This window comes from Eulemur rufifrons, chromosome 8 (assembly GCF_041146395.1).
Source record: "Eulemur rufifrons isolate Redbay chromosome 8, OSU_ERuf_1, whole genome shotgun sequence".
Taxonomy (NCBI): Eukaryota; Metazoa; Chordata; class Mammalia; order Primates; family Lemuridae; genus Eulemur; species Eulemur rufifrons.
In genome coordinates, this window is record NC_090990.1 from 85098197 (window position 1) to 85242375 (window position 144179).

At 37.2% G+C, this 144179-nt stretch overlaps 4 protein-coding genes and 2 pseudogenes across 6 annotated transcripts; 3 read left to right on the plus strand and 3 right to left on the minus strand.

Moving 5' to 3' along the window:
* Nucleotides 1-5386: 5386 nt before the first annotated feature.
* Nucleotides 5387-35265, minus strand: ANKRD45 (ankyrin repeat domain 45). The gene is made up of 5 exons (XM_069478364.1): nucleotides 34926-35265; nucleotides 21846-22013; nucleotides 11570-11664; nucleotides 9364-9502; nucleotides 5387-5418 (listed from the first exon to the last, which is right to left on the minus strand). The coding sequence occupies exons 1-5, from the start codon at nucleotides 35263-35265 to the stop codon at nucleotides 5387-5389; spliced, it is 774 nt and encodes a 257-aa protein (XP_069334465.1).
* On the plus strand, nucleotides 17013-18543 carry TEX50 (testis expressed 50). Its single transcript, XM_069479122.1, has 2 exons — nucleotides 17013-17336; nucleotides 18331-18543. The coding sequence occupies exons 1-2, from the start codon at nucleotides 17013-17015 to the stop codon at nucleotides 18541-18543; spliced, it is 537 nt and encodes a 178-aa protein (XP_069335223.1).
* Nucleotides 35266-60464: 25199 nt separating the features above from the next.
* On the plus strand, nucleotides 60465-120070 carry KLHL20 (kelch like family member 20). The gene is made up of 12 exons (XM_069478365.1): nucleotides 60465-60559; nucleotides 61466-61529; nucleotides 75533-76106; nucleotides 91409-91567; nucleotides 92323-92417; nucleotides 94758-94873; nucleotides 101843-102026; nucleotides 103569-103712; nucleotides 111361-111494; nucleotides 112383-112591; nucleotides 114393-114499; nucleotides 118510-120070. The coding sequence occupies exons 2-12, from the start codon at nucleotides 61507-61509 to the stop codon at nucleotides 118592-118594; spliced, it is 1830 nt and encodes a 609-aa protein (XP_069334466.1). The 5' UTR covers nucleotides 60465-60559; nucleotides 61466-61506; the 3' UTR covers nucleotides 118595-120070.
* Nucleotides 72886-73004, minus strand: LOC138390966 (5S ribosomal RNA; annotated as a pseudogene).
* On the plus strand, nucleotides 104608-108295 carry LOC138389090 (adenosine 5'-monophosphoramidase HINT1 pseudogene; annotated as a pseudogene).
* A 12978-nt stretch (nucleotides 120071-133048) lies between the features above and the next one.
* CENPL (centromere protein L) lies at nucleotides 133049-141526 on the minus strand. 3 transcript variants are annotated; one of them, XM_069478367.1, is made up of 4 exons: nucleotides 141353-141526; nucleotides 138065-138250; nucleotides 134305-134847; nucleotides 133049-133120 (listed from the first exon to the last, which is right to left on the minus strand). In XM_069478367.1, the coding sequence occupies exons 1-4, from the start codon at nucleotides 141524-141526 to the stop codon at nucleotides 133049-133051; spliced, it is 975 nt and encodes a 324-aa protein (XP_069334468.1). The 3 variants fall into 3 exon arrangements, with proteins under 3 accessions (XP_069334468.1, XP_069334467.1, XP_069334469.1); XM_069478366.1 differs by having other exon boundaries at nucleotides 137999-138250; XM_069478368.1 differs by lacking the exon at nucleotides 134305-134847 and having other exon boundaries at nucleotides 137999-138250.
* Nucleotides 141527-144179: the final 2653 nt, after the last annotated feature.

The following is a 144179-nucleotide window of genomic DNA, read 5'->3' on the forward strand; positions in this document are numbered from 1 at the left end:
TCTATCTCTCCTTCCTTTTCAATGTTTCTCATTCCCATTTTCCTCCCTAACTCCTATTAGTCATTGGGTTTTGGTCCTTAATTGGAAGAAATAATGTTGCCTATTCTTCATGAAAGGACAAATACATCCCAAATTCTGTGATGCCTAATTTATATTTTTTGCCTCAAATCTAAACACTAAAAACAAATACAGTATAAATATTAAACAAATGAATAAGCATGAATTGGTAGATTACTTTCAAGGAAGAGAGATTTTGTGACACATTCATCAAGGTATATCCTCTTCCCCAGGGCACCAAGAAGCACATCACAGCAGTAAGATTACTAAATCTATCATCAATCTTCTTCCTCACTATGTACAAGGAACCTTTGACAAATGAAAGTCTCAATTCCTACCTGAGACTAAGCTGTTTCCGTCAATTGCTCTATGTCTGCCCCAACTGTAGTAACCACCATTGGCACCCACACACCACCCCCTAAAATATTCTTTAAATCTTTTTGATTTTGTACAGACTGGTATGGCTCTTCTAAGCCACTAGGCTCAATCCTACCACAAATGCCAGGGACTATGTAAAAAAACAAAAGTTATCTTATTCACAGGCTCTCTCCTGAGACACAGACTCATACTCTTTCCCATCCTGCCTTCACTTAACTCATCTAATTACCAAGTTCACTATCCTTTCTCCCATTTTCATCTTTACCTTATCTACATTGGTGGTCACCTTTATTTCTCTTAACATTAACTTTGACCCTCTCCTCAGCTAGTGCCTCAGGTCATTTTGAGTAACACCCTTCCAGGTTCTCTCTAGCCCCTATCCTACTTCTGTCTCCTCAGGCTCACTTGGTTCACCTACGCCCTATAGATAAGACTCCTGTGGTTTGAATTTAAGTTTCAAAATTCAGATTCTCCATGGCTTTTAGAAAAATCCTTATACTTCAGGAAAATGTGGACAAAATTCATAGAGTCAGCTCTAGCTTACATATGGTTCAGAAAGCTAGAGATAGCACGTAACTAAAATACATAGGTGATCAAATTTGTCTATATTACACCCTTTCCCATAGGGCTTTTACAAAAAGCAACAATAACTTTATATTTCACCATTTTTTGTAAATCAAGCTGAAGTACAATTTGGGAGATTTGGGGAGTTGAGGGCTGAGGGGCTGCCCAGTGTGTTCCCCAACTATCCCATCTTCTGACAGTGGACGATACTACTTGACTGAGATAGACACATAACATAGATGGCATCCCCCTAACATTACAATTGGTTCAGGGGTGAGCATGGGACTCAGACAAGTCTAATCAGGTGGTTCTTTAGGTTAGTATATACCATTATTGGGAGACAGTTGCTCTCTTTCCATTTGGGCTTAGCTGTGATGATGACTTCCCGAAGCAACTAGAGGCCATCTTCCCAGCTCCATGGAGAAAGCCAACCTAAAGTCTGAAAGGTTTTATGAAGCACCACCTTAGATATTTCCGAGGTCTTAACAATTGGCCTTCCAATCCCACCCTGGATTTTATCTTTTCCCAGAAGCTATTTCTTAGAGAACTTTTTGCCACCTAGAGAGGATAGGTATGAGATGGAGTTTTATTTTCAAAGCCAGTAAGTAGTAGCTTTTTTATTCTTATTTTAAATTTTATTTGAAAGCTGAAATACCCTTTTCAGCTTATCTCTTTCCTCTAACATTTTAGTAGAAGCCAGATGGCACTTGCACACTCTGCCTGGAAATATCCTTAGCAGTTTCACTGAGTTCATTACTTAGACAACAGTGTGGCCAAACTTACCACCATCTTATAGCAAAGGCCCCTTTCTCCAGCTTCCAACAACATTTTCCTCTCTTTCCTATAAACTCCCACCTTTTAGAGTCTTTTAGAGTCCCTTAAGGTTTCTGCTAATACTCTACTTGAGTGCCTGTGGGTTTTCACTCACACTCTCCTCTAGGCCTCTCTGGCCTCTGACTATCATTCAGTCCCAAAAACAATGCCAAATATTTTAGGTTTTGTTATGTCAATTTCTCACTTCCAGGTTCCAAAATTTGTATGTTATATACTGCTAGGTAACAAACAAACACAAAACTGAGTAGCTTAAAACAACAACAATCATTTATTTGGCTCACAAATCTGCAATTTTGGCAGGGCTCAGCAGAGAAGGCTTGTCTCCACTCCATACAGCATCAGCCGGGGTGACTTGAATGGAGGATCCACTTCCAGGATGGCTCACTCATAGGGCTGGCAAGGTGGGGATAACTGCTGGCTGGAGCTCAGCAGGGCTGAGGACTGGGGCCTCAGTGCCCTTCCATGTGGCTTTCTCCACATGCTGGTTTTCAAGAAGCAAGCATATCAAAAGAGAGCACCTTTCCTAATTAGGCAGAGGCCACATCACCTTTAGGATCTAGCCTTGGCAATCACAGGGAATCACTTCCACTATAGTGACAGGCCTGCCCAGATTCAAGAGGAGTAGAGACCCACCTCTCTATGTGAGGAATGTCATGACCACATTGTAAGAAGAGCATGTGGGATGGGAGATATGGCCTTCTTGGAAAATACAATCTACCACATGTAAGATAGAACTGTACGGTGACTGTCAACCCTTTACGTCAACCCAAATAGCAGTCTACCTGCTTTAGCTTAAGAAGTTCTCAAAGGCTGGACCATAGGCCAATTCTGATTCATGACAAAAGTTCCATTATACATGGCAAAATGAGAAAAATAAATACAACATAAAGATCTATAATAAAGGTTAATTTACTCAACTTAAAGGATAGAGCCTTATACTGACATCCTATCATCCCTTCTTTTCTGGTGTTAAAATATCTTCTATTAAACGATAGTGATAGCAGACAGTAGCTGTTTTCTTAATGATGTCATATTAATCTCCTCCCTTTATTTTTCTATATTTTTCTGATCAATGAAATACAAAAATCTATAGAACTACTGTCTTAAAGTTATCATAAGATTGAATTTAGCCTTTGATTGACTATTACTGATTCCCAAATAATGTGGAGGCCTTCTTGATTTACTAGCATGCACTTTGACATGGTAATTACTCTGTGGATGTTCAGAAAAAGCCACACAGCTACCTGTGTAACAGCGTAAACTCAAAGCATAAGGGCATTTTAACTCTCCTATGAATATATATATAATTCAATCCAAAATAGGTAACAATGCACTCTGTCTCTCAAAACAGACTAAAGTTATAGATCTATAGATATAAATAAATGTTCAGATCCTCATATCAAAGGAATCTTTGAAGTGAGCTCCAGGAATCCATTGGTAATCACTAGATTCACATGCCTGAAAAGTAACACGACATTCAAGATGAAGCCTTAGAAAATAGGTCAGAGGAGAAACTAGACACAGAGTCATAATGCTGGATGTGTATCTGGCTTGTCTGCTGGCGGAGTAGGAGTCAAAATGTGGTAAGACATGGAGATGAGGTTTGGGAGTCACTTTTATAAAGGTGAACAAGCTCTATAAATGAATGAAGAGGTAATGAGTTCTATGTATAAGATAGTATTAAAACAGAATTCATTCAACTATTATTTACTAAAGTACTATTAATATCTATGGACTCTTTAGGTATGAGCATGAACAAGACAAAGTCCCTACCCTCTAAAAGCTCACAATTCACATGGAGAGACAAACATGTGGACAATTAAATAGAATACAGTATGAGTGTACTAGTACTATGGGAGCCCTAAAAAGGGAAGGATTAGTTCTTCATAATATTGGGGATAGGTAAGATCATGGGGTGCTTCACCAAGGGTTAGGATTGCATTTTGAGAAGTTCCCACAGCTGGGGGCATGATGAAGAAAAAGAGTTGGTAAAGAAAAGCAGTTTAAGAAAGTATAGGAATTATGATTGGCATAAAGGTACCAATACAAGGAGTTTAAAAAAACATAACATCAGCAAATGTATCAAAAGCTACAAAAAGTTTGAGGGTAAGTATAGACAGAGGAATAGAGAGGAAAAGAGAGGTTTATGGTATACTAGAAGTCTCCAGAGAAGCCTTAATCTTATTTAGGAATCTTTGAAGTGAGTTCCAGGAATCCCTCCTTACTCAGGAACACCTGCCTGGAAAGTAATGTATTCAAGATCAAGGGTCAGATGCAGAGTTAGAGTAGAAACAACAAAAATGGCACCTAGCCTTTTTCTAAATTATTGCAGTGCTTTGAGGACACTGGACTTCTCACAGTACACTGTATTAAGAGAATGGAGCAAACACAGATCTCCTTCTTTGTATATAAAGACCCTCCATGAACACCCACTTGGTATAACAGACAGGGTGAGAGTTATTGCACTCTTCTTTGCTTAAGGAAACTGAAACTGAATTCTCATACATTAAAAAGATCTCTAAACTTAAAAATTTGAGAGACATTTAAAACAGGGTTATCTCGAAACCTTGGCTGAGAACATGTTGACTGACAATATGGCTGAATCGCTCATTTCTCTTCCTTCCCCTCATAAGGAAAAACTAGTTTTCCAGGCAGGAAAAAGAAGAGAAAGTCATAAGAACAAAGAATAAATGCTTTTTAAAAAACATTTTCTTTTCCATAAAACTTTTCCATAAAGTCACGAAGTAATTGAAGCCTCAGGGGTTTGATTAATGAACTAGAAAAAAGGACTTTCCAAACCACCACCATGAAAACAACTATGACATTTAAAACCTAGGAAATATAAAAAAGAATAGGAGGAAAAATGGCATGGAATCTAGTCACAATATCTATATTTTCAAACCTATGGAACAAAAAAATCATCTAAATATGAGTATAAAATGATACAGATCTATGTTTATTAATTTAAAGATAGAAAGAGGTTAAAAATAAATAGGTGGTTTGCTCAGAGAATATATCCCACCTTACAGGTGAATTTTAATCTGGACATAAAAAGTAACAGCTATAACCAGAAGCCCCTGATCCAAACAATTCTTATTTCCTTGCTCCAGAATGTCATTTCCTAAGACTTCCTTTTCAGAGAAGGAGAATAAACTTTTCCTCTGGAAAAAGCCACATATGCCTTCTTTAATGGAAAGTCTCAATTACACAGAAAATTACTAGATTCTCTAGGTAGTTTTTAAATACTCCACGTAGTCTCTGTGAGTGATTTATACCCAAGTGCTTTCCTGAAGGAATGCATGCAACTCACACGGGGCTGTGCTTGGAGGAGGGGGCAAGGCCAGACAGTCTGGACATAGGCATGCTGAACAGGGCAAACAAACCAAGGGTGATATGCTGCTGTACTTAAACATTTTTATAAAACCCCACATCTATTTTCTTGACTTTAATTGGCATGATAGGTTTGTCTTTTCAGATACTAGAAGAAAATGTGCTTTTTACAAAATATATGTTCAATAGAAGGTATAATCTTGACTTCTCTTCTGACCATGGCTTAGACTACAGATTTGGCACTTTTCACTTGACCTGAAAGGAAGCAGATTTTAAAATTACATTTAATTAGCTTGTGATAGTAAACAAAGCCAGTTTTTAAAAACAATGGTCATGGAATAAATCAGTATATCCCCACCTGAACCAGCCATTAATTAAACCCTATGTTGTTGGTATATCAATTCAAATATTCTCCCCTCCTTTATTTTTAATATTTAAAGCCGTAAAGTCACATTTCCCATATAGTCAGCTTATTGTTACTAGTTCTGCCACTGACTAAAGGAACTTTAAATAAACTGCTGAAACTCTTGTCTTCGCTTTCTTCATGGTAAAAGGAGGGGTCATTTCAGAGGTTCCATCAAAACTAATATTAATATTCTATTATATGAAGGTGTTTAGAAGGGATGTGATATAGAAGACTTGAGGAGAGAGGCAATTCTTCTTCAGAGGTGAGAAGGGAGGGAGAGCTGTTGGGTGAGGCTAATGGTAGTGGTGAAGCAAGTAGGAATCAAGCTGGATAACCAATAATTCAGATCTTAATCATTTACCTCCTGGATCACTGCTCTTGCTTTCTCTAGTCTCTTCTTCCAATCTATTTTACAAAGAAAGCCTGACTATTCTCCCCTACTTAATCCCTTTTCTCTCCTACCCTAAAGACTGTTGATGGCAACCCACTGCCCATAAAATAAAGCCCAAACTCCTAAGCTTACTATTCAGTAGTTTTTATAAAATGATCACACCTTAACTTTGTAACCTTATTTTCTACTGTTTCTTAACACAGACTCAACTACAATCAGTCAGATGGGTATCGGCCACGTCCTTACTCCCATATTTAAACCTTTCATCATCATATTATACTTTCATTCTGGAATTTTCTTCATATTCCACCCTGGCTACCCATCCTTTCATGCCAATCCTTCTTTCTTCATGATGCTTTTTCTTTATACTTAGGCTTCTAGGAATATATACAGCACTTAGGTTATCTTTTCAGGTATGTATGTCTTACTCATAAACTAAGTGGTAGGCTCCTTAAAAACAGGGACAGTCTAAAGCCTCTGTCTCCCTTTAGGGTATCCAGGAGAGTGTTATGTATATGCTCGATAAATATTAGTTATAGATGGCAAGGGATATTCTGTCACACTACCTAGACTAGATTATTTAACCTTTTAAAATCCACAACCCCTTTTGATAAACATAAAAATCTTAGGTACAGGATATCCACATGCAAAAGAATGAACTTGGACCCCTATCTCACACCATACACAAAAAATAACTCAAAATGGATCACAGAACTAAATGTTAGAGCTAAAATTACAAAACTCTTAGAAGAAAACAGAATTAAATCTTGATGATCTCAGACTAGGCAATGGTTTCTTAGATATGACACAGAAAGCACAAGCAACAAAGGAAAATTAGGTAAACCGGACTTCATCAAAATTAAATTATTTTGTATTTCAAAAGACATAATTAAGAAAATGAAAAGGCAATCCACAGAATGGGAGGAAATATATTAGAAACATATTTCTGGCCAGGCGTGGTGGCTCACGCCTGTAATCCTAGCACTCTAGGAGGCCGAGGTGGGCGGATCGTTTGAGCTCAGGAGTTCGAGACCAGCCTGAGCAAGAGCGAGACCCCATCTCTACTAAAAATAGAAAGAAATTATATAGACAGCTAAATATATATATAGAAAAAATTAGCCGGGCATGGTGGCGCATGCCTGTAGTCCCAGCTACTCGAGAGGCTGAGGCAGGAGGATCGCTTGAGCCCAGGAGTTTGAGGTTGCTATGAGCTAGGCTGACGCCACGGCACTCACGCTAGCCTGGGCAATAGAGTGAGACTCTGTCTCAAAAAAAAAAAAAAAAAGAAACATATTTCTGATAAGGGACTTATATCCAGAATACATAAAGAACTCATATAACTAAACAATAAAAAGGCAACCCAATTTAAAAATGGACAAAGAATTCAAATAGACATTTCTCCAGAGAAAACATACAGATGGCCAATAAACACATGAAAATATGCTTAAAAGTATTAGTAATTAGGAAAACAAAACTCAGAACTACATTAAGATACCACTTCACACCCACTAAGATGGTTAAAATTTTTTTAAAAGACAGTGACAGGCCGGGCGCGGTGGCTCACGCCTGTAATCCTAGCACTCTGGGAGGCCGAGGTGGGTGGATCGCTCAAGGTCAGGAGTTCGAGACCAGCCTGAGCAAGAGCGAGACCCCGTCTCTACTAAAAAATAGAAAGACATTATATGGACAACTAAAAATCTATATAGAAAAAATTAGCCGGGCATAGTGGCGCATGCCTGTAGTCCCAGCTACTCGGGAGGCTGAGGCAGTAGGATCGCTTAAGCCGAGGAGTCTGAGGTTGCTGTGAGCTAAGCTGACGCCACGGCACTCACTCTAGCCTGGGCAACAAAGTGAGACTCTGTCTCAACAACAACAACAACAACAACAAAAAAAGACAGTGACAAATATTGACAAAGATATAGAGAAACTGGAATCCTCATATACTGCTGGTAGGAATGGAAAATATCGCATAAATATGTACAATTATTATGTGCCAATTAGAAACAAAATTAAAAAAACATAAAAAAATGGAAAACAGTTTGGCAGTTCCTCAAAAGGTTCGCCAGTTACCATATAACCCAGTGATATACCAAAGAAAAATGAAAATATGGCACACAAAAATTTGTACACAACAGTTCACTGCAGCATTATTTATAACAACCAAAAGAGTGGCATTCCAAATGTCCATCAACTGATGAATGAATTAAATTTGTATCCATACAATGGAATATTATTCAGCCATAAAACGGAATGAAGTGCTGACATGGATAAACCTTGAAAACATTATGCTAAATGAGAGAAGCCAACCACAAAAGACAACACATATTGTATGATTTTATTTGTGAAATGTTCAGAACAGGTAAATCCATAGCGACAGAAAATAGATTAGTGGTTGCCAGGGATTAGAGGAGGGATGAATGGGAAATGATTGCTAGTAGGTAGAGTTTCTTTTGGGGGTGGTAAAATGTCCTAAAATTAGATAATGGTGATAATTACACAACTTTGTGAATACACTGCAAAATACTGAATTGTGCCCTTTAAAATGGTGAATTTTATGGTATGAGAATTATTTCTCAATAAATGTGTTATTTCAAAAAGCTTAGGTATGACTGCCACAAAGATTCTGACACATGCACCTTCTCCCTTCTCCGGATGGTATTCCTATAGTGGGTCTTTTCCCCAAATATACAATTATAATACTGAAAGTGCTTTTTCAAATTCTGCCACCCTATTTCCCAGGAGGAGATGCCTTCCTAGATAACAATCCTTGGTCAAAATCAAAGGGAAAGGCCGGGCAAGGTGGCTCACGCCTGTAATCCTAGCACTCTGGGAGGCCGATTGGGAGGCGGCGGATTGTTTGAGCTCAGGAGTTCGAGACCAGTCTGAGCAAGAGCAAGACCCTGTCTCTACTAAAAATAGAAAGAAATTATATGGACTGCTAAAAATGTATATAGAAAAATTAACCGGGCATGGTGGCGCATGCCTGTAGTCCCAGCTACTTGGGAGGCTGAGGCAGGAAAATCACTCCTGAGCCCAGGAGTTTGAGGTTGCTGTGAGCTAGGCTGACACCACAGCACTCTAGCCCGGGCAACAGAGCAAGACTTTGTCTCAAAAAAAAAAATCAAAGGCAAAGGCACAGTAATTACATAAAATTTAATGACTGATGGTGGTAATATTAAGATCAATATTAGGCATCCCCTATAAAAAGAATTCAGTTATTATTAATAGTTAATACTAATATTGAAACTAATAATGAGAATAGGGAACTATATCATGGATTAGTGCTTATAACAAGGCTAATGACTACTTAGTAAAGATTGTTAAAATCAGAATACTGCAGAAAAAACACTGGACCTAATTTTCATCTTTCCTGATTTCAAACCACCTTTTATCCAAAACTTACGTGGTGTAGTCATTTTTGTGAGAATAGGAGTCACAATATCTTCCAATTGTTGTTTCTGCTCAAAAATCTCATTAATGGAAGCTTCTGAATGAGATTCCAACCAGTCATTTTTTGCACGGCATGCATTGAGAACAGTGTTCTAGGGACAGAAATAGAAAATTTACTTTCCACTTATTTATTGAAAAACAAAACTTACCAGCATTGCACGACAGAACTTTCCATGATGATTAAAATGTTCTAAATCTGCATTGTCCAATACAGTAGTCATTACATATAGAAAGCTATTGAGCACTAGAAAAGTAGCTGAATTTTAAATTTTATTTAATTTTAAATAATTCAAATTTAAATACCCATATGTGGCTAGTGGCTACTATATTGGACAGTGCCACTCTAACATTGGTGGAATGTGAGCATAATAAAACTCACCATCAGGAGTCATGAAGCCTTGTGCCAGTCTACACTTTCTCCCTAATTCTTTATTTTCATTGAATTCTGTGACAAAAATAAGTGCTTGCAAAGGCTAGAAAAGAATAGGTGTATGCAACTCAAAAGACAATGCTGATAGCTGATTCCCTCTCAAATGGTTCACAGGAGGAGGAAGTTCAAGAAATGCAAGAAAATTTCCACCTTAATGAAAATTTCTCAGTTTGCATTGTAAAACCATCTCAGTGCATATGTGCAGGAAACTTCTGATGTCTGATTTAAGATATTTACTGATTAACACTATGGTTTGTAATAACAAAGAGAAATAAATAAATTTGTGATATGTCCTGTCCATACTATTAAATAATAAGCAGTAGTATATGGAGAAGAATGTAGAAAGAAGTGGGTTTGGAAAGGTGTTCATAACATATTACTATGAGGGGCAAAAACTAAATTAAAGAATAATATGTACAGTATGACCGCATCTTTATAAAAACAAAATCTCTCATAAAGTTCCAAATATATGTATGTATACGTATGCCCATATAAGTGAAGGAAAAAACATGGTACAGTTAACACAAAATTATTAACAGAACCACAGGGTAATAAGACTGGAGATGGAAAAGGGAAAACTATTAAGTTAGTTTTAGAAATTTCAAATTATTCCTAGTTATTACTATGTGTACACAATATTTTCTAGTTCTAATAACCAAAATTTTAAAAATTGAAATTAAAAGACTTTTCTAGCAACTAGTTTGACAGAGCACATTTCTTTGTGCCAGAAAAATTTTGTTTTATAGAACTAATAGCTCCAGTAGCTATTCTAATAGAATTTTGCCTCTATTTTGTTTGTTTCACAAGAGATTTTGTAGAGTATTTTACAAGACACAAGTGCAATGTATAACCTATCAAGTTCTCAGACTTGGTGATGTCTTACAATTTTAGCAATACCCAATTCCTTTTCATTTAAATTATATGTTACAGGACATTCACAGAGCATCCTACACAGAAATGTATGAAGCAATTTAAAATCAAAACACATTTCTAATACTTTAAGTATTTTTTAACGTACATTCAAAACAATAAACTTGTCCACAGGCAGTACTTAGATACAGTGCTTGGATACGTGGCGAGCTGGCTTTACAATTAGCTATCTTTACATCTGTGTATCTTTTTTCCCATTCTGGAAAATTTGATACATCAAAAAAATATGTAATATATATGTACTAAAATATTTGATGTATATCTAAGTTTTGAAGCAAAATAATGAAATGGATATCAGTGGACCCCAGTATTCAACAGAAGAACCAGAACACTACCGCCACTACTAACACAACTTCTATGTCCCTCCCCTATCCCATCCCCCTGCTTGGCTCCAAGAGATAACTATGATGTGCTTATTTCTTTTCTTTGCTTTTTTAATAGTTTTACCCGCTATGTAGGCATCCCTAAATAATATAGTTTGATTTTGCTTGTTTTTGAGCTTTATAAAAATCTATGTAGTCTTTGATGATTTTTTCACTCAATACTTCATTTGTAAAGATTCATCCATGTTGTTGGATATGATATTTAGTACATCTCTGTGATACTCTTAAATATTATGTCATTTAATTTTGATCAGTCTATCCTTTTTCAATAATTTATAAAGAAAGGAAGGAAGGGAGGGAGGAAGAAGAGGAGAAGTAAGGACCACACCTACCTGTAGAGCAACAGTATAGAAACTAAAATGTAAGATAAAATTCTCAGAAGACTTCAAAACAAGCAATAATCACAAATACACTACCTTGTCTTCCTTAAGGAGCTTTCCTGGTCCCTTTTCTGTGTCAGTAATGGCTAAAGAGACCTTTGTGATATATTTTTTCAGAGCCAGCCTTGCATCTGAAAGAATGGACAGTATATCACACAATGATAAGACAAAAACCAAAAAATATGCTCTCAACTGTTTGTAATGTACTATTATATATTCAGAGCTTTGTAAAGACTGTGTGTAGGAGATTTGCTGTGGTTTCATTCACTGAATTTCAGAAAGATAACACTGAATTAGCACATCATGTTGGGGCATTCAGTATGCTCCTAAAATTGTGCTAAAATTTTTGAAGAACAAATAAAATATTAAACATGACACCTGATCGCAAAGAGACTTTATTTTATTGAAATGTCTACTCTGGAGAAAGGAACAACAAAAAACATTTTCAACAGACAAACTATCACTTGCTTTACTCTTCTTCATCCTTCAAAAACATTCAAAAATAGCTTTCCCTCTTTAAAAAAAAAACAGTGTTTAAAATAATTCCATTCATTATAGGATACATAGTAATATTATCATAAAATTCGCAAAACCTGTTTAAATAAAATTCTAACACTTTTCTGAGAGAAATATAATAAAAGAGTCAAATAAGCAGAAGGGCTTACTGTATTCCTAGATGGGACAATTGAACATTGCAAATTATAGATTAGTCCTAAAATAATTTAAAGGTCTATGTATTGACTGCTGTGTCACATTACCACAAATTTCATGGCTTAAAACAAATTATCACAAATTTATCCTCTTATAGTTCTAGAGGCCAGATGTCTGAAGCTGGTTTCACTGAGCTAAAGTCAAGGTATTGGCAGGACTGATTCCTTTTGGAGACTCTGAGGGTAGACTCTGTTCCTTGCCTTTTTCAATTTGTAGGGGCTTCAATTTCTAGTATTCTTTGGCATGTGGTCCCTTCCTCTATCTTCAAATACGTCACTCCAATCTCTGCTTCCATCATCAAATCACCTTCTCCTCTTCTGTGTCAAATCTCCCTCTGCCTTCCACTTACAAGGACATTTGTGGTACATTTAGGTTCCACCTGGATAATCCAGGATAATCTCCCCAACACAAGATCCTTAATTTAAGAATCTACAAAGTCCCTTTTGTCATATGAGGTAACATTCACAGGTTCCAAGGATTAGGACCTAGATATCTTTAATAGCCATTATTTGTCCTACTAAAGTCTGCCCTCTGCATCCCTCAAAAAATTTCACATCTATCCCACAAGCAAAATATATTCACCCCATCACCAAATTCCCAAAAGTCTGGAACCATTACAATATCAACTTATGTCTAAATTTTCATCTAAATATCATAACTCAAAAGTCTCAAATCTCATAATCTAAATCATCTAAACAAGGTATGGGTGAGACTCTGGGTATGTCAATCCTGGGACAAAATTCCTCTCCATCTGCAGACCTGTGAAACTAGAAAACAAGTTCTCTCCTTCCAAAATACAATGATGGGGCAGGCATAGAATAACTGTTACAGACACTGTCATTCAAATAGGAAGAAGAAGAAAAGGAAGGAGTGAGGAAGGGAGGGAGAGAGGGAGGAGAGGGGGAGGAAAGGAAGGAATCACTAGTTCCAAGAAATTCTGAAATCCAGCAGAGCAAATTCCACTAGGTTTGAAGGCCTGAGAATAATCCTCTATGGCTTGAGACTCTGTCCTCTAGTCCTGAGGCTTTTTCCTCTGGATCTGAGCTTCCACCCTCTAATTCATCCTTCCTTTCTCATAAAAGATATCATGTGTTATCAGTCTGTTTCCTGCCTGTAGAATTTTGGCAGTCCAGCATCCTTTTTCATTTTGTCCTCTCTCTGTCCCTTTGTCCAAGGTGGCATTTCTGCTGGTACACCATTCTCAAATCCTGTGAGTCTCCCTGCACGTCACAGAGATTGACGCCATTAGACAAGAGGCTTCTGCACAGGTCTTCTGCAGATAATCTCATTTCTATTCCTGATGTCTGCTGGGATGGCTGGGAGGGATCAATGAGTCTCACACACATAATCTCTTCAGCACTGGCAAAAAGCTATCCAGCCACATCCTTGGCTTTCTCTCCAGAACACACTTTTTTGCAAGTAAATCTCTTCATTGGAGCACCTTTTACAATCTGGATAGGCTGAGAAGGTCCCAAATCATAAAGTCCTGTTTCCCTTTTGCTTAACAGTTCTTCCCTCAACTCCTCTCTCTCTCTCTCTCTCTCTCTCTCTCTCGAATTTTACTATAGGCAGCAAAAGAAACCAGGTCATGCCTGCAACACTTTGCTTGGAAATCTCTTCAGCTAAATATCCAAGTTCATCTTTACAAGTTCTGGCTTTCCACATAATGGTAGGACACAATTCAGCTAAGCTTTCTGCCATTACGTAACAAGAATGCCTTACCTCAGTTTCCAGTAATATGTTCCTCATTTCCTTCCGAGCCTTCACCAGCAGCACCTTTGTCATTCATATTTCCACCAACATTTGTATGACAACTTACATATTCTTTAACATATTATAGGTTTTCTCTACTGTGCTCTTCCTTTCCTTCTGAGTCCTTAACAGCAGCACGTTAATGGCCCTATTTCCCCCAACGGAATGTTCAAAGAAATCTAAACTTTTTCTACCATGCACCTCAAAATTCTTCCAGCCATCTACCCTTCACCCAAGTCCAAAACCACTTCCACATTTTTAGGTATTTGTTATAGCTGCAACCCATTTCCAGCTACAAAAATCTGTATTAGTTTCCTATGTCTGTTGTAACAAATTACTGCAAACTTGGTAGCTTAAAATAACTTATTCTTTTATAGTTCTGGAGGCCAGAAGTCCTAAATCAGTTTCACTGGACTAAAGTCAAGGTGTTGTCAAGGATGATTTCTTCTGGAGGTTCTGAGGGGAAAATCTGTTCCTTGCCTTTTTCAGCTTCTAGCCAGTGCCTATATTCCTTGGCTTGTGGCCCCCTTCCTATATCTTCAAAGCACATCACCCCAATCTCTGCTTCCATTATCATCACATCACCTTCTCCTTGTCTGTGTCAAATATCCCACTACTTTTCTCTTATAAAAACAGGTGTGCTTATAAAAGAAAATTTACATTTAATGTAATGATTACCAATGATTACATTTAGGGCACACCTGGATAACCAAGGCTAATCTCCCCATCTCAAGACCCTAAACTTAATATCTGCAAAGTCCCTTTTGCCATATAACATTCAAATGCTCCAGCGATTTTGACCTGGATATCTTTGGGGATACTGTGCAGTCTGCCACAATTGGTGCACATACTCTCATGAAACTCCCAACAGGAAGAGTTGAGAGACTCGATGAAATCACTAAAACTCAACTGTGTTATCTCCAGCACCTAACAATCTCTTTAAGCCTCATCTGCCTTTCTGTAAAGTAGACATAATAAAAGTAACTTACATAGTTGAATTCAGACCCGTATCTGGAACAGTATTAATGATTATGAACCAGCTAACTGGTCTTCTTGCTTCCAACTCTTCCACAGCTTTAAACCTATCATTCACATTGCAAGCAGAATTAATTTCCTAAACTGGAATCCAAGGTTTAAGTTTTGGCTCCAATAGTTGGGTGACCTGGAATCATAAGTGGTTCCAGAATTTCAATACACGATGGAGTTTAGGGGAGAAATTAGTTGGAAAAGGGGACTAAGGGACTTGTCATGAAACTGCATTTACATAACAAGCACACTGTTTTTACTGAGAGCACATATTTATTTTGGGTGACTTAGTGGAGAAAGGAGCTTATTGAAAGCATTTCCTTAATGCCACCATATCTTAACCACTCTAACCACTTAATTTCTCATCTATAAAATTAAAGCATTATAGTACAATCTTCATAGGAGTGTTGTGAGGATTATGGTATATAGTATACAGTTTAATGTATAATGTGATATAATGTAGTATATAGTATATAATATATAGAATAATACACATGGTATAATGCAAAGTATAGTATATGACATGCAAATATCTTGGCACAGTGTCTGGAACACAGTAAAGCACTGAATGAATTTATTTTATGTCACTCCTCAAAACTCTATAAATGACTTCCTATTCCCTACTGAATAAAATACAGGGCCCTCTGAGATCTATCTAGCTACAAACTATGTTTCCAACTTCACTCCCTCCAACATTCATTCGAGAGTCTATCTATTCTTCACCTCCTCTTTCCTCTGCCCCCCGTTATCAACGTGGCTCCCTCCTTCAGTGCCTCCAGGGCTCTGCTCAAGCATCACCTTACCAGAGAGCCCTCCCCTAATTTCCCTCTTTAAAGTAACACACACACTCATTCACTTGCTGGCAACATCCTAAACCCCTTACCACTCTATTTTTCTCCATATCACTCCACAGATATAGATATATATATTTAGACAGATACAATTATTTTCCGTGTCTCCCTACTAGAAAGTAAGCTCCATGAAGGTATTCTGTATTGTGCTGAGTTGTAAATGTTTTTTCAGCTCCTGCAACAGTATTTAGAACATAGCAGGCACTCAATATGTATCTGTCGAATGAATGCTTACACATAATTTCTTTGCTTATCATGTTTCCTCAATTTTAGATGCCCTCTCCACATTGCCACCTACCCAAATTCTACTTATTCTTCAAGGCCCAATCAAATATACTTCTTCTGTGAAACGTCCTAATTCCCCCAGGTAGAACTCATTGCTCTCTCAACTGTTTACTCTACCTTGTAATTTTTATTATGTTGGTTTTTGCTTTTACCTCTAGATTGTAAGCTCCTTAAAGGCAGGGCCTATGTTCTGTCTTTTTATCATGCTGCATTACACCTCACCATCTTATCTTTTTCATATACCATGCCACCTTCCTCACCCCTCACCCACTATCTGATAGTACATATGTTAAAAGGGATAAGCACTCAAAATTTGCTGAAATATTTGAGGGGAAGGACATTCCAAAACAAGAAAAGAGCAGTCGATGCTAGGTTCTGTGAAATGGTATAGCTGTCTATTAAGTAGATGTAAAACTGCCATACTTCAGAAGAAGTGTTGGTGAGGTTGTAAGTAAATTGATTCCATGCAATTCTATTAATATGATTACTGTTTGAATTTATTAGCTAGCAAAATATTAGTAAAGTCTTCGTTTTTAAGAAAATTGAACAAGCTCATGCCACTCTGGCAAAAAGCAATAAAAAGTATCTCTAAGAAACCCAAGGTGATTGGTCAAGTGGCACCTTTTAGTTCCCGTGTGGTTCTTTATGATGTCACTGAACTTATTCCTGAATCACTATGACTGATGATGTTACAATAGTCATTAGTGTATATTTTGCTGGGTATATTTTGCTGACTGGCAAGATTATCTGAAATGCCTTGACTGAAGCACCATATTAACTAACAACTCAGGGCACTTTCTTCTCTGTCTCTGACCAATTTTTTAGCTAGAGATATTTTTTCCCAATTGAGAGAGATGTCTAATCAAGGACTATTCCTGATTTTTTCTCTGTTGTTTATCTGCTTCTTCAGGGAGAGCTTCTGCATTTGTGATGGAACTACCTGGACAAAGGTTGGATGGGAGATTTTTCCAGAAGAAGTACACTATCTGAAAGTTAAGCTTTCTCCATCTCACTGTCTACCTTACCCTCTGGACAAACTATGCTGCAACTTTGCTAACATGGATATATTTCAGGGGTTTTTACATCTCATTTATATTTTAGCACAAGCTCTCTCTTTAATCCTATCTGTTTTATCTGTGCATTACCTGTGGATGAAATGGAAGAAACACCAAAAAAAGGTGAATTAGTGATGCAAATAACAGTCAATAAATCTCAAAGAGTTTAGAACATAAGATAATCAGTCTCTTTAAGGGAAAGTATCATGTTCTATTCCTCTTTGTAACCTTCCCCTGCCCCCTATTCATCCCCAGCATCTAGCACAGTGTCTTGTACATACTAGGTGCTCAACAAATGTGTATTGATTTAGAAGGTCTTTATAATTATCTGGTCCAACCTGTAAGATCTTATGGTATTTTTTAAAAAATCATCTAGTCCAACGCCTCTATTTCAAGTTACAAAACACTTTTAAAAAGTAGTGTGCTATCATCAGTAAAATGTATAGGAAATGAGGTTATCTGTGCCCTTAGTTAAGCCATTTGATCTTTCTCAGCTGCCACATCGCTAAAATGAAGAATCTGGAACAAGAGATCTCTTAGAACCCTTCCAGAGCTATCTAAGAAAGCTAAGTACAAAAGTTGGCATGTATTTTTTAAGTGGACTGTAAACTAATTTCTAATGTTAGGATAACTTTCTGGGAAATGGAACTTTTAAACTAATTTCCCACTTTGCCAATAGAGACACTATAGTTTGAGGCAGTCTTAAAAAGCTCATTGACCAAACAAAGAAAAAACCTCAATGACCTTCAGAACAACTAGGTATTTATAAATGTTTTCTTATTTTTAAAATGACTGTGGTTTTATGGTATTATACCTTGAGGTTGTTTAGTAAAGGAAAACATTTTGCTAATATTCATATTTCTCCCAGCAGGGTGCTTTAACCATAGAATGCACTAATTATTTGCTGATTGTGATAATGATCACTCTAATCTTATATGGGGCATATATAGAAGAACATTTCTTTTGCACTTAAGCCTTTCTTCTATAGTAATCCTTCTTTTGTGTAAATAACTGATGTGTGCTGTTTTAATAGAGTTTAAGTTTATATATTTGGAATATAAATTTAATTTGAACTATAGTAAGATAAAATCTATATCATTTGTTTTTCTCCTTTTAGCTGAAAAAACAAGTCTCCGTAGATAAGTTTAGTAATGATCTAGAAAGCCCATCCATCTATGACATTGACCAAATACTCTGCAGACTGGTGGCCACAACATCAATGATGACCAAGTACCTGAAACAGGTGTCCCACCATCCTTCTTCTAAGAAAATTAAGCACCGCAAATTAAAGAGGAAGAAGAGTGAAGGAGAAGGAGCCAGAGGATACTAAACATATGCATATGCAAATGTAGCTCAGTCAAATATAGAGATTACAAAAGAAATCTATTGAGAGGACTCACCTAAGGATAAAAATGGTTCATTGGAAGCCTTTGTAATATTTTTTTTTTTTTTGCCACAATCTTTATTGAAATTTTCCAAAGAAGTCTGGGTTGAAATGTTATTTCCATTCAACTAAAAAAGAATTCATACTTACCAAAGTACTGAGGAAAAGGCTATACACTATCACTGCTATGTGTTTCAGTATTTTGTTCTTTTTAATGTGTTAGATTACTAATCATTAACCAATCTGTAGAATAGAAGGTTAGTTTAGTGTTTCAATAAATCTCTGCTTTAAATAGTATCTGTGATTTTTATTTTGCTGAGCAAATTTTATAACCACAAGAAGACTTTTAATTTCTCATCCCAGATTGATAGAATAGCATGGAAATATTAACGAATGATTAGTTTTTAAAAGCATAATTTTTCCCATTTTTCAGTGTAATAAATGATAAATTACCAATTTTTTTTAAATTTCAGATTTTTTTAATAAGATGCTTCAATTTTTTAAAGTTCAGTTACCACATTTTCCAAAGAAAAACTAGGAGATAGGCCTGAGACTAGGACAGAAGATTTGATTAAAAATATCTTGAAAAATCCCAGAAAAACATGCCATTATCTATGATAAACCTGTCATCATTATAAGGGAGGAAAAAAACTTTTACAAAACAATCCTTGAAACAGTAATAAATAACTACCATTCCCACATTACCATAAATGTTTGTTCCACACCTTCAGAGTTCTGAACTGTCAACTAATTCTAAGAGAACATTAATATATGTTTCTTTTAATGGTGGACTATTGAAGACGTAAGTTCCCAAACCTCTAAAACCCAAAGAAATTAATCTCTAATAACGGAATTTTCAGTAGTATGAAGGAGACTATTGTGGTAAGGAGTCCTCAATCTCATAAATCTCTCTACATGACTCCTACTCTAATCACTAAAATGAGAAATGGAAGTGATGTTCAATCTTGGTAATTCTGAATTAAACAAATGTTGAAGTTAAATTTTATGTTGACTAATGTGTTTCCAACATTCCACAGCTATACTACCATGAAGCTCCAATACTAATAACATCATTGATTTGGAAACACAATTACTAGTTTACTTTTTATAGTCTTATTTTTAATATCATTAAGATGTGTTAGGTATAATTTCTCCAAGAACCTAAGGAGAAACACATGAATATTTGAGGAAAAGAAACCACTGAAACCTCATACCTACAAGCCCCAAGTCATTTCTTTTCAGAAATGTTACAGCAAAATTTGTCCCTGGATTATGATTTTTAAGTACCATGATTCATTCATTCTTCAAAATAGATTTTAAATTATGGAATGTGAATTTCACCTACAATTACTATTCATAGGGGATCAATTGAATTCTTTGCTATTTTTGTTTTCTTTTTATTTACAGATGTAATCATAAAATCAAAGAAATTGACATAAGAAAGATTGTTCCTAGAAAATATTTAGTACAAGTGGACAATTACCTATAAAAATAATCTACAAAGTATAACTCATCTCTTTCTTCCCAAATATGACTCCTTCCTTTAATTTCCTTATTTCTATCAGTTCTCCTAGTCCCCTTCTCATTTTACTGATAAGCAAGCATCTTGTTGCTACCAGCTGAATCTTCCTAAAAATCACTTTCATCCTCTTCCTCTTCTGCATAAAAACTTTCAGTGGTTCCCAGAATAAAAGGAAAACACCTTAGCCTGGCATTTAAGAGTATAATATGGCTATAATAAAAGCAGCAGCATTTTTCAAATGCTGACTACATGTGCTAAGTGCTTTACAACATCACATTTAATTCTCACAACAGCCCTTGAAAGGTAGAAACTATTTTTTTTGGCCCCCTTTTTCAGGGGGGTATAGAGGTATAGAGAAGTACCTTGCCAAGGCCACATAGGTTTCAAGCGCAGATACTAGTATTTAAATTCAATCTCAAGAGGCCATGTACTTAACCCTTTTACTATTCCACCTATATGAAGCCTATCTGCAGAAACTATGACTTGTGGCTCAGTAAGTCAATCTTGTCACTGTCCCACAATATGCTACTTTCATTCTCAGCTCTAAGATTTTGCTCAGGTCCTTTCCCCTTCTATTGTGTATCCAAATTTCATCCATATTCAAGGCCCAGGTCAAGCCCAACTGACTTCATGTTCTGACTTCATGTTTTCTGACTACCCTGTAGCATGGACTGCCTATTCTGCCAATTTTAGCCCTTAAATCATAGTCCTTCTAATACTGCTATATAACTGTTGAATGTGTCTATAGCTTATCATCCTCCACTTAACAAATGTCCAGAGGACAGGAATAACCCATTGTACCTACAGCAGTAGCCATGCTCATATGGGATTTCAATAAATGCTCATATGGGTATTCAGTAAATGCTTGCTAAAAACATGAATGCAGACAACCATGCAAAATGAATGCTGTGACTTTCGTAAGTACTAATTTTTTAACCAATGTTTGTATACATACATAGTTACACAGGTATGTTGTCCTGAAATCTCTTTAAGCTGTATTCTACAGGACTGTGGGAATGATGTAAGCAAAGTATTAGCAAAAGTCAAAACAGCACAGTTTTTTGAATTTTGTATTGAAGTATAACATACACACAGAAAAGCACAAAAATTATATGTACAGCTCTGAATTTTCATAAATGAACACACCCATGTAATCAGCAACCAGATCAAGAAAAAGAACATTACATCCCAGAAGGGCCCCCCCATGCCATGAGAGTAACTACTATTCTGACTACTAACACCATAGATTAACTTTGCCTAAACAAACCATTTTTCAATTATTATTATAACCTTTTATAACTGAGGAATCATATTTTAATTAATATTAATATTAAAATATATAACATAATATTGATATTTTAATAATATTCATAAACTTAATATTCAAATATGCTGTTTTTAAACATTCAAGGAATGGTCCACTTTGCCTAGGTCTCTCAAAAAATGGCTTTGAACATATATTGTACATATATTCTTATAGAAAATTATTGGTGAAATTGTTAGAAGTTGGTAAATCAACAATCTTCCAATTTGTACAGTTCCTATTAAGTACAATGTTTAAGGCCAGTAACAAAATAGAAAAAAATTGGTAGATCATATATTATTGCCAATTGAGACTGTGGTTGTATCTACAAATAAATCATCTCAATGGAAGGTAACATAGCCTACAACCCACAGGAGAAAAATCCATCATATCAGTCAGTTTGCTAACACTTAGTGTACTTACCTGCCCAGTCCAGGAACTCAACACACTCCGTCTGGGAATACCGAGCAGCAACATCTCGAGCTCTTTCTTCCCGGAAGTTCAAAGCTTCTGTGTCAACATCCAGTTCCACTAGTGCTTTCAAAGTTTCCAAACGACCCCAGGCTGCAGCACAGTGTAAGAGCGTATACCCTAATAAACAGAATGAAGATGATCAGATCAAATATATTACGTTGTTTTAGGCTATTTTATGTATGAGAAGATCATAATGGAGGCCGGGCGTGGTGGCTCACGCCTGTAATCCTAGCACTCTGGGAGGCCGAGGCGGGTGGATCGCTCGAGGTCAGGAGTTCGAGACCAGCCTGAGCAAAAGCGAGACCCCGTCTCTACTAAAAATAGAAATTATATGGACAACTAAAATATATATACACAAAAAATTAGCCGGGCATGGTGGCACATGCCTGTAGTCCCAGCTACTCGGGAGGCTGAGGCAGTAGGATCGCTTAAGCCCAGGAGTTTGAGGTTGCTGTGAGCTAGGCTGAAGCCACGGCACTCACTCTAGCCCGGGCAACAGAGTGAGACTCTGTCTCAAAAAAAAAAAAAAAAAAAAAAGAAGATCATAATGGTAATCAAGTATTGAACAGTAACTATGAACCAGGCACTATTCTAAGTGCTTTACATATAGTATACTCATTTAGTTTCATAAAACCACTATGATATCAGAACTACTATAATCCTCATTTTACAAATTAGGAAACCAAAGTCCAGAGAGGTCAAGAAACTTGACCAAGGAACACAGCCAGTAAATGATGGAAGCAAGATACCAACACAGACTGTCTGAAACCTGAGCTCTTCGACATCTTCTAAGGAAGACAGCAATCCCCCCAGCAGTCACCTACTTTGGAACACAACTGGACCTATAACTTTAAGGAATTTTCATCAAACTCTAATTACGCTAGCATTATTGTTAACAATCATACAAATTAGTACAACTGTTATATACATATATATTCATGTGTGTGTGTTTATATATATACATACACATATATACTTGTGTGTATATATATATATATTCTTTGGAAAAAAATTGTGACCTATCAAATTAGAAAGTTATTTCTTAGACTTTCTGAGGTGATTACCATGAGGTATAATTGTAAAGGTGAAAAATATGGAAGGCATCTTTAAAATTTATCCAGACTGATTTTTAAAATGTCAAGTCAAAGATCATTGTTTGAACTCACCCACAAGGATCACAAGGATATACAGGCATACCTTATTTTATTGCGCTTTGCTTTATTGTGCTTCATGGATACCGTGTTTTTTACAAATGGAAGGTTTGTGGCAACCCTGCATCGAGTACATCTATTAGCACTATGTTTGTAACATCATGAGCTCACTTTGTGTCTCTGTGTCAGCATTTTTTTGCAATAAAGTGTTTTTAAATTAAGGTACGTACTTTTTTTAGACAAAATGCTATTGTCCACATAACAGACTACAGTGGAGTATAAATGTAACTTTTATATGCACTGGGAAACCAAAAAATTTGTGTGACTTGCTTTAATGTCATGTGAACATGCAATATCTCCTGGTATCCTGTATTTAAGACTGTTTTAACTGGCCATAGAGGTATGTACTATATTACCACAAAAAGAGTTGAGCAAGAGAATGAACCAACATGTGTTGAATCTATTCAGTAGTAGGCATTTTACGTGTACTTTAATCCTTCCAATACCCTATAAGGTAAATTTTATCATCCCCATTAAAGTATACGATGGGAAGTGAAAATCAGAGAAGCTATACCTTTCCCAATGCCACACTGGTAGTAAGTAACCAAATCAAGATTCAAACCCAGGTCTGTTGCCAGATGGAGGATTTACAAGGAGCAGGAAACACCACCCAAATGTTTGCCTCTAGCTAGACTAGGGAAACAGAAGAGAAAATAATGATTCCACTTACCTGCCAGAAATCTTTCCTCAGCTCCCTATTTGCCACATCCTACAATCCTGGGCCTATCTTAGACCAAGTTATGAACTATCATAACCAGAAGGGATAATAAAAGGCTAATAAAGAATCAAAAGCTCTAGTCTTGGCAACTGCAAGACATGGTCTTTACAAAAAAATAATAATACAAAAATTAGCCAGGTATGATGGTGTACACCACAGTCCCAGCTCAGGCAGGGGTGGGAAACCTGAGGCCTTGGGGCCACATGTGGCCTTCTGGATGCTTGAGTGTGGCCTTTTGACTGAATCCAAATCCAAGTTTGGATTCGGTCGAGGTGCTGTATTTGGGGATCTGGAAGGCCACATGTGGACTGAGGCCACAGGTTCCCCACCTCTACAGGAGTCTGAGGCTGCAGTGAGCTATGATGATGCCACTGCACTCCAGCCCAGGCAACAGAGCAAGACCCTGTCTCAGAAAAAGAAAAAAAAAAAAGAATTAAAGGGAACATAAAGTGAACTACTTTAGGATCAGCCAAAATTGGAATTGCCTCCCCTCTTTGGCCAAACTTTTTTTTTAATATCACAATAAGCAAGAAATTGTAAAACACTAAAAAACAGAGACTGGCCCAGGAATTTTATTATTCTTTTATTCCCTACTGTCTTATTCATTTGTGCTGCTATAACAGAATACCACACACTTGGTAATTTATAAAGAACTAAAATTTATTTCTCACAGTTCTAGGGTCTGGGAAGTCCAAGACCAATCAAGATGCTAGCATCTTGTGTGGGCCTTCTTGCTGCATCCTCACATGGCAGAAGGCAGAAGGGCAAGAGAGAGCAAACTCACTCCCAGAAGCCCTTTTTATAGTGCCATTAATCCATTTATGAAAGCAGAGCCCTCATGACCTGAACACCTCCCAAAGGGCCCCACCTACCAGCTGTTGCATTGGGGACTATGTTTTAAGCACGTGAGTTTGGGGAAACACATTCAGACTTGGCACCTATAAAATGGGAGGCCAAGAAATACCCAAATACTACCCTCTTGTTCCTGCCTTCTGCTTGAAGATGGAATTCTTCAATCAGCTGAACAGTCCAGGGCCCCTGATTTTCTGGGGAGGAAGACATTATCTACAGACAAACCACTGCTGGCATGACCAGCAGGGAGATGTTCTGGATCCTCATATTGCTTTCCTCAAAGTTGAAGTTATAGGCCACTGGTAACCTCTAAACAAAATGTTCTTAAATTCATTTAAGACACTGAAAGGGAGAGATGGAGGGGTCTATTTTTTAATATAATCAGTTAAAAATTAAAAAAAAAAAAAGATTTCTAAACAGTATTTTACCAAGGAATTTGTAACATTCACATGCTTTTTCCCTTGCTGGAGACAGTCCATTTTCTAGTAAGAAATGCACAGCTCCTTGTAGTACATTAACCCCACCACCTTTCCAAGAGAAGGAAAACATCTAAATGAGATGATTTCAGAAAGCAATCAGACAAGAAGGGGATTTTCCTAAAGTTCTCCCTTAATACATGCAATGAGCATTGGGTCCCAGGCGAGGGATTCAGAAGGCCGCATGTTGGAAACCCCCACAGAAAGAAACAGATCACAAATGGAACTGGGAACGATTAAGGTTGCTTCTAAAAGAGGGGAAAAAAAATCTCTTCATGGAAGATTACTGGTTACTAAATACAGAGAGAGTCTATTGAGCAGGTAGTTCATAGCAAGCCCAAAGATCAGACAAGAAGCAAAGAAATCTTTTTCCCTGCACAGGCACTGTTCTGTGTACTTCACAAGTATCAATTCATTTAAACCTCATAGTGATCCTATGGCATAGGTGCTATTAAATAGGATTGTTCTCAATTATGTATAAGGAAATTGAAGCACAGAGAGGATAAGTACTTTTCTCAAGGTTGCTATTAATAAAAACTAATGAATGTGCCAATGATAAGGTCAAATGCAAGAACTGAAATGGTGATGGTCAGAAACAAGTAATAGGCCATGAAGCAAAACACTCACCTTTCTACATTTCTCAACCTGCCTACCAACAGCGGTACTAGACACTTCAAATTCCCCAAATCATGTTGTTTCATGCCTCCATAACTTTGCATATGCTGTTTTTTTCCTGCCTGGAATAGTAACTACAGTAGTGGAATAAAATAATACCAGTTCACATTTTATATTTACTTAGTCTTTATAGTGGTATTTTATAAACCTGGATTTGGAATTCTTTTTTTTAATTAGTGAAATTATTTAATACATTTCAAATAAAAATTAAGGATTAAAAAAGCAAACACTTTAAAATAAAGAGAACATAATTAATCATAAAAATTGCAAATGAAACATTATCTGATCTCTTTTTTTAATATGTTAATAGTATCACCAGGATATTTTTATACAAATTTTTTCAGTTACTGAAGTTTTCCTGATTCAAAGTTAATTGGAATTATAATGAAAAGAAAATATTTTCCTTCAAATTATCCCATCTCTAATTTGAAAATAGAGATATCTCTTTGAACAGCTTTTTGCTTTTTAACTAGCACAGCAGACTTTTTTTTTTGAGAGTAATCTATACTTTTTCTTCCCAAACAAAACATTGTTCATTCACATTTATCTTTTTTAGTTTCCTCATGTACAGAAGGAGATTCTATGACAGTTTCCTGACCAATTTCAAAACCATAGGGTTCACATTCTACTTGTTTTGGAGGTCTTTTAACTTCAGTATTTTTGTCACAACAGAAATTCTGCAATATCACAATACCCCAATAGATCAATAGTATTCTAGTTGCTGGTAGAAAGTATTCCATTCTTATGCCTGAGTAACAGCAGTCTTTCCTTAATTCATAGAAAGTGTTATGATACAAAATTTTCTCAATTTTAAGTTTTTTTCTTGTAATATTTTTCTTAAAATCTTTAGGACCTGCTAGTAAATGACCTAAAACTTAAACAAATTATAAACATAAAAGTTCAGAAATAGTTAATCATGCTTAAATTGTCAACTTAATTTTTTTGTGATGCTTATTGTTGTACTTTTTACTCAAAATAAACTCATTTGATAGCATCAAAAATGTCAAATACCAAATTTTCTATTACATATTTGGGTTTTTGATTTTTTTATTGATATATCATAGCTATTCATATTTTGCAGGTACAAATGATATTTTGACACATGTATACAATGTATAATACTCAAATCAGGGTAATTAGAACATGCATCACCTCAAACATTTATCTTTCCTTTGTGTTGGGAACATCACAATTCTCTCTAGCTATTTTGAAATAGACAATAAACCTTCATTAACTATAATTTCCTTACTGTACTATCAAATACTAGAACTTATTCCTTCTAACTAACTGTTTGTATGATAGAAGAAAATATTATACATTGCTCCACAAAGCATAAAATCTTCTTTTAAAAAATTATGTTTTCACCTACCTAAAAATGATACAAGCCATATATGACAAACCCACAGCCAACATCATTCTGAATGGGGAAAAACTGAAAGCACTCCCACTTAGAACTGGAACCAGACAGGGCTGCCCACTGTCCCCATTACTTTTCAACATAGTATTGGAAGTCCTTGCGAGAGCTATCAGGCAAGAGAGCAGAATCAAGGGAATCCAAATAGGGAAAGAAGAGATCAAACTCTCACTTTTTGCTGATGATATGATGTTATATCTGGAAAACCCCCAGGATTCAACCATGAGACTACTGGAATTGATCAACGAATATAGCAAAGTCTCAGGCTACAAAATTAATATACACAAATCAGAGGCATTTATATATGCCAATAACAGTCAATTGGAAAACCAAGTTAAAGACTCAATACCCTTCAAAATAGCAACAAAGAAAATAAAATATCTAGGTATATATCTAACTAAAGAGGTAAAGGACCTCTATAAGGAAAACTATGAAACACTGAGAAAAGAAATAGCAGAACTTGCAAATAGATGGAAAACTATATCATGCTCGTGGATTGGAAGAATCAACATTGTTAAAATGTCTATACTACCCAAAGTGATTTACAGATTTAATGCAATCCCTATTAAGCTACCAACATCATTCTTCACAGAAGTAGAGAAAATAATTATACACTTTGTATGAAATCAGAGAAGACCCCGTATAGCAAAAGCAATTTTAAGCAACAAAAACAAAATGGGAGGTATTACTTTGCCAGACTTCAAACTATACTACAAGGCCGTGGTTCTTAAAACAGCCTGGTAGTGGCACAAGTACAGGGACACAGACCAATGGAACACAACAGAAAATCCAAATATAAAATCATCCTTATATAGACACCTTAATTTTTGACAAAGCAGGAAAGAACATACTCTGGGGACAAGAATCCCTATTCAATAAATGGTGCTGGGAGAATTGGTTAGCCACATGTAGAAGACCAAAACAGGACCCACAGTTTTCACCTCTCACAAAAATCAAATCACGGTGGATAACAGACTTAAACCTTAGGTGTGAAACGATTAGAATTCTAGAAGAACATGTAGGAAAGACTCTTACAGACATTGGCCTAGGCAAAGAATTTATGAAGAAGACCCCCAAGGCAATCACAGCAGCAACAAAAATAAATGAATGGGACATGATTAAATTAAAAAGCTTCTGCACAGCCAAAGAAACAGTCCAGAGAATAAATAGACCACCTACAGAATGGGAAAAAATTTTTGCATACTACACATCAGATAAAGGACTGATAACAAGAATCTATTTAGAACTCAGGAAAATTAGCAAGAAAAATCAAACAACCCTATCAAAAAGTGGGCAAATGACATGAATAGAAATTTCTCAAAAGAAGATATAAGAATGGCTAACAAACATATGAAAAAATGCTCAACATCCCTAATCATCAGGGAAATGCAAATCAAAACCACAATGAGATATCACTTAACCCCAGTGAGAATGGCCTTTATCAAAAAATCCCAAAACAACACATGTTGGCGTGGATGTGGAGAGACAGGAACACTCATACACTGCTGGTGGGACTGCAAACTAGTGCAACCCCTGTGGAAAGCATTATGGAGATATCTTAAACAGATTCAAGTAGACCTGCCATTTGATCCAGCAATCCCATTATTGGGCATATACCCAAAGGAACAAATGTCATTCTATAACAAAGACACATGTACCCGAATGTTTATAGCAGCACAATTCACAATTGCAAAGATGTGGAAACAACCCAAATGCCCATCAATACATGATTGGATTAGTAAGCTGTGGTATATGTATACCATGGAATATTACTCAGCTATAAGAAATAATGAAGATACGACATCTCTATGGTTCTCCTGGAGAGAGTTGGAGCCCATTATATTAAGTGAAGTATCCCAAGAATGGAAAAACAAGTATCACATGTACTCACCAGAATATTGGTTTCCCTGATCATCACCTAAATACACATCTAGGAACGACACCAATCGGATATCAGACTGAGGTGGGGGGTGGGGGGAGGGGATGGGTGTATGCCCACATAATGAGTGCATTGTGCACCGTTTGGGGAATGGTCACGCTTGAAGGTGCTGACTCGGGAAGGGGGTTGGGGAAGGGAGGGATATATACCTACATGATGGTGCAACGCACACTGTCTGGGGAACGGACACGCCTAGAGCTTTGACTTGGGGAGACAGGCGGTACATGGGCAACGTATGTAACCTCAAATTCTGTATCCACCATAATAAGATGAAATAAATTAAAAAAAAATTATGTTTTCCAGATTTTTCAACACCTAGACAAGATTAAAAATCTCTGTTCTTGGCCGGGCATGGTGGCTCACGCCTGTAATCCTAGCACTCTGGGAGGCCGAGGCGGGAGGATTGCTAGAGGTCAGGAGCTTGAGACCAGCCTGAGCAAGAGCAAGACCCCGTCTCTACTAAAAATAAAAAGAAATTAGCCATACAACTAAAAATATATAGAAAAAATTAGCCAGGCATCGTGGCACATGCCTGTAGTCCTGGCTACTGGGGAGGCTAGGCAGAAGGATTGCTTGAGCCCAGGAATTTGAGGTTGCTATGAGCTAGGCTGACGCCATGGCACTCTAGCCCAGGCAACAGAGCAAGACTCTGTCTCAAAAAAAAAAAAAAAGAATCTCTGTTTTAGTTCAAGAGTTATATGTATTCAGAACTCAGAGAGTCACATGATCCTCTCACAGTTGTTTTTTAAGTACCAGGAGGTAATTATACAAGTAAGTGTGGTGCTATTTATAAGGTCTGGAGATGTCAAAGCTCTTTATCTTGTATCTCTCAGAGTACCCAATCTACATTTTAATAAAAACCTTAAGAGAGGATCTGGTTCTCAACTTTGCATGTTTAAGAACTTGATTTGATTCATTCTCCCAGGGGAACAAGCTCATGAGAACAGAATCATCCCAATCAAACAAGAAATTGACAGGTAGACCTTAATGTAATTCATTATTTTACAATGATTAAAAAAATCATTGCCAAGTTGACTGGTAGAATTCAGTTGACCAGTTCATACATACTTTCCACTGTAAAATCATCTTCATGGAATGTCAAATCTTTATTTTATATAACGCCAGAATAATGCTTAATTCATTTCCTTCCTTGTAAGAAAGTCTACATGGGAAACAAACAGCATCAGAAGATTTAACAGAGGAGATTTCTGTATTGGTTTTCTTTCCTGCTGAAATAAATTACCACAAATTTAACAACTAAAAACAATACCCATGTACTATTTCATTCAGGGGTAGGGAACCTGCAGCCTTAGGGCCACATGCAGGCTTCTAGGTCCTTAAGCGCAGCCTTTTGACTGAATCCATATTTTACACAACAAATCCGTTTATTAAGAGGAGTGCAGCAGAGAAAGATGAAGCTTTTCTTGCCTCTTTTGGTGCTTAAAAAAAGAACAATCCTGGGCCGGGCGTGGTGGCTCACGCCTGTAATCCTAGCACTCTGGGAGGCTGAGGCGGGTGGATCGCTCGAGGTCAGGAGTTCGAGACCAGCCTGAGCAAGAGTGAGACCCCGTCTCTACTAAAAATAGAAAGAAATTATATGGACAACTAAAATATATATATACAAAAAATTAGCCGGGCATCGTGGCGCATGCCTGTAGTCCCAGCTACTCGGGAGGCTGAGGCAGTAGGATCGCTTAAGCCCAGGAGTTTGAGGTTGCCGTGAGCTAGACTGACGCCACGGCACTCACTCTAGCCCAGGCAACAGAGTGAGACTCTGTCTCAAAAAAAAAAAAAAAAGAACAATCTTAAAATCAGAAGGCCACAGGTTCCCCACCCCTGGGAGACTCTGGGGAGAAATCTGCTTCTAAGACCATTCAGGTCGGAGGCAGAATTCAGTTTCTTCAGGTTGGAAGGCTGAGGTCGCTGATTCTTTGCTGGATGTCAGCCACGAAGCTTCCTTCAGCTCTTTAAGCCTACCTGCATTCCTAATCACATTGTTCCCTCTGGCTTCAAACCAGCAACTACATGTCAAGTACTTCTCACACTTCAAACTTCTTTAACAACTTCTGCCAAATCTCTTCTAACCCCAGCTGGACAAAGTCCTCTGCTTTTAAGGACTTACGGGATCAGTTTGGGACCCCCTAAAATAATCCAGGCTAATCTGTTTTAAAGTTCTTAATCTTAATTACATCTGCAAAGTCCCTTTGCCATGTAATGTAACACATTTACAGGTACTAGGGATTAGGACATGGACATCTTTAGAGGGCTAGTCTTCCCACCAGAGTCCACCCATTAGCCTCGTAAAAATGCAAAATACATTCACCCCAACCCAAGGTCCCAAAGGTCTCATCCCATACAGTGTCAACTCAAAGACCAAAAAATCTCATGTAAATGTCATCAACTCAAAAGTCCCAAATCTCATCATCAAAATCATCTAAATCGTGTGATGAGACTCCAGGTATAATCCATTAAGTATAGTTACTACAGCATAATTCCATCTTTGGATATATGAAATTAAAGAAACAAGTTATCTACTCCCAACATACAATGGGATAGGCATAAGATATAGGTTTGGACACTCTGGCTCAAACAGGGGGAAAATGAAAGGTAAAATGGACTCACTGGTCCAAAGCAGTTCTGAAATTGAGCCAGGTAAACTCCTTTAGGTTTCAAAGCCTGAGAATAAGGCTTTGAGACCTAAAGGTTTCACCTCTGCCCTCTAGGTTCTTGGCTTCACCCTCTGGGCTCTCAGGCCTCTGAGCTGTCCTTCCTTCTTCATGAAAGGTAGTACGTGTTTGCAGCTGAATGGCTCATCAGTCTGCTTCCTGACAATAGAATTTTGGGGGTCCAACAGTCTTCCTTCATTTTTTACACTCTCTTTCCCCTTCAGTTCAAGCTGGCAGTGTGTCTGCTGTTATAAAATTCTCAATGACTTTGTAGGTCTACTGTGGGTGTGTCAGGGATTTGATTCACTCACTTAGACAAAAGCAAGGTCCACAAATCCTTTTGAGATAATCCCTGCTTCATTTTTAACTTCTGTTGAGATGGCTAAGGGATAATGCTTTTAAGCTTTCCAGAGGCTCCCCAGTTTGATTAAAGGGATACCCTCAGCCATATCCTTAATCTCTTGTATCTAAATACTCTGAACTTTTGATCTTTCCATAATGTCAACAAAAGGTTGTAGAGTCACACACTCAGGTTTTCTCTAGAGTACGCTTTTCTTTCAGTGAATATCTTAATTTTAATGTCTTTGCCATTAGGATGGGCTTAGAATTTCCCAAATTATCAAGTTCTTTTTTCAAATTATCCCTTTCCTCTGGCATTTTACTATAAGCAGCAAGAAGAAACCGGGATGTACCTTCAACATTTAGTCTGGGAATTTCTCTAAATGAGAAGATTTCATGGTGAGCATGAAATCAGAATGAAGAAATAGATTATCTCAGAGTATATCATCAAGTTCTGAAAAACTGTAAACCTATCCCCACACATTGGGAAATACCTACCAAAAGGATGGTAATATTCATGTCAACTAGTCAGAATACCACCTCCTCCCTTGAATAGTGCTAGGAGCATGCTGTCAAATATTGATTTGGGGCTTTTCTTTTCCTTTATATAGTATGGTTTTTAGATATTACTATTATCCCCATTTTTATATATGAACAAACCATAACACGGAAAGGTTATATAATTTGCCCAAGTCACACAGCCAAGTTAGTAGAAGAGCTGGGATTTGAAGCAAGCAGTCTGGCTCTAAAATCTATGCTCTTAGCCAATCTATTATAGAATCCTTTCGTAATTTGCTTTTTATCTCAATGTTATGTTTTTGAGTAGTATCCATTTTAATAACAAAAGAGCTAATTCATTCCTTTTAATTATTATGTAATATTCCATCGTATGACAGCTCATGATGCATTTGTTTACCACCTGTTGATTTATATTATTTCCAATTATTCACTATTATAAGCAATACATAAATAATCATCAGCATGTGTGAGAGTTTACTAAAGATATATATCTAGAAATGGAATTCTGGATCATTGTGCATGTCCATTTGCAACTTTATATAAATGTTCTTAAACATCATTGCACCAATTTACACTCCCTCTGGTAGAATAAAGGAATTTCTGTTTCCCATATCTTCACCAATACTTAATGCTGCCTAGCATTTAAATTTTTGCCAATCTGATGAGTAGTGGTAGCCAATTGTTTAAATTTGCATTTTAATCGTGAAGTTGAGCATATTTTCATACATTTATTGGCCATGAGAGTTCCTCTTCATGAATTGCTTGTTTCTATCCTTTGCCTATTTTTCTATTGAGTTGAACTTTTCTCATTGATGAGTACACTGTCTTTACACAGATATATCCTTTGTCAGTTGAGAAGATATTGCAAATGTCTTCTACTCTGTGGCTTATTTTGTCACTAGTTTATAGTATATTTTGTGTGTAATTTTTAATCTTTATATATAATATATCAATCTTTTCCCTTTGTGTCCCTTATGTCTTGTTTTAAGAAATCCTGTAATAGGTCAAGAATATAACTCCTGTATTTATTTTTCAGAAAGTTTAAAATTTTTGCTATTCACATTCATATCTTACAAGCACCTGCAATTGATTTTTATGCATGGTATGACGTAGGTATCTAATTTTAATTTTTTTTAATTTATTTTTTGTAGAGACAGGGTCTTATTATGTTGCCTATGCTGGTCTTGAACTCCTGATCTCAAGCAATCCTTACACCTTGGCCTCCTGAAACAGGCAGTGAGCCACTGAGCCCAGCTTAATTTTACTTTTTTTCCAGGTGAATAATCAACATTCTCAGACATCACATATTAAATAGTTCATCATCTCCCCCACTGAAACGTAGGGTCAGCTTCTCAGTTTGCATTTTTTTTTTAAAAAATCTTCTGGGATATTAACTAGATTGATAAATTAATTTGTAAGAATTGATATATTTATGATATTTACTTTCACCACCTGAAATATATACATACTTTGGGTCTTCTTTGATGTAATTCAATAAAGTTTTACCTTTTTGCCATTAATGTCTTGAAATTCCTTTGTCAGATTTATTCCTAGATTCTTTATCATTTTGTTATAAATAAGATTTTTACTTTAATTACATTCTCTAATTGAATAGTGATGATACATAGAAAGCTACTGATTTGGAATATTGGTCTTTTGTTCATATTCTTGCTAAATTCTATTAGTACTAATAGTTAGTAGATTCCCTTAAATTTAAGTCTATGTGCCTGTGGATAACAAGAGTTTTGTTTCATCTACTCTAATCCTTATATTGAGTAGTGAGCTGGTAAATGTATAACAACCAGTTCACTTCAAAAGAAAGAGATAATCAATATTATTGAGCACTTACTACATACCAATTTACTATGTGCCAAGCACTGCAATATTTATATTTATTATCTTATTTAATTCTCATAACACCCTAAAGAAAAATACAATTATCCCCATTTTGCAGATGAAAAAAGAGACAAAAAAAAATCAAGTAACTTGCCAAGTCACATAGCTAATAAATAGTGAAGTCTGTGTTCTAAAATACTAAGCCATACAATATCAACATTGATATATTTACATTACCCACATACATATGCTTATATGTACATATACATATATAATATATGTAAAGCACGAAGCAGGCACATCAAATTTATCCAACCTAAAAGATTGTATATGGCATCTTTAGGTAGAGATAAGTAACACTAATGAGAGAAGAAAGAAAAATACCTCTGGTGGTTTTTTCATTCAGATTCACACCATATTTTGCCAAAGCTCTAATCACATCACTTTGCCCAGCCATGCAAGCTGCATACAACAAATTTCTCCCAACGATGTCTTCTTCCAAGAGTAGCTGCATGGCCTGCTCATGATGAGGATTCTCAGGGTCCTCAAAAATCTTCTGCAAACCTTCTACATCCCCTGTGAGAGCAGGTTGTAAGAGAGGGTTCATGGCAACTGTTTCCTCTGGTTCTTGGGCTGCTTCCTCTTCATCTTCTTCTTCTTCTTGCTGTGAGAAAAATGCTGATTTTTCTGAACTCACTGACTCTGCAGGTCCTTCTGACTCCATTAACTCCAAAAGTACCTAAGATTTAAAAAAAAACAAAAGAAATAAAAATCTACTCAAACAAATCAGTATTTATTTATTTGTTCAGGCAACTGACAATATGGATGAAATGGAAATACTTAGCTATTCGAAAATAATTGTAAAATACTTCAGCCAATCAATAAAGTTATTATGCACCTATTATGAATAAATACACTGCGTGAGTATATACTAAAATGCAAAGGGTGTGATAAAAATAGTAAATTCAATAGGAACAGGAGAAGAAAGAGATCAATGTAAGCTAAATTCATTAGGAAAAGATTGAAAGAGTGTTAAAGTGACCTACCGGCCTAAACAAATATCCCTGCAGGGGAAAAGTGAGAAATATAATTAGATCATTGGAGCCAAGTTATGAAGACTTTAAAAATTAGGCATTTACACTTAGACAGAATTCATTTACTCAGTAATACTTACCAAAAGCTTATTAATATACTAAGTGCTGTGTAGGTACTATGTAAAGTATAAAAAAGAATCAAATTTACTTCCTGCCCTCAACAACTTACTATTTCAAGGGAGAAAATATGACATACACAAAGTTAGTTTAATAAAAGGTGACAAGTGGTTAAGTACCATAACAAATGAAATGCTATGGGAGTTTGGAAGGGACAAGATTAATTCCAGGTAGAATTAATCAAGGAGGTCTTAATAGTGCTGACTCTGGCAGAACACATATTAAATTGGGAATGACTCAGAGAAGAGTACCATAGTCCTCTCATATGTACAGTAATGCTTGTGGCATCACTATTCACAACAGCAAAAAACCTGGAAGGAAAAAACAATGCCTAGGAGGAACAGGATCATAAACTGTGGTATATTTATACAAACTGGTGTGCAGTGGTTAAAAGGAATAAATTACAGTGCTATACTATACAGCTTCTGATATGGCTCCCAACACCCAACCCCTGCCCCTGGGTATTCACACCTTTGTGTAATTTCCTCACCTTGAGTGTGGGCTGGACATACTAAATAGCTTCTAATGACGAGAGTACAGCAACAGCGAAGGGATGTCACTTCTGTAATTCGGTTACAATAGACTGTGGCATTTGTCTTGCTCATATTTTCTCCCTGGCACTTCTCATGTACTGTGAGGGAGAGGGCCACCTTTCGGGAAACTGAGGGTGATCTCTGGCCAAAAGCCAGTAAGAATCTAGGCCCTCAGTCTAATAGCCCATGAGGAACTTAATTCTGTCAACAACCACTGAGTGAGTTTGGAAGTGGATCTGTCCCAGTTAAACCTTGAGATGACTGAGGCCTCAGGCAACGCTTTGATTATATAGCCTCCTAAGAGGCCTTGAAGGAGAGGATCCAGCTAAGCTGTGCCCAGATTCCTGACCCACAGAAACTGTAAGATAATTAATGTGTGTTTTTTCTTACTACTAAGTTTGGAAGTAATTTGCTATATAGCAATAAATAACTAAGACATACAACAGTATAAATGAATCTTAGGAATATAATATTACATGAAAAAAGTAAATCCTAAAAGATTATACATATCAAGATATAGTCTTGATATGTATAATCAATTAAAACAATTAAAGTTAAATAGACGTTATAGGAATACAAGCAGATATATTTTTAAAAATTTTAAAGAAGAAAAGCAAGATTGAACACAAGATTCAAGATAATGTTTACCAGGGGTAGCGGGTGGAGGGAGAAAGGAAGATTCAAGAAATGAGATAAAGGGAATTATATATTTAGTAAAGAATATGGCATTTAAGCTAGGCCATAAAGAATGGGCAAGACTTTGTCTTTCAGAAGTCAGAAGGAAGGGAATTCTAGATAGCATAACCTAAGAGCAGCAAAGCAAAAGTCACACATATGTTTGGGAATGAGTAAGTTGGCCAATTTGGTTAAGTATAGGCCATTCAAAATAAGCAAGAACTATACTCTTAAAGAAAGGCTGAGATTGGATCAATAAAGTTGAACTTAATTTTGCAGGCAACTAGTGGGGGGTAGCCGAAGGTTTTAGTGCTGGAAACTAAGCATGTTTGTAGATTGATCTGACAACCCTGGGTAACATATATTAGAGGAATAAGAGAATAGAGGCAAAAAGAAAGACTGATTAAGACAGTTATTCAGTAAAAGTCTGAATTAGTGGGAATAAGCACCTTAATTACTCACTTGTACAATCCAGTATTTATTGTATTCCTTCCTATATGCCAGGCACTGTCAGGTCCTGAGGATTCAACAAGACAGAAAAGATCCCTCCCATCATGAAGCTATATTCCAGTGACTAGACACAGGCAATAAAAAATAAAACAAATGATGGCCGGGCGCGGTGGCTCACACCTGTAATCCTAGCACTCTGGGAGGCCGAGGCGGGTGGATCGCTCAAGGTCAGGAGTTCAAGACCAGCCTGAGCAAGAGCGAGACCCCGTCTCTACTAAAAATAGAAAGAAATTATCTGGCCAACTAAAATATATATAGAAAAAATTAGCTGGGCATGGTGGTGCATGCCTGTAGTCCCAGCTACTCGGGAGGCTGAGGCAGTAGGATCGCTTAAGCCCAGGAGTTTGAGGTTGCTGTGAGCTAGGTTGACGCCACGGCACTCACTCTAGCCGGGGCAACAAAGCGAGACTCTGTCTCAAAAAAAAAAACAAAAAACAAATGAGATAATTTTAGATTGTGGTAAGTGGTTCAAAGGAAATAAACAGGGTGAAGTGCTACAAGTAACAAGGAAGTGAAGAGAAAAAATTTGAAATAGGAAAGTCGAGGAAATGATATTGAAATAGTACTGCAGAGAATGACAAAGACAATAAAGGCCTCAGGAAAATGGAACAACATTCTAAAGCAGGAATAAAAGGCCAGATGGCAAATATTTTAGGCTTGTGGCCCTACTATCTCTATTGCAACTACTCAACTCTGCAGTTGTAGCATGAAAGTTGTCATAGATAATACACAAATGAATTGGTGGGGCTGTGCTTAAAGCAAACATTACTTACAAAACAGGTGGTGGTCCATAGGCCATAGTTCACCATAGAACTAAACAGTGCTGAAACAAAAGAAAACTGTCATTTAGCTCTATGGTGAAGTAAAGAAAAGAAATGGGCTAATAGTGGAAAGACAATTGTGATATGCATTTTAAATTGGTAAAATGTTAGAACCTTCTCTATCTACTATAGCCCTACATTAATCTCTTCCTCCTATAAATGTGCATAATAGTTGTAAGCTGTTAAAATACAGAATTCTTTGATTACAAATAATAGAAAAGCCAAACAAGATTGACTCTTTAAAAGTAGGAGATTCTTTTCCCATATAACAAGAAATGTAAAGATGGAGATGGTTCAGCAGCTCAAAAATATATATCCAAGCTCTTTCTATGATTCTACTCTATCATACTTAGCATGTAAGACTTTCATCTTCATGACTGTAGCCTCATGGTAACAAGATAGCTGTCATAACTCCTGCTATTGTAACAGAGGGAATGGCCTGGAAAAGGGTAAAATGTTTTACAAGGTGTCTTTAATTTAAAAAAAAAAAAATCACACTCTATTTGGGAAATAAAACATGCATCCCTGCCTGAGGCCAGTAAATCAGAAGGGCAAGGGAGTATTCTTTGTTTTTTTGTACCACAGGAAATGGCTCAACAGAACTGTCTGGACAGAGGCCACAAGATTGTCTTTGCCAGGGATGGGGTAGATCAAGACCATCAACTACAATTGAAAAACAATAGCCCCAAGCTGAAAACTCCCTTTAAAAGCTCTGTATTTCTGCTCATGGACAGGACCAGAGTACTTTGAGAGTCTCCATCCTCCTCATTTGCTGGCAAATTAATAAACTTCTCTTTTCTTCTCCTCAAACCACTTGTCCTCATTCTTCTGATGTGGCCTCAAGATTTCATGGCAGGAAGAAGAGGGAATCCCCCAGAAGATACCAGTGATATCAAGCCCTTCAAATCTCTTTTAAGAAGCAAAACAAAATCTTTCCTAACAAGTCTCAGCAAGCTTCCAGCTATATCTCAAAGGCCAGACTGTATAAAGTAACTACCTCATCTTTAAGAAAAAGAAAAAAAAAGCAAGTTTCTTGATTTTTCCAGCTATAATGGCTGGAAGCAACGTAAATGGCTCTGGGAATAGGAGTTGAGTTAACCAATCATTCATGACTCCTCCATAACACTGAGTCCAAATCTTATTTTTGAGATTGTTTAGTCCAATTCCTTCATGTTATAGATGAAATATAGTGGAAATCTGTAATCCTTCTATTTGTCTGGCATCTAACTTTCCACACTCCCAACCCACTCACACACACACACACACACACACACACTCCTTCCTTAAAGCATCTTTATCTCAGTTTTAGAGAATTTTTCTAATGGAAAATAAAGCTAACTTCCCACTATGGAAGAGAGAGGCAAGATTTTCTTTCTCTCCCACTCAGCACAAGCCTGGGGGCAGGCACATGATTTAGATTCAGCCAATCAACTGCTCAATCCCATGATCTTGACTCTTGAACAAGGGATACAAAGACATGAGGCTAGTTGAAGGGCATTGATCACAAGTGACAGAAGCCGTGTGCTGATCAAACTTCCAGCTGTGAGAACATGCTGTGGTTCTTGCAGTTAGACCCTCCAGAGTTCCCTTGGCTTGCTCATATCCAGCCTCCCACTGCTTATGTGGGCCTTTAATATAGTACTCAGATGCAGGCTGTTAGTTGTCTTCCCCAAAATCTAATCTCTCCTTTTGGAATAGAATCCCATACCTTTTCTTCCCAGTCTCTCTTGTAACACAGTGTAGCCATATTCCAAATAATAGGTAATAAGATGTAAGCAAATGTATAGTATGCAACCTCCAGGAAAGTATAATTCTTTCTCACTAGACTGTAAACCTGATGGTTGCTGAAGCTTGCATAGCTAATTTAGACCATGAGGTGGATGTTCTGTTCAAACACATACATATCATAAATTGTATATATTATTTCTATTCTAATATATAGCATATATATTAGACATTTATGACATTTGGTTTTAATTTTATATATGCAAATATGTTTAACTTCTATTAATAGAGTGATCAATTTATTGTTCAGTAGTAATGGATGATTTTTATCCTGAGTGAACTGTATTTATGTATAAGTATATTTATGTATATTTGCATATATACTTTTTTAAACAAAATAATATTTCTCTTTACTACATGTAACACACTGATTTTTTTATTCCACTCTATTTTTTTAAGGCTGGATGTCACCTATTAAATTGATTTCATGACCCACTAAATGGGTTGGAATCCATTGTGTGAAAAAAGATTAGTCTTGAATAACAACTATGGAGACTATACCAAGAAATCAACGAGAAGAAATCTAACAGAAGTTAAACAGCATGTGTTTATAGTTAATGGTTTGAGTGACATATGTATCCAGGACAGTTCTAGTTACTTCTGTTCTCCTTGTGTAATTTTTAATAGCAACCACTTTCACTTTCAAAAGTGTCCATTATTACTAGACAATAATTTGGTCACCCTATTAATAGCAGTTGTGATCTTCTGGAACATTTCTGTTAAAGATATCCGTATTCAAACCTTAGAGAACGGTTTGGAATGCGTTTGGAATGCCATTTCTCATTGGCACAGCAGGGACTCAGACATAAAACCTTGAAGATACTGAGAAAATCCTATTTTTGTTTCATAGTTATTCCTGCTACTAGGCCTAAAATAGCTTTATATTCCCATTCCAACTACCCAAATCCTATTTAGGTCAAGCTATAAATCCATCTTCTTCCTAAAACTTTCCTTGACTCCTCTCTTGAATGTACCCTGGCCTCTCCTTACTCTGAACTCCAAAGGCCATTATGTATAGTTTGTACCAAGTAACTTGCCAAATATATTATTTTCTAATTGTTTGATGCATGTAAGACATCTATCCAATTGGATTGTAAACTTGCTGAGTGCAGGATCAAACTTTGTGTTTCTTTACGTCACTTTCTGAATTACCACAATTCTTGACAGGTCAATATGTGTTTAGTAACTCTTAAAGTCAGGCTTGCAATTTCCAATGCTTTTCTTCTCAACTAAGAGCAGTGGGTTTTGTTTGGAGTCAGAAAGACTCGGTTCACAATCCAACCCTGCAACTTATTAGCTGCCTAATACTTGGCAATGTACATAATTTCTTGTAGGAATAACACTAGAGCCTAGCTTATATGATTGTTCTGAGAATTAAAATAAACTAGATGATGGATGTGCCAAAGCACATGATAAGCAGTCAGTAAGTAGAACCTACCATCATTATCATTATGTTATCATCAATCCTCCAGCAAAGTCATTCATGAAGCAAAAGAAAAGATGGTAATGCTACTATTTCTTTTCTTCTTCTTTTTTAATATAAAGTATTCCTGTGTATGGTGTGAGTAAATAATTTTTTACTCTACTACTACTGGACACTTGATTACAGACAGATTCTTCCACATCTAGAGATCAATCTGATCCCAGGTTAATTCAGAGATTTGGAGACAAACTTTATCAAACCTGGAAATATGATTCAGGCCAGAATACTCAAAGCTACTCTTGATATACCCTTGAAAGCAGCTTAATTTCCATATCAGCTCATAATCAACATGATTAAGGTAGCAGTTCTCAAATTCTTTGATCTCAAGTCTCTTTACAGTCTTAAAAATTGAGAGCCCCAAAGAATTTTGTTTATATGGGCTATATCTATCAATATTTTATATTAGAAATTAAAACTGAGAAATATCTATTAATTCATCTTAAAACAATTACATGTTAACATAAAAAACATAGTTTATGAAAAATAAGTAGGCCTGAATAGAAAAGGTTGAGTAAGAGAGAAGTCACTCCCTCTGCCTGTCTTCAAAGTGAAACATAAGTTTTATACTGCCTTCAGGCTCAGGCTTGGACTGGAACATACACCATTGTCTCTCCTGATTGTCAGGCCCTCAGACTCAGATTGGAACTATTCCAACAGCTCTCCTGGGTCTCCAGCTTGCCCACTGCAGATCTTGAGACTTTTCAAGTCTCTATAATGACATGAGCCAATCCTTATAATAAATCTTTTTGTTTATTCATATACACAGTTGCCCCTCAGTATCCATGGGGGATTGGTTCCAGGACTCCCAAGAATACCAAAATTCACAGATGTTCAAGTCCCATATACAGAATGGTGTAGTATTGCATCTTGTACCTTATGCATATCTTCCCATATACATTAAATCATCTCTAGATTACTTATAATACCTATTATGATATAAATTCTATATTAATAGTAGTTATACTGTATTATTTAGGAAATAGTGACAATAAAAAAGTCTGCATATGTTCAATACAGACACAATCATCCATTTTTTTTTTCCGAACACAGGTATTTTCAATCCACAGTGTTGAATCCACAGATGCTGAACATACAATACAGAAGGCCAACTATCTCATATTGGTTCTGTTTCTCTGGAAAACTCTAATACAATTAGCATTTTAGAAAACTTATAGTGGCCATATCCATATGTCAGCCACTGTGAGCTTAACAGCTTCCCAGTGCTTTTCTGATGAGATCAGTGGTGATATTAACGGAAGAGGAGTTTATTTATATTATAGCATGAAATATGTTAACATTTGGAAAATCACTATAACTAAATGAACCAAAATTTACCAATGACTGCTTTACTGTTCTACAAGATTTGCTTCACTCCCCACCATTTTCCATGATGTTACAAAATCAGGCATGGGTAAAAGATCCATTCAAAGTATAAGACAGACCACTAGATTTTAATGTTACACAGTATGAAAAGTTCACCAATATGGCTTTGGATTCCACATTGCAACTAGTCTGCATTTAAGAAACTACCTCTTGTCAAGTTATGGTATAGTCACAAAGAAAAATATGCACAATTATCTGAAAAAGCTATTAAAATACTACTCCCTTTTCCAATTATATCTCTATTTGCGGAGGAATTTTCTTTATATATTTCAAAGAAACAACATATCACAACAAACTGCAGAAGCAGACATGAGACTCTGCCTCCTATTAAGCCAGAAATTAAAGACATTTTCAGAAATGAAAAACAATGCCACTTTCTTACTACTTTTTTTGTTTTGTAAAGTTATTTTCCATAAGAAATATGTGAGCTTATTTTTGTTATTTTTAAAGGAATTAATAAACTCTTTAAAATTTCTCACTTTAATTTCTAATTCTTACTATATTTCTAATACTTACTATATTGATAGGTTAACCCACATAAAGGAAAACTCTTTAGGATAAATACTTTTTAAGAATATAATGGAGTCCTGAGACCAAAAAGTTTGAGGGCCATAGCTTTCAGACATATATGAGACCCACAAGTAATGAAGAGTCTTGCTGGGGGGCTTGCTGCCACCCTGTTACTGTAGCACGCAAAGAGGCTCTGTAGGGAGGGAGGGCTGTAGAGCAAACCACTCCAGCCAGAGCTGAAGGGAAGTCATGCCAAGAGCTCAGTGCAACTGAGTGAGCCAGGGAGCATGACAGCTGGGGAAAGCCACTGAGTTTTGACCAAACCGGAACAGAACTGTTCCCAAGGCACATGAGCTAAAGGTTATACCTAAGAACACCATAAGGGGAAGGAGAGGCCAGTGTACCAAGAACAACACCCCAGAGCCCAGGGATGGCAAAGAGACCCAGATATTTCCCCATAACTGATTTCATGAGCCATCCACGTGCATCCACATAGCCAGGGCACCATCTCAAGGAGAAAATCAGAGAAGTTATCTGAGAACCTAAACATTTTTATATAAGAGAAATTAAACACTAGCCAAAGAAATCAATTATAGATTGAGCTAAACTTTAAAACTAATTGGGTGTTTACATTATTTCTTTTTTAATAATCAGTAAGTGAATGCTCATGAAAGAAACTGGATCATAGACAAAAATAAATTACATTTTCTTTGCCCACTAAAGTAATAACATGAATCAGATTGTAACTCCACTACATATAACCAAAGTTTCATAGAGAATATGAGCATGGGGAGGGGAGAAGGGAAGCTAGAACTATGAAGGTAAAATGGCATAGCTTTAGCCCTGATTCTGTTATTTATTAATTATGCAATTTTTCTGAAATGAGAATAGCACCTGCTCTGTGTCACTAAATGAGTGTGGGAAAACAAATCTATAAACTTTTCTTTTGAACTATAGAATGAGAACGTTTTTGAGGCTGCTAAGGCACCAATAATAGAAAATCACACGGGTCATGGTCCCTGCCCCATAGGCCTTCACAATCTGGGAGTATGCTGACATACTTATGTCACTGCTGACATAAGTATATCAGCAGTGACAGTGAGATAAGGGATATAAGGAACGTAAGCAAAGAGTGCTTTGAGAGTAAAGAGGATGATGTACTAATACATTCGACTCGGGGTGGGGTGCAGAGGTGCTGGAAAGGCTTCCCAGAAGAGGTCTTTTAAGGAGGAGAAAAGGGCGGTCCAGGCAATGGGAATAGCATAAACAAAGGGCAAGAAGACAGATGAGGCAGCCTGAAGTTGTGAGAGAGGAGTAGATCCTGAAGGGCCTTTTAAGCCAATTGAATTTTTTCTTAAAAAGAAGCGTAGTCCCTTAAGGATTTTAAGTCCCAGCTCAAGGAGAAGGACCCCAAGGGCAGCTCTGGGCACACAGGTTAAACAAAGGGAAGGCCTGAGGAACAGGACAGAGAGTGGCAGCCCCGCCGCGGGATGCAGGAGGTCCCGCGGAGGCGGGAGCCGTCACTTCAGGACACTGGAGTTCGCCAGTCGGCCTGAATGCCCCCCGGGGCCTTCTGGGGTCCTGAGCGGCTGCCGGCGGGGCAAGGGTCCGGTGCGCAAAGGTCGGGGCGTAAGAAGCGCCTGAGGACGCCGCGGTTGAAGCCCACTCCCCTCCAGCCCCTGGCCGAGCAACCTGGAGGGAAGATGCCCGTCTAGCCCCTCCTACCCCACCTCGAGGGCCCACCCCGGCCCTCCGCGCGGGGACCCCAGACTCACCGCTCCCGGAGCCCCAGCTTCCGCGGTTACCATGGCGACGGCGCACCAGGCGCGCGACAGCACCTCCCCCAGCGCCGCGGTTCCGGCTGCGCGCGGAGGTCAAGGTTGCAATGGTGCGGGAAGCAAAAGGGGAAAAGCAGAGAGGAATTCATCAAAATGATTAAATTGCTGTGTTTGCACAGTGGTGTGTGGATGATGTGCACATTGGTTGTTGGCCCATCTTAGTCTTTGTCTTTGGCCTTTAAACGGAAGAATTTTCTGGAAAGAGAAGAATGCGTTCTAAAAACTATTATAGCTGGGAGAATTGGTTAGCCACTTGTAGAAGACTGAAACAGGACCCACAGCTTTCACCTCTCACAAAAATCAAATCACGGTGGATAACAGACTTAAACCTTAGGCGTGATACAATCAGAATTCTAGAAGAAAATGTAGGAAAGACTCTTACAGACATTGGCCTAGGCAAGGAATTTATGAAGAAGACCCCCAAGGCAATCACAGCAGCAACAAAAATAAATGAATGGGACATGATTAAATTAAAAAGCTTCTGCACAGCCAAAGAAACAGTCCAGAGAATAAATAGACCACCTACAGAATGGGAAAAAATTTTTGCATACTACACATCAGATAAAGGACTGATAACAAGAATCTATTTAGAACTCAGGAAAATCAGCAAGAAAAAATCAAGCAACCCTATCAAAAAGTGGGCAAAGGACATGAATAGAAATTTTTCAAAAGAAGATATAAAAATGGCTAACAAACATATGAAAAAGTGTTCAACATCTCTAATCATCAGGGAAATGCAAATCAAAACCACAATGAGATATCACTTAACCCCAGTGAGAATGGCCTTTATCAAAAAAACCCAAAACAACACATGTTGGCGTGGGTGTGGAGAGACAGGAACACTCATACACTGCTGGTGGGACTGCAAACTAGTGCAACCTCTGTGGAAAGCATTATGGAGGTATCTTAAACAGATTCAAGTAGACCTGCCATTTGACCCGGCAATCCCATTACTGGGCATATACCCAAAGGAAAAAAAGTCATTCTGTAACAAAGGCACGTGTACCCAAATGTTTATAGCAGCACAATTCACAATAGCAAAGATGTGGAAACAACCCAAATGCCCATCAATACATGATTGGATTAGTAAACTGTGGTATATGTATACCATGGAATACTACTCAGCTATAAGGAATGATGAAGATACAACATCTCTATGGTTCTCCTGGAGAGAGTTGGAACCCATTATATTAAGTGAAGTATCCCAAGAATGGAAAAACAAGCATCACATGTACTCACCAGAAAATTGGTTTCCTTGATCATCACCTAAATACAAATCTGGAAACGACACCAATTGGACATCAGACTGAGGTGGGGGGTGGGGGAGGGGATGGGAGTATGCCTACACAATGAGTGCATTGCGCACCGTTTGGGGAGTGGTAACACTTGAAGGTGCTGACTCGGGAAAGGGGGGGTGGGGAAAAAAATATGAAACTATTGTTTTTAACTTGCACTGTTCACTTAATTTATCATGAATATTTCCCATATTATTTCATATCATTGTACAAGAAATAATGTATACATTATGAGGACATACTGTATCTAACAAGATATACTGTTAGACTCTTTGATTCTGTAAAATTAAATAAAAAAAATAAATAAATAAAAAAAGAAAAAAAAAAGAAAAAAAAAAACCTATTATACAAAAGATTGGAATTATAACAGACAACTTGCTCAATTTTCTAGTTACTGGGGCTCTTTCTCCTGTAGTTTATGGTCATTGTCGCCTACGAGGAGCTTTTCCAGAGATCTCGCAAGTGCCAAGTATAGTAGGTAGGAGCAGAAGGAACTTGGAAACTATACCTCTTGATTCAGGAATTTAAGATCCAAAATACAACTTTAAAAGTAGAGGAGCGATTAGGGGTGTGTGAAAACGAAGTTAGTTTCAGAAGAAACCAGCAGAAATGGGCCAAACTTATCCTTTAATTATATAAATGTTCACATGCATCACAGGGTGAAGAAGGGAAAGTTTTTGTGCTGAAGGCAAGTGTCAAGGAAAATATTCATTTCTTTACTATTTCTACAAGGAAATCATTAAGGAATAGATAATATTTTAGGAAGGCTTTGAACATTTGAGCTGAAGGCTGAATTGCCTAATATTGAAATGAATATTTGGCCTAAGGCCCAAGCAAAATGTCACCATCATAAATCTGAACTTCTGAAATACAAGAATAAATTTGAATTTTTTAAATATAATTATTAGTAAAATTTTCTTACTCAAGTAAAGTTGTGGTGTTATCAAGCAAGCAGTGGGCTCACTGTCCGATGTACATAGAAGTCAATACTATGGCACTGGCTTTTGAGAAAAGAAAGATTTTATTGCGAGTTGGCTGGCAAGGAGACAGGAGACAATGCTCAAAATCTGTTAATGAGCAGGGGGCTGGGGCAAGTTTTATAGGCAGAGGGTAATGAGGTGTGACCTGATTTGATCTTGCAATGAGGTAATGCCAGGAGGCATGATCTGACTGGATCATGCCATAGGGTTATGCTAGGGCTTGATCTGATTGGATCGTGAATCATGCCATGTGGTGTGTCTTTCTTAATTTGGTCCCCCTTTCTTGGTCAGGGCACTTAGGTTGCGCACTTGGCTCATCTGGGCATGCTCAGGTTACATAACTTGCAACCTGAGGGTCCATGGCAACTGAAAAACAATTCACCATTTTATTACACAAAGTTGAACCATATTGGGCTCATTCTATGGTTACAGTGGTAGTCCAAATTTTAGAGTTTAATTAACACTATCAACAGGAACAATAATCTAGAAGCTCTGTCAACTGCAAGCTTGCTCCTGCAGTCACCATATAGCATATTTTCTCTACTAAATATTCATTTCCTACTGAAGTTGGTGAAGAGTAAGATTTATTTTAGGAATTTCACTTTTAATATGTTTTTTTTTCATAGTCTTTGTTTTGGGTTTTTTTTTAAATGGATGGAAGATGACTTACGTCGCATAACTGTACATGATAATACATGATTCTGTTTTTAATTAATCTTCACATGATTTGAGGTGTTCTCAAATATAACTGTTTCTCAAAAGTCTTAAATGGAATTAAATAACTAAAAAATAGAGTTTTTAAAGATTATTTTTAGTGCTCTGAATGATAATACTAGAAAGATGCCAAGACACTAAACGGGTTTGAGAAACCAAAAAGCAAAGGGGCCCTATGCTTTGCTTGAACTCCGTGTCAAAAACAATTACATCGTGATGCATCTAGGCAGACCAGGTTAGAGCCAGACTTATGCAGGAGATTCATGGTCCTGTGTGGCTCAGATGCAGCAGAAAGACTTCCATGATCCCCTCTAACCCCTAGCCACTCCCTCTCCAAGCTTGAGATGAGAGTATTGGAAAAGGCCACTGGATCTGAAGGAGCCAAATTCACATGCGCAAGAGACATCTCAGCAATAAGCTGTGGGTACTAATGATGGAGGTCTGGAAGAGACAGTGAAGGCCTGGTGAACAGATGGCTTAAGGAGCAGATGACATAAGAACTATTCAAACCCTAGAAATTAGATCTGCTTCAGAAAATTGTGGTGGTGGGAAGGTGTCCAAATTGATTGAAATTAGTTTTGCCCACCCTAGGAAAATAGCCTCTCAGAGTGGAAATTAAATTATTATAGAAAAAATTATATTTCCATAATTTATAGACCAGGAGTCATATCCTTTGTACAGTGTTAATTCCTGATGAAAGACCAGGATACAATAGTTGAGAAAGTACTTCAAGGTAACTTAATGTGCTATAATATCTTAATAATCATGTCTCATTGTTTGAAGTCCTATTATATGCTGAGTACTATGCTAAGTCATTCATATAAATTATCTCTAATCTCATACCAACTCTGTGAAAGTGGTATGACTGGTGTAATTATTATTATTCTTGAAACTGACACTGAGGAAGTTTCAGTCACCTACCTCAGACCACACAGCTAGTAAAGAGTTGAACCAGAATTTGAACCTAGATCAGTCTGATTTGAAACACCAGAGAATTGCTTAGCTAATTGGTTAGCTATTATATAAGCTAATTATTATAAATATTAGAGAATGCCTACCCAAAATAATCATTTTACTTCAAAATAACTTACCACAAGCAAGTTTTTCTGGCAGTGACTGGATAATGTTAAAGTCACTTTTCTGGTGTGTGACTAAAAGAACTATTTCTGCATATAGCTAAGCTCCACAGCTGGGGAGGAAGAAGTAGTGAACATCTGTTGTTTTCACCTGCCCAACCTTCCTCTTCTGGTTACAGCACTCCAGTTTTCTCTGAGGGCCCGTTTGGTACACTCTCATCCATGTGTATTGAGTGAGGTTGATCCTACTCCAGATCAAGTCCTAGCTACAGTGATTGGGTCAGGAAAAAACATGGAATACAGATCAGTGGAATCAAAGCTAATCCTGAATTTTTGCCAGAGTAGCAAGTAAAGAGGCATTTTTTTTTCAGCAGGGGTTCATGAGAGGAGAAGTTCAGCCTGAGTTGCCAGTAGCCATCATACCACCTTGACAGAGGAATGAAAGAGCCAAGAGGTGAAAGTGAGATCAAATCTTGATGCTATCACTTGGGTCTTGGATCTAGACATTGCTAAAACAATTTTTTACCTTACTTTTCAATTATGTGAGTAAATAAATTAATTTTTTCTATTTAATCTAAAAAAGGGTTGATTTCTGTCACTTGTAATATCAATTATCCATAATACAGAGAGAAAAAAATACAGTATGTCTTTATTTTAGAAACGTGCTATCCCTAGAGGTACATGCATGAGATTTAGGATGGATAATATTGCAGTTAGGTGGTTTCATTTGGTGATGAACAGCTGTGCTTGAATATATTGGTTAGTGGATCAATGTTAACCTGGAAGCAGTTTTCTAGTAGAATACTCTAGTGCTCTGTCACTCTCTACATTTGAACATCCCTGTATCAATGACTTAAATATAATCTTATAAGGCATACTTATGAGATGATCCAAAGCTCATAATAATATTATAGAGGATGGCAGAGATAACTAGAAATTCAACACGCAAAGGAGTAAGAAAAGGCATTCAAAAGAAATTTGTAAAGGGGCATGAAGGCACAAAGTAAGCAGCAAAGTACATTGGTGAATACCTAAGTGTTTGAACTAGTAGGAGTGGTTGAATATGTGGTTGAGGGAGAGGCAAGAGATGCAGTTAGAGGAATTCGAAGAGGTCAGACAGCAACATGACCTTGGAAGGGGACAAAACTTCAGAGAGAAGCCAAGAGTGGCTTTCGGGTTTCTATTTTTGGTGACTAGGTAGCCTGTGATTTCCTGATTTGGAGATTTTGGAGATCAGGGTTAAAATCAAGATGATGAGTTGAGTTAAATAAAGATAGAAATATCAATGTGTCTCCCACTGACATATATTTGAATCCAAAACTCAGCAAACAAGACTGGGATATAAATACAGATTTGAGAGTCATCATCATGTAGGGGGTAGCTAAAACCTTCAAATAGGATGACCTTCAAAGTCATCCAAAGTGAGTTTTTAAAGGAGAAGAGCAAAGGGCTCAGGGAAGAGCCCTGGGGAAAAAACTACATTTAAGAAGGCAGAGAAAGATAGGGAAAGAATGATTAGAGAATGAACAGCCCAGGCCAATGTGACAACATAGAAGCCAAGAAAGAAGAAGAAGGAGTAGAAGAAAAAGGAGCAGAAAGAGGAAGAGGAAGAAGAGGAGGAGGGTAAAAGGTGGAGGAGAGGAGGAAGAGGAGGAAGGGTAGGAAGAGGACGAAGAGGAGAAGGAATATCACTCCCAAGATAGAAAGATTTCAATGAAATTGACTTGCCACCAAGTGACTGGCTGTTCTCCTTGAGGAACAATACCATGTCAGGGACTCAGTATTGATCTTTATTGCTGGCAATTTGAACATTCAACAGTCATGGTAGGGCAGTAGCTAGACTTGCCTATGTAAGTGTGTGCCCATGATGATGTGCCAATGCATAGCCTCCTTCCATGCCACCATATTTACTCCATTCATGCATCCATTAAGCCAGAACTGAAGTGACCAATGACAGAGGCTGGCTGACATCAATTGACTGAGTCATTTGTCTAGCTCTTCTGTATTGGATGCTTACTGGGGTGGGCATTAACATACAATACAAAGATCTTCACATTCTGTGCCCATTCTTATACGTTTATCTACATGCCTCTGCCCCAAGCCTCCTTTTCCCCATCCCTAAATGTTTTACTTTCTAGGCCTCTGATTGGTCAGCCAAGCCATTCACCACAGCCCATATGTCTTTGTAAATTGTAACCTTAAGCCATTTTAATTTGCACACAAAGATAGGTTACCCAATGTTCTTACCCATTTGGAGAATTTCCTCTCACCTCTCTAGTGCAGCTGCTGACTTGCATCAGTGTCCTGATCCAACCCATTCATGAACCAAGTTCAAGCATTTTCCCACTCCTTCAGGTGGTCATAAGGCAAACCTATGCACCCGTAAGGGTGAGATAAGGGAAAGCACTTATGTAACAGTGATAGTCTGATGATGCTGACACTTTGATCTTGGACTTCTAGCCTCCACAACCATGAGAAAATAAATTTTGGTTGTTTAGGCCACCCAGCCACAATAGCCCTAGAAAACTAATACAGTCCTTTTCCTCCATTATCAGGCCCAGCGTTTCCCTATCCAGGTTATGACTTTCTTGAAACACTTGGGACACTAACTGCTGCAGTTGAACTCCCCAGGAAGCATATTCTGAGATGGAGTTTAGTATGCAGGAATTTTATTAAAAAGTGCTCTTGGCAGCACAGTTCACAATTGCAAAGATGTGGAAACAACCCAAGTGCCCATCAATACATGAGTGGATTAATAAAATGTGGTATATGTATACCATGGAGTTCTACTCAGCCACAAAAAGCAGTGGTGATCTAGCACCTCTTGTGTATTATCCTGGATGGAGCTGGTGCCCATTCTACTAAGTGAAATATCACAAGATGGAAAAACAAGCACCACATCTACTCACCATCAAATTGGTATTAACTGACCAACACTTAAGTGCACATATAGTAGTAACATTCATCGGGTGTTGGGCATGTGGGAGGGGGGAGGAGGGTATATTCACACCTAAGGGGTGTAGTGTACACTGTCTGGGGGATGGAAATGCTTGAAGCTCTGACTCGGGTGAGACAAAGGCAATATACGTAACCTAAATATTTGTACCCCGTAATAAGCTGAAATTAAAAAAAAAAAATTAAAGTGCTCTAGGGATCAATACCTGTGAAAAGAAAGGGACAGAAACAGAACAAAGAGAGAAGTTGAGCTGTAATGTAGTCTCAACAAAGGCCTCTGCAGCTTCTCTAGGAAGCTCTGAAGCTTGAATGACCCTTCAGAATTGTCCCAATTTGGGACAAGAGAACTGTACTTTTATATCTCTGCATCAACTAATGATTGGATGTAGGCTACCCAAGAAAGGGAGTGAAACCTTGGCCAGGCAGTGCTTTTCAGCCAAGGCACTTCCCAGAAACGGCCGACAGCTGAGCTCTTTCTGCCAACAGCACTTTTAGCAGCTGGTGGATTATGTCTCTCATTCCTGAAGGATATCTGGGTGGCACATTACAGAATTAACTATATGCCACCAATCTGACATAGTTAGGTCCATTTGTTTTTTAATATTCAGGGGTTGCTTTTTTTTTCTCTTTTGATTAAATTTGGTTTCAAAATTGTTAAAGACATTAAAATAAAATGCCTTTAATTTTATTAAAATAAAAAATAAATGTTAGGTAAATAATACAATTTTATTTAAATAAAAATAGATTTTGCTTAAGTGAACTTTTTAATTATTGAGAACATTTAATAGGCTGGGCATAGTGGCTCACGCCTGTAATCCTAGCACTTTGGGAGGACAAAGCAGGAGAATCACTTGAGGCCAGGAGTTTGAGACTAGCCTGAGCAACAAAGTGAGACCCCATCTCTACAGAAAATGTTTTTAAATGAGCCTGGTGTGGTGGTGCAGACCTGTAGTCCCAGCTACTAGGGAGGCTGAGGTGGGAGGATTGCTTGAGCTCAGGAGTTTGAGATCTCAGTGAGCTATAATCACACCACTGTACTTCAGCCCCCATGACAGCTTGAGACCCTGTTTCAAAAGAAAGAAGAAAGAGAAAGGAAGGAAAGAAGGAAGGAAAAAAGGAAAGAAAGAAAGAAAGAAGGAAGGAAGAAAGAAAAGAAAGAAAGAGAGGAAGGAAGGAAGGAAGGAAAGAAGGAAGGAAGGAGGGAAGGGAGGGAAAAAAAGAAAAAGAAAAAAGTAAAAAATAATTTTAAAAGAGAACACTTAATAAATAAATATGTAAAACCCAATACTTTCAAAGAAAGCTGTCTTCCTTCATTAACTTTTCTACCCTAGTCGCTCTTTTCCCCTTTAGGTAACCATTTTTATTGATTCTCCATTTATCTTTCCATTTTTGAATATATAAATAAAATTTTAAAATATAAGTAACTATATATGCACATATATACACTTGCACATATTTCTACCTCTTTCTTAAACAAAATTAGCGTGCTATAAACACTGTTCATTTGCTTTTCATTACTTAACAATATGCCTAAAGAACACATCATCTAAGTATTAATATAAAGAGATCTTCTCATTTCTTTTTATAGCTGCATACTCCTCATTATGTGACTATCCCATAGTTTTTTAATCAGTTACCTATTGAGAGGCATTTGGATACTTTCCATTTTTTGCTATCACAAAGAATCCTGCAGTGAATAACCTTGTGCATAACTTGTTATTTTTGCCATTTTTTTACAAGTATTTCCTTGGGATAATGGAATTGTTGGGTCAAAGGGTGAATGCAAATGTAATTTTGCTAGGTCTTGCCAAATCCTCCTCCATAGGAGCTTTATCATTTTTCACAAATGAGAGTTCCTCATTTTCCACAGTCATGTCAACAAAGCAGTTTGCCCAATTTTGGACTTTTACATGTTTGATAGGTGATAAATGAGTCTCAATATAGCTACAATTTGCATTTATTTTATTAGGAGAAACATTGAACATATTTTCAAATGATTAAGGGCATTTTCTTTTTCTGTAAACTGGCTGTTAAAATATTTTGCCCACTTATCTATATTATTTGTTTTTTCTCCATTGTTAGAAGCATTTATATGTTACATTATGAACTATTTATGACATATATTGCAAATATTTTTTCTAGTTCTCATTTGTTTTTTAGTGCATTTATCTATGTGCTCTGGAACTTTTTTGTGCAGTCAAATTTATTAATCTTTTTGCTTCTAGATTTTGAGTCATAGACAGGGAAGTGTTTCTCCATTCTTCATAAAGAAAGTCACCCATTTTATACTATTTTTATGTTTTCATTATTACATTTAGATTTCTGATACATTTGGTTGCTGTGGGTTATAAAGGCCCAGCCTCCTTACTCCGACTTCTGACAACTCTGAAGGACCATTTAGCCTCAGATCTTCCCACAGAGTCTATAGGGGCTTTTGCTGAGACTACGATGGGGTCCAACCCCTTGTATGGAGTAAGAAATGAATCCAATTTCATCTTTTCCCATAGTTGTATCAGAATAATTTATTAAACAGTCCCTATTCCCCCCACTGATTTGAGATATTACCTTTATCACATACTAAATTTACATATGTTCTTAGGTCTATTTCCGGATTTCCTACCCTGCTCCATGTGTCTGTCTGTTTATGTGCCAAAACCACAGTTTTGATTATAGAGGTTTTATAACATGCTTTATAATATCTCTTAGGGTTAGCCTCCCTTTTGCTGCTTCTATTTTTAAGCTATTTCTGGGTATTCTTATTTGTCTATTCTTCCATATGAACTTTATAATCAATTTATCTAGTTCTGTAAAAACTCTGATGTTGATTTTATTTGGTGCTATGGTTTAAATGATGAATGGTGTCCTCTCCAAAATTCATGTTGAAACTCAATGCCCAATGCAACATTATTAAGAGGTGTGGCTTTTGGAAGGTGATAAACCCATGAAAGCTACACCGTCGTCATGAATGGGATTAGCTTCTTATAAGAGGCTCATGGTTGAAGGGAGCACTCTCCTGCCCTTCTGCTATGTGAGGACTCAGCATTCATCGCCTCTGGAGGACACAGCAAGACAGCATCTTGGAAGCAGAGAACAGCCCTTGTTACTGAGCTGTGGACTCGCTGCCCAACATGCATAGAAGCCAATACTATGGCACTGGCTTTTGAGAAAAGAAAGGCTTTATTTTGAGGCTGACGAGCAAGGAGACAAGAGGCCCAGATCAAATCTGTCTCCCTGATTTAGCGTCTGGAACACGTTTTTAAGAGTTGAAGGGCAAGGGAAAGCATTAGGAATGTTGGCGTGGCAGAGTCTGATTGGAGGACTTTAAATTTGACCATTTATGGTAAGGTGTGTTGAGGCAGATTTTCGCGCCAGATTTTCCTAGCCAACAGACTCCTCGCTTCTGAAAGGATTCTGGAATTCAGTTTCTAGTTATGTCCTGGTCTTTTCTTGGCTCTGCAGGAAGGATATATTGGTTCTAGATGTTGTTAGAGGTCAAAGTTTTTTCATTGCACATATCTAGGCTGCATGACTTACTGTATTGGCTCTGTAGTAGCTACAAAATAACTTGACAATTCTGTTATCAACAAAGTGGGACCAGTTAGGGCTGGTCCTGTGGTTACACCCTCATCAGACACTGAATGCTGGCAGCTTGATCTTGGACCTCTCAGCCTCAGAACTGTGAGAAAATAAATTTCTAGTCTTTATATAGTACCCTGTCTAAGGGATTTTGTTATAGCAGCACAAATGGACTAAGACACTGGACTGCATTAAATTTATAAATTAATTTCTGGGGCACTATTAATCTTTATAAAAATCAGTCATCTTATGCAATAACATGGAATGTCTTTCTATCTGCTCAAATCTACTTTTGCTTTCTTCAAGAGTGTATTATAGTCTTCCTAATGCAGATTTCATATAACTAATAACTCTTGCCTGAGAAGTTGTAAAGGATTTAGATGCCATCTTACAGATGAGAAAACTGAGGACCTGATTGACCAAGTGATTGCTTGAGATCACAGGGTTAGCACTGGGACCCAGGTCTTCTAGCTCCCATCATGGTGCTCTCCACTATGACACCCTATAATTTCTATAGCAGCATCCAGGAAACTAGGAAAATGCTTTGTCATTGTCTAATTTGTACTCACTCTTCCTGCTCTGTTCCTGAACTTTCCAAACACTTTCTGTTTTTACTGTTTGTGTCATGCCATTCTTCCCAATGCACTCTTGCCAAGCTGTCCATGCCCCTTGGGCTTTAGTGTCTTTGCCTGGAACATTCCTCCTTCCCTTCCAAATTCTACCTCGTAAATCCCATCATCCTTTATATCCCTATCTTAAGGGGCACTTCCTTAAGGAAGTCTTTTGTGTTAGTTACCTACTGCTGCATAACAAGTTACCCAAAATGTAGTAGCTTTAAAAAAAACAAACATATGATAATGTTTGTGGGTCACAAATTCAGGCATGGCTAGTTAGGTGCTTCTACCTCCAGGTCTTTCATGAGGTTTTAGTCAAACTATCAGAAAAGTCTGCAATTTCATCAGGAGTCTCAACCGAGAGAAGATTCACTTCTAAGCTTACTCATGTTGATGGTGGCAGGATTCAGTTTTTCATGGTCTATTGGACTGAGAGCTTCAGTTCCTCTCTGACTTTTGGCCCGAAGCCTCTCTCAATTCCTTGCCATACAAGCCTCTCCACAGGGCAGTTCACAACATGGTAGGTGACTTCCTCAGAGAAAGCAAGTGAGAGATGACACTTGAGACAGAAACCACGGTCCTTTTATAACCTAATCTGGGAATTACCATTTCATTACTTTTGCCATATTCCATTTGTTAGTCACTAGGTCCAGCCCACACTCACAGGAGGGGATTACACTTAAAGGCTGTCCACCACACTTCCTTTACCCTCTAGATTAGATCTGGGCAATCTACAAGATGTTTTCTCAGCACCCTGTAGGTCACTTTCAATTATCTCAATTATAATTCAACAATTAATTGTGTAACTCATGGTTTAATCTTATAATGTCTGTCTCCTCAAGAATGAAAATTCCCAGCCTTAGCAACATAGTGAGACCCCATCTCTACAAAAAATTTAAAAATTAGCCTGCCATAGTGCCATGTGCCTGTAGTCCCAGCTACTCAAGAGGCTGAGGCAGAAGGATCACTGGAGCCCAGAAGTTTGAGGTTGCTGTGAGCTGTGATGACACCACTGCACTCTAGTACAGGAAATGGCAAGATCCTGTCAAAAGAAAAGACAGACAGAGAGAGAGAGAGAGAGAGAAAAGAGCAGGAAAAGAAAGAAAAGAAAGGAAGGAAGGAAGAAAAGAAAGAAAGAAGGAAAGGATGGAAAGAAAGAAAGAAAGAAAATTCCATAAAACAAGGGGCCCTGTGCATCTTGTTTACTACTGTTAATAGTAAACCTTGGGTCCAAGCCCAGTGTTTTATACATGGCAAACAAGATATAATTTCTGATTGAAAGACTATAAGCTAAGCTCAGAAATCCCTGAAGAATTGTTTGACTGTTGCCACTGCTTCACATCCAATCCAGGGTAAATCTATTTTAGGTATATTTTCAGCAAGAAATTCAGGCTCCCCAAGGACATAGTCTTACTACAGTGGCAGACATACTATAATTATTGAAAATGCCAGGTTTACCATATGCATATTTCTAAATGGAGTCCTCTAGGCCTTGAAATAAATAGAAAGGGTTGGTTCACATTGAACTGCTCCACTTCAAAAGGAAATACAGTAGCAGAAGCATAAACCAGATTGCAGTGGGTTGGGGAGTGAATCATAGATTTACAAAAATAGGAGAGACTGCTCTTATCCTGGCCAGGAGTTTAAAATCAGTCTTTGGTTAGCAGCATTTCTTAATATTTTTGTGCTTTCCTATATTTTACAACAACATGTCTAAGGGTCATTTTGAAGATATCTTTTACAGCAGGTAATTCACAGATGGGAAATCTGAATGCCACCTTCACATATGAAAAGATGTTTCAAGACATGGTGTCACACACCTGTAGTCCCAACTACTCAGGATGCTGAGGTGGGAGGATCACTTGAGCCTGGGAGTTCCCATCCAGCCTGGGCAACATGGCAAGACCCCATCTCTGAACAAAATTTTTTAAAGATGTCTCAATAGTAATCAGATAAATATACATCTGAACCTTAGCAAATTATCATTTTATACCCCTCAGATTGGCAAAAACAAATTTAAAGTTGGAAAACACATGTGTGATAATAATGCAGACCAAAAAGAACCCTCAAACACTTCTGATGGGAGAGGCAACATAGTACTGTGTCTGAAAGCACAGAGTCTAGAGCCATTGTGCATGGTTTCAGGTCCTTGCTCTGCCTCTTAAATAGCTTTGTGACTTTGGGCAAGTTACAAAATGTCTTGGTGCCATCTGTAAAATTGGAATGATGATAATAGATCCTACTTTGCGAGGACTAGTGTGAGTACTGATGAGCTAATATAACATGCTATATAAGTATTTGCAGGTATTATTATTATTAAAATAGAATAATTACTTAAGAGAGCAATTTGACTAGTGCTAATCAACTTGAATCTGTGCATAGCATACAATCTAGCAATTTTACTCCTAGGTGCATACCCTACAGAAACTTTTAGGTGTACACTAGGAGGCATATGCGAAAATTTATATTGTAGCATTGTTTGTAATGGGGAAAACTGGAAACAGTCAAAATATCTATCTGTAGGACAATGGATTTTTTAACAATCTGTGATGCAGTCATACAATGGAATGCTATACAGTAGTGAAAAAAATAAATCAGTACAGTGATTCTCAAACTTTAGTGAGCATTGTAATCACTGGAGAACTTATTTGAACATAGATTACTGGACCCCACGACCACAGTTTCTGGTTCAATGGGTCTGTGATGGAGCCCAAGGATTTGCATTTCCCAACTGATGATGACACTGTCTGTCTGGGACCACACTTTAAGAATCACTGAATTGGATGTTCATTGATCAACATCGACAAATCTTCAAAATAGACTGTTGACTGGAAAAAACAATTTGCCAAAAAAATTGCATGCATTTTTGAAACCATTTATGTAAAGTTTTAAAATGTGGAAAAGAAATGTTACTACATGTGTACATATCACATATATACATGTAGTAAAAATTTGACCAAGATCACAAAGCTAGTTAGTCACAAGACTAGGATTTGAACCTACGGGTGCCTGGATCTAAAGGGGATGCAGTTTCTACCACAAGCTAATTAACAAGAGTTATCCTTGCCCTTCAGAAACAACTACACAAACCTGTGTAGAGTCTATGTAAATAACAGCTAAAGAAAATCTGGTTGAGTTAATGTGTATTCTAGTTTAGTTATCAAGAAATCTGCCACAGTCTTCCATTGGTATTCCTGAAATTGTAATCCTCACCTTACATATATATCACTTGCTTCTTTTCTAAATATATAGTAAAAATCAAGTGGCCGTGTGCTATGGCACAATCTGGAGCAAAAGATAAGTTGAAAAATATACTTCACCCCCACCCGCCCTCGCATACCAAAGGGAGTCCACAGAAGTGTTTGGTGAAGTGTCTGGGGGTGAATACTAAGTAGAAAGGCCAAGCTGGTACAGCCTTAGAGTCTTGGATAAAACCCTGGTGTCTTGAAAGCTGGACTGTGGGAAATCTGAAAGGTCAGGTCTATTTCTGATTTGTCTCTGTATCCTCTCAGCACCTTGCACATAATAGGGGCCCAAAAGATATATGTCGACCCCATGTGTGCATGCATCAATAATTCAACTCATAATTAGGAACAATGTTTTGCCAAATGGAGATCTACGAGCTACAAATAAATCAAAATTCCTGGCTTTCTGTGACTCCTGTCTTTCTATTGCCTTTGCTGGGGAAAACAGAGAAAAGAGAAGGCTTCAGTATTCAAATACTGCCAGTTCAGCCGTGAACTCTCAAAGTGGTCACTATCCCGGTACTAAGAACTGTAAGCAAGGGACAAGTAGTCTTTGAGGTTATCCAAATCCCCAGGAAAGGGCTCCGCTACTTCCGTAGCTGCACCGGAACTTCTTGGCGGAATGTGTGGGTTCCAGTGGGAACGATTTAGGAATAGGACTACTTCCTGCTTCTGGATGTGGGCGGGTGAAGGGAAAGGAAATAGCTCTAGGAGCGGCGTCTTGCCTGCACTAGCGGTGGTGGAGGAGGAGGCGGAGGAGAAGAGGGCGGAGGAGGCAGAGGAGGCTGCGGCAGAGAAGAAAGTGTCAGAGCCGGTAAGTGAGCCGCCGTAGAGCGGCGGCCCTAGACTCGCTTTGCAAATCTGTGGTCCCAAGTTGCCGAGCTGCTCGATGGCTTTGGGGCAGTGCTTGTCGGTCGCCTGTCAGTGGGCGCCCAGAAGAGACTGCTGGGGTGCCGGGGCCGGGCCTCGAGGGGCGCCAGACTGCGCGCCTTCGCTGCTGACAGCCCTATCCCGTAGCCAGGGGAGGCGCTGGGCTGTCCTGCCTGGGGTTGCTGGGGTTCCGCACCACGGACAGCTTTCCCAATGTTTGGAATTGGGGGAAAGAAGGAAATACTGTATGTCATAGTTAACCCTTAGGACCTAGCGAGGTCCTGTCGAAGTGAGTAGTGAACATTGTTTCGGGGACTAAGGGAAGGATTCGTAAAGAGTGTTAGTCTAGAGCCATACTTCACTTGCCCAGTTCAAGCTGCCCGGGTTGTCGGAAGTGGAGTTGTTTGATTTTAAAGGCAAATGCCTCCTCCTCTTCCCGTCACTTTGGGACAAGCCATCAGATCCGTTGTTAAACCAGCGTATTCCCTAGCCGATCTATCAGATTGTTACTCCTGTGGTATCTGGTGATTGTTCTGTAGACACACTTGATGGCGATGTCAAAGTTAAATATCTCCAAGCACTTTTTGAAGAGAGGCAAGACTGACCTAGCAATCGGGACTGCTTAGCGCACTTTCCCTCACTTTCACATATAATCATTTTAGCATGCAGAGTAAGATTGTCATCTTAAAGGTACTAGATTCAGTTACGATTGTGCATCTGCAAAAGGCCTGTGGTCTAATAGGATATAAAAGTCTTGGTAACTGACGAAATGCATGAAATGACTATATCTATTGTTGCTGGAAATATCGGAAATAGCTTTTATTAAGTTACTGCTTTTCTGTTGTCTTAGGTCCGGCTTTAGAGTGTGGTGAAGGGTACTTTTCATGGTGCATGGAAGGAAAGCCAATGCGCAGGTAGGCATTTAGGAAGAAAACCTTTGGTTTCACTGATTGAAATTAAGAATGTAATATTCAAGGCTTCATTTAAATTTTAAAAAGATTTTCAAATCTTACAAAATTCTGCTTGGAACCAATGATTCTTGTTCTAAAATAAATCAAAAGGTATTATCAGGAATTAATAGCTTTTTAATAGAGTAAAATCTAGAAGTTAAATTTCCAAAGAGTGCTGTGGATTTTAATGTGGTGCTTAATATTTCACTTTTCCTTTTTGCATGGTATGTTTTGTGATAAATAATCATTAAGTGCACTATGATACTATGTGAGTTTATTATAATCTACAATTTCCTACACAATGTAGAAGGTTCTGTTGCCATATAAGAATAATAATTTTTTATAATACACTGTAATGCATGCCTAATTATGGTTTTGGTTATTTCATTGATGTTCAATAATGCATTTGTTCTGTTAATTAAAATACCTGCATTGCAGAGAAGATTGTATAAGGAATAAAAAAAAATTTTAAGAATAGTAACTTAGTCCATAGAAAAATTGAACAGTGTGTGGGAAAATATAGACAATTATAGACCCTAGAATTTAGTAATGCTTTTTCTTAATCTCTTCTAACAAATGATACTAGACTCTTTATTGAAACTAAGTCAGCCAAGTTCTATTTCTTCATTTTTTAAGCTCATGTTATATTTATTGAATTCTATTTAATCATTTGTTATTTAACATCAAAGATAGCTCTTACAGACCATTTAAGAGAAAAAACATTTTCCAATGGGGGTATGACTTATTACGCAGAACTAGGAGCAAGAACCAGAATGTATATCTTTTTCCAAATCTGTTGTTGATTTATCAATTGACCTTGAGCTGTTCACCTTCTCTGTACCCCAGTTTACTTCTGACTATGATACTGGGAATTAGTGAGTGTTTGCAAGTGGTTTGAGCTCTCCAAAGGAAAAGATGTTGTCAAGGTGATAAATACCATTATCTTATTTATATCTTACTCTGTAGTAGGAATAATATTTGAAAAGTACACAAAGAAATTAACAACATATATTAAATGCTTCATCACTTTAACTTCTAGCATGACTGCAAAAGCCACTGATTGCTTCTCATCCTCAGCTACCATAAATGTCATATATTATGTAATTGCTAAAATAAGAGCTTATTATTTTTTTAAAAGAAAAGCAGAGTGTGGGGATGTTTGGGTTTATCAGTAATTTCTATATAAAATATTTGTGTAATCTCTCATACCTTCTTTTTTTCTTGCCCTATTATATAATACTGTCAGTTATTTAAAATCATGCTGGATAATTCTAGTGCCATTACTTGTTAAGTTACAGCTCTTTCTTTATCACCATCACTGGCGAGAGCCTGGCCTACCCATTGCTCTCTTGTCTTACTTTTACCTGCTGCTTACGTTGAGTCGTGGTCACAACTTCCTACATTTTTCTTGTTGAGCTGTCATTTTTGCTGCTGCAACACAGAAGACAGTCTCTGTAAAGTAATGTTGGATTTATACTCAGTTGCTATTACAGAAGCTTTAAATGAGAAATAACTCTTTACATTGAGATTATGTGAATACATGTTCATTCTCTGTACTCGATTGTGAGCTCTGAGTCACATATATCTTTGTATGTTTGCATCCCTAGCACCTAATGATTACTGAATAATTTTTGAATGACTGAAAAATTTCTGCAGACTTTTCTCCTCCATTAAAAAAAAAATCTATGAACAAGAAAAGATTGAATATTTTTGTTAAAGGTATTCTAATTCTTAAGTATAAAATTTTATGAAATCAATTGACATTTTATTAGTAAAGTTTTGTTACACTCATTTATTTATATAACTATCATGTGTACGTGATGCAAAATTTAAAAGATACAATAGGATATTCAATTAAAAACAAGTCTTCCAGTGCTGACCCCAGCTCCCACTTGTCCTCTCCAAGGCAACCACTGTAAGCAGTTTACCATGCATTCCTTCAGAGGCATTGTAATGCATATAGAAGCATATATAGGATATCTTCCATTTTTAAAAAAACACTAATGTTAGCATATCATGCACACTCTTCTTTTTCTTTCTTTATTCACTTCACAAAGTATTTTGTAGATTGCGACAAATAAATATAGACCTTCCTTATTTTTTAATAATTACGTAGCATTCCATCATCTGTATGCAGTATAGTTAACCAGTCCCTTTTGAGAGACATTTAAGTTATTTCAACTATTTTGTTCTTACAACCAGTTCTGCAATGAATATCCTTGTAGGTAGTTTTTACCCAAATGTGTAAGTGTAGAATAAATTCTTACATGTAGAATTGGCCAGTAAAAGAGTATGTGTTTTTTTAAATTTTGGTAGATACCGACAAATTTTCCTCCTTAGCAGTCATACCAGTCTACAATCTCACCAGCAATATGCCTGATTTCCAAGATATTATTTTTTAATCATTTAATTTAATTTCAAGATACTAAAATATTTTGTAATTCTTCCATCTTTCCTTAAATATATAACTAGGAAACTAAGCCTGATATTATTAGAAATAGGTTTATTCACATGTATACAGTACCTCCTGTATGCCTGTATACTGCATGTATACAGATGAGGTGATGGAAACATATCATAATACAACATGAACAGAAATTTAATAGCAATGTAAACCCAGAGGAGGGAACTTCTGATCCATGGAAATGGGGAGAGCGTCACAGAGATGGTGATATTTGAGCTGGGCCTTCTAAAAAGGATAAGAGTTTACTTTATAAAGAAGGGAGTTAATTAAAGACACATAACAGAAGGAACAGCTTGTGCAAAAAAATAATAAGAAGAAGACCCAGAAATGTCTGACAGGTACAGAGTGGTGAGTATATCTGGAGTATAAGGTATATGAGGGAAAAAGGGGAAACAGGAAAAAACATTATGAAAAACGAGGCTGCAGCCATGGGAAAGAGTTATCCTTTAGGTATTTAAGAGCAAATGGACATTGTTATACAGATCATAGTTGTTGTTTGGGTTGATTTGTAGGCACATAGAGGATGGACTGGAAAGAAATAATGACAAAAAAAATGAATTTAAAGGAGTTGTCGTAGTTTAGGTGAAAGATTATGAGGACCTGAAGTAGATGGCAGTGGGGATTGGGAGAAGAGGGTGGAATTGAGAGTTTGTTTAATAGTAAAATCAAAAGGATTTGGTGAACATGCAGTGAGAAAAGGGTAATACTATAAATGACTCCAAACTTGGGAAACTGAAGGCTGCCATGATGAGATAAAAAATTCAGGAAAATGAACAGGTTTCAGTAAGCTAAGAATAGATTCTTTTTCCTGCACTTGAAGATTATTATGTTTAGGAAACAGTCAGGTAGAGATATGCAGCATGTAATTGGAATATGAGTCTGAGGCAGAAAAGAGATTTGGGCTGGAAATAAAAAAAATTCTGAGTCATCAATATGCAGAACATTCTTCAAGCTGTAGGATAAAGGAGGGTAGAACAGAAAAGGAGAATGCCGAGGACAGAACCATGGGGAATACCAGGGGTGTTTAAGGTGGGGCCAAAGAGGAAGACCCAGGAAAGTTCTAAAATGGTTAAGAAGCTTTGGGTGCTTTGGGTCTTATTTTATTTGATTGTATCTAGAGTTTTCATTGATCATTTTTTGCTCACAGTGAAAGTCAGATGAGACACTCCTTGGGTTCAATTCAAAAGACAAAAAAAATTTTGAATGATCTCATATCTTTGAAATTTCTGATTTATTCTATGCAGTCTAAAATGTATGCTTAAAGTGCCCCTCTTGCTTTCTCGGTGGTTGGTCTGTCCCTCCCCCTCATTCCCACTCAGCCTTCCTGCAAAACAATAAAAATAAATAAATAAATAAAAATAATAAAATGTATGCTTAAAAATAATAGTAGAAGATATACCTGCTGATTTAACTGTTCCCTGGTGTGGTATGCACTATAGGTTGGCTTGCACCACACCTCTTCTTCCTTTTCTCCCGCTACTATAGACACAAGAAAATTAAATACTCTCTACTTGATTTCTTAGTCTTTTTTGCATTTGGTAATGGCTATGTGGCACAGTGCTGCCAATGAGATGCCAGCAGAAGTTGCTGAGGGTTATTCTAGGAAGGCTTTTTCTTCCTGACATGAAGGGAGACCAGCTTGTGTGTATGGCTATGTTCTTGCCTTGATCACTGGAACAAGGCCCCTAATGCTTACACTCATTTCATCTAATAAGCAGTGATAAGATATCCTGGAGCTAAAACATTCTTGACCTATTTTCAGAAAAAGAGGTTAATACCCTGGCTTTCTGGTTTGGAATCAGGTGTGAAATATAGTGCCTAGTGGGTTCCCTTCTAGTAGGCAGAACTGGCACTTTGAGATGTTATTTCTGTTTTGAGGGTTTATATGGCCAAATCTCTGGTTCTCTCTATTCAAGTGTGTTTAGGACTATAAATGACAATCAGCTCAACTGAACCTTTTTTTTAAGGGCAGGCTGTTAATTTCCAAATTAAAACAAGACTTTGGAAGTGTAAAAGGAGAGGTTTTCATTTACATAGGGAGCAAAAACCGACCAAGGAAAGATTCTGCAGGTCTTTGGACTAAGAGATAAAACTTGGTTATAAATGCCTTAGAATCAAGAGTACGTTTTCTAAATTTCTCCTTGTACTTGATTTTCACATTATCTTTGCCACTTACAGAAAATTTTTCTTTTCCTCAATTAGAACTATTACTTTTAGAATAGATCTAAAGAATGTGTGACTTGATAACTGAAATTTGAAGTTGACTCACTTATTTTGGGTGGGTAGAAATGTTATTTATTTAGAGAAGTATCAAAAATTGTAACATTCCTTTGGTAAACATGAAGTATATTAAGATATTTGATTTGTTTTTTGATTTATGCTTACTATATGCACATGATTTGATTATTGTCTTTACTATCATGAGATATTAATATTCATGGAAATAACCCATCCATTTAGCTAGCCTACATTTCTTTGACTTCCTAAACTCCTGTGACCCACCCTCACTCATTTCAGCAGTTCACTCTTGCTCTCATTCAGAAAAACTCTCTCTGAAATTGTAAGTCCTAATAACTTGTTCCCTGACTATAACCTCTTGAACACCCACTACATCTGTTCTTTGACTTAGTCAAAATCAACGTGCCTGTGCCCTTCTGTTTTCACCCAATTCACATCCTCACACACTTCAATCATTTTCTAGCTATCACTCAACTCCTTAATTTATCTGTGGTGGTTCCCAACTCTAGATTAATCCAGGTATTTATATTATCTGATCTGGGCTGTTGAGTACTGCTGGATAAAACTAGCCACAGGGAGTTCATGCTACTGCATTCATGGTCTTTAATATCATTTGGGCCAATAGTGTTATCCAACAATATTTTTATGAGTCCCTAGTCCATGCTTATTCATTCCATATATCAACTTTTTCACATCCTTACTCATACTTCTCATGATCCCGTCACCACTCCTTTCACTAGCAGCAAATGGCCTGCTCCCCAACTTCTCAACTTCACAGAACAAAAAAGACCATCAGGTATGAATTTTCCCAACTTCCTGATGCCGCCTTACCGTAAAATAAACGTACCTATTTTCATATTATCTCCCTTCCCACCACCTTTCTCTGATCTTCTATGGTGAGCTCTTTATTTTGTGTAAGATGCATTCCTTCTGTATTTTGGTTCTATACACCCCCATTCCTCAAGGATCTTGCTCCATCATTTACTTATATTTTAAAACTTCTTTTGCTTCTTTGCCTCACTGTATAGTCATTGTCCAGTCTTTCCCCTCTTTAAGCAAACAGACACAGTACATGTCTCATCTTTTTGCAGCCAAGCTTCTTTCTAGAAATACTCCGTACACACACTGTCTCTTTTTTCACCTCATTGATCACTGTCATTGAAAATTTCTTTGTTTCCCCCATCCACCGTAATAACCTCAAGTCTATTGAATACTTGAGAGTTTTACTGAAACTTTGGGGATAATTAAGGAGGTTATAAAGCTCTGTAGCCATTCACTAACTGTCTTTCTCCTTTGATTGCAACCTACCACCATTCTTACTCAGTCTCTCTTTCTCTTCTTTTCTAATTTTCCCTTTCTCCCTAAAACTTTCCCTTTCAAAGTTCTGTTACTTTATTATACTGAGCAGTTTAATTCTTTTTGTTATAATCAGTTTTAGATATATCACTGAGATTTACTGAGTTGAGTGAGATTGGGACATTGGTATGGATCTGAATTCACTATTATCCAAGTAGAAGATAGGAATCCTTTAGCCATTCACATATGGGTGATGGGAACGATGAGATTAAATGAGTTCTTCCAAGAGTGTATATAGAGAACAGAGATCTGAAGGCAGAACTCTGGAGAATGACCACATTTAAGAGAATTACTTTCTAAGTTTGAAAACTAGACAGTTGATAAGAGTATAGAAATTACCCATTATTAAAAATCAGAATCTATACTAATGTAATAATAAGAGTACAATTTGTTTTTGTTATGGTATATAGATAAAATACAGGTTACCCACATTGTACTTAGGTGAAATAAAAATTATTTATATCTGAGTTCAATAGTAACATCTTTATGTACATAATTAAGGTTGCAACAATAGTACTTTAATTTTAACATGGAATGTCAGTATTGTAGAAATTTTTGAATTGGCCTTCTGTCTTTAATGGTGATTTTTTTTAAAAGAAGCTTGATTGTACCACTGTTGATTGTACCACCGTTAACCGTGTGATTTATTCTTTCAGTATCTACTGCGTATAAGGCACCATTAAGCACTGTGGTTAAAAGCTTTCTTGATTGTTTACGTGGGCGGTAAAAATTATCGTTTGCTCAACTTTATGTTTCAGTCTTTAAATTGTCAAGTATAAGCAGTGTTGTTTCTACCAGATGTCAGAAATTATGAACAGTTTGTACACTAGAATATAGAATCACCTGTGGATTGAGGCCAAGCATAGAAAGATTGAACTTTTAAGTGTTTTGGAAAAACTAGATTGCAGGTGGAGAAAAGAAGGACCATGTTCTTTGTTTTCACATTTACACCTTTGCAATACATGCTATTTCTTCTTCCTAGCATGTCCTTTTAGGTTCTCTTCTTCCCAAGAGACTGCTTCAACACCCTAGTGTTTTATTATACTGTAGTTCTTGTCAGTGCTTTATGGGTAGCAAACTGATAGCAATATTGTCCCTCTGCAGGCCAGATATTAGACTCTCAATACAGTCATAAATGATTAGTGTCTGAGGGAGACTCACATGAGGCTGTCCTAAAACCCAGAGATCAGAATGCTTGAGTCACCTACTCCCCTTTTAAATAACATGGTACCTTTGGAAGAATTTTTCATCAGAGGACTGCCTAATGGGTCTAGGATCAGAAACAGAAATATAATGATCTGGAGCATGGATGTGAGATACTTCACTTAAGCTCTGGGAAAACACACTGCAGTATTCCTACTTCACAACAAAATGCATGCCGTTATATTAGTCTGATAGCTTATACCTATCAGATCTAGGATTTTTCTGAATGATGTTAAACAAATACTAAATAGATTTGGCCTCTCTGAACCACATTTTTTTCAACTTTATTGCGGCATAATTAATATTCCAAAAATTTTAAATATGTGCATTTTGATGAGTTTAGATATATGTATATACCACTGATACCATCACCACAAGCAAGATATTAAACATATCTGTCACCTCTAAAAATTCCTGCGTCTGAACCACATTTTTTCTATCCTGGTTGCCTTCTTTCTGGTTATTCATGTATCTTCCCCTCTAGATAATTAAGTTTGATTGCCTCTTCATATTCCTTTGACTTTTCCATAGTCCATAGCAAAATGCCTTGTACATTAAAAGCAATTCATAAATATTTGTTAAAAGAATTACTGCCATTTTAATTAAGAGACATAGATTCTCCTTTCTTTTCTTTTTTTCTTTTTTTTCTTTCTTTCTTTCTTTTTTTTTTTTTTGAAACAGGATCTTGCTCTGTTGCCCAGGCTAGAGTTCAGTGGTGTCATCATAGCTCACTGCAGCTTTGAATTCCTGGCCTTAAGCAATCCTCCCACCTTTGCCTCCCTAAGAGCTGGAATTACAGGCATGAGCCACAACACCTGGCCTGCTTTCATCATTTTCTTATCTTCTGTTTTATTTTTTAGTGCTTCTTGTGATGCAGTGAATTTTACAACTAAACCTAGCCCCCATTTACAGCACTCTTTTTTTTTTTTTTTTTTTTTTTGACAGAGTCTCACTCTGTTGCCCGGGCTAGAGTGAGTGCCGTGGCGTCAGTCTAGCTCACAGCAACCTCAAACTCCTGGGCTTAAGCGATCCTACTGCCTCAGCCTCCCGAGTAGCTGGGACTACAGGCATGCGCCACCATGCCCGGCTAATTTTTTGTATATATATATTTTAGTTGTCCATATAATTTCTTTCTAGTTTTAGTAGAGACGAGGTCTCGCTCTTGCTCAGGCTGGTCTCGAACTCCTGACCTCGAGCGATCCACCCGCCTCGGCCTCCCAGAGTGCTAGGATTACAGGCGTGAGCCACCACGCCCGGCCTACAGCACTCTTACTATAGAAAAATATAAACCTCCAAGTAGCCAACATAAAATTAAACTTTTAGAAAACTACTTATTTGTAAATTGAATGACTGTTTATAAACTTACATATTTCTTTTGTAATCATAGTAAAAATTCACTAATTCAAACCAATTTGGTGGGAGCAGTTTGATATATGTAGTACTTTTAAATGAAGCTAATTGTCATATTTCATATCTCTAGACCCAAATTAATCTAACAAGATCTTGATCTGGAGGCTCTTTAGCATCCTGCTACATAAATAATCATCTGACCTGCCATTTTCTTTATTATTTTAATTTTCATAAACTTTTTTTTTTTTTTAGAGACAGGGTCTCACCCTGGCTAGAGTGCAGTGGCATCATCACAGCTCACTGCAGCTCAAACTCCTTGGCTCAAGCGATCCTCCTGCCTCAGCCTCCCCAGTAGCTGGGACTATAGACACATGCCACCACGCCTGACTAATTTTTCCTATTTTTGGTAGAGATGGGGTCTCCCTCTTGCTCAGGCTGGTCTTGAATTCCTAACCTCAAACATTCCTCCCGCCTCGGCCTTCCAGAGTGCTAGGATTATAGGTATGAGCCACCATGCCCAGCCCAATTTTCATAAACTCTGAAGAGATGATTTCTAAGTAAAGATAAGCTTCAATCCAGACTTGCTGAATTATCATTAATGCAAAATTCATCTAAATATTAATCAAACCATGTGAACTTAGGTTAATTTTTAATATGGATAAGCACAACCGAATGTAGATAGTCTTATTACTATTAGCTACAATTTAAAATGGTTACTATATAGCAGGCACTGAACTGAAAGCTTTTATGTGCATTATCTCATTTAGTATTTACCTTAGGCAGTAGATACCCATTTTAGAGCTAAAGAAACTGGGGATTAAAAGGATAAGTAACTTGTCCAGTAATTGTCAGTACTAGGATTTCAACCCAGGTCCTGCTGATTCCAGAGGCCATTTTGATTAGCGAGGGCTAGAAAGACTCTATATAAATATCAGAATTATAACAAAATAGCCATAGTACTCAAGTATCAGAGCTATTAGACTTGGAGGGAAAAAAAGAAGAAAACTTAAGTAAAACTTCACTTTTATGTAACTTTTCAAGTAAAAGTAAAATATTGTAAGACATCTGTGGTTTGACTCAATCCAACTTATGTAGTGAAAGGAATTTTAACTCTTCATACTCATTCATTTCTCTCTCTGACTGATATGTAAAATATTTGATTTGATTCTTTCCCTTGTTAGGAACAAACTATTATAATTAACTTCATGGTTATTTACTGTATTTCCTCACTTAGGACACGGAGTTGATTTAATAACTGTTCAGAAATATAAATACTGGACTTCCTCCACTGAAGTCTTGAACCCCTCAAAGTCATTCATGAGGGTTGGAATCAACTTCTTTCAAACACCTGTTAGTGTTGATATTTTGACCTTCTCCCATGAATCATGAATGTTCTTAATGGCATTTATATTTAGAAATATAAATACTGCATTAAAAGTACAAAAAAATTTTTCTTACTTAGCTGACAATATAGCACATATTTAGCCGTATAAATAACATAGGCACAACTTGGAGATATTGCAGATTCACTTCCAGACCACTGCAAGAAAGCAGATATGGCAATAAATTGAGTCACATTAATTTTTTTGTTTCCCAGTGCATAAACACTTATGTTTACACTGTACTGTGTAATAAGTGTACAATAGCATTATATCTTTTTTAAAAAGTACGTACCTTAATTTAAAAATATATTATTGCTAGAAAATGCTAATGATCATCCGAGTCCTGATCTTTCTGCTGATGGAAGGTCTTGCCTCTATGTCAATGGCTGCTGACTGATCAAAGTGATGGTTGCTGATAGTTAGGGTGGCCGTGGCAATTTCTTAAAATAAAACAACAATGCAGTTTGCCACATCAGTTAACTCTTCCTTTCAGAAAGATTTCTCTGTAGCATATGATACATGTTTGATAATATTTTACCCACAGTAGAACTTCTTTCAAAATTGGAGTCAATCCTCTCAAGCATTGCTGCTGTTTTATCAACTAAGTTTATATAATGTTCTAGATCCTTTATTGTCACTTGAACAGTGTTCACAGCATCTTCACAAGGAGTAAATTCCATCTCAAGAAACCACTTTCTTTGCACATCCGTAAAAAGCAACTCATCTGATTGAGATTGCAGCAATTCAGTCCCATCTTAAGGTTCCACTTCTAATTCTAGTTCTCTTGCTGTTTCCATCATATCTGCAGTGACTTCCTCCACTGAAGTATTGAACCCCTCAAAGTCATCCATGAGGGTCGGAATCAACTTCTTTCAAACTCCTGTTAATGTTGATATTTTGACCTTCTCTTATGAATCATGAATGTTCTTAATGGCATCTAGAATAAGGTTTTCAATTGACTTTACCCAGATCCATCAGAGGAATCACTATCTATAACAGCTATGGCCTTATAAAATGTATTTCTTAAATAATAAGACTTGAAAGTCAAAATGACTCCTTGATCAATGGGCTGCAGAATGGATATCGTGTTAGCAGGTAGGGAAACAGTATTCAATTTCTCGTGTAGCTCCATCACAGCTCTTCAGTAACTAGGTGTATTGTCAATGAGCAGTAAAATTTGAAAGGAATCTTATTTTCTGAGGAGCAGATTGCAACGGTGGGCTTAAAATATTCAGTATACCATGCTGTAAACAGATGTGCTGTCATCCTGGCTTTATTCCCTTTATAGAGCACAGGCAGAGTAGATTTAGCATAACTTTTTTTTTTAAGCCTAGAGTACCCAGTATTGCCAGGTGGTCTCCCACCCAAGTACTAACCAGGCCCAACGCTGCTTAGCTTCCAAGATCGGACAAGATTGGGCCCATTCATGGTAGTATAGCTATAGACTGTTTAGCATAATTCTTAAGGGCCCTAGAATTTCAGAATGGTAAATGAACATTGGCTTTAATTTAAAGTTACAAGCTGCATTAACCCCTAACAAGAGAGTCACTTGTCCTTTGTAGTTTTAAAGCCAGGCATTGACTTCTCTCTAGCTGTGAAAGTCCTATATGGCATCTTCTTCCAATAGAAGGCTGTTTCATCTGCATTGAAAAATCTGTTGTTTAGAGTAGCCACCTTCCTTTAAACCTCGTGAACCAACCTCCACTAGCTTCCAGCTCTTCTTCTGCACCTTCCTCACCTCTCTCAGCCTTCATAGAATTGAACAGAGTTACCACCTTGGTCTGGATTAGGCTTTGGTTTAAGGGAATTTTGTGGCTGGTTTGATCTATCCAGACCACTCAAACTTTCTCCATATCAACCATAAGTCTGTTCCCCTTTCTTATCATTCGTGTGTTCCCTGGAGGAGCAGATTTAATTTCCTTCAAGAACTTTTTCTTTGCATTCACTTGTGCATTTGGCACAAGAGGCCTAGCTTTTGGCCTATCTTAGCTTCCAACATACCGTCCTCACTGAGCTTAATCATTTCTAGCTTTTGATTTTAAGAGACATGCACCTCTTCCTTTCACTTGAACACTTAGAGGCCATTATGGAGGATTATTAATTGACCTAATTTCAGTGTTGTACTGTCTCAGGGAATAGGGAGGCCCAAGGAGGAGAAAGATAGGATGGAACAGATGGTGGAACAGTCAGAACACACACATTTATCAATTAAGTTCACTGTCTTATTATGGGTACAGTTTGTAGCATCCCAAAATAATTACAGTGGTAACATCTAAGATCATTGATCACCATGAAAAATATAATAATAATGAAAAAGTCTGAAATGATGTGAGAATTACCAAAATGTGATGCAGAGACCCAAAGTGAGCACATGGTGTTGGAAAAGTGATGCCAATAGACTTGTTCAATGCAGAGTTGACACAAACCTTCAATTCTTTAAAAAATGCAATATCTGTGAAGTGCTATAAATCAAAGCACAATAAAACAGGTATGCCTGTACTCAGTTTTCTTCAGTATCATAATCAAAATTTGATTCTAAACTTTTCTGTAATTCAGAGACCAAAGAATCCTCTGAATTGTTTGGCTCTCAGCAAGTATCTGTGGTATCACAGTGACACACTACTTAATATAACCTGTGTGTTTGTGATGGGGGGATTCCAGTGTGGGTTTTTTTTTTTTTTCTTTTTTTACATCTTTAGAACCATTGTAATTGTGTAATTTTGAGATATAACAAAGACATATATCCTGTTTGGTTAAATGATAAGACTTTTTTTTTTTTTTTTTTTGAGACAGAGTCTCACTCTGTTGCCCGGGCTAGAGTGAGTGCCGTGGCGTCAGCCTAGCTCACAGCAACCTCAAACTCCTGGGCTCAAGTGATCCTCCTGCCTCAGCCTCCCGAGTAGCTGGGACTACAGGCATGCGCCACTATGCCCGGCTAATTTTTTTCTATATATATTTTTAGCTGTCCATATAATTTCTTTCTATTTTTTTAGTAGAGATGGGGTCTCGCTCTTGCTCAGGCTGGTCTCGAACTCCTGAGCTCAAACGATCCGCCCACCTCGGCCTCCCAGAGTGCTAGGATTACAGGCGTGAGCCACTGCGCCCGGCCAGGACTTTTTAAATGAATTATATATCATTTGGAATAAAATCTGTTCTCTTGAAAGTTAACCAGAAGTTCTCAAATCCTGAGCAATTGTCATTTTCTGATATAAGAATCTGTCACATAGGCCTCTCCTAGCTTTGAAAATTCTATTATTTGTTTCAAGAAATGTAGCTAAAATTTCCATGTGGGGGCAGTAACGACTGATCATAGCCTCTCTATCTGGTAGCTGGCAAGTGTCTTTGACATCAGCTTTAGATGATTTCCAACTTTTATTAAATATTAAACTATGAAAAGCATGCATCTTAGAATCAAAGAAATACAGTATTAAATATAAAGTTAACTTTTTGGACCCTTGCCTATTTTCCTTCTGATCTTTTCATGCAACATGAGCTATATTTTATAGATTTTGTGCTGAACCTTATACAAATTTAAAATAACACCTAGTGAGAATGAGAAACACCAGCTGTTTTAGAAAAATAACAAATATCGAGCTTTTGATTAAACCAGATTTGGGAATTAAACTTCATAGATTTGTTTTGTGCAGAGAGAATCATTTACAAATGTTTTTTATAAATATTTCTTAATGTTGTAAGAAATGTGGTCCCAGATAGTCTGACTATTTCTGGGATGAAAAGAATTGTCCTTTATTTTAGGGAAGTGCTCAGACTTGGAATTAATACCACTCATTCGTCAAGAGACTTTAAGGAAGTTCATGAGTTCTAGAGTTCTTAGAAATGAGGTTCCATGGGGACCTAGTTCTCTCTTTTGGTAATTGCAGGTTTCTCTGTCTCTTGACTTCTGAACATTCTAGGGCAGAAGTGAGCTTATAATAATATTGCCATCTTTTCTCCATCTCACCTCAATCCTTTAGGTGTACCAGCATTCGACCAGGAGAGTCTGGAATGGATGTAACAAGCCGCTGCACCCTTGGAGACCCCAATAAACTGCCAGAAGGGGTTCCCCAACCTGCCCGCATGCCCTATATCTCTGACAAGCACCCTCGACAAACCTTGGAAGTCATTAACCTTCTGAGAAAGCACCGGGAGCTATGTGATGTGGTGCTAGTTGTGGGCGCTAAGAAGATATACGCCCATCGAGTCATTTTGTCAGCCTGTAGTCCCTACTTCCGAGCTATGTTTACAGGAGAATTGGCAGAGAGCCGTCAGACAGAAGTAGTGATCCGAGACATAGATGAGAGGGCTATGGAACTACTGATTGACTTTGCATATACCTCCCAGATAACTGTGGAAGAGGGCAATGTTCAGACCCTTCTGCCAGCTGCTTGTCTCCTCCAGCTGGCAGAAATACAGGAAGCCTGCTGTGAATTCTTAAAGAGACAATTAGATCCTTCTAACTGCTTGGGCATTCGGGCTTTTGCTGACACACATTCATGTCGCGAGTTGCTAAGGATAGCAGACAAGTTCACTCAACATAACTTCCAAGAGGTGAGTTGCACTTGGTGGTTTGAATGCAGTCATAACCTATTTGTCAGGAGAGCAATATGGGTTCACAAGCTGGTAACACTTGCCTGAGTATTTACTGCTGATGCTAACTCATAACATCAAAAGAAATAAGTTGTTATAAACCCTAAACCTGGTTTTTATTTTACAGTCCAGTTTGTGTTCTGTCTGCAAAAGTTAAGGTTTAGGGATTGGTTCTTCCTAGCCATATTCATAAAAAGCTAATTTATAATCTAAAATATAGTTCATTAATTAACAGGAGGATCTGTGCCTGTTGAGATACCTGGTATCAGTCATTTGTGGATTCTTTAGAATAAATGATAAATTAGAGGTTATTTGGTGAATTAATAAGCAGAAAAGATGAATTTAGATGTTATCAAAAGGATTTTCATTAAACCTGCTATTTTTCACTATTCATTTAACAAATATTGGTACACCTACTGTGTTTCAGCCGCTGTGCTTGGGAACATAAACTACAATAGTGAACAAGAAACCTAGACTTTCTGTACTCAAGGAGTTTATAATCTAGCAGTGAAGATAGTCATTAAATGCATAATTATATAAATAATTAGTTACAGTTAATGAGTGCTACAAAAAAGCAGCCCTGGATGATTTAAGAGTGTACTACAGAGAAATTTAGCCTTGGTTTTGGAACAGCTCATGCAAAATCCTGAGACATTAAAAAGCATAAATAGTTTGAAGAACTGAAAAAAAAAACAGTGAGACCCAGAGAACAAGGGGGTGGAAGATGTTACATAATGATTTCAGAGAAAGAAGAGGGACAAATTGAAGTTGATAGACCATGTTAAAAGAATTTGAGATTTAATCTTCAAAGTGATAGAAAACCATTAAAGGGTTTTAACAAAGGAAAAACATGGTCTATTTCATACTTTAATATCACCCTCTGTCTACCAGGAAAACTTCCAATGGCTCAGAGATTTAAACATACAAAATGAAACCATGAAAATATTAGAATGACATGGAACAATTCCCTTATAATCTTGAAGTGAAAAAGTTCTCTCTAACTGACTAATCAGAAGAGACAGAAGATAAAATTGATAGATGTGACTACATAAAAATCAAAATTTTCTGCATGACAAAACAACAATAACAAGATAAAAGTCAAAGACAAACTAGGGGAAAATATTTGCAACTCATATCACAGACAAAAATTTAATCTCTTTAAGTAACCTAGACCAATGACCTAACAGAAAAATGAGCAGTAAACAGAAAAGAAATTTAGATTGCACTTAAACATATGAAAACCTGCTAAAGTTTATTCAAAATAACTAAAACACACAACTGTACCAAAGTACCATTTTGTCTATCAGATTACAAATATCCAGAAATTTGATTATACACCCTGTTGTTAAGGCCGTGGGTAAATAAGTACGTTACTAATGTATGTGGAACTTGATATAACCTTTTTGAAAGGAAATTTGGCAGTATCTATCAAAATCACACACTTTTTTGACTCTGCAGTCCCATTTCTGGGAATTTGTACTACAGATACTGGAGAGTGGAACAGTTTGAGGAGGTAAGATCATGGGTTCTGTTTTAGATTTGTTCAGTTTTGAGAAACCTGTGAGATATCTACATAGAGATATTGAACAGGGGACTGTTTATATAAGTCTGTTCCTTAGAAAAAAGGTTAGGCTGAGATTAAAATTTAGGAGTCATCAACATAGTAATTAAGCCATGGCCTAACCCTTTTTAAGCAGGATGTAACCCAGATGTCATAAAACAAAAGATTGATAAATTTAATTGCATAAAATTTTATAGCTTTTTATAACAAAAGGCACCATCAACAAGGTGAACAAATCAGTACTGATGAGATCACCTGTCAGGGAGAGAGAAGAGAAGAGCCCTAAAATTTTTCCAATATTGAGGGATAATTAGTAAAAGAGCAACTGACGAAGATAACTGGGAATAACTAGAGAAGAGAGAAGAAGAAAACTAGAAGCATGAGTTCATGAAATGCGAAGGAAGGGCTTGTTTTAAGAAGAGGGGAATATTTGTATATGCTGGAATAAGCAGGAAGTTTCTGATAGTTAGTATTAGGTCCATTGGCCTTAAGAAATATTAAAACATTACAAACATTTTGGTACTAGGCAAGGATCTAAGCAGGCTACCACCCAGAAACCATAAAGAAAGAGATTAATAAATTTGATTGCATAAATTTTTTGTTCTTTATAACAACAACAAAAAGCACCATGAACTGAAAAATCAATGTCAAACTCAGAAAACCTGTTTGGAGCATGCATGACAGAAAAAAATGCTAATTCCCATAAAAACTCATACAAATTCAATCAGGAAAAAACAAACACAATAAAAAAACAGGCAAAGGATACAAATAAGCAATGTGTAAAAACAAAGATATTCAAATGGAAATTAAACATATGAAAAGATGTTCAACCTCATGTATTATTAAAGAAACATGCATCAAAACAAGATACTTATCAGACTGGAAAAATAATTTTTAAAATTTATTTGAAAAAAATTCAAATTTACATGAAATTGTAGGAATAAAACAAAACTTTCATATACCCTTTACCCAGATTTACCAATTGTTAACATTTTGCCTCATTTACCTTATCATTCTTTCCTTGCTCTATAAATATTTTTTTCTGAGCAGTTGGAGAGTATGTTACATATATCACATTCCTTTACTCCTGAACACTCCTATACTCTTTTTTTTTTTTTTTTTTTTTTGGAGACAGAGTCTCGCTCTGTCACCCTGGTTAGAGTGCAATGGCATCATAGCTCACTACAACCTTAAAGGCCTGGGTTGAAGCCATCCTCCTGCCTCAGCCTCCCAAGTAGCTGGGAGTATAGGCGTGTGCCACCAGGCCTGGCTAATTTTTCTATTTTTCGTAGAGAGGGATTCTCGCTCTTTCTCAGGCTGGTCCCAAACTCCTGGCCTGGAGTGATCCTCCCGCCTCGGCCTCCTAGAGTGCTAGGATTACAAGTGTGAGCCACCGCCTGGCCCTATGCTCCTTTCATATTCTTTCATTCCTTTCATATTTCTTTCCTCCTGACCACTTACTATGATGGTTGAAAAATTGTGATTTTTTTCTTTTAAACTCCATTTTTCTGTGTATTTCTGCTGTAAGAAAGAACTTTACTTGTCCCTTACTGGTTGGTTGGTTGATTGATTAACATTATGGACTCTTACTCTATTCAGTGGATTATAGTCCTTTGTTGCTATTTATTATTTTGATGATTGATAGATTCTGGTTTATCCTTCCTGTGTTTCCTTTTACAAAATTAAACAGATACCTTTATGTTTTCTTCTTTCTTTTTTTTTTTTTTTTTATTTCATCTTGTTATGGGGGATACAGAATTGCAGGTTACATATGTTGCTCCTGTACCGCCTTTCCCCCCAAGTCAGAGCTCCAGGCGTGTCTGTTCCCCAGGTCGTGCGCATTGCACCCATCATGTAGGTATATATCCCTCCCTTCCCAACCCCCCCCTTCCCGAGTCAGCACCTTCAAGTGTTACCACTCCCCAAACGGTGCGCAATGCACTCATTGTGTAGGCATACCCCCATCCCCTCCCCCACCCCCCACCTCAGTCTGATATCCAATTGGTGTCGTTCCCAGATTTGTATTTAGGTGATGATCAGGGAAACCAATTTTCTGGTGAGTACATGTGATGCTTGTTTTTCCATTCTTGGGATACTTCACTTAATATAATGGGTTCCAACTCTCTCCAGGAGAACCATAGAGATGTCGTATCTTCATCATTCCTTATAGCTGAGTAATATTCCATGGTATACATATACCACAGCTTACTAATCCAATCATGTATTGATGGGCATTTGGGTTGTTTCCACATCTTTGCTATTGTGAATTGTGCTGCTATAAACATTCGGGTACATGTGTCTTTGTTAAAGAATGACGTTTTTTCCTTTGGGTATATGCCCAGTAATGGGATTGCTGGATCAAATGGCAGGTCTACTTGAATCTGTTTAAGATACCTCCATAATGCTTTCCACAGGGGTTGCACTAGTTTGCAGTCCCACCAGCAGTGTATGAGTGTTCCTGTCTCTCCACACCCACGCCAACATGTGTTGTTTTGGGTTTTTTTGATAAAGGCCATTCTCACTGGGGTTAAGTGATATCTCATTGTGGTTTTGATTTGCATTTCTCTGATGATTAGGGATGTTGAGCATTTTTCATATGTTTGTTAGCCATTCTTATATCTTCTTTCGAGAAATTTCTATTCATGTCATTTGCCCACTTTTTGATAGGGTTGCTTGATTTTTTCTTGCTGATTTTCCTGAGTTCTAAATAGATTCTTGTTATCAGTCCTTTATCTGATGTGTAGTATGCAAAAATTTTTTCCCATTCTGTAGGTGGTCTGTTTATTCTCGTGACTGTTTCTTTGGCTGTGCAGAAGCTTTTTAATTTAATCATGTCCCATTCATTAATTTTTGTTGCTGCTGTGATTGCCTTGGGGGTCTTCTTCATAAATTCTTTGCCTAGGCCAATGTCTGTAAGAGTCTTTCCTACATTTTCTTCTAGAATTCTGATTGTATCACGCCTAAGGTTTAAGTCTGTTATCCACCGTGATTTGATTTTTGTGAGAGGTGAAAGCTGTGGGTCCTGTTTCAGTCTTCTACAAGTGGCTAACCAATTCTCCCAGCACCATTTATTGAATAGGGATTCTTGTCCCCAGAGTATATTCTTTCCTGCTTTGTCAAAAATTAGGTGACTATATGAAGATGGTTCTATATTTGGATTTTCTGTTGTGTTCCACTGGTCTGTGTCCCTGAACTTGGGCCAATACCAGGATGTTTTAAGAACCACGGCCTTGTAGTATAGTTTGAGGTCTGGCAAATTAATACCTCCCATTTTGTTTTTGTTGCTTAAAATTGCTTTTGCTATACGGGGTCTTCTTTGATTCCATACAAAGTGTATAATTATTTTCTCTACGTCTCTAAAGAATGATGTTGGTAATTTAATAGGGATTGCATTGAATCTGTAGATCACTTTGGGTAGTATAGACATTTTAACAATGTTGATTCTTCCGATCCACGAGCATGGTATATTTTTCCATCTATTTGCAAGTTCTGCTATTTCTTTTCTCAGTGTTTCATAGTTTTCCTTATAGAGGTCCTTTACCTCTTTAGTTAGATATATACCTAGATATTTTATTTTCTTTGTTGCTATTTTGAAGGGTATTGAGTCTTTAATTTGGTTTTCCGATTGACTGTTATTGGCATATATAAATGCCTCTGATTTGTGTATATTAATTTTGTAGCCTGAGACTTTGCTATATTCGTTAATCAATTCCAGGAGTCTCATGGTTGAATCCTGGGGGTTTTCCAGATATAACATCATATCATCAGCAAAAAGTGAGAGTTTGATCTCTTCCTTCCCTATTTGGACTCCCTTGATTGTGCTGTCTTGCCTGATAGCTCTCGCAAGGACTTCCAATACTATGTTGAAAAGTAATGGGGACAGTGGGCAGCCCTGTCTGGTTCCAGTTCTAAGTGGGAGTGCTTTCAGTTTTTCCCCATTCAGAATGATGTTGGCTGTGGGTTTGTCATATATGGCTTGTATCATTTTTAGGTAGGTTCCATCAATGCCTATTTTGTTAAGCGTTTTTATCATAAAAGGGTGTTGAATTTTGTCAAATGCTTTTTCTGCATCTAATGAGAGTATCATATGGTTTTTGTTTTTGCTTCTATTTATGTGGTGAATTACATTTATAGATTTACATATGTTGAACCACCCCTGCATCTCTGGGATGAAGCCCACTTGGTCGTGGTGGATTACTTTTTTGATAAGTACTTGGATTCGATTTGCTAGTATTTTATTGAAAATTTTTGCATCTATATTCATGAGGGAAATTGGTCTGTAGTTCTCTATTTTTGTTGCGTCCTTTCCAGGTTTTGGTATCAATGTTATATTGGCTTGGTAGAACGTGTTGGGGAGAATTCCATCCTTCTCAATATTGGAGAATAGTTTATGTAGGATGGGCACCAGTTCTTCTTTGTATGTATGGTAAAATTCAGGTGTGAACCCATCTGGACCAGGGCTTTTCTTTTTGGGAAGGTTTTTTATTGCTGTTTCGATTTCAGTTCTTGATATTGGCCTGTTCAGGTACTCTATTTCTTCCTGGTTGAGCCTGGGAAGACTATGTGTTTCTAAAAATTTGTCCATTTCCTCCACGTTCTCCAGTTTGTGTGCATAAAGATTTTTGTAGAATTCATAGATGATATCTTGTATCTCTGTAGCGTCGGTTGTGATTTCTCCTTTCATGTTCCTAGTGGAAGTTATTAGAGATTTTAGTTTTGTGCTGTTGGTTAGTCTAGCCAGGGGTGTGTCTATTTTGTTTATCTTTTCAAAGAACCAACTTTTTGTTTTATTAATTTCTCTTATAGTTTCTTTGTTGTCCTTTTCATTTAATTCTGATTTGATCTTAGTAATTTCTCGCCTTCTGCTGGGTTTGGGATCGTTCTGTTCTTCTTTCTCCAGCTCTTTGAGTCTATTCGTTAGGTTGTCTATTTGCATGTTTTCTGTCTTTTTGATATAGGCATTTATGGATATGAATTTTCCTCTCAGGACTGCTTTCGCTGCATCCCATAGATTTTGATAAGTTGTATCTCCATTGTCATTTAATTCAAAGAAATTTTTGATTTCCATCTTGATTTCTTCTTTTATAGAATAATTATTCAGGAGAAAGTTATTTAGCTTCCATGACTTTGAGTAAGAGTGAGGGTTTCTGTTTGTGATCATTGTTACTTTTATTCCGCTGTGATCTGAGAAGATGCATGGTATAATTTCTATTTTTTTGAATTTTTGAAGACATGATTTATGTCCTAGGACATGGTCAGTCTTAGAGAATGTCCCGTGAGCTGATGAGAAGAATGTATGTTCTGTGGACTTTGGGTAGAATGTCCTATAGATGTCAGCCATGCCCATTTGTTCTAGCATTCTATTTAGGTCCATTATGTCTTTGTTTATTTTCTGTTTAGAGGATCTGTCCTGTACTGTCAGTGGGGTGTTAAAGTCTCCAGCTATTACAGTATTGTTATCTATCATTTGGTTCAGATCTAGTAGGGTTTGCTTTATGAATCTAGGTGCACCTAGGTTGGGTGCATATATATTTAGTATAGTCATGGCTTCTTGATGAATTGTGCCTTTAATCAGTATGTAGTAGCCATCTTTGTCTTTTATTATTTTTGTTGGTTTGAAAGCTAAGTTATTGGAAATTAAGATTGCCACACCAGCTTTCTTTTGGTTACCATTTGCTTGAAATATCGATTTCCATCCTTTTATTTTCAGTCTAAATGCATCTTTGCAGGTTAGGCGAGTTTCTTGAAGACAGCAGATACTTGGATTGTGTTTTTTTATCCATTGGGCCAGTCTATGTCTCTTGAGCGGGGAGTTCAAGCCATTCACATTTGTTGAGAAAACTGATAAGTGAGACAGTTTTTTGTTCAGCTTGTTGGGTAGAACTTCATTGTGATGTTTTCTCTCCTGGGCCATTGTGGTATCTGGAATTTGATCTTTAGCTCTTGAGTAGTTTTACATTCGTGGATCTTTCTTGTGCTGATCCGTGTGTAATTCTCTTTTGAGTACTTCTTGGAGGGCTGGTCTTGTCTTGGTGAATTCCCTCAACCTTTGTTTATCTGAGAATGTCTTGATTTCTCCTTCGTATAGAAAACTTAGCTTAGCTGGGTATAAGATTCTAGGCTGGGCATTATTCTGTTTCAGAAGCGTGAAAATGGGGCCCCAACCTCTTCTTGCTTGTAAGATTTCAGCTGAGAAATCTGGCGTAATTCTGATGGGTTTTCCTTTGTAAGTTACTTGTTTCTTTCTCCTTACAGCTCGGAGAAGGGACTCTTTAGTGGATATTTTGGTCAGCGTGATGACTACGTGGCGTGGTGTTTTCCTATTTGCTATGAATCTCCCAGGAGTCCTTTGAGCTTCTTCAATCTGTATGTCTAGAGTATTGGCAAGGCCTGGAAAATTTTCCTCCATTATGTCTTCGAATAGCTTGTCCAACCCTTGCTTATTATCTTCTTCACCCTCAGGAATGCCAATAACTCTCAAGTTAGGTTTCTTCACATAATCCCACATTTCTTGAAGACTCAGATCATGTCTCTTACTTTTTTGATCTATCTCTGTGACTGACTTATTTAATTGGAAGGAGTTATCTTCAATTTCTGAGATTCTTTCCTCTGTTTGATCTACCCTGCTCTTGAGACTTTCCACAGTGTTTTGTAGCTCTCTGAGTGAATTCTTCACTTCTAGGAGTTCAGTTTGTTTTTTCTTCAATATTTCAATTTCTTTAGTGAATTTTTCCTCCAAATCCTGTATTTTTTTTGTGTTTTCCTTGTGTTGTTTATCCATTGATTCTTGTATATTATTCAGCTTGTTTATGATCCATAATTGGAATTCTTCCTGTGACATGTTGGTGTTTTGAGTCTCGTTTGTGTCAAATGGTTGGGAGCTGGTATTTCTCTTTGGGGATGAGCTTTCCGTTTGATTCTTTGTGCTCTCCGTGTTTTTTCGCTGGGCCCTTCCCATCTAGATTTATCGTTGGATCTTTACTTATAGATTTAGTCTGGTTAACAGCACTCTTTGTGCTCTATTCTTAGGCTGTGAAGCAGTCTAGGTATGTTGCTTCTTTTGGCAAGAGGGGGAGACTGTTGTGTATTGTTTAGAGATTTTTCTGTTTCCGTTGGGGGACTGCTTCCGATGGGTCCAATCCTAGAGGATTGGAGTGATCCAAGACCGCTTTGGTGAGTTAGGACACTGTGTTGTGGTCTTTCAGAAGGCAGGCAGGGTCCACACTAATAGTAGACTGAAATTCTCTTTGTTTGTTTATTTGTTTGTTTCCCTTTGGTTCTTCCTCTATAGGGGAGGTTTCTGTCTCTATCTACAGGCAAGATACTAGCTATGGGGAGAGGACGGTGACCTCGCTTGCTCAGTGCCCCAGTTGCTGTAGCTCCCACGGGCAAAAGTCTGCCTTGGTCCAATGTCCCCAGGGGTCAGGTTCCACACTCTTGCTTCTGGAGAAGTATTCAGTGTTTACACATGGGCAGGGACCCTATATAAGGTCCGTGGACCAGGGGAGAGGGCCGTCCAGGGAGCCTCTTGGTACCCTATTGCTCCGCAGTGACTTGGCTGTGGGCCCTAAAATGGTGATTGCGCACCCGCAGATCGCTGGCACTGGGGGTGACTGCTCAGGATCCGGTATGTACCAGAGCCAGGGACCTGGCCCGTTCCGAAGCTCACCGTGGATCCCCAGTTAGAAGGCGAAAAGAGAGAAGAAAGAAAAAGAAAAAGAAAAGAGAAAAGGAAAGAAAGAAAAGAAAGAGGAGAAGACGAAAGAGAAAAGAAAAAAAAGAAGAAAAAGAAAGAAAAAAAAAAAAAGAAAAACGCAAAAAGCCAAACCAAAAAACACCAAAAACACCAACAAAAATGAACAAAAACAAACTACATAGCACCTCACCACACCGCAAAGCAGAAAGATACACAAATCTGAAGTATATAGTTCAGCGACTCAATTTTTTGTTTGTTTGTTTGTTTTACGCCTTAGCGCAGCTCCGCCCCTTCACGCCCGCCCGGCTGGGTCCCAGGCGGTTTCGCAATGGATTTCAAGATGGCGTCTGCGCGCCCACACAGCTCCGAGGGTGGTGGGGATCCAACCTCCGCGCTCAAAAAGGCGCGGCAGCCAGAGGCCCGGAGGGCAAAGGTGCCCGCCGATGCTGTCTGGCTCGTGAGCCGCCGGAAAAGAAAAGAAAAAGAAAAAAAAAAAAAAAAAAAACCAAACAAACAAAACCCAGAAAAAATTCACCAAGAATAAAATATACAGTTTGGCGAGCCTATTCTTCTTGTTCGTGTTTTTTTTTTTTTTTTATGCCTTAGCGCAGCTCTGCCCCTTCACCCCGAGCGCGGCCCCGGCATATCCCGCACTCCTGGCGTTGGTTCAGAGACCAGCGGAGGGCTCCGGGCAGAGAGAGCTGCTCGGCACTTTATGGCTCCCGAGCGGTTTCGCCCTCGCTTTCAAGATGGCGCCTGCCGAGCTCTGGTGCTGGAGGGATCCGGCTCCCCGGCAGGCAGAGACCGCCACTGCCCGGGGGCTGGCGAGCAAGGACGCGCACCAGGGGTCACCTGCTGGAGAACCGCCAAAAAAGGAAGCACGGGCAGAAAGAGCCGCTGGGCACTTTTTGGCTCCCGAGCGGTTTTGCCCTCGCTTTCAAGATGGCGCCTGCTGAGCTTCGGGGCTGGAGGGGACCGGCTCTCCGGCAGGCAGAGACCGCCACTGCCCGGGGGCTGGCGAGCAAGGACGCGCACCAGGGGTCACCGGCTGGAGAACCGCTGAAAAAGGCAGCACGGGCAGAAAGAGCCGCTGGGCACTTTTTGGCTCCCGAGTGGTTTCGCCTTCACTTTCAAGATGGCGCCTGCAGAGCTCCGGGGCTGGAGGGGACTGGCTCCCCGGCAGGCAGAGACCGCCACTGCCCAGGGGCTGGCCAGCAAGGACACGCACCGGGGGTGACCGGCTGGAGAACTGCCGAAAAAGGCAGCACGGGGTACAACGCTATTTGCTGTCCGGGAGTCTTTTGTGTTTTTTCGCCCTGGTGCAGATCCGTCCCTCCTCGCCAAGCGCTGTCTCAGCTGAGGTCCCCCAGGTTCTAAGGTAATTTCGCAAAAAAGCCTCTTGTCTGCATTGCGCCACGTATCACTCAGTGATTCTGCGCTGGCCTGGGTCAGGGCTCTATTCAATTGGGAGCGGAGGTCAATGAGGAGGGCAAGCCGCTTTCCCAAGAGGCTGCACCCACCCCGGCTGGGGGCGGGTGTATCCGACCCGTGCTCCGCTGGCTAGTGGCTGTCCCGCGTTCCTAATTTTCGTTCACCTCAGACCTCACTCGCTCTGTTTGTCCCACGCTGATTCTCCGTGGATTCACACCGCTGTTCCTGTGTGGGAGCGGTCCTCTAGCGTTGTGGCAGGTCCGGATCGATGCCTTCCTCCCCGGGAGCGCAGATCCAGGCCGTCACCACCACTCCGCCATCTTTCTCTCCTTTCTGTTTTCTTCTTTCTACTTCTTTTCTACACTTTGCCTTTTACTTAATATATTCTGGAATTCATTCCATGTCAGTTCATAGAGATCTTCCTTATTCTTTCTTCATAGCTGCATTGTACTCCTTGTGTGAGTGTACCACTGTTTATTCAGTTAGTCTCCAATGTTTGAGCATTTAGGTAGTTTTAAATATTTTGCCATTACAGGCCAGCACAGTGGCTCATGCCTGTGATCCTAGCACTCTGGGAGGCCTAGGCAGGAGGATTGCTTGAGCTCAGGAATTCAAGACCAGCCTGCAAATGCAAGATCCCATGTCTACCAAAAAATAGCAAAAATCAGCTAGACATGGTGGTTCATGCCTGTAGTCTCAGCTACTTGGGAGGCTGAGGCAGGAGGATTGCTGGAGCCCAGGAGCTTGAGGTTGCAGTGAGCTATGATGATGCCACTGCACTCTAGCTGGAGCAACAGAGCAAAACTGTCTCAAAAAAAAAATCTGCCATTGCAAATAATGCTGCAATGAATAGCCTTGTGTATAAATATTTCAGTATTACTGGAGGTTTTATCTTCAGGATAAATTCCTAGAAATTGGATTGCAGGGCCAAAGTTGAACTGCATATGTATTTTGTTAAGTATCACCAAATTCCCCTTCATAGGGAATGAACCATTCCAACCAGTAATATATGAGGATGACTGTTTCCCCACATCCTCACCAACAGAATGTACTGTCAACCTTTTGATTTTTTGCTAATTAAATAGATGAGAATAGAATTTCAATGTAGTTTTAATTTGCATTTCTCTTCAAATAAGCAAAGTTGAACATCTTTCATATGTATATGGGCCATTTTTATAATTCTTTTGAATTGTGTTTTAATATCTTGTGCCCATTTTCATATTTTTAAAGTTCTCTATGTATTAATAATGATAGCCTTTCATCTGTGATACATGTTACAAATATTTTATTTTAGCGTGTATTTATCTTTCAACTTTGCTTATTGTATTTTTGGCCATGCAAAAATTTTTGGCTTTTTTTAACATTGTCAAATATATCAATCTTTTATTGCATCTAGATTTTGAGGTAGAGTTTGAAAGGCCTCCCCAAACCCAAATTACAGAGAAATTTACACATATTTTTTCCTACCATATGTATAGTCTCTTTGAGTTCATCTTTGTGTATGGTGTGAAATGAACGGATTTTGTCTTTTTCCAAGTGGCCATCTCGTCCCAGTACCATTTACTTAAAAGTCTTTCTTTGCCTCAGTGATTTGAGATAGCATCTTTATTATATACCAAATTTCTATATGTACTTGCTTTTGGACCTTCTGTTCTGGGCTATGTACCAGTACAACATTGTTCTCTATAGTTTAATTACTAAGGCTTTGTAATGTATTTTATTATGCAGTAGGGCTAGTAACCCCTCGCCTCCCGTGTAACTCTTTTTTTTTTTCCAGTGTTTTCCTGTCTTGCATGTTTATTTTTCCAGATAAATTTCAGTAGTAGTAAATTTCTTATCCAGTCCCAAGAAAAAAAACTTATTGGTATATTCATTAAGTTAACTTAAGAAGAACAGTCATTTTTATGATACTGAGTTGTCCCATCCAAGAACAAGATTTCATTTCTTCAGTTCTACTTTTTTTATCTGTCAGGAATGTTTTATAGTTTTATTCATCTAAGTTTTATATTCTTCTTTTTAAGTTTATTTCTAAGTATATTTTTTGTTGCTAGTGAAAATAGGTTTTTTCCTCCATTATTTTTTCTAATGTATTATCAATGTATATGAAAGCTACCTCACTGAATTTTTTTATTCTTTGATTTACTTTTACTATTGATTCTTTAGAGTTTTTTTGACATCCCATGTCATCTCCATATCAGTAGTTTTATTTCTTCCTTTCTGATTGTTAATGTCTTTAATTGTTTTCTTTTGTCTAGTTGCTTTTAGTAAAATGTAGGCCAACTCAGTGGCTCTCCTGTAATCATAGCACTTTGGGAGGCAAAGACAGGAGGATCCCTTGAGGCCAGGATTTGGAGACCAGCCTAAGCAACTCTTTATAAAAAAAAGAAAAATTAGCTGGGTGTGATGGTGTGCACCTATAGTCCCAGCTACTGAGGAGGCTGGGGCAGGAGGATCACTTGCTACTAATTTAGATTATTTTTAACTTAATCAAATGTGTATTTAACTTCCTACTATTTCATTAGACCTAATTTACTTCACATGGTTTTACTCGTGCCCATAAACACAAATTTTAAAATTGTCTTTAAATTCAACAGCACTAAGTTTACCATATACTTCTGTTAACTCCAGATGACTTTGCTTATTCGTTCTTGTTTGTTTTCAGCTTTATTCATTCTTCAAATAGCATCTGCAGTCATCTGAAGAAACTAAAAGTAAGCTGATTACCATAATAGTGTGCGGCTTAAAGTTCTGATCTCCTCTAAACTCTTATTTAAGAGCAGATATTTTGAAGCATTATTTTCTTAAACTGGTTGTTTGGTTCGAGGATAGACTTCAGTGCTAGATTTGCCCCAATGGTATGTCATTAATATCTTTTTGTTGGTGTTGAAAAAAGGAGAAGTGGCATTTTAGCCAGACTTATTATTTTTCCTCTTTGCTCATAGTGCCAAACAAATGTTTTCTCACACAAATTTTCATGTCTTCCTGCCATGTCATGTTTCCATTAAGTGAGTTGTTCATGTCTTTGTGGTTTATTCATAAACTTTAAACTTGGTGATCATTGATAATTATATAACATTTGGCTTATAATCACCATGTTGGGAAAAAATTTATACTCTGACAAGATTTAAAAAGAATGTTAAGACACTTCACAAAGATAACTGTTACCGTACTTGTCCTTACATGAAGAATTCAGAGAGAACGGAAAATGAGGAACAGGAGAGATGCAGCCATAGGTACAATTTTGCATGCTGTGAAGACCATCACACTTGATTGAGGTAGTCCACAAATTTGGCTCGGGACTTTATAGTCTTCATAGTTAACCAACATAGGGTTGACAGGTAAAAATACAGGGCACCCAATTAAATTTAAATTACAAGTAAACAACTAATAATTTTGAGTATGTCTTGTATTTTTATTTGCTAAATCTGACAACCCTACCACACAGAATAAAATGCAACCCATTCTAATTACCACGTTACCTGACTAAGCAACCTCAGCTAAAATTTAAAGGTCACTTATTTAATTCCCTGAATCTCAGAAAGTCTCTCAGATGATGTGAAGACTTATGCCGTAAAAATTGAAGTGCTCATTAGTATTTCTACTGTAAGTATAAACCGGCCTTATGGCCTTTAACTGTTTTCTTTTGAGATTTGCATTTTTTCCTAACATACTTGAGGAAAACAGTCTTAATCAAATATTTAAATTCTTTTATGGCCTATCTCATATCCTGTTAAATATTCTTTTTTGATGAATGTGAGAATGACTCTGTCCCAAGAGAACCCATGATCTACATTGGAGATAGCACACTAGGAATATGAGTTCTTAACCATATCCTGCCTGTGCTAAAAGATATCACACATAGCATGATCTCCTGAGTAATAGAGCAAACCCAGTGAAGGGTAACAGTGCACCCTGTCCTTTTTACACTACATGCTGATGTATAGGCTTACAAGGTCTTGGAATTTGTGGCTGGCCTGCACAAGGTAAGATCCGTATTGCCATTTCGTCTCCCTTTTGACAGATAGTTCTCTAGCCTTCGGTAAAGATAAATTATTGGTGTGTTTGTAGTTTCTCATTGGCATATATATCAGAGTGGTTTGGTCCTCAGAGGTTTTCATTGGTCTGATTATCTTCTCATTATATTCATTCTTGCTTACAAAATTGCTGACACCTTCATTCTTTTTTTAAACTGACCCCTTGGTGTTTCTGCCCTAGACACTGCCCTTTCAACAACTAATCTTCCTCTGAAAGCTTTTCCTGACTTTTTATATGCCTCTCATATTTCTAGAGTTATAATTTGAAGTTAATTTGGCTTATTTTGGATATAAATTTTTATTTCAGTCCTTTATTTTTAAGAATTTTTCTTAAATTGCTGGAATCACAAATGATTATTTTTGCTAAATTTTGTGTCCTCTGGGCTTTCCTTTGTTCTCTTTTTAAACTTTTCTCTTCTTCTATTTTAAACTTCAGTTCCACTGTGGAATAGAGCTTGGCTCCATAACCCTGAAGAAAAACATTGAGACAATAAATGTAATCACAGGTGTTTTTCTTTTCTTCTTACCTAACTTTGAACAGGTAATGGAGAGTGAAGAGTTCATGTTACTTCCAGCCAATCAACTCATTGATATAATATCTAGTGATGAGCTAAACGTTCGCAGTGAGGAACAAGTGTTCAATGCAGTGATGGCCTGGGTCAAATACAGTATTCAAGAAAGACGTCCTCAGTTACCCCAGGTAATGATAGAAATGCTACTCTAAGAAACTGCTTCGTGCTAGATGAAATAATACACATTTGTCTTGCAAAAATGAAACAATTACCACTCTCTTTTAGAGAGTGTAAGAAAGTTCATCTTTCCAAATAATCAAGGAAATAAGGGTTTAGAAGCATTTTGACTGCTTCTTATTATGGACTTTTTGCTCCTTTGCTTCCCTTCTATTTGGGGTCAATTCTACATTTGAGCTGTAGCACAATTCAAAACTATAAAATGAACAAAAGAAAGCAAGGATACTTCTTTCCCTGTGGCTTGGAAATCCTACCACGTTTCCCCTCCCTATAACTTGGAAATTCTGCCACACCTTGATGAGTAAAGAGATGATTTGGGGCACATGTGGTCACTGAGTGAAATGTGTAAGACCCATTCTTGTCATTATGACCATAGTTTTTAGCAATTTAACAGGATATTCTTCTGGATTGTTAATTAATTTGAGACCAGTTATAGAAGCACTTATATTGCTGAAAGCTTAAAGTAGCATTCTAAAGTGACATTAGTATGCTTTTAATTTTCTGATTACTATGCATTACTGAATTGATGGTTAGAATAAATTTAATTTAGTTTTAGTGTTTATGCTTTCCCTCCTTCTTTCTTATTTATGGTATTCAAGTAGATCCCAAAACAATGGGAAGCACAGTAGGGGAGCATGGGTCATGTATTCTCTTAAACATCTTGCAGATGGGAGCTCATGCCTTTAATGGTGTTTATTTCTCATAGGTGCTGCAGCACGTTCGTTTGCCTTTGCTTAGTCCCAAGTTCCTGGTGGGCACAGTAGGCTCTGATCCCCTCATCAAAAGTGATGAAGAATGCAGGTATGCATGGTCCTGGATGGGAAAAAATCAACAACTAATCGTCCCCATTGTCTCTTGATTTCCTTATTTGTATTGCTTCTGAAATATTGTATTTCCTAGTGCTGAAACTAAGGCAATACTTAAGAGGTTTTTCTGCTGGGCTAGGGCCAAGTGGAGGAGAAGGAAGAAGAGAGGACTGAACTTTCATTTTTGCATTCCATTAGTTTTTTACATGTGGTGCTTACTAATGTAGAAGTGGCATTAAAGAGGTATAGTTCTAAGATTTTAATGCAAGCTTGAATTTGAAGAGTCAGTTCCCTGCTAATATTTTTTTTCTTGAGATAAATTGACTAATGCTGTCAACTTTGTTACTGAGTACTTTTTCATTCCATTACATATGTCTTATTGGGGAATAGGGCTAGCCTTGCTTTCTAAGATTATAGATAGTTAAAGATCTACCACCTTCTAAAGTAGCTATGGAAAGATTTCCACTAGAGCTAGCGGAAGTTTCCAGATGTTTTTTGACAAAAGAAACTCTAACTGCTTTTACAAAGGGGAGAAAAACCCCTATTTTACTAGGCTGTCTCTGATATATATATAAAATTTAATAAATTACTTTCCCAATTTGACAGATTTTAAGATATAGGTTCAAATCTGAAACTATCTGGCATTTTTAACAATTTTTCCCCAGCATGCCCCAATTATAACAGTGAAAGAGCAAATCAGTACTCAAAACTCCTTAAACTACACTTTAGGCCTCCCTTGGTGATTAAAGAAATTTGGAATTATCCCTTATTCTAGAACAGAGGTAGAACACATAAATTCACTTGAATTTCTTCTATACACTGAAGCCAGTTCCTTTAACAGGAGAGGCTAGAGGGGGTTTTAGATGTTTGTCTTTTAAATTTAAAACACAAACAAATGGCAATTAATTCCCCTAAATATTTGCAATAGCAGAAAGGAAAACCATATGAATTAGGCATGCTGAAATCTGAAGAAACAATACATAGATGTCCTTCCCTCATTAACTATAAATCATATCATACTGATTCTGATGCAGAAAGTAAGGGTATTTATGAAGTCACTTTTTAAAGACCTTTCCTGATATCCTAACCTCACCATTTACTAGTTGTATGACCTTAGGCAAGTTACTTTAACCTCTTTGTGCTACAATTTCTCCCTCTATGAAGTGGAGATGATAATAGTGCTTATTCCATAAAGCTGTTGTGAGGATTAAATGAGTTAATATATATTAAGCGCTTTAAAAAGAACTAGCACATAGCTATAAGTGTTGTTATTACTATTAATTTTGTGGGTTTGCTAAGTATTATAGCTCTATAATACTCTTTCTAGAAACCTTTGAATGACTTAACAGCTATTAGGAGATCAAAGCCTTTACCTTTAAGTATGGGAAGCTAGAAAAAGCTCTTGATCATCAGCTTGGTTTTTTTGTTTTCCTTTTTAGGATAAATTCAGAAGGGGTCTTAGCAAAGCCTTATATTGGAAAGTGCATTATTGGGTAATACCTAGGACTAGTCTAGCAGGAATAAATTATTCTTTGTAGCATAAATAACAAGAAGAATGAAAATAGAGGTTAGATTAGGAAACACTTTGAGAGTGGGGGGAGAACAGAAGAACAGATTGAATTTGCACTAATCAGGCACTGAATCACTTGAAGGACAGAAGTGAAATAAGTGTATACACAAATAGTTGGTATTAGGATATTGTATTTAACAAGTGTAATTACTAGGTTCCTATCTTAAAGTACCTTAAGTAGACAGAAAAATATTTTGTCTCATTGGACTTGTTGAGAGTAAACCATTCATATGGTACCAGATAGTAAATTGGTGACAGTAAAGTATTTCTCTTTAGCAATCCGATTTTTGACCCAATTTTATTACTTTAATTAATCTAGCAAATATCTAGTGCCCTGGCTGATGTACTGCTTTACCAGTGTCCTGCAGAAGCTAATAAAACTCATTAGAAATTAATAACTCTGCAGGAAGGTAATGGGGTTGTAATTTTTAGTTTTCCATAAGTTATCATTAGCTCTAAGCACGTTGAGCTTTAGGCCAAATTTTCACTGAGATACGAAGTCATGATGGAAGTACCAGGCAATTCACAACTCACAGTGTGATTGGCATCATTGCTTTCATGTGTGTGCCAATTTTAATATTGGCTAACATTCATGATTTGGTTTAATTTATGCTTGTTCCCCGTTGCCAACCTATATATTCCTAAACCATATTGGGACTTGACTAACAATGTTTTTTTGTTTGTTTTAATCTCACAATTTGTACAGGAACTGACTAACAATGTTATTTAGACATTTGGAATAAAGGCACATTTTTTTTTCTACAGAGACTTAGTAGATGAGGCTAAAAACTACCTCCTATTGCCTCAAGAACGACCATTAATGCAAGGACCAAGGACAAGACCACGGAAACCTATTCGATGTGGAGAAGTACTCTTTGCAGGTTTGGGTCTTTTTTTTTTTTTTTTTTCTTTTTTTTTTTAATTTTTTGTGGAGATGAGATCTTGCTATGTTGCCCAGGCTAGTCTTGAACTCCTGGCCTCAAGTGATCCTCCACCTCAGCCCCCCAAAGTGCTGGGATTACAGGTGTGAGCAACTATGCCTGGCCACAGGTTTGGGTCTTAATATACTGTGACTAAACCAAATGTTTTCCCATGCAAGAAATTGTCATTTGAATAATCCTTTGGGCAACTGTGATATCTACTATCATAAGAAACAAATACTAAGTCAGCATGTAGCTTGTCTCTTAGTCCATGATCCAACACTGGTATTCTCCAAAAGAGTGCTCTATTTTTATATAAATCTAAAAATTTCATGTAGTAGATGTTTTGTTGAAATGTGTCACATACATTAAAATTTATTTACCAATGTGCAGATCCCCTCATAATTACACAGAGTTGTCAAAAAACATTATCCTACATCAAACAGTTATACTTGTGCCTGGCTCTATGAGCCTAGGGTCAGCCCAAGACAACCTGCTGTATTCTTAGGCTCCTACTTTCTGCCCCTGAATCTTTGAGATCTTTCAATTTTAGGTGTTTCAATTCTGTCCATGTAAAGTCAGCTCTCTTGTTCACCTAACTAACCACCTTCTCACTGCTTCATAGAACTTCTTACTAGTTCATTCTCTTCAAATTTTTTTCAAATCTTAATTCATGGAGCTAGCTGGGACCTGATGTAGTCTTAGTATTTAAGCTTCCAATTTTCAGTAATTCCGTACTTCTTAGATAAGGGCATCCTGTGATTCTGTTGTCCCATTTTGATATGTGAGGTATTCTATTCCTTTTCATCAAAGAATTTCATGCAATCTCTGAGGCTTAGTTGCCTTCCCATCATCTTAACCACTTGCCTATCTTTTTTCTTGCCAATTTAATTTTCTCTTAAAATGTAGGAATAAATTTTCCCTTGTATTTTAAGAAGGAAAATTTGGTAATTTTTTTTTTTTTAGTTCCTGCTTGCTTTTTCATTTAATTTTCTTTTGTTTTGTTTTGTTTCTTTTTTTTGGAGATAGAGTCTCACTCTGTTGTCCAGGGTAGAGTGCTATGAGTCAGCCTAGCTCATAGCAACCTCAAACTCCTGGGCTCAAGCAATCCTCCTGCCTCAGCCTCTTAAGTAGCTGGAACTACAGGCATGTGCCACCATGCCCAGCTAATTTTTTTTCTATATATATTTTTAGTTGTCCAGCTGAATTCTTTCCATTTTTAGTAGAGACGGGGTCACGCTCTTGCTCAGGCTGGTCTCAAACTCCTGAGCTCAAATGATCCACCCGCCTCAGCCTCCCAGAGTGCTAGGAGTACAGGCGTGAGCCACTGCGCCCAGCCTTAATTTTCTTTATATAGAAGATTGCAACATTTCCTTGAAAAGAAAATTGATAAAAATTTTCTTTTTCTTTCTAATCCTCATTGTGCTTTGTTCCTTTTCTTTTGGGAGTATTTATTTCATTCTTGTTTTAGATTTCAAACTTATTAATTCATCATGCACTGAATTCTCCCATACATCAGTATCTTAATGTCTTATTGTTATTAATAGATTTATAATTTCTATCATCATTTTTATTAATTCCTGTTATTTTCATCCTATATGTGCATGCTTACGTACGTGTTCATGTATTTATGTGGGTTCACACAAGCAGTCGCATCCCACACCTGTACACATTTGTATCCTCACCCTTACGTACCAGTTTATAGTCAAAGGTTTGCAAATAAATTCATTGTTGGATCTAGTTCACAAGGAAGCCTATATAAAATTTTGTTAGCTTTGATGGTTAAATTAGATAAATTACATTTTAAGGGTATTTTATATATAAAAGTAGTTTGCTATGCTAGCTTCCCATACAAGCAAGAATGCAATAAATTTACATTAGAGCTCCTATTTCCCAATTTTGAAAGTCCATTGTCTATTTTTTAAAATTAGAAGACTGCAAAGTCTAATATTTGGTACCTGTGGTTTCATGATGTCATGTTGTTTCAGGAATTCTATAGTAAGGTCGTCTCTGTGGTGGTACAGGGTGAGCACCTTAGTTAGATCCAAAAATCTTAAATCCTAAATGCTCCAAAATCTGAAGCTTTTTGAGCACCAACATGACGTTGAAAGGAGATGCCCATTGAAGCATTTCAAATTTCAGATTTTCAGATTTGGGATGCTTGACTGGAATGTAATGCAAATTTTCTAAATCTGAAAAAAAAAAAAAACCTGAAACATTTCTGGTCCCACACATTTCAAGAAGAGATGCTTCACTTGTATGTCCATTATTATGGAGATCTATTAACTGTCTTATTTGGCTATCAGTTTTAGTGGCTGCAGTAGGGATGATAGACCACTACTGTTTTTTTATCAACTTCAGAATATTCTGGCAATGATTAAGAACTAGGTTAAGGAAGGGGAGAAGGTAATGGGGACTCTGGGGAAAATCGTACAGAAGAGAGCCTCCCTGAAATCACAAGCTAGAGGTTAAGCCAAATAGGTGTACAGCAAGTACATTTCAGTTCCAAGATCCTTTCTGAATTCAGAGAGGGTACCAATCCAGTAAGAGACAACGTAACACCTTTGGGAATACTGAGAGACAATAATGTAGCTCCCTTTAAATAGAAATTTAGTTGTGACTTCACTTGAGTTATTCAACAACTGTCATCTTGATGCTGCTAATTTGTATCATACTCCTTCAGTATGATATTATATATTGTCAGGTGACTTGTTTTCAATGTGTGACCCTCTTCACTAAAACCTCATTTGCCTCTTTTGATTAGATCATGATATTAATGAAGCCACATTTTGCCATCTTTAGCAGCCAGTTAAATTGGATCAGTTTCATGATGTCAAACTTCTGTTATTGGTCTCATAATTGCATATTGCTGATCTGTTATCTGATTCCTTCACTATATTGTTAATTACTTGAGGTCAAGGACCATTTCTAATTTATCTTTATAGTTTTCAGATTGTGTAGAAATCTTATCAATGAAGAATGATTGAATCCTGAGGAATGCTGGTGAGAAATCAGCATTGACTCATCACAATTAATGGAAAAAACCCATAATGAACATGCCAGCAACAATAGTGAATTATGAATGTCACCTTATATATGAAAGATAACTTATTTTTAAGTAACACTTTTTGTTTTCTGACTATAGTGAATAGACATGGAATATAGAAATTTTGGTTAACACAGAAATAGAAAGAAAAGAAATCACCTTTCTTCACTATTAAAGTATCCATTTTCCTTTGTAAAGAAAAGCTATTCTTTTCCTTTACCATTGGCATTGGTTTTCTCTTCTTTCTTAATATTTTTATGTTATCTAAAGCTGATTTCTATTCCTTGAATGATACTGTTCACTGACGTAAAATTAGATCCTTGCCCATTTGTCTCTACTTAACACTTAATCTTCGGTTTGCTTTGGTTTTTATTGCAATTTTGTTTTCATTATCTTTGGGATGCCAAGTCACCAATGCTCACTTAACCTTGGGAAATTGAGTCTTCCTTACTTCATCCCTCTGTGGAAATAAACGCCGGAAGCCTAAAGTCAAATCTATAATCTCAGTAGTTTTTGACTCAGCAGCATTTTGCTCCTATTGATATATTTATTTCGGGCTCTCCTCTTATTTTTCATTGGGCTTTTTGATGCTTATCAATTTTGTGTTTCTGAGATTTTTTTTTTCTTAGTGTTCACAGCTCAATGAACTGTATTCTAGATACTTTCTGATAGTTGCCTTCTTTAAGGTAACACTTTTTCACCAAATCTGGTCTGAAATAATTCTTTCTAGAATCCACATCTCATACGTATAAAACCCTATGTCCACTTTTCTACAATATTTTTCCTTAGGTACATTGCTTAACTCAATTTGTGAGTTCCCAGGATAGGGACTCTACATGTTTTATTATGCTGCGGACAGTATACTACTCAGCTATGATAATAACTGGACTAGTTCTGTTCCAGTCCCAGTGTATTAGTCAGTTTGGGCTGCCATAACAAAATGTCCTAGACTGGGTGACTTAAACAGTAGAAATTTATTTTCTCACAGTTCTGGTCAAGGCTGGAAATCCAAGATGAAGGTACCAGCAGGACTGATTTCTAGTGAAGCCTGTCTTCTTGGCTTGCAGAGGGTACTGCCTCCTGTAGGCTCACATGGCCTTTTCTCTGTGCACATACAAGGAAAGAGAGCTCTCTGGTATCTGTTCCTCTTATAAGGATACCAGTTCCATTGGATTAGGGCCCCATCTTTATGACCTCCTTAAAGTCACATTGAAGGCTTGGCTTCAACATGTCAGTTTTGGGAAGACATAGTTCAGTTCATAACACCCAGTTGTGCCATGACTTCCTTCCTTGAAAATCATAATGCGTGTAAAATCACCACGAGGCAGCAGAATGAGCAACATTTTCCTTTTATTGATTCCCTGAGTCACAGGGAAAGTTTGGTTTCCTAAAGGCCTATTTTTTTCTTTAGTATTGAAGAACATCATTTATAAAGTGTTATTTGATTTGGAGCTATTAAAACCTTTGAAATCCAGAGGTTTTAATGCCTCTGTTATAAAATTGTGCCTGAGATTTAATGATTAGGTTATTTGATTGTTCTCAGATATTATAAGCCCTTATATTTCTAGCCAAGCTTTATTTTAGAATTTAGGATGCTTTCTCTGATACTAAAACTTCTTGTATATATACAATTACAAAATTCAAATTTAAGCAAATTAATATACACAAAATTTGCTGTGATTTAGTATTTGTTGAATATTCTGATTTAATGAAAGCATAATAAAATAAAATTTACATAGCACATTGAGATTTGAAATAAAGTGAACTTTCAAATTTATCTAGGAGAAGGTTAGAAACATTTTATCCTTTTCAGTTTGGCTCAGGAAATTACTTGAAACCCCTTAGAAACCAGGAGTTTTCAAATATTTTGAAGTTAAAATACCCTTAGACTTCATTTATTAAGCTCTGGAACCCAGCTCTTATTTTGGATTGAAAGAGAGATGATTTGGAAGAGTAACAAATTAAATGTATCTGTCATAACCACACTCACTTTTAGGAGTCATTCAGAGAAGCTTTATGGAGCTAAGTTTGAAACTGTTCTTCGGAATGGTCTGCTCAGTCAGCATAACAAAATACTATAGACTGGAAGGTTTAAACAACGGAAATTTATTTTCTCACAGTTCTGGAGGCTGGAAGTTCAAGATCAGGTTTGACCGATTCAGTTTCTGGTGAGGGCTGGCTTCCTGGCTTCCAGGATGTCTATCTTCTCACCATGTCCTCACATGGCCTGGGCGGTGGAGAGGGAGGGAGAGAGAACGAACTAGAGAATATACTCTATGGTGTCTCTTCTTATGGGAACAATAACACTATTAGATCAGGGCCCCACACTATGACCTCATTTAACCCTGTTTACTTCCTTAGAGGCCCCCATCTCCAAATACAGCCAAACTGGGGGTTAGGGCTTAAACATATGAATTTGGGGGTAGGGGGATACAAACATTCAGTCTGTAACACTCATTTATGAAAAATATAATGTCTTCAGAATGTTTTCTGATCTTAAATGTCATGTTGGGTAATTTAGAATTCAGTACAGATTTCAGATTAAATAGAAAGCAAAATATTTTGTAATAAAAATCATAAGAATTTTTGTACTATTTTTAGTCACAAGGGTACCTATTAAGAGACCAGGAGTAGGTGAACCAAAATATACCTCCCTTAAATATAGTAGTCTCCCACTTATATGCGGTTTTGCTTTCTCCGGTTTCATTTACTTACAGTCAAGCATACTCTGAAAATGTTAAATGGAAAATTCCAGAAATAAACAATTCATAAGGTTTAAATTGCACACTGTTCTGAGTAGCATGGTGAGATTTCTTACTGTTGTACCCTCTCCTGCCTGGGATGTGAATCATCCCTTTGTCCAGTGTATCCATGATGTATACACTAATTGCCCATTAGTCACTTAGTAACCATGTCAGTTATCAGATTGACTGTCATAGTATCACAATGCTTGTGTTCAAGTAACCCTTATTTTACTTAATAATGGCCCCAAAGCTCAAGAGTAGTAATGCTGGCATATTGTTATAATTGTTCTATAGTACTACTAGCCATTGCTGTTTCTTCCCAAGTAAACCCTTTATTTCCTTTTTTTATCTTATTACATTAACTAGGACTCCCGGTATGATGTTGAAAAATAGTGGTGAGAGGAAATATCCTTGCCCTGTTTCTGATCTTAGTGGGAAAGCTTCGAGTTTCTCCCTGTTAAGTATGATACTCGCTGTGGGATTTTTTTAGTATTCCTTCTCAAATTGTCTATTCCTAGTTTACTGAGAGTTTTTATCAGAAAGGAATATTGAATTTTGTTAGATGCTTTTTATGCATCTATTGATATGATCATATGATTTTTCTTCTTTAGCCTATTGATGTGATGGTTTACATTAATTGATTTTCCAGTATTGAACCAGCCTTGCATACCTGGGATAAATCCTCCTTAGTCATGATGTATAATTTTTTTTACATTATTGGTATTATTTCACTTTTTAAATTTTGATTCACTATTTTACAAATGAGGAAACTATGGTTCAGAGAGTTTACAGGATTTCTCTAAGATCAAATAGCTAGCAGAGGCAATAGTTAAACCAATTTTTTAACTAAATTCAGTGTTCTATCCATTATATACCACATTACCTCACAATCTTATTTGAATTAGTGTCATTTCCCTCCTTTGTAAAATGAGTATAAAACTTAACTTATGTAGAAAATTAATTAAAGATTACAGCAATCCCAGTGGAATAAGTTAAAGCCATTACTTGTGTTTTGACCTGCTTTTAGAGTTAGTCCAAGCATTAGGTCATAGTGAGGTTAGCAGTGAATGTTACATTCTATTCTTTATTCTCTTGAATATTTATAGAATATTCTCTTGACCATTTCTGTTACTTCCCCAGTTGGTGGTTGGTGCAGTGGAGATGCCATTTCTAGTGTTGAACGATATGATCCCCAGACCAATGAATGGCGAATGGTAGCTTCAATGAGCAAAAGGCGATGTGGAGTTGGGGTCAGTGTTCTTGATGACCTGTTATATGCAGTAGGAGGCCATGATGGATCCTCTTATCTCAATAGTGTTGAAAGGTGAGTAAAGTCATTTTGAAATTTTTTTCTCTACTATTCATATAGTTTCATTTGAAATATTAATTAGGAAACAGATGTGACTTACTGCTTTAGTATTGCATCTGTGGCACTTGTTGGCACCCTAGACCACTTAGTATGACACACGGGTACTTTATGATCTGATCTCTACCTATTTTTCCAGTATGTCTCCCATGATACACCACCATTCCCTAAACATGCTATCTCAGACCCATCAAACTGCTTGCAGTTCCTCGAACATGCTGTCTTCCTTCATACCTCCTTCCCTATGTGTATGTGTGCATGCCGTTATTTCTTCCCTGGAATATCTCTGCCCCTTTAGCACTTACACTTCCTTCAAGACACAAATGTTACCTCTTATATAAAACCTTCTCTGATACCATACAGATGAAGTTAGTTTCTCGTTCCTCTGCTCTTTCGTAAATATTTTGAACATGCTTATCCACATCACATTGTGCTGTAATTGTTGAAATATCTTTCTCCCTAATATCTATCTATTATAGTGCCTGGGCACATTGGAAACCTACAGTAACTGATGTTTTAATAGCTTCTTGCTCTCTCACACACCGTTTTTCATAGGGCTGTGTTGGTTTACAGTGATCCTTGGTATTTCTATAACGCATCTATGAAACCCAGCAGCATAACAAGTTCTAGAGGTGTAAAGATTGTGTAGGTAAAAAAAGACAGAGGGATTAGTTTCATAGAAGTAAAAAAAAAAAAACAAGTGCACAAACACTTAAAAATAAATTGATGGGTTAAAGTAAAGAAATAAGAAATGACTAAATATTTATAACTTAATAACAATTAAGCCTATATATGTCAAAATGGATAAAATGCAACTAAGATGGTACTCAGAGGCAAATTTATATGTATTTTAACTTATATGCTTTTGTAAATAAGAAAGATGAAAAAAATGAATCATGCTTTTAAATCAAGAAGTTATAAAAAGAGCAACAAAACCCAACAAAACAAAAAAAATTAATGAAAAGAAAAAGTAATGAAATTGCAAAAAATTGATATATCTACAAAAAGAGCATTTTGAGAGTATTTTTTTTAATTAAAAATGAACATACTGGCCGGGCACAATGGCTCACACCTGTAATCCTAGCACTCTGGGAGGCCAAGAACAGAGGATTGCTTGAGCTCAGGAGTTCAAGACTAGCCTGAGCAGGAGTGACACCCCATCTCTACCAAAAAGAAAGGACAAAGAAAAAAAAAAAACCCCAGCTGGGCATTGTGGCACTCACCTGTAGTCACAGCTACCCAGGAAGCTGAGGCAGAAGGAGGATCACTTTGAGCCCAGGAGTTGGAGGTTGCAGTGAGCTACAGTGACACCACTGCACTCTACCCAGGGCAACAGAGGGAGACTCTGTTTCAACAAAAACAAACAAGGCAATTGAACACCCCTCCTCACAATCCCCAATCCCTTAAAAAAAAAAAAAAAATCCTTTGATTCGAAATATGTAAACATAGCCAGGCTTCCTTTGTGTAATACAAACTCTACTCTTGATGTGTTCTTTATAGATATGACCCCAAAACAAACCAGTGGAGCAGTGATGTGGCCCCTACAAGCACCTGCAGGACAAGTGTTGGTGTGGCAGTACTTGGAGGCTTTCTCTATGCTGTGGGTGGCCAGGATGGTGTATCTTGCCTCAACATTGTTGAAAGGTGATTTTTTTTTTTAAGTCATTTTCAATTTTTTTTTAAAAAAAGAACATATAGGGCTCCTTTAAAGGAAACAATTACAGCTGAATTGAGGACACTGTGGGATCCACTATTCAGTGGATTTCACCCATAGGCTTTCAGGAAAAAGTTTTCAGTTAATCTGAAAGTCTAGGAAAATGAGAGATACTAAAAAGATTTTTTATTTTTAGCACATTAACTGCCATCTGAGTTGTATTTAACTCACAGTAGTTTTGAGCCCGGGGCCTTGTGAAGCGTATGTAACCCACACATCTCTTCACCTTGGGAGCCACAAGAACTATTTTTCAAGTTGCATATAACTTGTGCATAGAAAACAATAAAAATAACAAATTTTTCATTAAATTAGAAAAGATTATTTTGTTTTCAAAGTTTTATTCTGTTTTCATAATAAAACACTGTGGCCCCAAGGAAAAAAATATTTTTTCAGTGTGGTAGTCAATGTGTTAATTGACAAAAATTGTATATATTTGTGGCATACAAGATGATGTTTTGACATATGTATATATTGTGGGTGGAATGGCTAAATCAGGCTAACTAATATATGCATTATCTCACATACTTATGATTTATTTGTGGTGAGAATACTTAAAAAATCTACTCTCAAGTATTCAATACATTGTTATTAACTATAGTCACAATGTTGTACATTAGATTTCTTGAACTTATTCCTCCTGTCTAACTGAAATTCTGTATTCTTTGACCCAGTATCTCCCCACTCTCCCCCGCTTCCTTCTGCCTAGCCCCTGGTAACTACCATTCTACTTTCTATTTCTATGAGTTTGACTTTTTTTAGATTTCTCATGTAAGTGAGATCATACAGTGTCTGTCTTTCCGTGCCTAGCTTATTTCACTTAACATAATGTCCACCAGGTTCATCCATGTTGTCACAAATAACAGGATTTCCTTCTTTTTAAGGTTGAATAATATTCCATAGTTTTATCCATTCATCTATTGATGGACACTTAGGTTAATTTTATATCTAGCTATTGTGAATAATGGTGCAGTGAACTTGGAAGTACAGGTATCTTTTCAACATAATAATTTCCATTGGATATATACCCAGTGGTGGAATTGCTGGATCATATGGTAATTCTATTTTTAATTTTTTTGAGGAACCTCCATTCTGTTTTCCATAATGACTATACTAATGTACTTTCCTACCAACAATGTGCAGGGGTTTCCTTTTCTCTACATTCTTGCCAGCATGTTATCTTTTTTGATAATAGCAATTCTAACAGGTATGGTGTGATATCTCATTGTGATTTTAATTTGCATTTCCCTGATGATTAGTGGTGTTGAACATCTCATATATCTGTTGGCCATTTGTATGTCTTCTTTTGAGAAATATCTATTCAGGTCCTTTACCTAGTTTTAAATTGGATTATTTGTTTTCTCCCTGTTGAGTTGTTTGAGTTCCTTACATATTTTGGATAGTAACCTCTTATGAGATGTATGATTTGTAAATATTTTCTCCCATTCTATTGGTTGTCTCTTCACACTGTTGATTTTTTTCCTTTGCTGTGCAGAAGCATACCTCTATGCTTTTGGGGTATAACATAATTTGTTAAGCTCTCACACTGATTGCACCTAACATTGAAGTGTTAGAAATGTATTTTAAATTCCATTGTATATATAATATCAAGCATACCACTTCTGAAATCTGTTCTGATTTTTTCCGCAGTCTGGAGTGTACTTAATGCATGATTCTGCCAAGACTTCCTCCAGAGAAATGATTGAATTAATAATACTTTGTCTAGTGCATCTTATAAAAAGCCCAAAGTATTTTGCATCTGGATTCTCATGAATTATTGACATATGCTTTGGGGAAATCTGGGTGGGCTACCAAGGTCACTTTGTACTTGTGTACAAATTAGTTAATTTTGTTGAAACAGATTTTGTTCTTAATTTCTTCTGTCAGCATTTTGTCATTAGATTTTTAGAGTCCCATGTGTTATGATTACTAAGAATATACCATATTTCATCCTCACTTCTTAAACAGAAATGAATGATATCCTGACTCTTCAGAATTTTTGAGATAGCATTTACTAGTTTGTTTACTATGTTTAAGTTGTTAACTCTGTCCTACATAGAGGTAAAGTTGAAGGTAACTCTTGAAAGCTATGCCAGTTCCTTTTAATCTCTATCAAGAAACCTATTTCTCTACTTTTCACGCTGAATGCAGGAGGATTCAGGGATAGCAGCAGCAACAGCATGATTTTTTTAATATCTCCAAATCTCCATATAAAAGCATTCAGAGCAGTAGATACAAAGCTAAAAACCTATGATCTAGTTCTAGAGATTGGTTGCACAACAATGTGAATATACTTAATACTACTGAACTGTACAGTTAAAAATGGTTAAGACAGTAAATTTTATGTTATGTGTATTTTACCACAATTTAAAAAACAGAAATCTATGGACGACATTTAAAACAAAACTGGGAGAGAGAATATCCTCACGAACCCCAAAATATAAATGGCAAAGACAAACTACCAATAGCCACAAGACCTGCATGATACTATTATCTGTACAGGAGAAAACAGAAAGAAGCAATTGGATATCTGACAGATCTAAGAACAGAACTCCAAAATAGCTAATATGTATTCACTAGAAAGCACAAGGGGAAAATTTTTGAGCAAAAACTGAAACTAAGAACGGTTTTGTCCACTCTCATAAAGAGTAAGTGCAAGTGACCTGCAATAAGATCTAAAGGGCTTACAAGAATGTTTCTCAACCTCAGCACTACTGACGTTTGGGGATGGATAATTCTTTGTTGTGGGGGACTGTCCTGTGCATTGTGTTAATAGGATGTTTAACAGTATCCATGGCCTCCACCAACTAAGTACCAGAAGCATAAGGCTGGTTGTAACAACCAAAAATGTCTCCAGACATTGCCAGATATTTTCTAGGGGACAGGGGGAGCAAGGAGGGAGAGCCAAAAATCACTCCTGGTTGGGAAACAGCTGAGCTAGAGCCATCCAGTCCCTAGAAACTCTCAAAACTGACCAGCCAGGATGACTTTTCAGGTCAGAACCCCACACTGAGGAGAAACCTGAGAGTAGAATCAAAATTAGGTAAGAGGGGAACAGATACCCTTGTTGCCCTTGAAAAGAAAAGGCCAAGAAAAGAGAAGGACACAACAAAAGTAGGGACAGTGAATAAAGTCAATAAGGAGCTCCACAAAGATAGGAAACTAACACAAACCACTCCTCCTACCAAAAGTTCAGGAAAACTCATTTCATGTAAAAATGAGCAACAACAAAATATTGAGATTAGATCCCATACAAAGTTAATATAAGAAGAGAAAATAAGCAGAACATCTCTACAGACAATAAAAGCACACCGGAAAGACATACCTACAGAACAGATCAGAACTTTAATCAACTATTTGAAATGTTATAAAAGACATTAAGAAAATACAAAATATGAAACTATTAATACATAAATCAGAATTAGAAGGACTCAGAATTGGGGTGATAGAACTCAGAAAATATTAGAAATGAAAGGAAAAATCATTTCAGAATGTAATAAATGAAGAGAATAAGCAAAACAGATAATGCCATAAGACAAACAGAAGGTGAAAAAGGAGAAATATTTTAAAGTCAAAAAGAAATTAAGAGATAGAAAGCATTTGAGAGATAGCAACAAATATTGAAAATAGGTAAAAATCTATTATACAGTTAACAGGAATCTATGAAGAAGAAAACCCAAGCAAGGAAACAGAACAAATACTAAAAACTATAATTCAAAATTACTTTCCTGTAATAAAAAATGTGTAAACTGTTTATTGAAAAAATACATTGTATTTTATAAATGCTGACCCAGTACATTCAACACCAAGACATATACTAATAAAATGACCATACCTTGAAGAAAAAGAAAAATATCCTTTAGGCATCTACCAAAAAATGTACATGTTACTTATAAGGGAAAAAAATTTAACCTCCTGAGCTTCAACCTTGTGCCATGTGGGAAGAAAGCCAAGATAGCAGATGAGAGCACCAAGGCTCAGGTCACTTGGCCTGGTGGCCACACAATCTTTGGGAAGATCATCCGCAAGGAAATCCCAGCCAAAATCATTTTTGAGGATGACCAGTGTCTTGCTTTCCATAACATTTCCCTTCAAGCACCAACACATTTTCTGATGATCCACAAGAAACACATATCCTAGATTTGTATAGCAGAAGATGATGATGAAAGTCTTCTTGTATATTTAATGATTGTTGGCAAACACATGCTGCAGATCTGGGCCTGAAGAAGGGTTATCGAATGGTGGTGAATAAAGATTCAGATGGGGGACAATCTGTGTATCACCTTCATTTCCATGTTCTTGGAAGTTGGCAGATGAATTGGCCTCCTGGTTAAGCATGTTTTGGGGATAATTAATTTTCCCTTCTCTAGGCAATGATCAAGTTTGTAAGTTCTGATATGTTAAATAACATTTACTTTTATCTGTGTATGGAGAGATTGAGAAAGTAATTTAAGGCCAGGTGCGGTGGCTCACACCTGTAATCCTAGCACTCTAGGAGGTCGAGGTGGGAGGATCACTTTAGCTCAGGAGTTGGAGACCAGACTGAGCAACAGTGATACTCTGTCTCTACTGAAAATAGAGAAAATTAGCTGAGCGTGGGGGCACATGCCTGTAGTCCCAGCTACTCAGGAGGCTGAGGCAGGAGGGTCACTTGAGCCCAGGAGTTTGCAGTTGCAGTGAGCTATGATGACACCACTGCACTCTACCCCAAGTGACAGATTCTGTCTCAAAAAAGAAAAAAAAAAAAAAAAGAGAAAGTAATTTAAAAAAAAAAAAAAAAACCCCATGCATAATAAAAGACATTGTTGCATGGTTTACCAAAAAAAAAAATTTTTAGATTATCATCAGATTTTTTAAAGCAATATTTTATGCCAGAAGAAAACAGTAACATGTTTAAGACATTCAAGGAAAATGTAAGCCAAGAATTTTTATGTAGAGAAACTGACTTTGAAGTATAAAGGGCACAGATGAACTGTAAACATGTAAGAAACCAGGGAGTATTGTTTCCTTGAGTCTTTTCTGAGAAATGTACTAGAGCACAAGCTTCAGACAAAATTACTAGAAAGACATTGACAGAGTACTGATAGTGAGCATTAAACATACAGTTAATTATAGAACTATGACTAAATGAGGATTAAAAGGGAGAGTGTGTAGCATGCACTAGCTATATGCTCAATCAATGTAAATGTAGTACAACTGTTTTTAAAAGTGAGGGGAGAATGAGAAGAGATACTGTTCTCAGGGATGTTGGAGTGACAATATTGCTATTCTAAGACTGTCATGTGTATAAATGTGGAATAAGGGAAATGAGTGTGGGGAGCGGTCTAGGCCTCCTAGTGTACCCGCCCAGGACATGCGTAGTCAGGCCCTCCACCTATCCCTGTGGGACACGCTTGTGGGACACACCTATCCAGGGCTATAAAAGCAGCTTGCATTTCCTGTTCGAGGTCTCTCGCCATGTAACTGTTGTAGATGCCTCATTAAACTACTGCTGGAAGAACTCCAACTGGTCGTGTCGTACTTGCTGGCAACTGCGGCGCGACAAATGAGTATGGATTATTCTAATTCTGTCTTCTGCGTCCTTGAAAACCAGGGTATGGGAGAAGATAAGAATGTAAAATAGAAGAGGTTAAGTAAAATACTTTGTAGTTTTGAATTTGAAATAAACTCCCCTTTTAAAAAAAATTTCTATATATTCTAGCTCTGTCAACTGAAGAAGCTTAGAAATAAAAACCAACCAAATAGCAGTGAACATCTTTACTCCCAGATTGTGTCTTGAAATTTCATTTCCCACTTAAAGAAACCGGAACTTCTTAGAGAAATGTCTGATTCCAGGTTTAGGACAGGAAATGTATAGATGAGTCTGGATCATGTTGCCATACCAAAGGCCAAGCAAGCTATCAAAGATTACTAGGGCTCAAAAAGATTCAGGAGCCAACTTGAAGATGTTCCCACTGACCAAGGACAAGACAATTTCAACTTTAAAAGGGGTAATAATTGCAATTGATTGAAATACAATAAATATATTTAAATATATGTGTTCCTAATATATATTTTTAAAAACCCTAATTAATTGCCTTTGGAAGATCATAGGGAGCGAATTTATTATCTTGAAAATTTGCAAATAAAGTGAAAGAAGCAAGCATATATACTGTGTTATGTGAACTGTATCATATATGAATTGGGTAACCAAGTAGTTGATAAGAGAATTGTTTCCTTATAAAAATATTCCAGTAAAAGAAAATAAGTGATAGAATGCCACCATTTTGCAACACTCAGTAAATTAATATATCTAGGTATTGATAATTAATCAATTATCAATAGACTAGGAGGTGCTAACACTCCTGTAGTCTCATTGAAGGAACCAAACATGGTCTGATTAAACTTCTGGATCTAGATGCCAACTTGTAGAACATACAGAGGACCAAGCAGCATATTGAACTGCACTATGAATGTACAATCAACCAAGTCCGTGTCATAGGGGAAATTGTCATATGCCCCAGGTTCTAAACCTGAATTGCAAGGGGGAAAAGGAATGAAGGGAAAACCTATAGGTAAAAGAGACTTTAAATAATACCAAAAAAAATGTAGTAAGTGAGACTAAAGTGTCTAGGGATGATAGGGATGACACTTGGGTGATAAAACTATAAAGAAGAACAAGGAAGTGATAGTTATAAAAGTCAGGGTAATAGTTACTTTGTGGGGAGGAGGGGATTGAGATAGGAAAGGGACACATGCAGGGCTTCCAGAGTGGCATGTAAAGTTCTTTTGGCCTGCGTAGTGTTTACAAGTGGTCTTTCCTTATAGCCTTAAACTATGTATTTGTTTTGTGTGGCTTTCTGTATTTGTGTTTTATTTTATAAATAAAACTATGCAAAAGACTTCTACTTCCAAGTAGGATGTAATAGACAGTAACAGAATTCACTCTCACTGCAACAACTAGGAAAAAAAGACAAATTACTGGCCAGGGTGTGGTAGCTCATGCCTGTAATTCCAGAATTTTGGGAGGCCAAGGCAGGAGGATCGCTTGAGACCAGGAGTTTAAGACAAGCCTGGGCAGCATAGCAAGACCCTGTCTCTACAAAAAATTTTAAAAATTAACTGGGCACAGTGGTACACTTCTGTAGTCCCAGCTACTCAGGAGGCTCAGGTAAGAGGATCACTTAAGCCCAGGAGTTTGAGGTTGCAGTGAGCTATGATGATGCCACTACACTCTAGCTGGGGTGACAGAGAAAGACTCTGTCTCCAAAAAATATATATATATATATATATATAATTTTAAAAGACATCGGAGGCATGCAGAAGTAAAGAAATAATTAGAACCAGATGAACTAAACTACTTTCATCGAGGAAAGAACCCATGTTATGTGAGCTGAGGTTATAGGCTGTTTTCTTTCCTGGGGACATTTTCAAAGTCTAAGTATAGACAATAGCTTAATAACTATCATAAGCATATATTTTAAGACTTTTCTTCCAGATAACTAAGGAGAATACGTTAGATTCTAGCGTAATTTCAGACCTTATGAAAAGGCTTCTCTTAATAAGAAGAACTTGCGTTCAATTTGGTTTCTGTCACTAAAGGTATGATCCGAAGGAGAACAAGTGGACTCGGGTAGCTTCTATGAGCACCAGAAGACTAGGCGTGGCTGTGGCTGTGTTAGGAGGGTTCTTATATGCTGTAGGTGGCTCTGATGGGACATCTCCACTCAACACAGGTTAGTGCCTCCCAAAGATAGTCTGGTTCCCCAAAAGCAGCACATTTTCCTAAGGAGAGTCCCCTAATAAAAAGTATAAAAAGTCTAGGTTATCCTATAATTTATTAGGAAAATGTTTTATTTTTCCTCTAGAAGAGTGTAACTCTCAGCTCTTCCTAAGCTCCTTCTGCAGCCATAGTGCAGAATTTCTAGTAAATTCCCAAATATTTCTTTCTCCCTCTGCTTTACAAGCTGCTGGAGATTATATAATGAATAAAAGAACTACTTTCTCATATGACTATTTCCTTCCCCCTACCATCACCACCTCTCCTCAAAAAAAAGTATATATATAATCTGAGAATAAATAAAAACTTAGAACTAGAAATTCGTTTATTGCTAGTCCCTTCTATTTAGAGATAATGAGTATTTTTGCATAAGGATATTGTCACTGTGGCACTCACATCAAATTCATTGTCATATATCTTTTCCTTTCAATGGCTTAAAATGCTCTAGGCTATAGGCAAGGGAGTACAGGAGCTGATTATGATAATAAATTTTTAGTACTGAATGGTGCTTGTAGATCACAGAGTCCAATCTCCCCATTTAAAGAAAAGGAGAATGAGGCTAAGGGTCATGTAGCTAATTTGCCAAATTTGTCATATTGCCAAAGCTAGAACCCAAGTATCTTGACTCCTACACAGGCCCTTTCTATCATACCATACCTAGAAGAAACGAGTCCCTGCTGAGAGTATTTGTAGTGTTGTCTAGAGGTATACAAGTTCTCAGAAGCAAAAATCTGATTGTTTTTTGAAAATATGTGTTATCACAAGGTTTTGGTGGCTGTGAAGAAAACTAGAGGTGAGAGGAAATGGTTGAATGATCACTTGCTGGTTTTTCCTTTCCCTGCAGTGGAGCGCTACAATCCTCAGGAAAACAGATGGCACACAATTGCCCCTATGGGGACCCGGAGGAAACACCTAGGCTGCGCAGTGTACCAGGACATGATCTATGCCGTGGGAGGTAGAGATGACACTACCGAGCTTAGCAGTGCTGAGAGATATAACCCCAGAACTAATCAGTGGTCTCCGGTGGTGGCCATGACATCCCGCCGCAGTGGAGTAAGTACCCAGCTACTGAGTGCTTTGAGCTTCAAAAAACAAGCACCAAGAGAGGGCTCTGCAGAAGGGGTGCTGTGATCTGTAAAATATAATACACTTGACCAGTGCAGAGGTGAACTGCTAGTGCCTACATGTTTTATTTTTCAACTGTCTCATCTGATGCCATTGGGATGCTGTAGGCAAAACAACGCCTGCTAATTTTGCTAGAAAAATATTGAATTTCTTTTGATTGCTCTTATCTCAAGTAGTTAAAAATCTTATATCCAGTCATATCTTTAATTAGAGAATTAATTTTTTATGATTTATCTTATATCAGTTGCTTCTCTGGAAGGCATCTCCTTATGTCATCTACTACCTTATCTAACTTCATGTCTATTGGAGCTAAATATTCCTACCTAATGTTTCTAGCTAATACTCTGAGTATTTGTCATACTAATATAAATGTTTAGGCAAAAACCCATGTGGCCCCACCTCCAGTCTCCACAAGCTGGTTTGAATCTATCCCATCTATAATATAGGCCAGATCAGGCTGACCTATGTCATATTCTAGACCATGCATAACCTGTGAGTACAAGAGACTTCCAGAGTGAAATGTAGTATTCATCCATCCTGGGATATTTGCTCAGGGTGAAATGTAACCCATTAACCACTGATCGTGTCAGGAGTCCATCAATGTAGGACAGACACATCCACAACAGGAAGGAGAAGCAAGCAATGACCAAAGACTCCATAATCTGAGGATAAAAGGGAATGAATTCTGATTTACATAAATTAAGGACCACCACTGGAAGGCATCAGCAAGTCAAAGCACTCACATGTCTGTGGCTTTTTATTACTGGTAAATAACAGCTTCTTAGTCACATTCCTGTTATTTTCACTACTGCATTCTATTGATTATATTTTTATTCATTTACTCATTAAGTACTTAATGTGTTCTGGGAAAGCAAAAATGAGTATGACATGATTCCCCTCCTCAGTGAGCTTCCAATTTAATGAAGGAAATTGAGATGTTTACAGCTAACTGTAATAAATAAATCCTATAGTAGTGGCATGTATGTTACAGGAAAACATGGGAGAATATGCTTACTGCTTTGGGAAAGTAAGAATGGGTGGGGGAGGGAAAGAGACTACCAGAGACAGTCACGTACAAGCTAGGTCATGAAGGAAGAATAAGGTTTCTAGTAGAGGGGCAGAAAACACCAGCCCAAGAACAACATGTGCAAAAGCAAGGATGTGTGAAAATATATGATATTTTCAGGGACTAGCAGTTAATCCAGTCTTACTGCCGTTTAAAATACAGTGGAAGAAGGAAGGGGAAAATATAGGAGGTGACAAACAGTGGGCTAAGATGGATTTCTGGAGGGCCTGAGTAACATAATAGGGACTTTACACTTACTCCTAGGCAATACATAGGCTTAAAAAGTTCTTAAAGAGGAAAGTGACATGATTAGATTTATATTTTTGAAAGAGAATTATAGTAGCAATTTAGAAAGTGGATTGGAGTGGGCAAATACCAGAGGAAGTAAAAACAGTTTAGAGATTCTTGCTCATTCCTAGTGAATGCTTTTTCTAAAATTTAAGAAATACATGTTTTAGACTCTGTATAAATATTCTAATTGTAAGTTCCTATAATTTAATAGATTTTTATTGTTGTTGTACATTTTCCCTTTGTGTTCAAGCAAACCAAAATGTAAGGCCATAAAGAATTATCTTTTATTAAAGAGATTTTCCTAGAAGCCGGTCTAAAATTTCCCAGTAATTGTCTAGTTTCTTCAGCAGCCACTGTGTTTTGGTTCTGTAGGTTGGCCTGGCAGTGGTCAACGGACAGCTCATGGCAGTGGGAGGTTTTGATGGCACAACATACTTGAAGACCATTGAAGTTTTTGATCCTGATGCCAATACATGGAGGTAACCTTTAAGCTGTGTTGCAGATCACCTCACTAGTGACTTGAGAATCCTGGGCTTGAGATAGCCCATGACCATCAAAATTGGGATGGTCAGGGTCAGTACATGGAAGTACCTCTTGCAGTACTTTGAAGAGGGCTGAAGTTACCCATATTTGATAGCTCATTTTGATCTGATTGCTTTAAAGTGGCTGGTATATTACAGCATTCTTCTGTATGGTAACCGTCCAGTTTTATAATTACAGATGGGAAAAACAGAGGAAAAATCTCTTTTCTAGCCTTACCATGTTCAGCTGAGGAAACTAAAGCACTAATTAATAAAATCACTTGCCTAAGCAAGATAGTGACAGAGTTAGAATTGGAACCTAGGTCTGGCCGGGCGCGGTGGCTCTCACCTGTAATCCTAGCACTCTAGGAGGCCGAAGCAGGAGGATCTCTTGAGCTCAGGAGTTCAAGACCAGCCTGAGCGAGAGCAAGACCCTGTCTCTACTAAAAAATAGAAAAAATTAGTCAGGAGTGTTGGCGAGCGCCTGTAGTCCCTGCTACCTGGGAAGCTGAGACAGGAGGATTGCTTGAGCCCAGGAGTTTGAGGTTGCTGAGAGCCAGGCTGACGCCACGGCACTCACCTGGGCAAGAGTGAGACTCTGTCTCAAGAAAAAAGAAAACAAAAAAAGAACCTAGGTCTGTGGCTCCCAATCTGTCCGTGCAGTTTTTTGGTGTTCTTATGGGAAGGATTATGCCCAGGAAAAACAAATTGCAGTTACTTTTTTAAAAATAATATTTCATTTTAAAACCTATTTTAACAGTCACTTTTAGGGAGGAGGCTACATCTTAATTAAGAGAACTTAACTATGTTAAACTTCATTTCTAGGTTTAATTTTACTTTGCTTTTAAATCCTTAATTATCTAATTAATAAATCCTTCCTAAGTACTTAAGTCATTCTTATAAACTCACATAAATCAGGTGATTCTTACATTTATTTTAAATATTGAAAAAGTCTTTCAAACTTAGCAAAATTCTCTTAAATCTTTAAACTTAAAATCATTAAGTCTAAATCTTTACTCAATGATACATTTTATACTGGACTCACAAGACTACTAATTAGATAGGTGTTCTAAAATGCCAAATTCTCTTAAACATAACAAGAATTTAAAGTGCCAAATATATAGTTAATTCTCAAACTTAATAAACAACATTAACATTATGAGTTTGATATACTTCATATCTATACTTAATCCTAAATACTAATAGTCTTTTAAGAAAACAATTTTGCCTTCAAGCAATTTGGGGTTTCCTTCTCAATAAATTGGGCTTACTTGCCTAAGTAAATTTAGGGTTGTCATCTCAGTGGTTGAGGTTACACATCAGCCAGAGATACAAGTCTGGACATGAGATCTGAGGCAACTGACATTGTACATGATTTTCCTCATGACCATAAAGGGTAAGCTGAGCCGTTTTACAGTGACTATTCTAAAAGAGGCAGTCTTGTAGTCCATTCTCACTGTATTCTAATGCAACATTTCCTCATTTTGAGTCTGCAGCTACCCACTTTGATTTTTTTCATCACCCTATTAGCTCAACTAATGAATTTACTGAGTTCTTTTTATAGTCTTTACCTCTGGGAAAGCCACAACTCTTACAACTCATTTAAATGACATGCTTTGGATTCTGCGCATCTCTCACGGCTGTGTATGGCTCAGTGGTCACAAAACTAAAGTCAGGCTGGTGACAGCACAGTACTTATTGCTCCTACATCACAGTATTACAACTCTGTTCATTAAGTAAAGATTTACTGAATGCTCTAGGCCCTGGGGATACAAAAGTGAACAAAACAAAATTCCCTGTCCTCCTGGAGCTAGCACTGTAGTGAGGGAGACACGGCACCGCACCAGCCGGTGGAAGTGCGGTGGCAAACGGCAAAGCAGGGGAGGGGTCCAGGAGTACAGGGAGGGGAGTCTGTGTAAAAGGTGGCCATGGAAGGCCTCACTGAAAAGGCGACATTTTAACAAAACCTAATAGAGGTAATGGAAACATATTGGCAGGTTTTCATGAATAGGAGCCTCCCACTTGTGGGATGTTTTCTTCCATATGCAGCTTTCTATTTTTAGTGGGAATTTTAAATAAGAATAATTGGGAAGACAACCAAGTTTACTTCTGCCACTTCGTCACTATAATCTTATGTAAGGACTTCTCAGTAACTGTCACTGAATAGAATTAGTAATATTAGTAATATATGACAAAGTAATATGAAATTCTTGAGGATCATCTGTTGAGAAATTAATATCTAGATTTTTGCAGTTACATATCGCAAACTTAAAACCAATTTTACCTCACAGCTGATTGAGGATCCAATCCAATATTCTTCCCCATGGAAGTGCTTAATTTTTTTTTTTTTTTTTTTTTTTTTTCTGAGACAGGATCATGCTCTATTGCCAGGGCTAGAGTGCAGTGGCATCATCATAACTCACTGCAACCTCAAACTCCTGAATTCAAGGGATCCTCCTGCCTCAGCCTCCCAGGTAGCTGGGACTACAGACACACACCATTTTGCCCAGCTAATTTTTCTGATTTTTGTAGAGACAGGGTCTCGCTGTGTTGCTCAGGCTGGTCTTGAACTCCTGGCCTTAAGTGATCCTCTCACCTTGGCCTCCCAAAGTGCTAGGATTACAGGCATGAGACACTGCACCCAGCTGGAGATCCTTACTTTTGAAGATGATCTTGTTTACATGTCACAAACTAGATGCCGACTTTATTTACTTTATTCCATAAAGCTGCAGTCCCCAACCCCTGGGTCATGGACTGGTACCGGTCCGTGGCCTGTTAGGAACTGAGCCACACACTAGGAGGTGAGCTATGGGCCAGCAAGCAAAGCTTCATCTGTATTTACAGCTGCTCCACATCACTCACATCACCACATAAGCTCTGCCTCCTGTCAGATCAGCTGTGGCATTAGATTCTTAGAAGAGCGTGAACCGTACTGTAAACTGCACATGGGAGGGATCTAGGTTGCACGCTCCTTATGAGACTCTAATGCCTGATGATCTGAGGTGGAGCTGAGGCAGTGATCCTAGTGCTGGGGAATGGCTGCAAATACAGATTATCATAGCAGAGAGGTTTGACTGCACAGTAAATGTAATGTGCTTGAATCATCCCGAAACCATCCCGCCCCCTAACCCCTGATCCATGGAAAAAATTGTCTTACATGAAACCGGCCCCTGGTGCCATAAAGGTTGGGGACCACTGCCATAAAGGATTAGAGGAGGCTTACAAGAGTACATACAAGACAAAGGGATAAAAATAAAATAATTAAGGAAGTTTAGGCAAAGGGAAAACGTGGATGGGAAAATAATAGAGCCAGGGGAAAAATTGGACACAAAAATGTAGAAATTATGATTCTGTATAATTGGTAGAAGCCAGCCTAGGTATAAAGTTGTCAAGTTCTATGCAAAAAGTGAACATGGGCCATGCATGGTGGCTCCCGCCCATAATTCTAGCACTCTGGGAGGACTGGGTAGGAGGATTTTTTGAGGCCAGGAGTTTGAGACCAGCCTGAGCAACAGCAAGACCCCATCTCTACAAAAAGCAGAAAAATTAACCAGGTGTGGTGGTTTGTGCCTATAGTCCCCAGCTACTCAGGAGGCTGAGGCAGGAGAATCACCTGAGCTCAGGAGTTTGAGGTTGCGGTGAGCTATGATGATGCCACTGCATTCTACCCAAGGAAACAGAGCCAGACTCTGTCTCAAAAAAAACAAAAAAAGTGAATATGATGCTCTCTTATTCTTCACATAGCCTCCTATAAGTGAGATCATTTCAGTCAATGTCTGAAATAATTTTTCTACTTACTAGTGTTCAATTCCAGCTTCTAATCTTTGGAATGAAGAAAATATCAGTATGAAACTAAAATATTAATTGTGATATAAAACACAGAAACGTGTGTGGTTAACATCTTAGTTATAGAAGAAACAGTGCTTTTTTTCCAGTTAGAAAATCTGATTTTGTTTCTTCCTTTGCAGGTTGTATGGTGGGATGAATTACCGTCGGTTAGGGGGTGGTGTAGGAGTTATTAAAATGACACATTGTGAATCCCATATATGGTGAACATGTAGAAGACAGTCTTGCATATGCTCACCTGTATTCTGGAAAGCTTTGACTTTGGAGCTTTGTACAGCTTGAGAAGACATTAGAACAAATATTATTCTTTGCTGGTGCCTCAACATATGGAAATACAAATCCAATGAAAGTACTTCACCTGCAAGATGCCACCTTTGCACAATAATTTTCAACTCTGTGCAGAAGAATATTTATTTTTGGTTTTAATTTATCATGGGTTTTTGTTTTGTTGGTTTTTTTTTTTTTTTTTGGACTTATCCTTCCTCCCACAAAACAAAAAAGAAGAAAAGAAAAATTCCAAGCAGCAAAACTTACTTTGTTTTTAAGGTATTGATTTAAGTTTGAAAATACTGATAAGGGCAGAAGGGCTATGTATGATCTGATTGTTATTTCTAGTCACTCCATCCACATGACCCCACTACCTACAAGGATTACTAATGAAAAAGATAGGTCTGCAAAATGTATTAGCTAACCATTATTTTTGCACTAAGCATCAGTAGACTTGAAAATCTTAAAAAAAAAAAAAAAAAAAGGAAACATCTCATGTTAACTAGTACAATTCAGAAGGAATATTAAGTCAATAAAAAGCAGAACAACAGATACTACAGTTTTTATCAGTGGAATTTCATGTCTTGTTTCCTTCTATATGAACTTGTTTTCCACTATATTTAAAGTTTTTTTTCATAATATTTTCATAAAGTTTCTGCTAGATCTAGAACTTTGCTCAGTGCCCTCTTACAAAAACAGAATATGAGCCTCATATGCTGTCTTGAGAATATCCCAAGAGAATCACATGCAACTCTGCCAAGAGTTTTTGCTTAAAAATGTTACCAATTGAAGCAACTTTCCTTCCTATTTCCTTCTTGCTACCAAGGACCAACAGGAAGAAACATCCTCTTCCCAGCAGTGAATTCTGTTATGTAATTTATACTTGATGCTCAGGCCTTGTGAAGCTGAGGCTTACCCTTAATAACAGCCTCCAAGGGAATGAATTCTTCAGTTCATGTAATAGTATGTGTTAATGAGTGTAAAACCAATTGAGGCATTTTATTATTAATATCTTAGTTCTTTTATACAAACAATATATCATTATCCCATTCTATAAGGCCACTGTCACTACTCTCAAATTGCACTTTCTGGTGAAAAACTAAAATTTTTAAGGAAAAAAAAATGATAATTCCAATGGTTAAAGTGTTTTTTTTTTCTCACTATATTCATAGACCAATTTTTTTCAATGTATTTTGCAAGAAAATCTTTGAATAAGACTTTAATCACAACCAAAAGGACCTTCTCCCTCTCCCCTACTACAAAAATGTTTGGCAACTTTTGTGTTTACATTTAAAGATCATTTGCACCTTTTTCAAGCAAGAAAAATAAGTATTTGGTAAACAATTGTTTACATGTATCATTTATGCTTTTTTTCTAGCATGTAAAACTTTTTTAAATAAAGGTAGTATTTACCATAAAAATTTTTTTAGTTAATGCTTTTTAATGCTTGTACGTTTGCCATTTAATTTGGAATTTCTGTATCATTTATGTGTTACCTGTATGTAAAGTTACAAGTGCTTTCAACTTAAAGGAATAAAGGGATTGCCAGCTAGAATTAGGAATTTTTATTATATATTTTACATATTATATTATCTAACGTATAAACTTATTTTCTGGTGTTGGACTTAGAATCATACAATTTCAAGCTGCAAGGACTCTTAACAATCATCTAATCCAAACCCATTTATTACACTGACCTAAGTCTGAAAACTGAGGAAGTCTGCCTAAGATTAAATAGTCAATTAATGATAGAACCAATATTAGAAATCAGTTTCCCAAACTCCCACTCCATTTCTATGCCACATTGCCACTGTATGCTTACTTGAAACACAGCCTGGAACTCAATATAATAACACGACCTTAAGTCATATTTATTTTAAGTAAGTCTGGTATGAACATGTAAAAGGTATACAAACTTTTATGAGATCCTTACTGTAGTACATCGTTAACAGTCAGTCTTCAAGGCAAAATCACATATTTCCCAAGAGTTGCATATATTGAGGAAAAAGAGGAATGATAACAGGAACAAAATTCTAGGGATCACACTCTCCATGAGTCAGGAAGTCCCCAGTGAGAGCAGTTCACATGGCAGTGATTCAAGAGTTGCAACCCAGGAATTACAAGACTGGCCAAAGTTTTCACTGAAGCCTGTTAAAGGTTTTTTAGTTTTGTTTTGTTTTTCTCTTCCACTGAAGGCACTCCAGTTTTATTACTGATTGAGATGTATTCTATAAAAGGTGTGCTGTAAAATAGAAGGTTTATTAACTTACAGGCATGGTTATTTCCACAACTCTAGTAAGCTTGGGCTAGGGATTGGGTTGGCAATCATCCTCATTTTATAAATAAATCCACTGAAGCTTAGAAAAGTTAAAATGACATAGTAGGAGCTGAACCTCAAATCCACATCCCTGATTCCAAAATTTTTGTGCTCTAAACACATTCCTACATTCCTTTTTTTTTTTTTTTAATGATTGTTTCACAGTTTTGTTCCATAATGTTTTACCTCCAGATATCCACATTGCAGATAATACTTCCTGGCCACTGTGAAAAGAAAGAGGTCCCTCTTGTGACAACTGGCTCTTTAAATTGCTTTGAGGGGCTATTCTGGAAATAATTGATAATGCTCTCGAAATGACAAAACTCCTTAACTAAGCTGTCTGGCCAGTGCTTAGTAACTATTTTTCAGTTATTTAGCCACTTAAGGTTGGAGCTTAGACACTTTTAAATGTCAAAAAGAATGGAAGGTATTCATTGAACTAACATATATTTGAGGTTATTCCAATAACAGTCACTCACTACCCTATTAATAGCCCTATCCTAGAATGAATGTTTATGTATTTAAGTCTGCATTCCTAGGAAAAGAGGACACATATTTTCAGTCTGAATTTAAAGGATCAATAAACATTTGGACTTTTACTAAAAGAGGAACATTACCTGCCTTCAGAAAGCTTAGTTTCAAACCTCACTTTGATCAAGCCTCTAGATCAGTGGTTCTCAAAGTGTGGTCTGTGAACGGCTGAAGGCCTCAAGAGTCTTTCAAAGTAGCTATGAGTCAAATTATTACCTTTTTTACTGTGGTGACATTTGCACTAATGGTGTAAAAGCTAGAGTGGGTAAAACTGCTGGTGCCTTAGCACAAATCAAGGCAATGGCACCAAACAGTACAAGTAGATACAGTATTCTTTACCACCAAAGACTTGCAGTTTTAAAAAAGTTTGCTTAAGAATGTCCTTGCCGGACGCAGTGGCTCATGCCTGGAGTCCCACCTACTCAGGAGGCTGAGACAGGAGGATCTCTTGAGCCCAGAAGTTTGAGACCAGCCTAGACAACATAGCAAGACCCCATCTCTCTGGAAAAAAAAAAAAAAAAAAAAACTCCATAATAAAGCAATAAAAATTATTAATTTATTAAATCTTAACCCTTGGAAATATGTCTATTTTAAATATCTTGTATGAAAAAATGGGAAATATGTATAAAACACTGCTGCAAACCAAAATACAGTGGTTGTCACAAGAAAAATCTTATGTGATAGTTTGAGTTGTATGCAGAATTAGCTACTTTTTGAAAGAAGGACACACAAACTAAGGTTATTCAGGCTTGGGTGTTCGGCAGACATTTTCTCCAAAATTAACAAAGTGAGGTTATCTCTTCAAGGTAAGCAACTCACAGTATCTATTGTCAATAATATTCAAGAGAAAATTATGGCCGGGCGCGGTGGCTCACGCCTATAATCCTAGCACTCTGGGAGGTTGAGGCGGGCAGATCGTTTGAGCTCAGGAGTTCGAGACCAGCCTGAGCAAGAGCGAGACCCCGTCTCTACTAAAAAAATAGAAAGAAATTAGCTGGACAACTAAAAATATATAGAAAAAATTAGCCCGGCATGTTGGCACATGCCTGTAGTCCCAGCTACTCAAGAGGCTGAGGCAGAAGGATTGCTTGAGCCCAGGAGTTTGAGGTTGCTGTGAGCTAGGCTGACGCCACAGCACTCTAGCCAGGGAACAACAGAATGAGACTGTCTCAAAAAAAAAAAAAGAGAAAATTAGAATTTGGGGAAAGCTGTATTAACCACTATGAGCTTGACAGCTGACGACTTTTCTGATGAAATTGGTGATGACACCGATGAATGTCATCTTTTTTATACTGTACAGTGAAATGTGTCAACATGTGGAAGATCTGCATAATTCATGGAACCAATTTTTCTAAATGATCAATGCATCCAAAATGCAAGACAAACCAATGGATCTTACGGGAACAGTATGAAAGGTCCCTTGATATGGTTTCAGATTTCAACAATCACTTGTCAAGTTTTGGAGTAGTATCAAGAAGAATATCCATAATTATCATAGGGCTACTAAAATACTCCTCCTCTTCCAATTTCATATTTGCATGAGCTATATTTCTTTCACATACTTCAACCAAAATAATATACTGCAAAAGACTGAATGCCAAAGCAGATGAGAATCCAACTGCTTTTATTAAGCGAGAAATTATAGGATGTACAAAAATGTAAAAGAATGCAAGTCATTGCTAATTTTTTGTTTTTGAAAAAATGGTTATTTTATTTCAGAATATTACATGGGTACAAATGCTTTGGTTACATATATTGCCTTTGCACTGCCCAAGTCAGAGCTACAAGCGTGCCCAACCCCCAGACAGCACGCACTGCATCGCACCCATTAGGTGTGAATTTACCCATCCCTTTCTCCTCCTCCAGCCTGCCCAACACCTGATGAATGTTACTTCCATATGTACACGTAAGTGTTGATCTATTAGTACCAATTTGATGGTGAGCACCTGTGGTGTTTGTTTTTCCATTCTTGTGATACTTCACTTTGAAGAATGGGCTCCAGCTCCATCCAGGATAATAGAAGAGGTATTAGTTCACCATTTTTTTTTTTTATGGCTGGTGGGACTACAAATTAGTACAACTCTATGAAAAGTAATATGGAGATACCGCAAAGAACTAAAAATAGAACTACCATTTGATCCAGCAATCCCACTACTGGATATTGACCCAAAGGAAAAAAACTCATTCTGTAAAAGAGATCTGCATTCAAATGTTCATAGCAGCACAATTCACAATTGCAAAGATGTGGAAAAATGGTTATTTTTATTCTTATAGTAAATGTATGTTAACATGTAATAGGTTTATTTTTGATGCACTAATAAGTATTTCTTAAATTTCTCAGTTTTAACTTGCTATGATAAATCACTAGATATAATCCACATAAACAAAAGCTCTTTGCATCCTATGTAATTTTTGAGACTGTAAAGGGATCTCAGGGCAAAAAAGTTTGAGAACTGCTGTTTTAAATCTTCCAGTTTACAGAAAATACAGGGGAAGAGAGGCATATGTTAATTCACATGGATTCAATTAGCAAAATCCAGAATGTGGGAAACATTACAGTACAAATAATTCAGTTTCCCCAAAAATTGAAATACAAGGGGAAAAAATGGAGAGGAAGAAACTGATAGATTAAAAGGAATTAAACACTCATATCAACTAATTGCAAGTGTGTGAACCTTACTGTGATACTGTTTCAAGGAAATCAACTATAAAAAATTTTGAGGCAATCAAGGAAATTTGATCTCTAACTGTATATTTGATATTATGGAATTATTACAAAATTTTTCAGGAATGATAGTATTGTAGTTATGATTTGTGAGCCCTTATCTTTTAGAGATACATGTGAAATACGTGTGGATTAAATAATTTGGGGGCTTGGGAAGACAAGAATGGGAACATAGATGAAATAAGAGGGGCAAAAATTGATCATAGTTAAAGCTGGGTTATGAATACAATGGGCATTAATTATGCTACATTTTCGTGTACATGTTTAAAATTTTTCATTTAGAAAATAGTTTAAAAAAACAAGCTTCAGGTAATAAGTGAAGCAGATAATTTTTTAAATGCACTGAAGTATAAAACATGCAATGATCTAATTATTTACATAGCCCAGAAGGAGTGATTCAATAGTTTGGCCCGATGTGGATAGAAGGAGCAATTAGAAAAGAAGTTATGCCTGAGAAAGGTTTGAAAAGTAATAGATTTTCTAAGAGGATAAGAGTGGAAAGGACATTCCAGACTTCCTCTCAAGCTTGGTGTTTGGTCGATGAGGGCCCACAGGGGTTCAACGTGTGTATGGAGAAGGGTTCTCTCTATGCGGGGCCCATCTACCCTGGACAGCATGATGTTCGTCCACAACAACTGCAAGGTGTTCAGATTTTGTAAATCCAAATGTCATAAAAACCTTTAAAAACAAGTGCAATCCTTGCAAAATCTGGTGGACTAAAGAACATTCCAGGCAGAGAAAACAGTATGTGCAAGACATACACAATAAAGGCAGTGAGACAACATGTGGTGTTCAGGAAATCAAAGCAGTCTGCTTTCAGGAATATAAAGTACAACAAAGCCAGTGTCCAAAAATAAGAAGCAAGTAGGCACCATCATAAAGGGCCTCACATCCCAATAGTTTTCTCTTAGGTTTCTTCTCTGATGCTTTATTCCAGTAAGTCTTGTTCTGGGAGGGTGTGGCAGCCAGGCTCCAAGATCTCTGCCTTCTGGTATTCACACACTGTAATCCTCTCCCACACTGCACCAGAGTTGGTCTGCTCTAGTCTGCTGCAAAAGTGATGCTATAACTCTGGTGGGGGATATCGACAATGGGGGAGGCTATGCATATGTAGGGGCCAAGGGGTATAGGGAAACCTCTGTACCTTTGCTAAATTTTGCTGTGAACCTAAAACTGCACTAAAAATAAAGTCTATTTAAAAAGGGGGGGTGGTATGTCACTTCCAAAATTAGGTATAAAAAGACCCTAGCTTTCATCTTGGATGTCTCTCTCATCTTTCACTCTAGGAAATGCAAATAAATGAAAAGAGAACTATAACAACCCCATGAACTTCCTTGCCCCCAGCATCCAGCTTCAAAAATTATCAACATTTTGCTAATGTTGTTTTATCTATCTCCTCCCACTCTCACTTCTCCTCCCCATCATTGCTGGAGTATTTAAAGCAAATCCCAGGCATCATGTTAAAGTCATGCACTTCATGACATTTCAGTCAATGACAGACCGCATATATGACAGTGTTCCCATAAGATTATGATACCATATTTTGATGGTGCCTTTTCTATGTTTAGAAATGTTTAGATACACAAATACTTACCAGTGCATTACAATTGTCCACAATATTCAGTACAGTAACATGCTGTACAGTTTTATAGGCAAGGAGCAATAGGCTAAACCATATAGCCTAGGTGTGTATTAGGGTGTTCTATATAGGTTTGTGTAAGTATGCTCTGTGATGTTTACACAACGACAAAATCACCTAACATGTCTCAGAACACATCCTCATTGTTAAGCGATGTATGACTGTATTTCACCCACACTTGAATATTTACCAGACTTAAGATCTGAGAGCTACAGTTTAAAAAACAATAAAAAAGAAAAATAAATAAAAAAGAATATTTGTCAAGGCCTAACTATAACATTATCATACTTGATAAAATTAACAATTCCTTAATATTGGCTAATACCCAGTCAATATTAAAATTTCCCTAAATACCATTACTATTATACTTTGGAGTTTTCTTTTTTCCTGTCCTTCCTTTTGCTCACATGGTCAAATTTCTTTTTTGTTCCTTTGCCCTGTCATTTTCAGAAATTCTTCTATAATCTCTAGTCTCTATTGTGTATATCCCCATTATAACATAGTGAAACTTATATTTTTCTACTAAGATATTCACATTAAAAGTTTCTTTAGAAATACTTCATAGTTGTTTCATTTCATCAATCAGAACATATATCTCTTAGTATGAAAGATACTAAGAGCGGGCAGTGGGTTCAGGTGTTAGCAACTACATCCATTAGAAAGTGCTCCATCAGTCTTTCACCTACTTGTTTTAGCAGATATTAATGATTGACCCTTAGATCCATTATTTCACTGAGAGTTTAAAAAATGTTGCCTTTTGCCCAGGTGTGATGGCTCATGCCTATAATCCTAGCACTTTGGGAGGCCAAGATGGGAGGATCACTCAAGGCCAGGAGTTCAAGATCAGCCTGAGCAATAGCAAGACTCTGTCTCTACAAAAAAAATAGAAATATTAGCTAGGCATGGTGGTGTGCGCCTATAGTCCCAGCTACTCGGGAGGCTGAGGCAGGAAGATCGCTCGAGTCCAGGATGTGGAGGTTGCAGTGAGCTATGATGATGCCACTGCACTCTAGTCTAGGCAAGACTGTCTCAAAAAAAAAAAGAAAAGAAAAAATGATGCCTTTTCTATCATTCTTTTGCATTTATTAGTTGAAATACATCTAAAATTGTTCACTAGTCAACTATTTATCTTTTTTTTTTTTTTTGAGACAGAGTCTCGCTTTGTTGCCTGGGCTAGAGTGAGTACTGTGGCATCAGTAGCTCACAGCAACCTCAAACTCCTGGGCTTAAGCGATCCTCCTGCCTCAGCCTTCCAAATAGCTGGGACTACAGGCATGCGCCACCATGCCCAGCTAATTTTTTCTATGTATATTTTTAGTTGGCCAGATAATTTCTTTCTATTTTTAGTAGAGACGGGGTCTCGCTCTTGCTCAGGCTGGTTTCGAACTCCTGACCTCGAGTGATCCACCCGCCTCAGCCTCCCAGAGTGCTAGGATTACAGGCATGAGCCACCGCGCCCGGCCTAACTATTTATCTTGAAATACATACTAGAATGACAGGAAAAAAAATGTTTGCTTCTCCTCTTTAGTTTACCAATTTTCAGAAGTTAATTCTGCAGCAACCTCCAAAGGCAACCTTTGAATTTCTAAAATTCTGTTTAGTATTATCATGAGCTCATAAAGGTTTATATGTTCCATTGATTAATTGCAAATTTTTTTTTATATTTGCATTGTCTTATCTTTGGCAAGTCAAGTCCCCCCTTCATGGTGGCCCCCATCCTTTTCACACAACTCTTTTTTTCTTGTCTCGAAAATTGGTAGATTCTTTTTTTTTAATTTTTTGTAGAGACAGAGTCTGCTGTGTTCCCAAGGCAGGTCGGGTCTTGAACTCCTGGGCTCAAGCAATCCTCCCACCTTGGTCCTTTTCTTTTTTTACACACAGGGCTCACCATGTTACCCAGGCTGGGCTCAAGCAATCCTCCCACCTCAGCCTCCCCAGGGGCTGGGACTACAGGTGCACACCAACACATCCATGTCATAACTGTTGATAGCCATCTTGCTTTTTGACATATGAAAAATATTCTTATACATTTCTTGTCCCAAACCTGAAATCAGCCTTTCTTCAAGAAGTCATATCTGCTTTTAGTGGGAAATACTTAGAGACCACAATCTGAATATTAGTAATGTTCATTGTTAATGAGTTTTCATTGCTTCCAGGCCTATCCAATAGACAAAGCTAGAAATATGGGATTTTTAGCAAAAGAAAAATAAATCATGAATTGTCTCAATAGACACAGAAAAAAAAATTTTTACAAAATCCAACATCCATTCATGATAAAAACCCTCAACAAACTAGGAATAGAAGGGAACATCCTTAACTTGATAAAAGGCATCTATGAGGCAGGGCACAGTGGCTCATGCCTATAATCCTAACACTTTGGGAGGCCAAGGCAAGAGGATGGCTTGAGGCCAGGAGTTCGAGACCAGCCTGAGCAAGAGCAAAATCCCATCTCTACAAAGAGTAGAAAAATTAGCCTGCCATGGTGGCACACGCCTGTAGTCCCAGCTACTTGGGAGGCTGAGACAGGAGGATCACTTGAGCCCAGGAGTTTGCGGTGGCATGAGCCATGATGATGCCACTGCACTCTCACCCTGGCAACATAGCAAGATCCTGTCTCAAAAAAAAAGAAAAGGTATCTATGAAAAAACCTACAGCTAACACCATATTTAATGGTAAAAGAAAGACACAATGCTTTCCCACTAAGGTCAAGACCAAAATAAAAATATACATTCTCACCACTTCTATTGGCCTTTGTACTGGAGATTCTAGCCAGGCAGGAAAAAGAAAGAAAAGATTGAAAATTAAGAAGTAAAACTGTCTTTATTCACAGATGACATGAATTTTATATATAGACAATCCTAAAAAGTTCAGTGAAAAAACTACTGGAATAAACAAGTTCAGTAAGGTCACAGGATACAAGAGCAATATGCAAAATCAATTATATTTCTATATACTAACAACAAACAATTTGAAAATGAAATTAAGAAAACAATTCCATTCTCAATAGCATCAAAAAGAATAAAATAAAATATTTAAAGAAGATTTAAATAAATGGAAAGACACCCTTGTTCATAGACTGGAAGACTTAGTATCATTACGAAAGCATCACTCCCCAAACTGATCTAGGGATTCAATATAATCACTATCAAAATCCCAGATAGCTTTTTTGCAGATTCACAAGCTGATCCTGAAATTCTATGGAATTGCAAAAGACCAAGAATAACCAAATGATCTTGAAAAAAAAGACAAAGTTGGAGGTCTCACCTTTCCTGATTTCAAAACTCACTACAAAGCTGTTGTAATCAAGACAGTGTAGCATAAGAACTGATATATAAATCAATGGAATAGAATTGAAAAGTCCAGAAATAAACTCAAACATCTATGGCCAACTGATTTTTGAAAAAAGTGACAAGACAATTCAACAGGAAAACAATGGTCTTTTCAACAAATGGTGCTGAAACAACTATCCACATGAAAAAGGATAATTTGGAGACCCCTCCCTCACACCAGACACAAAACATTAACTCAAAATGAATGATAGACCTAAATTTAAGAGCTAAAATTAGAAAATCCTTAGAAGAAAACATGAGTAAATCTTCAGGACCTTGGGTTAAATGATGATTTCTTAGATTCAATACCAAAAGTACAAGCAATAAAAGAAAAAAATTGATAAATTGTAATTCATCAAAATTAAAAACTTTTATACTTCAAAAATAAGTTAATTCTGATATCCCCGATTAAAGTTTAATATTACAAAGTTTCTACTTACTTGATTTTATAACTGAAAATCTTGGTTCCTAACATTGACATAATTACATGGCTTATCTTATAAATAGTGCCAAAATAACAATACCAATATTATCAGTAACAAGATAACTGAATATAATTTAAGATTTCTTTGTTGCTCTTCTTTTCCTCTATCCTCTTCTAGGATAGAGTCCACTAGAATATACAATTAAAATACTATGATATAAAGATATTAAAACCAGCCTGGGTAACATAGAAAGACCCCGTCTCTAAAAATAAAAATAAAATAAAAAATAAAGGTATTAAAAAAAATTATTTGTGTGATTATACCATGAACTCAATATAATTAAGCTTGTTTTCAATTTTTAAGAATTGTTTTGTTTTTTTACTTTTTGATCTAATTTTGTTTCATAATTATATAAAACTCTTACATAGTTCCAAGCTATAAACAATGAACATTCAGGTAAATCTTAACTGCCATTCCTATCCCCTCTACCCAGTTCCTTCCTTCTCCCTATAAGTAAACACATGTATTAGTTTGTGGTTTATCTTTCCATTGTTCTTTGAAAGCATAAGGAAATATACACACATACTCGTATTTCCCTCATTCCTTACATAAAAAGTAGCATACTGTATACTCTGTCCCCATATATTGCTCTTCCACATAACAGTATATCCTGGAGATCATTCTATAGGAGTATATAGGTATCCTCCTCAATCCCTTTTATACTTGCATAGTATTAATTCATTTTGCAGCTATACCATAGTTTATTCAACCAGGCACCCTCTGATGGGAATTTGAATTGTTTTTAGTCTTGCTGTTACAAATACTGTTTTAATAAATAACGTTGTACATGCTTTTGTATTTTTTGCCAGTGAATTTTTAGGATAGAATACTAGAAGTGAAACTGCTGAGCAAAGGTAAATGCACACATAATTTTGCTAAACATTGCTAATTTTTGTTTTGTTTTGTTTAGAGATGGGGTCTCACTCTATTGCCCAGGCTGGAGTGCAGTAGGGCTCACTGCAGCCTTGAACTTCTGGGCTCAAGCCATCCTCCCGCCACCGCTTCCAAGTTGCTGGGACTACAGACGCATGGCACCATGCCAGCACGATATTGCTAATTTCTTCTCCATAGGGTTTGTATCATTTATAATAAACTTTTACCTGTTTCCACTCTTGTTCACCTACAACTTATTCTCCCTCATATCTTATAAAAGTTTATAAAATACAAATTGAGTCATATTACTGTCCAGCTTAAAATCCTTCAGTGGCTTCCCATTGTGTTTAGAATAAAATGTAATTTCATCACAGTACCTATAAAACCTTAGATCATGTGGATCCTGCCTCTGTATCAAGTTAGGATTAGGTTTAGCTATAAGCAAGAGACCCAAAATAACACTAATTGAAACAAGACAAAAGTTTACTTCTCTGACAAATAAGTCTGGAGGAAGACTGTCCAAGGCTGGCATTGTGGCTCAGCTTCAAGAAATCCGCAGGGCACAAGCTCCTCCCAGGCCATGCTCTGCCATCCCCAGAACCTGACCCTCATCCCCATAACCTAAGATAATAGCTAGAGTACCAGTCAGCATATCAATGTTCCAGGCAGCAAAGCTGGAAGAAGGGATGAGTAAGAACAGGGAAGGGGTACATGTCACCTGTTTCTTAGGGAAGATTCCTGGAAGCTCTCTACATGACACTTCCATTCATATCCCCTGGGTCAGAACTTATTCATATGACTATATGTACCTATAAGGAACGCTGGAAAATATCTTTATTTCTGGGCAGCCAGGTGTCTCAGCCAAAAATTAGGAGTTATCATACCACAGAAGAAGCCTCTGCTTCACAACCTCCTCAGTTTCACCTCATACTACTCCATATGCCCTTATTCACTATGCTCCAGCCACAAGGCTTCCTTTATTTCTCATATAAGCCAAGCTCTTACCTATCTCAAGGCCTTTCCTCTTGTTGTTTTATCTGCCTAGCATACCCTTCCTCAGATCTTCACATGGCTGGCTCCTGTTCATCATTCAGGACTCAGCTCCAATGTCATTTCCTCAGAGACCTTCTTTGACTACTGTATATAAAGTAGTCCCCACTCCAGTCACTCTTTTTCATATTGCACGGCCTTATTTTCTTCATAGCATCTGTCTCCATCTGAAATTATTTATCTTTTGCCTTCCTTCACTTGAATATAATTTCCACAGGGCAGGGAGTTTTTTTGTCTTCTTCATTGCTATATTCTTATTACTCAATACAATTCTAAGCACATGGTAAGGAGCTAAATATCAGTTGAATGAATGAATATCTGACTCCAAAGCTCATGCTTTTCTATTATCTCTGCTGCTCCTACTATATCTGAAATAATACTCCATACCAGAAATTATGAGAATGATAGCCTATTAAAGTTACTTTCTTTCACACAAGATTTTTAAAAACATTGCTTCTAAAGTAAAAGAAAATCTTATGTTCAGTAAGTAAAAAGAGGAGATTTAGATATAACATCATGGGCAAGTCTCTTAAGTTGCTTGATCTCACACTTTTTATCTGTAAAATGGAAGATTTTAGTTAAAATTTACTTAATGTACAGGTATCTACAAAGCACTGTGCTAATCTTGTCCTTTAGTGCTGTGCATAGTTAGCACTGTGCTAACTATGAAAGTTAAACAAGATAATTTCTGGTCTTAAAAAAGGCTCACAAGTGCCTTTCAACTCTACAATTTGTATGATTCTATATAATTGTTGGTTTGTACCCTTGATGGTAGAGAAAAAGCTTACCACTTCCCACTACAGAGATAATAATCAAAAGATGTCATCCAGACACTGATAAACACACTGCTTCATTTAAAAAGTGAACATTTAATTCAATATTGCAATAGGAATTGAAAAGTATTAAAAACAGAAGCATATTAGTGGCTATAAAATCTATATTATTAATCTTTTGAGGGGATTTTTGACTGCCAGTTCTCTACAGCAAACTAAAGCTAGGAAAATGTCTTTAGAAGACAGAATTCTTTCTGAATGCAAGTCTAAAATGTTAAAAAGGGATAAACGGTTTTAAAGACTCAAATAAGAAATACTCAATATTAGATACACCTCATTTGAATCCTAAAAGTTTGACATAATAAACATTATATATATATATATATTTTAAAAGATGACCAACAAATTAACAACTCAGCATTTTCTAAAGAGTGGCATGCCAGATCATCATGACTAGTACATGAGCACTTGGCTGTGGTTCCTCTACGACTGCATTCTCTGTTCTTCTAGATCCTTCTTGATTTCCATCTTGGCAACTCCAAAGGCACAGTGGGAAAAATAGATGCAGAGATAGATGCCCATTTCTCCTGCAGTCTGTTTCAGCATAGCAATTAGGCAAATAATCAATGAAAAAAGGGTATATAATCCATAACTTACAGTCCACAGAAGGCCTCACTCAATTTGAAAAATTGCCAGTTCTGTCAAATATGCTAACACTCCAATAAGATATTTATGACACAGAATCTGAAAAAAAAAACACATTCAAAATTATAATAGTATTAATTATGATAATAAAGCAGTTTGCCATTTAGTGATCAATGTTACATTGGCCTAATTTCTTGATTTCATTCATTATGCTTACCACATGTAATACATTAGCATTTTTATATTTTCTATTCTAGTTCTTTCCTTTTTTGTTTTTTAATGCTGGTCTCTTTCCATCAAAATTATTTCCCAACCTACTATTGCATTGTGACTCCCAGTTTGAAAAGCATGAGCACAATGCTTACAGGTAAGTATGGACTTCTTAGAACCTAAGAGATGAGAGTTCAAATCTTTTTTTTTTTTTTAATTTCAGCATATTATGGGGGTATAAAAGTTTAGATTACGTATATTGCCCTTGCCCCCCACACCCTCCAAGTCAGAGCTTCAAGCATGTCCATCCCCTAGACGGTGCGCTTGGCACTCATTATGTATATATACACCCATCCCCTGAGAGTTCAAATCTTGACTCCTCATCTTACAAGTTATCTTGCTTGTCACTTAAACCTACCTTGGCCTCAGTTCCTTGTTTTAAAATAAAATGTGGATAAAAACACCTAACTATAGAGTTGCTCTAAAGATGAGAATTAAGATTTCTTAAATTCTCAGTACAGTGAAAAGACCATAGAAAACATTCACTGAGTGTATATTGTAGCTATGTATTCTAATAATATTTTAGGAGCCAACTCTCAGTTTATTTCTGATACTTCTTATGATAAACACTTCACAGAGAATAAAACAATATCTTTATTATTTCTTTACCAATGAGGATATAAAACTCTAGAATATAAAGATGACATCTTAGTTCTGTGTTTCCAGATATAACTTTTTATCTAACATATAAAATTCTCTGTTACTCTGACAATTATTTCAAAATTTGACAAGAAACAATTTTGAAAGTTTCAAACTTTCTATAGAATAATAATCCATGTTACTACCAAAGTCTGTGGCACACAGCATATAGTGTCCTTCCATTAACAGGTTACACCTAGAAAGCTTAAAAACTTTGGTAAATCATTTATAAAGCATAAAATAAAGTCTCTCTACTGTCTTAACTGGCATACATTCAATTGTGTTTCTTCAACGTAGACAGTATAATCATCACACATTTTGAAAATCCTGCAACGATAAGGAAAAATTACTTAACTAGATTTGTTCAAACTAACCTTTATTCTTCCATCAGTATGTGCTGAAGCTACAGATGTTGAAACACGAACCAATCTTGTGGCTGATAAATGAATTTTGAAATGCCTATGAAAATGTGAATAAAGGCAGTCCATGAATAAGTCAACTTCCTCCTGGGTAACCTCCCCAGGTGTTTTGTGGACACTGTCCCATAAAGCCTTGGCATCCTCTGGATGTATCGCATAAGAAATGTCCAAACTTTGAGGACTACAGGGTACAGACCAAAGAAATTCAGTAGTAGCCATATAATGGTCCATTTTACACGCAGTCCACATAGCAGCCATCCAGGAAAGATTAAACGCATTGATTGCTAAAGGACTAAAATAACAGTCAAAGGTCTTCTGAAACCAAGTTCCAATTATGGCTGTATTAGACTCTGCTCCATTTGCAAGGAATAAGGGTAGACAGGTGAAATCTTCTGAAACAGTCTCCAGAAGACTGTCTCCAAATATACAGCAGAACCAACCAGTCCACAACACTTTACCTTCTCTGTTCTCAGATGGCAATTGAGATTTTGACAGAATCTACAAAGGAAAGTAAAATAGTTTAAGTTCAAAAGTACATTTACTCCTAAATTACATCATCTCAAAATTATTTAGTACATAAAAATGAGACAATCTGATTTACTTGCCAAAAAACACAGAGGGAATAGCCTCCCTAATCATTATCAGGGTTTATCAAAATAATTGTCCTTTCTCCCAATATTCTTACACAGTGGAGACATGGTATATGGCAAGATCTTGACACAACCAAAATACAAAATAAGAAAGATATCCAAAATACAAAATAAAAGATACCACCAATATGGCATGACCAGTTACAGTACTCTAAAAAAAAATCTCAACTTTAGAATTGACTGTAAAAGGTCACCAAATCCAACATGCTTGAATTCTTCCATTGAGGAAGAATTCAATATTTCCTAAGGCAGCTCTTTCTATCAATTTTAAATGTTTTTTCATATATTAGGCCCTATAGTTTCCACCCACTGGTCCTGCTTCCTTCCTGTTGACCAAGTAGAACAAATCAAATCAAATCTCTCTTCTACAGGAAAAGCCCTTCAAATATTTGATGGTCCCTATCATATATACTAATACTACCAAGTTCAACATATTCAGTTTCTTCAATGTCATTCCTCCTATGACATACATTCACATTCTCTCACTATTCTGGTCACTCTTCTCTGAAATTCTTCTGCATAGGAGTCATTCATAAATGAACATAATTACTTCAAAAAGGTCTGATTACAAGACTATCACTATTTTTAACCTACATTATACTCCTATTAATGTAATCTCAGATTGCAGTTTTCTGATTTTTAGTTGACAGCTTTATATAAATTAGCCTTACATATTCATTTTTGCCGTTAATAGGTAAATCTCCCCCACCTTACATTAAGGCAGTAAACTTACTCCTACTTAAATTTTAATCTCTTTCAATTTGACCCATTGCACAATCCATTCAGATTGTTTAAGATCTTGATTATATTTCTAGCTGATTGCCTAACTACTCAAGCTTTAAATTTGTAAGTTACATGACAAACATACCTTCCAGATATTCATAGAGGTTTTTGTTAAAGCATTGACAAGGCCAAGGATAAGATCACAGCCCTGTATCATATCCCTTTAGAGGTGATCATCTGAACAGTTACTACTTTATTTCTCCTTCTTCTTCAAGAAATTATGAAAGCTTATCCAATGCCCTAACAGATCTATTACATTTATCACACTTCCATAACCTACAACCCTGTCAAGATATGAGGTTTCATTTGAAACCTATTAGAACACTATACCAGGAATTCAAGAGGTCATTTCTCTTGAAATGAATGACCTCTCATCCTCACAAGAACATTTGCTGGACTGCTGATATGCACGTCATAAAACTTCTCTGAGTATAAGCTGTTTCATTTGACAAAGACTGCTAAGTGTCTATCCAGTATCCGTTTTTCCTTCCACAATAGTCTCTGTACTTGAGGTGGCAAAGTACCCACTAAAATAATTTTTTTCTAGCCTCCCTTCCAACTAGGATACATGTCAGGTACCATTTGTCCTTCCCATCTTCCTCCTACTTCCTGCCTGGAACCTGAATATAATGTTCAGAGTTCCAGAAGGCATCTAAGACTATAAGGTGACTTTTAGCATGGAAGCCACGCACTAAGGATGACAGAAAAGAAAGACAGAAGAAGTGTAGATTATTAATGATTTCATCAAGCATCATACCAGCCTTAGACAGCTTACTTCCATGTACTTTTTAAAATAAAACAAATAAACCTCTATCTTATTTAATCCATTGTTATTTAGGCTGAACTTAATCCTAGAACATCTTGAGATCTTTGCTAATACCATGAGCTTTATCAGGGTCAGCAAAGTTTTTCTGTAAAGGAACAGATAATAAGCATTTCCAGCTTTACAGGCAATAGGGTCTCTGTTGCAACTACTCAACTCTGCTGTTGTAGCTAAAAGCAGCCATAGACAATACATAAACAACTTAAAGTAGCTATGTTCCAATAAAATCATATTTACAAAAACAAGGAGCAAGTCAGATTTGGCATACAGGTTGTAGTTTATTGACCCCTGGTCTATACATACAAAAAAATAAGGTCTTTTCAACTGCTTTAAAATTTAATTTCCTTATCAATGATTAAAATTATTAAATCAGAAGAAAGAGAAGCAGCAGTCATGAATAATAAATAAAATAAATCTGGTTTTTTCATAAGTCAAAAGATAGCCCTATTACTTTTATACACTATTTATATAGGAAGGAATGTAAAATGTTATATTTCTTTTTTTTTTTTTTTTTTTTTTGAGACAGAGTCTCGCTCTGTTGCCTGGACTAGAGTGAGTGCCGTGGCCTCAGCCTAGCTCACAGCAACCTCAAACTCCTGGGCTTAGGCGATCCTACTGCCTCAGCCTCCCAAGTAGCTGGGACTACAGGCATGCGCCACCATGCCTGGCTAATTTTTTCTATATATATTTTTAGTTGGCCAGATAATTTCTTTCTATTTTTAGTAGAGACAGGGTCTCACTCTTGCTCAGGCTGGTCTCGAACTCCTGACCTCAAGCGATCCACCCGCCTCGGCCTCCCAGAGTGCTAGGATTACAAAAATGTTATATTTCTGAGAGTAATTTAGCATGAAGTATCATAATATGTAATGATATGTTATATAGTTTTTACTAAAATTCTACTTCTAGGAATTTAATCCTAGTAAAAATTATAGAACTATACAGATGTAGCTACAAAAATATAGAATTCCTAAATATTATCTACAATATCATTAGTAAAAATGCTATAATGCAAAAGTATGGGCAGTATGATCCCAATTTTAAGACTACATAGCTACATCATTAAAAGAGTAAATACAGATGACCAAATAGATGTATACCAAAATGTTTACCAAAAATGCAAACTATGTTTAACATTTTTGTACTTTCATGTATTGCTAAGTTTTTTTAAATAATCATGATTATATATACACAAACACTTCCAATGTATACAGAAAAAAATTTTTTTAAGTTGGCCATATCTAATTATCATAATTTAGCCAAACAAGACATAAAATACATTATAAATCACAAGCTCAGGAATTTTAAAAACAGTAAGAAAATACCACAACAATTTGCAAACCAAGAATATGCAGATTCTTTTCCCCCAGGAAGAAGTATTGCTTATGTAACATACCTGGACAAGAAATGCTTCAGAGTCCTTTTGTGTTCCTTTCATTCCTAGGAGAGGAGAGAAAATCACTTTGATGTTAAAGTCTTCTCCCACTTCCACAGCAAGTCCTTTTTGCTTTTCAGAAACAATAAATGCACTCAGAAGTCTAGAATACTCTTTGAGATGAGTATAGGAGAATTTATATAGGGGAGTTAAACTATATAAAGTCCACTGTTTATGCAGAAGGAATGCAACCTTTTGAGGATCAACATCTTCCTAAAAAAAAAAATTGAGACAAAAGAAGTTTAAGAATTAGGAAACATTAGCAAGAAAAAGTTTAATCATAGCATTTTAAATATTAATATTTAATACAAATCTATCACTGGGGTGCTGATTTTTGCATTCCAGCCTAATTGCAGTCTGTAGGACTTTTTGCAGATCGTTGAACAGACCTTTGCATTTGCTGTCCCTTCCCTTTGGAATGCTCTTCCCCAAGGTGTTCACGTGGCATGTTCCTTCACTTCATTAGTTCTCTGCCAAAGGTCACCCAAGAGGCCACTCTATTTAAAGTAACACCTGCACCCACTCCACCTTTTTCACTCTGTATTTCCATACCCTGGCTTTATTTTCTTTACAGCACTTGTTACTACCTAACATTATGTATCTATCTGATTGTTTTCTTTAGAGGCAATGTCTCACTCTGTCACCCAGGCTGGAGTGCAGTGACCCAATCATAGCTCCCTATTACCTCAAACTCCTGGGCTCAAGTGATCCTCCCACCTCAGCCTCCCAAGTAGCTAGGGCTATAGGTGCATGCCACCACCAACAGCTAATTTTTTTAAATTTTTTGTAGAGATGGGGTCTTGCTATGTTGCCCAGGCTGGTCTTGAAATCCTGGCCTCAAGTGATCCCCCCACCTCAGCCTCCCAAAGCATTTTGTCTGATTTTTATTGTCTGTCTTCCCTACTAGAGCAAGAGCTTGATGAGAACTATCATTTCATTCTAGTATCTAGACCAATGCCATCTAGAATAAGTGTTCAATACATATTTAATGGATGAACATTTGTTTCACTTTTAGAAACTTCAAATTATAAATTTCAAAAGTAGTAATTAATTCTGAAGTATTTAATTTGATTAGCTTTAATTAAGTAATTTAAAAAGTTGTTTGGCAGTAAATCTGCTCTATGACACCATGCCTAATTCAATAGATTAAATAAAAGGTTACTTGGGGGCTGGTGTGAGGTAGTGAGTTATCTCAATTGATTATTCACAGTCAGTTACAGATGGAACTCTTCGTTCTACTCTCTTTCCCCCTTCTCACTATTGCACTAGTCTAAAACAAACAAACTAGTCTAAAACAAATATGGCTCACACCTGTAATCCTAGCACTTTGGGAGGCTGAGGCGGGAGGATCGCTTGAAGCTAGGAGTTAGAGGCCACAGTGAACTATGACCAGGCCACTGCACTCCAGCCTGGGTGACAGAGCAAGACTCTGTCTCAAAAATTACAAAGGCAAACAAATAAACAAATAAATAAAAAGATATTTGGGAATATTTTTTGCCATGCCTTATTAGAAACACAAGTACCATCAAAAACAAAAACACTTCATTTGTATTGGCCCCATGGCATTGCTCAGGGTCTTCACATATGTGCCCATATAAGCTTTTAATTTCCCCACAAATTGAATTTTTGTAGATTCCATCCTTCCTGACATAGTCTCACAGTTCCAACTATCTTTGAGAACTTTCATTACAGTTGTCTACTTGACAAAAATGTTTGTTCTGGCTAGAGCATTCATTGGAACAGTTATAAACATTTATCTTATTACTATCAAAATATATGGCAAAATTATTATATAAATATGAAGAAGCACTGAATTGAACATTCCAGTCGTTAATTTATATAAAATTTCTGTTTTCTGGTTAAGAACCATCACTTTCATTACCAGCACTAGTAATTTTTCTCTAAGAAAATTGTCACAAGGAAGCAAAAATTGTCTCATATCCCAAGAGATACTAACCATATGACATTGACAAGAGAAAAAAGCTACAATAAGGGTGACTGATCAGCCAGGCCCCTAAGTGACACAAAACCACACATCAACTTGTATTGAATAGGATTTTATTTCCTGTTTCAGTAAAATTTAAAATTACTAACGTTATATAGCTTCAGGGCTGGTTTTTTTTTTTTTTTTTTTGAGACAGAGTCTCACTCTGTTGCCCAGGCTAGAGTGAGTGCCGTGGCGTCAGCCTAGCTCACAGCAACCTCAAACTCCTGAGCTGAAGCGATCCTCTTGTCTCAGCCTCCCGAGTAGCTGGGACTACAGGCATGCACCACCATGCCCAGCTAATTTTTTCTATATATTTTTAGCTGTCCATATAATTTCTTTCTATTTTTTTTAGTAGAGATGGGGTCTCGCTCTTGCTCAGGCTGGTCTTGAACTCCTGAGCTCAAACGATCCGCCCACCTCGGCCTCCCAGAGTGCTAGGATTACAGGCGTGAGCCACCGCGCCCGGCCTTCAGGGCTGTTTTTGAATGATTAAAACAGAGTATGTTGCCACCAGACAAATCTGGGACAATTTAAACACCAAAATAATTTAGTAATGAATTACAAACCCTTAAAGAACAAGAATCCATACCAAAAATAAATAAATAGATAAATAGAAGAAAGGGAGAAGGGCTTACGATAGAATACCAAAGGCTGGCGGGTAAACATGGAAGGAGTGCTGGAGTTGGAAAATCATCATTTTGCAACTGTCACAATAAAGATGAGATCAGCTAAAAATTATCAATGGATACCAAGTCTAAGGGGAAATTTTGACAATTAACAAGGTATTTGCCTTATCTTAAAGCTGTCTCCCTATAGACTGCTTACTAGTTGCGGAGGGGAAAAAACACAGTACTTAAAGGAAGTAAAGAAATTGGGCAACACCTTGATAGGATGATCAAAATTAACATCACCTGTGTGCTACCAGATGCACTTCCCCAAGGACACAACAGCACCTACACAATACACAGTATTCCAGCCAAGAATACATAACTTCAATCTAATCATGAGGAAACACAAGACAAATACAAAATGAGCAATATTCTTTTAAAAAGGGGAAGAAAAAGAGACTGTACTGTATTCTTGAAAAATGTCAATGTTGTAAAAGACAAAGAAGTACTATGGAAATGATCCAGATTAAAGACAATAGAAGACATAAAAGTGGTGCTGATACTGTGAAATTGTTTGTTTTTTCAACTCTCATTTATTTATTAGCTGAGAGATTATTTTAGAAGATACTAAAATTACTATAGATAGTAACAAAAATTGAAGTATTCTGTTCACAGATATTCTCAATTACTGACTAACACAAAGGAACACAGAAAGCATACCTGCAATTGTGAACACTGGGGAATTTTTCTTCGAGGTGGAGTCAGGACAAATGGAGTCTGCTTCCTGACAGATTCCAGTCGTTTCTGCAGAGGGGTGGCACCTATAAAGTAATTTTCAGGCCTTGAGGATGCACTTTGTCTAGGAGTCAATTGTGGTGCATCATAAGAATCCATGGTCTACATAAATAGAAATAAAACCAAAATTTTAAGCATTAAAAAATTAACTCTGGTCACAGTCTCACTGCTTTATCTCCTTACTATAGAGGATTCCCTCCTCCCTTCTTCCTTTTCTCCCTCCCTTCCTTCCTTCCTCTCTCCCTCTCTTTTTCTCTCTCTTTCTTTCCCTCCCTCTCCCTGCCCCAGTTTTGACTTTCCAACCAAGTCCCATATTTTTCATTAGCTACAGCCTACTTTTAGATACCTCACACACAGTATGTTCAAAACTAAATTCAACTCCCTCCTTTCCTCCTCTTTCCAAAAGCTGGCTGGTCCATCTTCAAATGCCTGTCAATTTTCTAGGTTAACTTAAATTCATTTAAGTAGTCATACATGTAGTCATTAAGCACATTCTATTGAGTTTTTCCTTCAAGAGTCTCTGTCATCCATTCACAAAGCTATTTCCTTAGCCATGTTTTTATTACCACAACTAAGGGTTCTCCACATCTAAGAGCAATCCATTCTTCCAGAAATAGCACTTTATTGTTAGTTAACTGTGCAAAAACCTTTACAATGACAAGATGAATCCTAAACTCTTCTGCTGGCTATTAAAGGTTTTTCAAAATTCAGCTTCTCTTTATTCTAATTCTCTTCTCACCTGGGACATAAACATATTCTTGTCTTCATGCTTTTGCCTATCAACTATATTCCCTATCTCAAGTGTCCTTTCCCATTTCACCTCCTTTAAGATCATGCTTAAATTTGACCTTCTTTCAAACAGTAGAGTTTTTTCCAAACTTTTTCCCCCAAAATACTTATGTTATACACTTCTGTCTGTATCAGCGCTTCATTCCTGGAAGCAGTGTGTGTGTGTGTAGATGAGTTTAAAAAAATCCCTCAAGAATGGTCTATAAAATCTTCAGAAACATACCAGCACACACGGCTCTTTGATCACCCAGTCTGTACCACTTATTTTGGCCCCCGTTCATATGCTTTCTTGTACTACTTTTCAGTATGTATTTCTTCTCTTCCCATCAATACTAGGTTACTTTGATTGAAATCATGCTTTATATTTCTCTTGCATAATTACCCTAATACAATGCTGAGCACCCTTTAATTATTAAACAAGTATTGTTTCAATTGAACAGAAGTATTTCATAGAGCTCCAAAATTAAAATACAATTTTCATCAAAAAGAATTATCATTTAAAAAATATAATAATTATTCTCAATTACTACAGTTACTTTTAAAAAGTTTTTCCCAAATGAAAGTTATATTACTTATTTAAATAGTATTATATTTAAATAGTACAGGTTGAGTATCCTTTATCTGAAATGCTTTTGACCAGAAGTGTTTTGGACTTTGGATTTTCTCAGATTTTGAAATATTTGCATTATACTGGTTGAGTACCGCTATCCAAAAATCCAGAATCAAATATGCTCCAATGAGCATTTCCCTTGAGCATCATGTCAGTGCTCAAAGTTTTGGACTTTGGAGCACTTCAGATTTTGGATTTTCTGATTAGGGATGCTCAACCTGTATTTCAAATTTCAATATGTCCAACTAGGACACCCTTTATATCTTGCACAAAACTGCATAAATTATGGCCAGGCGAGGTAGCTCATACCTATAATCCTAACACTCTGGGAGGCCGAGGTGACAGGATCACTTGAGGTCAGGAGTTAAGACCAGACTGAACAAGAGTAAGACCCTATCTCCACTAAAAATAGAGAAAATTAGCCAGGCGTGGTAGCACACGCCTGCAGTCCCAGCTACTCGGGAGGCTGAGGCAGAAGGATCACTTGAGCCCAGGAGTTCTAGGTGGCGGTGAGCTATGATCCCACCACTGCACTCTAGCCAGGGCGAGAACGAGACTCTGTCTCAAAAAAAGAAAAAGAAAAAAACCTCCATAGATTAAACATATAATTTTTAAAGCTCAGATAATGCCCAGAGCAAGATCACATACCACATAATTTAAATAACAGCTACTCTAAAGCATCCTAGCTTTAATGCGTATTGAATTATCTATTTAAAGGGGAATTTTAATCAGTCCCATTTACACCAAATGTTTCTTGCAAATTTGTTATTTGGGACCATTTACTAACATTTATTTAGCATTCATCATGTTCCAGGTACTCCTCAAAACTCTTAAGAAATATTGTCTCATTTAATCCTCAAACAACCCCATAAGGTAGGTTATTATGTTCCCAGTTGACAGATGGGAAAACAGAAGTAAAGTAACTTGCCAAAGTCACACAGTTAGAGAGTAGAAAAGCCAGGATTTGAACCCAGACAGTCTAACTCTTGAGAGAATGCTCTTACCTACTTCTTTCACATTGCCTTTTAAATAGGGATCAATTGTGGGGCAAAATAAGCTCTTAATTTGACTACTTAAGAGAGAAATGCTATGAATTCCAAAACAATTTTAAAGTCTAGTTAAGCAATAAATCTAGGTCAGAAAAAGACTATCAGCACTAAGAGGGTAGGTTTTGAGAAAACATTTCCTTTGAGGCCGGGCACGGTGGCTCACACCTGTAATCCTAGCACTCTGGGAGGCCGAGGCGGGAGGATTGCTTGAGCTCAGGAGTTCGAGACCAGCCTGAGCAAGAGCGAGACCCCCCGTTTCTACTTAAAAAATAGAAAGAAATTATCTGGACAACTAAAAATATAT

What these genes read in the sequence shown, in the direction of transcription:
- CENPL (XM_069478366.1), bottom strand. Translation starts at nt 141,526, where the DNA reads ATGGATTCTTATGATGCACCACAATTGACTCCTAGACAAAGTGCATCC. An exon ending in CCCAGTGTTCACAATTGCAG is followed by an intron (nt 138,251 to 141,352) that starts GTATGCTTTCTG and finishes TTTTTTTTTTAG; the next exon opens with GAAGATGTTGATCCTCAAAA. An exon ending in ATACTGATGGAAGAATAAAG is followed by an intron (nt 133,121 to 134,304) that starts GTTAGTTTGAAC and finishes TTTTTTTTTCAG; the next exon opens with ATTCTGTGTCATAAATATCT.
- KLHL20 (XM_069478365.1), top strand. Translation starts at nt 61,507, where the DNA reads ATGGAAGGAAAGCCAATGCGCAG. An exon ending in TGACATCCCGCCGCAGTGGA is followed by an intron (nt 112,592 to 114,392) that starts GTAAGTACCCAG and finishes TTGGTTCTGTAG; the next exon opens with GTTGGCCTGGCAGTGGTCAA. An exon ending in CCTGATGCCAATACATGGAG is followed by an intron (nt 114,500 to 118,509) that starts GTAACCTTTAAG and finishes CTTCCTTTGCAG; the next exon opens with GTTGTATGGTGGGATGAATT.
- TEX50 (XM_069479122.1), top strand. Translation starts at nt 17,013, where the DNA reads ATGTCTAATCAAGGACTATTCCTGATTTTTTCTCTGTTGTTTATCTGC. An exon ending in GGAAGAAACACCAAAAAAAG is followed by an intron (nt 17,337 to 18,330) that starts GTGAATTAGTGA and finishes TTCTCCTTTTAG; the next exon opens with CTGAAAAAACAAGTCTCCGT.
- ANKRD45 (XM_069478364.1), bottom strand. Translation starts at nt 35,265, where the DNA reads ATGGAGTCAGAAGGACCTGCAGAGTCAGTGAGTTCAGAAAAATCAGCA. An exon ending in TGAGTTCCTGGACTGGGCAG is followed by an intron (nt 11,665 to 21,845) that starts GTAAGTACACTA and finishes CCATTCTTTCAG; the next exon opens with ATGCAAGGCTGGCTCTGAAA. An exon ending in AGCTCCTTAAGGAAGACAAG is followed by an intron (nt 9,503 to 11,569) that starts GTAGTGTATTTG and finishes TTCTGTCCCTAG; the next exon opens with AACACTGTTCTCAATGCATG.